The following is a 144,179-nucleotide window of genomic DNA, read 5'->3' as shown; positions in this document are numbered from 1 at the left end:
CTGGCTTGTAGAAAATATATGTGACGAGCCACAGTCTGCTCACTGTGCCCTTTTTCCAGTGCTGCTCATACTGCAGTTCTGTGGTTCGCCATTCTTTCTTTTATGGTGCAGATGGTCTTGCCTATGTAGTTAAGTCCACAAGGATAGGTTAGCAGATATATAACATATATCTCGACGTGCAGGTTAATACTTGCTTAATGGGGAACATTTTGCCCGAATGTGGGTGTCTAAATGAAGCCCCTGGGGTCATGTAGCTACAAGTCACAAAACCTGTGCACTTGTAGCAACCATTTTTACGTGTCAGAAAATGGACTGGTTTATTTGCACATTGGAACAGGGGCGGAACTACTGACGGTGCAGCCAGTGCAGTGCACCCAAGGAGTTAATGGGGCCTGCTGCCGACAGTAGTTCTGTCCCTGCCTCTGTCTGGCCAGTGTCACTGGCTCCTGTCTCCAGTTAGCAGGTGCTGGGGACTGTGCACTACGGCGCAGAAGGAAACCCGGCACTGGGTTGAAATCAGGCTTTAGCAGTCAGAGCCAGCGTCTGCTGCGCCAGGGAGTCACTGCCAGAGGCAGTGCGCGGGACAGCATGAGGCCCGGCAGCAGCAATGTGGGAGAAGCATACCTGTGACGAAGCAGGAGGCCCTGTGGCATCATGATCGGGATAAGCAGGAGGCCCCGCTGTGGCAATTCAGGAGCCCAGCAGAAGTCAGGGGGAGAAGGAGACCTGCGGCACAGCATGAGGCCAGGTGGCGTCGATCAACAGGGAAGGAGACCCGGCAGCGGAGCAGGCGGCCCGGCTGCTGCAGTACAGGAGGCCCAGCGGGGGTGGTGATCAGCGGAGGAGCAGATCTCCATATCAGGAGCAGCTGAAGGTACACAGCTTTTCATGTTGGTGAGGGAACAGAGCAAGGCATCGGGGAACAGGGGTGCGGAAGGGGTATTTAGGCTATCCCCCTATTCCCTGTTTTCCCCTACCCTCCATACACCCCTCTCCTCTATTTCTCTCTCCCCCTGCCTCTTTATTTCTCTTCTCACCCCAGTTTCTCTCCCCTTTTTTCTCCATTCTGTCCTTCCCCCAACTAATCCCTTTCTCACACTCTCTCCTCTGCCTCTCTCCCTGCAGCCTTTTTTCTCAACCCTCACTCACCAATTCATCTATTTCTCTCTCTCTGGCCCATGTCTACTCTGTCTCTGGTCATCACACTTCCCCATCTCACTTTTCCCCCCTCCCCCTCTACAGGGGCTTGGACAGGTGACAGATTACAGGGTGGTTGGGAGGTAGACAATTACAAGAAAAAGAAAAGGGTAAAAAACTTAGAGTGCAGGGGATTGCCTTGGGCCTCCCCAAGCTGCTGGGCCCCATAGCATTTGCACCCCCACGCCGACTATATTTACACCACTGCAGGCTTGACCATGTAATTCCCCCTGGAAAACATGCATGTAATACCCCCAGGAAATGAGCATGTAATACCCCTGGACAATGAGCATGTAACTACCCCTGGCAATGAGCATGTAACCCCCTGTGGCAAGGAGCATGTAACTCCCTGGCATCAAGCATGTAGGTTAGCTCTTTTTTGTGGCATAATATGTAATGGGCATTATGGTGTTTGGCGTAATGAGCAATACAGTGTATGTTATACTATGTAATGGGCATTACGTTATGGGTATAATGTGTAATGGGCATTACTTGTGTGGGCATAATGTGTAATGGACATTATGGTGTGTGAATGTGTAATGGGCATCACAGTGTGCGACATAATGTGTATTGACTTTAAATTTTAAGTAAACAAAAGAAAAAGACACAATGCATTTTTTTGTGTGTTAGAGGGGGGCCCAAACCATATTTTCGCACCTGGGCCCACATGTCGCTCATTATGCCTCTGCATTGGAAATGTCAGATTTCACCAAGTTATCTCCTATACCAGTGGTAGCCAACTACGGTCCTTGAGAGCTACCAACAGTTCACATTTTCCAGACACCCTAGCTGCTGCACAAGTGCACTCATTACTAGCTGAAACATTTTCAAAGATCCACAGGTGGAGCTAATTACTTCACTTGTGATTCTGTGAGGAGATCTGGAAGACATTAACTGTTGGTAGCTCTCGAGGACTGGAGTTGGCTATCCCAGTCCTATCCTTTTGCCTCTGATGAAACCTGTTTGTAATCTGGTCTTGTGTAAACTGGGAATTTGAGGATCTGTGGCCACTATGGACGATAGATTCTTTGCTCTTTTTACGTCTGGACTTTTTTCTGTGTAATGTTTGACCCATGTAAAAGTTTCGTCCTTTTTTTTAGTGGTCACTTAGGGGGGTATTGGTGAGCAGTGTCTGCATTGAGATCGTCCTAGGTTTCTCCATTGTATTGCACAACAAATCATAAGGATATCCTCTCTCCAAAAAATGATCTAACGTCGTTTCCAGTTGTTCATCTCGTATTTCACTATTGCTATTAATTCTGCATACTCGCAAAAACTGTGAGTATGGCAGACTGGCTGTGGTGGCCTTTAGATGAAAACTATTGAAGTGGAGTAACATGTTACGATCGGTAGTTTTAGTATACAACTGGGTAGTTTTTGTCCATTCTTAGTTATCCGGACGTCCAAGAAATCCAGCTGTGTGGTACTGATGGTGTAAGTTAGTTTAACTGGACTTGGAGAATTATTGTGCTGGTCTAACAAATCTACCAATACCTCCTGTGTACCTGTCCATAACAATACCAAATCGTCTATATAACGGTTGCAAAACAAGGCATTTTGTGCAAATACATTATCTTTCAGAAAAGTGTCAGTTTCCACCTTAAACATAAAATCATTAGCATATGCCGGTGCTGCCAGAGAACCCATAGCACACCCGGACTAGTATTTACTATCATAATTGAACACATTGTGTGTCAGAGTGAATTCTAACATTCTGTAACAGCAAATGCAGATTTGGCCCTGTATATAGAGCATTGTGTGCTATGAGCTCCCCGACCTCTTGTATCCCTTGGTGATGAGGGATACACGTGAAAAGACTGGTAACATCGATGTGCCGGTAATGTCACCTAATGTTTGTAATTTTAACAATAGGGAAGTGGTGTCTTTGAGGTATGTGCCCGTCCCCTGAACACATCCTTGCAGGTGGGCATCCACATATTTGGCCACTGTGTATACACACACACATTCACACATAGGGCGAAATGTAATGGGAGGCGATTTTTTTTGTGTTTTTTTCCGCAAAATATGCAGTTTTCGGGCATTTCCCGAAAATCGCATATTTTATAGGGTGTGATTCGCGGCAAAAAATCACACTTTTTGCCACGAAATCACACATATTGAAGTGGTGATTTTTAGTCACACTTCAATTCGCATCCAGATGTTTTCCCATTAGAAAGTATCTAACTCGCACATGTAATAGGGTGCGATTTTTGGTAAAAATTACCAAAAATCGCAAACAAAATTAGACAAGGTTCTGGCTGGCGAGTTTGACAGAACCATGCACAGATCATTGTGATCTGTGCATGGTTCTGTCCAAAAAAAGAGTTAAAAATAAAAAATGGAAAAAAAATGTGTGGGGTCCCCCTCCTGAGCATAACCAGCCCCGGGCTGAAAGAGCCGGTCCTGGTTTCATAAAATCACAGAAACAAGCAAGTTGGGGTTCTGTGTATTTTATAAAACCAGCACCAGGCTCAAGGGCCGGTCCTGGTTCCCAAAATACGGGGGACAAAATGACTAGGGGTCCCCCATATTTCAAGAACCAGCACCGGGCCCAACCAGCCAGCAGGGTAATGCCACAGCCAGGGGGAGACTTTTTATACAAGTTTCCCCGGCCAAAGCATTCACCCCCTGACCGGTCAGCATGGGCAGGGGTCCTGGGGAAGTGGGGAACCACCCAAAGAAGGGGTCCCCCCCTCCAGAACGTACCTTCCCATGCTGAAGCCCGGGGCTGTCCTTGAAGCCCCTGGGCGGTGGGCATCGAGCTGATGATTGTGTACAAAATTGAGAAAAACTATTGTATACTGCTGTGGAACTATGAGTCCCAGCAAGCCTGCACCACATGCAGGGACTTGGAGAACCACAAGTCCCATCATGTGGGGCAATAACGGGCCCGCTGGGACTTGTAGTCCCACAGTAGCACAAATAGTTAAATAAATACACAAACACACGTACAGTACAACGTTATTACATACGGAGCCCATACATCCATACATACCTATGTTGCCACGAAGGATCTCCAGTAGAATCCACTGGGGTACCTGTGGAGAGAAAACATACTCACCGGATGTCTTTAGCACTTCTCCAGGTGCTCTGCAGCACTATAATCACGGTCCGGCGTTGTTTACATCTGGGGCTCCGCCTCCAGACCGGGACTTAGCCCCGCCCACCAGCCAATCATGGTACAGCATGGGGGTTTTCCTGGACCATGATTGGCTGGTGGGCGGGGCTAAGTCCCTGTCTGGAGGCGGAGCCCCAGATGTAAACAACACTGGACCGTGATTACAGTGCTGCAGGGCACCCGGAGAAGCGCTGAAGACTTAGGCCCGGCCACCAGCCAATCATGGTCCGGTATGGGGGTTTTCCAGACCATGAGTGGCTGGTGGGCAAAAAATGGGCATGGTCTCACAAAGGAGCGTGACACATTATACCATACACCATAATGCCTATTATAGCATATGTCGTATTGACCGTTACACATAATATCGCACTCCATAATATCTGTTACACATTATTCTGCAAGCTGTAATGCCTACTACATATTATATCATGCACCATAATGCTATTACACATAAGGCCACACACTGAAATGCCCATTACACATAAGGAGACACTGTGATGCCCATTACACATTGCCCCTCACACCGTGATGCCCATTACATAAGTGCTGCTTACCTACATGATCAATGCCAGGAGTTACATGCTCGATGCCATGGGCTTCATAATCGATTCCAAGGGGGTTTCATGCCCGTTGTCAAGGTGTTTCATGCTCATTGCCAAGGGGAATTTGTTGCCACAGGGGAGTAAAATGCTTGTTGCTCAGTGGGATTAAAATGCTCATTGCCAAGGGGAAGTAAAATTCTCTTTGCAAAAGGGGATTGAAATGCTTGTTGCCAAGGGGGGCTGAAATCCTGTTCGGTGATAGCCAGGCAGAGAGCTGTGTGCTGCCCTGCTGTAAGACTCAGAGCGTGACAGTCCAAGGTCTGCACCGCTGCTATTTTAACATTTTGCGCTGCCTCGCGAGCCAATAGATGCTCAATAGAGGGTCAGTTGTGCTGTGGATGGGGAGAGGAGGTGAGAGGAGCAAGTAAGAAGAAGGGAATCTGTATGGGAGGGGGGTCAGTTGTGCCGCGGATGGGGGAGAGGTAGTGAGGAGTGAGTGAGCAAAAGTGAAACTGTGTGTGGAGCGGTGAATGGGGGAGTGAGTGAGCAGAAGGGAACCTGTGTGCCGTGCTGCACATGACGGGCTGTGCTGTGGCTGCGGCAGGATAGATATAATGCAGTATACCACTAGTAATAATGCTCCTTATACAGAGGGTGCAGGTGGAGCTGCCTATGGTGCTGCACATGATGGCTGTGCTGTGGCTACAGCAGGATAGATATAATAATGCAATATACTGCTATTAACAATGCTCCTTATACAGATGGTGCCGGTGTGACAGCAGCCCCTGTAACTGTGGAGTGAACGATGACGTACCTGGATTAGTTGACGACAGTGGATTCAGGTTTGCTTCATGGCTCTTGTTAGCTGAGGACAGGCAATGAAGGCAGGGGAGGAGACGCCCCAGGTAATACCCACAAAGAATAGAGGGCAAAAACGGCTAGCAGCAATAGATATTTATTAATGAAAGACGGGGTGTAATTGCTGCAATACCTTTCAAGTATTTTGTGAAAACATCCAACAAGAAGAAAAAGACATTTAAATATTCCTGTAGAATTTGGTAGCCAATGATCACATCAGAGAAAAGCCAAATGCCAATCTGCAGTGATCATTTACCATCCCATACTGTGAGACAATCACATACACCTGTTGAATATGAAATGACATAAGATAAGGACTTCAGAAAGATATTACAATACAACGAAGATAACGACGATCTGAAAAAGAATGATATCAATAAAGATAAGACTGGCAATTAAACACTCTATTGTAACTAGATAGGTTTACCCCCAAATGTCTGCCAGGGGGCGTTACACCATATACATATACACACTACACTGTAATCCCAGATATAAGTCTCTGAAGGTGAATAATGGTCCCACGAAGAACAAGTCCTTACTAGCGAATAAGGGCCCTATTTTTAGTGCGCACACTACTATTTAAATAGACCAATAACGTTAACAGTCCTCTAAAGAGGGACAGGCGATATCCCATTACCTAGGGTAACTCCCTGTTGGAAATGCAGCAGACTGTAAGGGAAGTCTAAAAAGAGCAATAACCTCCAGAGAGGGACAGGCGAGCTCCCGTTACCTAGGGCAACTCCCTGTGGGAAATGCAAATAAGCTGTAGGGCTAACTTCAATACAACAATAGCCACTGCAATAGGGTCCGTGGCACTAACGAGTTTCCTTAGGCTGGGGCAATAGGGCTGCTGAGTAGCCAGGGGGTATGAGGGGTTTTTGCACCACAAAACCCTGCGGGGTACTATATAACAGGGCAGCAGCTTGGAGGGCGGGCTAGGGAAGGCAGTGCTCCTGAATGCAGAGCCTTGGCAGTGGGGTTATAGGTGTCCCCTTCCGTTGGGGAGTAATGCTGGGTACACACCAGGACGACTAGGGCCCGATCCCCTCAATCTAGATCCAATTCCGACCAATTGGATGTAGATTGTGTGGTGATTGGGCCCTTTTCTGTCCTGGTGTGGACCGATACCGATCCGATGCGCGGTCCCGCGGGTCGGTCGTTATTCAGATCCTACCTGCTGCAGGTAGGATCTGAATAACAACCATACTGCCGGGTGCGGGTCGCCATTGGATCGGACCCACTCACGGTGCACATCGTGAGCGGGTCGTGCCCCCCGCGTCACCGTGAGCAGGTCGGACGAGACACTGACGACCCACTCACGATGTGCATCGTGAGCGGGTCGTCGTGGTGTGTACCCTGCATAAGTAGGTCTTACTAACTGGAACCCCTCCTGGGAACCCCTCTCACGGCAGTCACTTGCTGGGAAACTCCCTGCGCCGGGGAGAGGGGTTCACAGGAGTGCTCAGGGATGCCGGCTATCAATCATCATCGGATACTGTTTCTGTCTGCGGCCTCTGTGTGCTGGCTCGCAGGCAAACTTGAGCCCCCTAACTGCTGGGCTCCGCCACTTGACTCAGCTACTCTTCACGCCGCACACTGCTCTCTATCTCTGCAGTGGACAGTGGTGCTGTGTAATGACACGGCCCGGCACTCTCTCCCTGCACGCAGCTCCTTCTTCTCTCCCGTCAATCACCGCAGGGGATTTCTCCAGTCCCGCTGTGCGGTGTGCCGGTCTGTGGCTCTCCGTCTCCCCGCTGCTCACTTCTTCACCTGCACGCGATTCCAGCTGCACCCCCGACTGCTTACTCCTCACATGCCGGCGCTGATCACCCCTGACCTTTCTTGGTGCTCTCTCCAGCCAGCCAATTAGGAGCAAAGGCAGGCTCCCTTCACGTGCACAGGGGCTGAGATACTCACTGGGACCTCAGTTAACCCTTCATGCCCCAGTCCATGGGCAAAAGGGTTTGTTTAAATAACGCTGGGGTAAATTTGGAAGGGGTGACACCACTGTCCGCACGCATCAAAACAGAATATGGGGTTCTGGAAGAAGTCCTTTCAACGTCCATTAGGAACAGTTAACAGTAACAAAGAGAACATATAAAGATACATTTGCATTCAATGAACAGAGTCAAAATATTCTCGGCAGCACGAGGGCAGAACTCCTCAGGTTATGCATTCTGACCTCCTGACCTGTCGACATTTGGCACTGGGTGTTGCTCTTCCAGGAGGGGTTCGTCCCTCGGCAACTCTGGAGCGGCGCTCCTGACCCTGAGGTTGGAAACAGCATGCCCCAAGAACATTAGTAACTTAAATGGGTCATCATGTGGTATACCTCCCCAGGGGTCCTCTCCCTCGTCCACAGGGCCATCCACATCCTACCAGACGGGTTCCAGGTCTTCAGTGGTGCACAATTTCAGCAGATCATGTGGTACTGTACTAATTCAGCCATCTTTTGATTGAATTTGATACGTGTAGGACTCGCCGGCTAGAACTGTCACGAGGGTATAGGGTGTCTCTTCCCACATTGTATCAAGCTTGCTGGTTTGGCGACTCTTCTTTCTCCACACTCTGTCGCCCACTTGTAATGGTACCGGCCGTGCATCTGTATTGTATCCTCGCTCTTGACTGGCATGTACGACTTCTAGGTGCTTGTCATCGACTTGTCGGGTGGTCTTGATGCGGTGCTGATGTTCTTGCACCCATTCAGTTTGAGGGGCACTGGATTCACCGAATTCTGGGGACAGCTCTACGTCCTTGGGGAGTTTGCCTTGCCTTCCGAACATTAGATAGAAGGGTGTGAACCCCGTCGAACATTGCTCTATATTGTTGTACAAGTAGGCCATGTCTGGAAGAAGACGGGGCCATTGGGCCTGATTTTCAGTGGAGAGGCTTCGCAGCATCCCAATCACAGTCTGATTGGCCCTCTCGCAGAGGCCATTTCCCTGGGGGTGGTAGGCCGTAGTCCTCAGCTTCCAACATCCGTACATGTGACACAGATCATGGAAGAGCTGGGACTCAAACACCGGGCCCTGGTCTGTTAGGGGTATCCATAGTGATGGACGAAGTGTTTCATGAAGAGCTCTGCTGTGGTCTTCGCAGTCATGTCACGAGCTGGGATTACTACCAGGAAGTGACTGTAGTGATCCATGATTGTAAAGGCATATTGAAAAACACTAGGGCAAGGCTCCAGCTTGACATGATCCAGCACTACAAGCTCACACGGTCGACTGCTGGGTATCGGGTGCAGAGGATCCTTCTGCAAAGACTCAACTGGGCACTTCAGGTTACAACTTGCGCAATCCCGACACCATTTCTCAATGTCCGTGCGCATCCCAATAGAGAAGCATCGCTTCCTCAACGTGGCTTCTGTCTTCTGGGTGCCGAAGTGGCCAGACTGATTGTGGAAGGCTGTGAGCAGAAAGTTTGCGCATTCTCTTGGCACCACAATCTGGTAGATGGGCTGGTGGGTCCCAGGATCAAGGCTGGTGCACACAACAAGTCCCCGTTGAAGTTTCAGGCCGTCACGATGCCTCAGGAGTTTGACCAATTCAGGATCAGCTTGGCCCTCTATGCCTTGGGGAGTCGCTTCTTTTGGCGGAGGAGGTCTCTCAGGTCTTTGAACGCTGGATTCTCTTTCTGGATCCGTTCCCAGTCGACTCCCAACTGGTCACGTGGACTTGACTCAGGGTAAAATGTCCATCGTGGCCACTACAGGATCAGAAGTGATGACAGACCTGCGTGCCTTGGGTGTCTTCAACACCGGGGTTTCAATGTATTCAGACCAATCCCGCACCTCTTTCTCAATGTCCTCAGTGGGCAGACGAGACAGGGCATCCGCATTGCCATTGGACTTGCCGCTTCTATAGACCACAGTGTAACGAAAGTTGGTGAGTCGGGCCATCCATCTCTGCTCCATCGCTCCCAGGCGGGCCGTGGACAGGTGAGCCAGTGGGTTGTTATCAGTGACGATCACAAAGGGAGTGGCAACCAAATAATTTTTTAACTTCTCTGTCACAGCCCAGATAAGAGCGAGTAGTTCGAGCTTGAATGTGGAGTAGAACTTGCTGTTCTGCTCTGTTTTCCTGAGGCCTCTGCTGGCATAGGCGATCACCTTCTCTCGACCTTGCAAGAGAATGGCTCCCAGGCCCCGGTGGCTGGCATTAGTATAGACTTGGAAGGGCTTCTTGTAGTCAGGGTAGGCGAGCTGGGGTGCCTCGATCAGGGCCTGCTTGAGCAGGCCAAATTAAACTTTGTGTTCTTGGGCCCACCGATGTGCTTTGTCTTTCCTGGCCCGAATTGCCACACAGGAGCTCATGGAGGGGCGTGGCCACTTTGGCAAAATTACCCAACGAACCCCAAGAAGCTTCTTACATCCTTGACCGTTCTGGGCGCTTGCCAGTCTCGTACCACACGGATCTTCTAGGGATGGGGCTTCACCCCCTTCGGCACTATGTGCCCGAGAAACTGCACCTGGGGCTTAAGGAGGTGGCACTTGGATGGTTTCAGCTTCAGGCCACACTTCAAGATGCTTCAGATGGTCCTCATATGTCTTGGAAAAGATAATGATGTCATCAAGATACAGTAGGACCATCTCAAAGTTCCTATGTCCCAAACAGTGCTCCATGACCCTGGAAAGTGGCAGGGGTGTTGCAGAGCCCAAACTGCATCCGGTCAAATTCAAAGAGGCCCATGGGGGTGGTGAACGCCTTCTTCTCCCGGTCTTCGGGGCCATCGGGATCTGCCAGTACCCACTGGTAAATTATAAGGTGGAGAAGTAGATGGCAGTCTTCAGGGCCATCATCCACTCTTAAATCCGGAGCATGGGGGACCCCGTGTCTTTGTGCGTCACAGCGTTCAATCTTATGTAGTCGATGGAGAAGCAAAGGCTGCTGTCCTTCTTCTTGACTATGACCAGCGGGCGGTCCATGGACTGTGACTCTCCTTGATCATGCCGGCTATTAGCATCTCACTAATCATTGTCCGCACTGGCTGGTACATGGCCGGTGGGAGTGGTTGGTGCCTCTCTTTAATGGGTGGGCTGGTCCCCATGGGGATGTGGTGTTGCACCCCTCCACTCTTCCAAAGTCGGCCAGATGTTGGCTGAATGCCCCGGCATTCCTGCATACGACCTGAATGACGCCATCACGCTGATCTGCTGGGATATTCGCATCACCAATTTGCAGCTCCTTCCACCAAGCGGTCTCAGTTGTGATCAGGCTCGACTGACCCACCATTGCCCCTGCTTGTTCATTCGGCAAGGATTCTCCCAGGATGTTCAGGAAATCAATCAGGACCACATTTGCCACCAGGCAGTGTCGGAACAACCGTATCAGGTAGCTGTGCGGGTTCAGCACACGGATGGGACCTCAACCACGCTCCACTGTTGCTAGCGTTCTGGCTACTGCAAAGGGAGTCCCTCGAAGTCAAAGGGCTCGATGACAGCATCGTAGTCTTGCCCACCTGGGCTGATCCTGGCCTTGCACCATATCACGTGCTCCGCATTGGGTCGTAGAAGGATGAGTCGGTGGTCAGTAAACCTCGCTTTTCCCACTTCTCCCCTGGAATTGGCGGCAGCCCGCATCTCTTGCAGAAGGGCCTCTACCATCTAATTGGGGCAATTTTTCATTCATACCCAAGATGACTGGAAGTAGATGCTTGTTGCAGGTGGACGTTGTGAGGATACAGGGTTCCTCAATCACTCAGACACCGAGCAGATGAAACCAAAATATGGTTTATTTTTATCACAGCACACACATGTAGATACAGACAGGAATAAGAGGCAAATGTAGCATATAAATGTTATCGGGTAGCAGTCCAATGGCAGTCCTTGTAGCAGCAGTTCCAAAGCACAAAACTATCACTCCTCCACACAGCAGTGATAGCAGATAAGTCCACACGATACCCAGACAGAGCACAACCTCTTAGTCCAGGACAGTCCATAAAAATCTCCCTCCTGGCTTGTGTGCAAGTCATTTTAAAAACTTCTAATTTCCCACGCGTCTCCATACCATCAGTGGGCTTGCACTCGATCTCGATTGGTGGATTCAAGAGTCAGGTTTATCCCCCCTCCCAGGTACTGCTGCTGCCCCCCCCCCTGCTGGGTCAGGCCCCAAAGAGTCTACTAGAGTCCAGAAAGGCACAAAGGAGTGTAAATACAATTAAGGTAATTTGGTTATGTCCTGATTACCCCCTGTGAACATTTCCTGTTGATAGCAGGAACAAAAGTATGGTAATTGGACATACCCAGGAAAGAATTCACCACAAGGTTATTTCCTGTCCGACCAGATTTGCTTAACAGCATCTAATACTATGGTACACACAGATATGGGGAATAGAAACATCTATGGGGAATATGAGGGTACCGACGGACTAAAATAGTACATTAATTACTACACCTAATAAAATATAGTAATTACAGATTTACAGTGAGTCTGATAACCTCACATTCCTTCCCCTACTATTGTAGTCCCGGTACCAAGCTGTTCTGGAACCAATAACAACCTGTAGTGTGATTCAGAGCAGAGAATCTGGGCTAGAGGCACACCACCTGAGTCCCACAGAGTGACATCATACCAAACCCATCTTGGAAGAGGCGGCTGGTTTGCAGAATCAGCAAGGGCAATATCACAATATAAGTTATGCATGTTAACTAACAAGTGAGTTAACAATTCCTCCTCTTCAGATGCTGGGTACCCCCCCTCTGCAAAATTGTAACCTTTTACACTGGGTACACCTATAGGGTGTACTAATACTTTTGCCCATGGCATAATGGGGCAGGGAGCACTTTCCACCTCCCCCTCTTGCACAAGGAACAGCTGCCCAACAGCTGGCCAATATAGGGACTCTGGCCCTGGCACTTCCGCCACTCTGTCACATCCTTCCTCCCTCAAACCCAAACTAGGGGCATGGCAAATTTCACTACAGCATTTGGTCTCAAGGCCCAGGGCTGAGAAGGGACCCTCCATCAGGAACAATTCCGCTGGTGGCTGCAGGGCAGGCTGGTCCAAGGCCAGTCCTACCCCCTCAAAAGCCTGGGTCTCACCTGCCGCTTCCTCTGCGCAGTCCTCAGTCTCCAGGATAACCACCTTCCCCAGCTGAATATGCTGGGCAGCCTGAAGCACGACATCATCTGCAACTGGTATGCTTGTGGCCTGGATGTTGTCGGATACTCCTCTAACCACGGTGATCTCCTCCTGGACGCAGTCCTCATAGATCCCCTGGCAGCAGGTTAATAATTCTGCATCTCCCACCTCAGCAAAAGGGAAGCAGTAGTGCAGCTCCTCCCGGGGTGCCTGGCTCAGGGGCCTCACTTCCTTCACGTTGGGGATAACCTCCCCCTGCAGAGAACACTGAGCAGCTTCCTCCCTAGGATGGGGGAGAAGCAGTTGCAGACGGTGCCTTTCATCACGCCCCCTGCGACACTGATCTTGCCATGCTGGGGTATCCAGGAGCCCGCGATCAATCGCCTCTTCCTCTGCCACAATAAAGCACTCCTCCAGACACTCCAATTGTTCCCACACACTCAGCTGTGCACCGAAATGGAGGATACATGCCCGATAATCGGTAAATGCTTTTGTAGGATCTCCCTGATCGTGAAGGATCTGCTGAAGGATTTCCCCACGAGTGCAGGATTGGATGGGTATACCTCGCAGCCGACATTCTGCTATCAGCTCCTCCATATTCATTTCTTCAAGGGCAGTTAGGGGCACCCCTGACAACGACCCTTCTCTTGCGGTAACAATTAATTCTGTGGCAGACCCCTCGGTTGTCTGCCCAGATTGCAGTAGCCCCCTTCTAGACCTTTCCTCTGGTTCTATCTGGGGCATCAATTTATTCTGGACTTGTCCTTCAGCCTCAGAATATTGTCCTCTTTGTAGCATCTGGGTAACTGTAGCAATCACTTCCTCTGTAAATTCTACAAACTCTGGCTCTCCCAGCAGATTCCACGAGGTGGCCTCACCTTTACAGTGCAGGAATGCATCCCCCAGGTAACACAACTTGTCCTGTATGCTGGATACTCTCCACCCGCTGATCATCTGCTGAGCTTCTTCCCAGTACTTCCAGATATACTGCATTTTTCTGACAATAAATAACAGATCCGGCTTCCCAGCCTGCCGATACACTGAAGAACCTCCATCCCTGAGCTCCTCTGCTACAGGGGTCTTGAGGCATCGATTTTCTTTCCTTGGAAACATTTTCCCTTTCACAGGACTGACACCTGCTCACTTGCTGAACATCCCCTTATTGCATTTTCCGTCTCCTTACATATGGTCTGATCCTCTGTTCTCTGTGCTTTCTGTGCTCGAAGGTTGGTGTCTGAATGATCCCACTGTCGCTGCCGCCAAATGTGAGGATACAGGGTTCCTCAATCACTCAGACACCGAGCAGATGAAACCAAAATATGGTTTATTTTTATCACAGCACACACATGTAGATAAAGACAGGAACAAGAGGCAAATGTAGCATATAAATGTTATCGGGTAGCAGTCCAATGGCAGTCCTTGTAGCAGCAGTTCCAAAGCACAAAACTATCACTCCTCCACACAGCAGTGATAGCAGATAAGTCCACACGATACCCAGACAGAGCACAACCTCTTAGTCCAGGACAGTCCATAAAAATCTCCCTCCTGGCTTGTGTGCAAGTCATTTTAAAAACTTCTAATTTCCCACGCGTCTCCATACCATCAGTGGGCTTGCACTCGATCTCGATTGGTGGATTCAAGAGTCAGGTTTATCCCCCCTCCCAGGTACTGCTGCTGCCCCCCTCCCCCTGCTGGGTCAGGCCCCAAAGAGTCTACTAGAGTCCAGAAAGGCACAAAGGAGTGTAAATACAATTAAGGTAATTTGGTTATGTCCTGATTACCCCCTGTGAACATTTCCTGTTGATAGCAGGAACAAAAGTATGGTAATTGGACATACCCAGGAAAGAATTCACCACAAGGTTATTTCCTGTCCGACCAGATTTGCTTAACAGCATCTAATACTATGGTACACACAGATATGGGGAATAGAAACATCTATGGGGAATATGAGGGTACCGACGGACTAAAATAGTACATTAATTACTACACCTAATAAAATATAGTAATTACAGATTTACAGTGAGTCTGATAACCTCACAGACGTGACCAGACAGCCCTGTCATTCCAGTCGTGCTTCTCCAATAGCCAAGTCTGCTTCCCAGTAGCCGCTGAACTCGATTGGCTGCCCGTTGCTGGCCAGCAAGCTGAGCCACGGGGTCAGGGGTGACAATATGTCTTCTTCACTCCAGTGACGTTGAAATGCCTCCAGCTGTATAGTCGTCACCTGGGACCCGGTGTCCAGAGAGTCGCCATCTCCAATCCATTAATTTGTATCTTCAGGTGGGGGCACTTACCAATGAACTGCGTCACCACTCTTGGGTCGAGGGACCTACTGGTGAGGTTCCTCGCAAGGGTCGGTCCCTCGCCTCGGGATCATGTCGTTTAAAGGCTGGCTGTCACATTCACGCTCGATAAAGGGGGGTTTACCTTATGGTGTCACTTGAGCTGAAACGGACCTATCAATGAATGTTTAAATGCTATGCAAATAAGTGATGAATAAAGAGTGTACACTTCTGATAAAAAAAAAAAATAATTATTCCATTCGTAACATGGTAAAAAGAAACATTGATGTACGTTTTAGAACTTCTGAATCTTTTAAAATTATGAATACCTGAATGTATTGTCTCTATAAACAGTACAAAAAAGTGCTGCTAGGTATGCAGATAAAAAATACATATATAACTCTAGTACCGGTATACACATACAATGGTTGGATGCAGACAGGGGAGACACACAGGGGTTAATTTCCTGGGTATATTCAAGTCCAGTGTTTCCAGTGGAATAAGTGATATCTCAGTCTTTCGAGTATAATCTCATCGGGATCCTCTTAACCAGAGGAGTGTACAGCCGGTCCAGGTAGAAGCGATGTATCAACTAGTTTCAACAGATGACTGGCTTCTTCGGGATGATCGCAGTAACTGGTAGACTTCCCTTCTCCTTTTATTCCCTGGATGTAGGCGGAGTTGATGTGATGCTCTGGGCGTCTGATGTCATGACGCCGCTGTTTTGCTGCTATCTCGGGTCGGTAGTGACATCACTTCCGCCCGCTTTTCTCTGCTGCTCTCGCTCTGTCTTCGGCTGTGTTTCCGCCCTCAGTGGCTGTGTTGGGGCGATGCTGCAGGATGTACTCAAGCGATAACTCTTTTGTCCGGTTTCCTAGGTAACCTAGGTGATCTGTGGACGCGCTGGGACTCCTTTCTTTTATTACAATCAGCGTTGTTGGTATCTTTATACTTTGCCTCTATGTTCTCATCAATTCTTAAAAAGGATTTTTTTGATAAAGTGCTTGGTACTTGTGTATTATCACGGCGCCTGATTTCATCTAAATCGCATCCGATATCGCATCCGATTTATCGGCCGATTTGCAGCCGATTTTCTGCTGATTTTTGGCCGATTTCATCTGCGATGCGATTTTGCGTCCGATTTGCGTCCGATTTTCGGCCGATTTTCGGCCATTTCCTGATGAGTTGCATGTTATTCCATCCTTGCACTCCCCCAGGTACTATGCGGTGGTATGCGATGTGATTTTCGGGAAAATGCCCCTGATTGTACAATTAAATATCGCATAGCAACGCATGCCAGCAAGTGGCATGCGATGTGATTCGCAATGTTAAATGCACCCCCATTGTTAACACCACCCCCACTATCAATGCCAACCCGAAGCGTGGCGAGCGCAGCGGTACACGTCCTCCGACCTTTTCATACCCCCACTATCCACGTCGGCGTGGAGTTGATTTTAGATAGTGTGGCGAGCGCAGCGAGCCACCGAGCCCGAAGCGTGGCGAGCGCAGCGAGCCCCGCAAGGGGATGCGGATTACTTTACATGTATTCCGCGTCCGCTCGCCACGCGTCGGGCTCGGTGGCTCGCTGCGCTCGCCACATTATCTAAAATCAACTCCACGCAGACTTGGATAGTGGGGGTATGAAAAGGTCGGAGGATGCGTACCGCTGCCCCTCGCGGGCTCGCTACACTCGCCACGCTTCGGGTTGGCGTTGATAGTGGGGATGGCATTAACAATGGCGGTGCATTAACATTGTAAGCACCCATCAGGTTGATTATACAATTACAAATCGAATCGCTTCACATGCATCGCATGGCATGTATCACATGCCACTATATTGCATGCGATGCACTACGATGGAAATCGGGGGTGTGCAAGGTGTGCAATGATGGAACAGCATGCAAATCGGCCGGAAAAAGTGAAAAATCGGTCGAAATTCGGCCAAAAATGCGATTTGCGGCCGATTTCCAGCCGATTTCGTGGGCGCCGTGATAATACACAAGTACCAAGTGCTTTTTCTTTGAGTTTCGCATAGGCACAAAAGGAAAAGGGTGGGTAGGGAATCGGACACATTAGGTAAGGCAAAATTCCGCTGATTTGTATAGTGTGTACACATTTAGCCCCTTATTCTAGTTTACTCTTTCTGACAAAATCCTTCTTAGATGGACAAAACCATGGCCCTTATTCTGATCGGTGCGGAAATTCCCGCATGCGGACGGACCGCCGATGTTGATCGTCTGCGCATGTGCAGAGGTCACTCTGCGCATGTGCAGGCGATTTCGCCGCACGGATTCTTTATACGCCGCACAGGGGGCGTAGAGGGGCGTGAGGGGCTACTTAGCCTCATTACCCTATGCATACGCCCCCCGTTTCATGGGCGTTCCCATGCAAACGCGGGGCGTATGCATGGTAATGAGGCCGTGACGCGTGTGTACGGGGCGGGCATCTGACATCGCCGGATGTCAGCTGCCCGCCTCTATACATGATTTCACACGGACAAGTGTCCGTGTGGTCTTGTGTTGCGGGACCTGGTGGAGCGTGCGGCCCTGCATTCGATGTTCGGCGACCATCGAATGCAGGGGCTGCTCCCACCATGGAGGAGGCGTATCCCCGTCCAATTTCATGCGGATCGCCACATATCCGCATACGGACGGCAGGTGGCGATCCGTATGGAAGGCGGGGATTCGCCTGCACGGTTGCGGCCGCATATTCTGATCGGGCCGCACCGATCAGAATAAGGGCCCATGTGCACTGCAGGGGGGCAGATTTAAAATGTACAGAGAGAATTAGATTTGGGTGAGTCATTTTGTTTCTGTGCAGGTTTTTTTTTTGTTTTTTTGTTTTGTTTCTGGCTGCTTTATTTTGACACTGCAATATAGATCTCACTTTGAAGTGAAACCCCACCCAAATCTAATTACCTGTATCTCTGCACAAGTAACATCTGCCCACCTGCAGTGCACATGGTTTTGTCCATCTTAAGGTGGCCATACACACACAGATTTATCTGCAGATCTGTCTGGTTGGAACAAAAACCTGGTTATGGATGAGAGCAAATGACAGTTGACCATTTGCTTGGAAATGCTGGATAACTGACAAACTGTCACTCATCCATAACCATGTTTTTGTTCCAACCAGCCAGATCTGCAGATAAATCTTACTAGTGTATGGGCACCTTAAGAAGGATTTTGTTATAAAGAGTGAACTAGAATAAGGGCCTTAGTGATGCGTGTATTTAAAAAAAAGGATGACAATAATGGTGCCGAGGCATCAATGGCATTCTGGTGTGTGTTTTTCTTCACTACTAAGGTTATTCCTAGGTGGTTAGCGGAGAAAAAATGGGGTTGCAATGTGCAATTTGGTGGTGGTAGTGAACTCTCATGTATGGATATGTGTATTTTTGGTACTTATGTAATATCTGGGCTCCCGTTTTTCTTATGAGACCGCATCCCCTCGCCACGCTTCGGGCACGGTGGCTCGCTGCGCTCGCCACACTATATAAAATCAACTTCATGCGTAGTTGGATAGTAGGGGTATGAAAAAATGGGGTGCATTTAACATGGGAGCCCAGATAATACATAAGTACCGTATTTTCTTGTTTAAGTGTACAGGCTGATGTATAGAATGAAAAGAATATATGAGAAATTTATAACACTAGTTGAAACCACATAGAATGAAGTGGTCGTGTGGATATGTGTATGTGAGCACATACATGGTGCCCCAATTGGGCGATATTGGTTTAGACTGGAGGGGACCCTATTTCCTTTTTGGGGTGCTCTATGTTTGGGGCAAGGATGGATTTTAGGCATGCCCAGACCTTCTTATGCTCTGGGAACCCCTGGGATGGGGTTGTTTTAGATGTTGTCCCAATAGGCATATGTAGTGGCCCCCTTCATGGTGGTTAAAGTTGCCTGTGATTTCTTCGCCATTTCCTCAACATTACAATGGGGTTGTTCTTCTGGGCCAGTGGTGATTGGTTGCTGCTGATTTTTTGTTTTATTGTAGAAATGCTGCAATTTTAAAATCGACGTTTAGGCCCTTGGGGGCAAGGGTCCCCATGTGGTATATTAGTTTTGTTTTTTCCTTCATCAGTGATAATTCCTGGTTTCCTCCTCTCCAGGGTGTAGTCACTTTCTTAAGGCCTATGAACTTTAGGGAGGTAGGGTCGCCTTTATGTTTTGCCTTGTAGTGTGCTGGTACACTGATTTTCTTTTCCGTTTCTTATGTTACATATATGTTCCTGTACTCTTGTGTGGAGTTTTCTTTTGGTTTTTCCTATATATTGAGTCCCACACGTGCATTCTGGCAAGTAGATGATTCCCATGGTATTGCATGTAATGGTGAATATCACAATTTATTTATTCTCCTTCAGAGCCTTCAGCGCTTGGAGTTCTTTTCCTGTCATATTCTGTCTTCTTACTTTTTCTGGGATACGTTCGACCAGTCTCTAGAATGTTTGAATGAAGTGACCCTTCTAGTATCTGGGGAAGAAGGTTGATTTTTCTTTGAGACTTGTATGTTTAAATTCATTCTCTGCATTCTTCAATTCATTCATTCTTCTTTCCCAGGGTTACTGTTTTCTTTTTTCTTGAAGAATTTCTTTAATGTACATTTTGTAACAAACTTTTGTTGATCTATATATGTGTCAAACTTTTTTAGTTTGTTGGTGGGGGCAAACTTTGGTCCTCTCTGGAGTACTTCGGTTTCTGCTGCCGTTAGTTGGTGCTTAGTTAGGCTTATCCTCGAAAGACTGAGATATCACTTATTCCACTTGCCACTGGAAACACTGGACTTGAATATACCCAGGAAATTAACCCCTGTGTGTCTCCCCTGTCTGTATCCAACCATTGTATGTGTATACCAGTACTAGAGTTATATATGTATTTTTTATCTGCATACTTAGCAGCACTTTTTTGTACTTTTTATATAGAATACATTCAGGTATTCATAATTTTAAAGGATTCAGAACTTCTAAAAAGTTCTAAAAAGTACATCAATGTTTGTTTTTACCATGTTACGAATGGAATAAAAATATCCATTTACTTTTAATGAGAAGTGTACACTCTTTATTCGTCACTTATTTGCATACCATTTAAACATTCATTGATAGGTCCGTTTCAGGGCAAAGTAACAACGTAAGGTTTAAACTCCCCTTTAACTTGTATACTTAGAAGGTATTGGTAGTATACCTTTAAAACTTTGCAGTAGAAATACCCTCTACACCGTCCACAGCGCAATCTTCCCGACAACCCATCCCCCCAACAGTCTTGTTTACTACTACGGGAACTGCAGCCAGGGCCGGCGACAGGGCGGGTCAAGGGGGACATGTGTGACGGGCCCCACTCAAAAGTGTCATTATCGATCACATCCCTATCTCTTTGAGAAGGGGTGATCGATCACTCAAACTACTTAGATGTGAGGCTGGTTGGATCCAGAGATTAGGCACCCTATCACCCGGTGGCCTTAACGAATCACATGGTCTGCATTGTTTTTTGTGAAGAATAGCTGTGTGACATCATTATTCTTCATATACAATTTTGCACTATTATTATGTGACCTTTTTTCCCGATGCATTATATACTTACTTGAGCAAAAATGTTTTTGCATTATGAAATTATTCTTCTCCTTTTAACGTATGTATACCCTGACAGGTTTTAAGTGCTACCGGTTATGTGCCTAAAATGCTTTTTCTTGTATTTTGTTCTTTATGCAGAGTACTTCTATATGTATGATACCTTGCGCCACATTATGCTGTTTCTCACATTTTTATTGTACTTGCACGGTGATTGCTTTTTATTTTTGTGACTGACTATCGCGGATTGGTGGGACACTGGTGAGCAAATCGTCGCTGCGCCGTTGTTGTCATGTAGTCATGGCAACCGGGCTCCGACGATGACGCCTCAATCACGTGGAACCACTGACCGGGCGAAGGGCGGGAGACGCATCGTCTGTGCGTCATTGGCGTGGTATTACCATGACAACGGCAGCCGGATGATGACGTCATGACGTCACGCAACCCCGGGACTCGTGCAATCAGCGTTCTTCTCACTGGTCTCTGGTATGTATATAAACTGTCATTGTTTTATATTGTATTGTATCCTGATGACGAGGTTTCCATAATAAACTTCGAAACGTTGATCGTATCTCCGCCTTGAGAGCCTTCTTTTGCCGTGAGTGCCGCCCTACTTGCTGTATTATTTTGGACCCCCCTGCTGGGAGAATCCAGGCGATGGCACCCCATGTGAGTTTGAACTAAGGTGTGCTCACCCAAACTGTGACTGTCTATTCGCATTTGTGGGAGTGGAGTATCCATAATTGCTGGGTTTGAGCACCCATTGAACTGTCTACCTACAAAGGATTTCCAGTGTGTGTTTTTGCGTCTAGACGATGGAGTCTAAAATTACTGTTGGTGTGTCTTCACTCAGTGTCGACGGTGATAATGGCTATTATGGAGCAAATTTGGCGTTGGCGACACAGGGAAGCATGCTTTCATTCTCTGAGTCAGAGGCTGACAAAATCCTCTCTAAAGAAATATTTGATGAGGATGTCGAGCTACGATCAGTACATCATCTGTATAAAGACCTGTTGAAGCTTAAACAACGTGAGGTTGATTATTTGTACCACAGTATAACGTTAAGTGACTACTTTAAAAACAAACGGATTCCACGTGGTTTCCGCGTTAAGAATGCACCTACAATTGGACGCTTTAATACTACCTTCTGTAAACGCTGGATTGCCATAGTGAATAAATGCAGCTTCGATTTGATCCTACTGGTTATTGAGGAGGCTAATAGAGAACTATTGGTTGCCCGTGAAAAAATCACCATCTTTGAAACCATGCATAAAAATACCTTTGAAGCTGATACTACTACTGATTGGACTGATAAATTGACCAAGCAGATTGCAGATTACCGTAGAGAACTGATCCTTTAAAAAAAAAAGCAAAATGGAGCGAGTCAAAATGGACTATGACCAAAATAAAGTGTATCATTGGGTGTCTGGTGGCCCCCCTCAACCTGGTTTCAACCGGAGGGGTCAAAGAAACAGAAGTCGATTTAATAAATCAACCAGAACAATCGATTCATCGGCTGAGGCCACCACCACCAGTGACTCTGATAATGCTACCATGCTTAATTCAAGACCTCCCCCTGGTTCATTCCCTTTAGGGGCACGTACTCGCACTGGCACCGGCGCCATAGGACGAGGCGCGGTGGCCAGTGTAAAAGGAAAGGGAAAAGGCAGAGGTCGCCCCCCATTGAGAGCTTAGTGGTGAATTTATCTGATCATGTGCTTACTAATCATGAGATTAATGTACTTAATAAAGGGTTGTCATTTGTACCTACGACACGTTTTAATCCCACTCAGTGGGAAATAGAAAAATATAAATTGTCTAGATCTTTGAAATTGAAAGAGTATTTTACTAAAAATAAAAGTAATGTGATTGGTACTACTGTTAATGACATCCCTGAACAAGTACATAAACTCCAACCAAGATCAGTATTTGAGCCACTATCCAACAATGCAACCATTAAAACCTTCAATAGGATGTTAGCCCATGAGGTGTCTATAGAACTCTCTGAACCCTCAGGTAACATCAACAATTTTAGTAATCTCTCGCGAGATGAATCCATGGCATTGAAGGATTTGAGCTCTTATACTGATCTTGTAATACGCCCTGCCGACAAAGGCGGGGCAATTGTATTGCAAAATTTGCCAGATTATATGTTGGAAATTGATAAACAACTTGCCGACCAAAATGTGTATAGATTGCTTCGCAAAGATCCTACTGATCAATTTGCCAAAGAATTGGATAGTGTGTTGAGTGAGGTTGTCGCTTCTGGTATTATCAGTTCTGATTTATCTAAAGCATTACAACAACATGAACCAGTGGTACCCTTGCTCTACACACTCCCCAAGATCCATAAGGGCATTTTGCCCCCACCGGGTAGACCCATTATAGCCGCCAGAGGCTCACTTTTTCAGAATATCTCTACATATATAGACGCCATGTTACAACCTTGTGTAACTGCCACTAAAGGGTTCTTACGAGATACTACTTCTTTCCTTGAACGCCTTAATGAGTTGGATAGTATACCTGATGAGTGTTTACTTTGTACCCTTGATGTATCAAGCCTTTATACGGTCATCCCCAATGACCAGGGACTTCTGGCTGTCAGGAGATTGATCAAGGGGAATGCACTGTATAAAGGTCCAGATGTGGAATTTTTTCTTAGTCTGCTTGAAATGGTGCTAACGCATAACTATTTTCTTTTTAATGGTAAATTTTACATCCAGATGTCCGGCTGTGCCATGGGCAGTAATTTTGCGCCAGCCTACGCCAACACGTTTATGCTCCAGGTGGAGCAGGATATCTTCTTTTCCAATCCCTATGTATCTGGCATGGTCACGTTCTATGCCAGATACATAGATGACCTGTTCCTTATTTGGAATGGGCCCTTGCAGGAACGTGCCCGCATAGTTGAGCACCAAAATAGCAGTTCTAGTCCCATCAAACTAACACTTGCCACTGACAAACATCGTGTTAGTTTTCTAGATGTCATGGTAACCATCCAGGGTGACAGAGTTGAGACGGATGTCTTCACTAAAACAACAGATCGCAATTCATTATTGCATGCCACTAGTTTCCATCCCAAAAGTCTCAAATTTGGTCTCCCCTACTCCCAATTCATTAGGGCTAAGAGGATATGTAGTAATAACTCCCTGGCTGAACAAGCCATTGATAAAATGGTAGGTAAATTCGAGATGAGAGGGTATCAAATGTCCCAATTACAACTGGCCAAACTCAAGGCCATGAAACAACCCCGGAAAAACTTTTGCAACAGAACACCCGTGCAGTGCGGGGTAAAACCCTCCCCTGGGTTAATCATTTTAATACTGCCAGTGCGAGTATCAGTACCACCAGTAAAAACTATGGCCCATGATAAGCTCAGATAGTAATCTGGGCCTTTCAGATACCAGCATCATGAGCTGCTACACAAGGGGAAGGAATCTCAGAGACCATTTGGTCAAAGCTGATGTTACAGGCCTGAAACATCAAACTAGTGAACAATTCTTGAGACCCCGTAACGGTTGCTATAGGTGCCTTGATAGCACAGCCTGTCGCTCCATGTCCACTGGTCCCTTTTTCCTTCATCCCCATTCAGGGAAAAAGATTTGTATTAATCATTGAGTAACATGTACTACTAAATTTATAGTCTATATGTTAACCTGTCCCTGTTCTAGAAATTATGTGGGCAAAACTGAGAGAACTCTGAAAGACTGGCGGGTCACCGATCCTCTATAAAGGCTGCCTTTGAAAAAGGTGGCAGCGACCAGCCACTAGCACGACATTTTTTTTGAGGCTAAACACAGCGTTGCCTCACTCAAAAGTGTCATTATCGATCACATCCCTATCTCTTTGAGAAGGGGTGATCGATCACTCAAACTACTTAGATGTGAGGCTGGTTGGATCCAGAGATTAGGCACCCTATCACCCGGTGGCCTTAACGAATCACATGGTCTGCATTGTTTTTTGTGAAGAATAGCTGTGTGACATCATTATTCTTCATATACAATTTTGCACTATTATTATGTGACCTTTTTCCCCGATGCATTATATACTTACTTGAGCAAAAATGTTTTTGCATTATGAAATTATTCTTCTCCTTTTAACGTATGTATACCCTGACAGGTTTTGAGTGCTACCGGTTATGTGCCTAAAATGCTTTTTCTTGTATTTTGTTCTTTATGCAGAGTACTTCTATATGTATGATACCTTGCGCCACATTATGCTGTTTCTCACATTTTTATTGTACTTGCACGGTGATTGCTTTTTATTTTTGTGACTGACTATCGCGGATTGGTGGGACACTGGTGAGCGTATCGTCGCTGCGCCGTTGTTGTCATGTAGTCATGGCGACCGGGCTCCGACGATGACGCCTCAATCACGTGGAACCACTGACCGGGCGAAGGGCGGGAGACGCATTGTCTGTACGTCATTGGCGTGGTATTACCATGACAACGGCAGCCGGATGATGACGTCATGACGTCACGCAACCGGGTCTAGGACGGATATTAGACAGCACTTACATCGACAGCCATTACATAGACACCATTAGTTCGACAGCTCAATAGGTTGACATGGTTTTAGGTCGACATACCATTAGGTCGACAGGTCGTTAGGTCGACAGCTCATTAGGTCGACAGCTCATTAGGTCGACATGTTTTTAGGTCGACACTGCCATTAGGTCGACAGTGTCTATGTCGACAGTCAAAAGGTCGACATGGGTTTTTTCACTGTTTTTTGGCCGAAATGTCGACACAGTCGACATGGACACAGTTTGAAGTGTACCGCAGCCCCTCGCATCACTCGCTTCGCTCGCGATGCTTCGGGCACGGTGCCTCGCTGCGCTCGGCACACTATTTTATTCTCCCACCACGCCCTAGTGGATAGTAGGGCATGAAATACCGCCTGTCGGCACATGTCGGCTCAAAAAACAGTGAAAAAAACCATGTCGACCTTTTGACTGTCGACATAGACACTGTCGACCTAATGGCAGTGTCGACCTAAAAACATGTCGACCTAATGAGCTGTCGACATAATGAGCTGTCAACCTAACGACCTGTTGACCTAATGACATGTCGACCTAATGGTATGTCGACCTAAAACCATGTCGACCTATTGAGCTGTCGAACTAATGGTGTCTATGTAATGGCTGTCGATGTAAGTGCTGTCTAACAATAGTCCGGATACCACGCAACTCCGGGACTCGTGCAATCAGCGTTCTTCTCACTGGTCTCTGGTATGTATATAAACTGTCATTGTTTCATATTGTATTGTATCCTGATGACGAGGTTTCCATAATAAACTTCGAAACGTTGATCGCATCTCCGCTTTGAGAGCTTTCTTTTGCCGTGAGTGCCGCCCTACTTGCTGTATTATTTTGGACCCCCCTGCTGGGAGAATCCAGGCGATGGCACCCCATGTGAGTTTGAACTAAGGTGTGCTCACCCAAACTGTGACTGTATATATATATATATATATATATATATATATATATAGTGGGTAAGGCTGAGGGCAGAGGGGGGTGGTGGGTTAAGCCACAGGGTAACATGCGTTAGGCAATAGCAAGGAGGGTCAGGATTAGGCTGTGGGGGGTTAGGAAGTGAGTCAGTGTTATAGAGCGCAGGCCGCAGGGTTAGGAAGCGAGTCAGTGGGATAGAATGCAGACCACAGGGTAAGGGATTGCAATCGGGTGATAGAACAAAGGCCGCAGGGTGAGGGACCATGTCAATGTGATAGAACACAGGCCACAGGGTGAGGGATCATGTCAATGTGATAGAACACAGGCCACAGGGTGAGGGATCATGTCAATGTGATAGAACACAGGGTGAGGGATTGCGTCAGTGTGTTAGAACGCAGGGGGAGGGATTGCGTCAATGTGACAGAACGAAGGCCGCAGGGTGAGGGATTATGTCAGTGTGATAGATCGCAGGGTGAGGTATTGCGCCAGTGTGACAGAACGCAGGCCACAGTGTGAGGGATTATGTCAGTGTGATAGAACGCAGGGTGAGGTATTGCACCAGTGTGACAGGCCGCAGGGTGAGGGATTATGTCAGTGTGATAGATCGCAGGGTGAGGTATTGCGCCAGTGTGACAGAACGCAGGCCACAGTGTGAGGGATTATGTCAGTGTGATAGAACGCAGGGTGAGGTATTGCACCAGTGTGACAGGCCGCAGGGTGAGGGATTATGTCAGTGTGATAGATCGCAGGGTGAGGTATTGCGCCAGTGTGACAGAATGCAGGCCGCAGGGTGAGGGATTATGTCAGTGTGATAGAACGCAGGGTGAGGTATTGCACCAGTGTGACAGAATGCAGGGTGAGGTATTGCACCAGTGTGACAGGCCGCAGGGTGAGGGATTATGTCAGTGTGATAGATCGCAGGGTGAGGTATTGCACCAGTGTGACAGAACGCAGGCCACAGTGTGAGGGATTATGTCAGTGTGATAGAACGCAGGGTGAGGTATTGCACCAGTGTGACAGGCCGCAGGGTGAGGGATTATGTCAGTTTGATAGAACGCAGGGTGCGGTATTGCGCCAGTGTGACAGAACGCAGGCCACAGGGTGAGGGATTATGTCAATGTGATAGAACACAGGCCGCAGGGTGAGGGACCATGTCAATGTGATAGAACACAGGCCACAGGGTGAGGGATCATGTCAGTGTGATAGAACGCAGGGTGAGGTATTGCGCCAGTGTGACAGAATGCAGGGTGAGGGATTTATTTATTTATTAACAGTTTCTTATATAGCGCATACAAATTCCGCAGCGCTTTACAGAGCATAGTTATGAGCAAACAAATAACAAATTACATTACAAGACAGTTTAGGACAAGCACATGGTTAATACGGATAGTTGCATCAGGGGACAGGACACTGAAGCAATCATCATGGTGGCAGTGGTTTATATATTCTAAGAAAGGAACATGAGGAGAGAGAGCCCTGTTCGTGAGAGCTTACATTGTAAAGGGGAGAGTTAGACGGACAGGGGTGACACAGAAGGGGGAGAAGTGAGCATAAACAGTAGGTTAGGATGAGAGATGGTCGGGTTTTATGCAGGAGGGTGGGAAGAGGTCAGCTTAGTGTTTGATATTTTAAGTCTAAAAAAGCACTGGGTCATCCAAGAGTAGACAGCAGAGAGACAGTTGGAGATATGAGTTAGGATGGAAGGAGAGAGATAATTAAAGGAGCGGTAGATTTTAGTATTATCAGCATAGTGGAAGTCGAGTGAACAAATAAGTTCACCCAGAGAGGACATCTAGAGATAGAGAAGAGCAGGGGCTGGCTGGCAACTTTTAGCCTAGGTGGCAAGTCCGGAGCACAGGCCCATAAGATGCCAGCTGCCAGCCCACCCCCGCCTGCCCCGGAAAAAATAAAATATTGCCGCAAGTGGGCAGAGAATAATTCAGTAAGAGGGCGAGGGCAAAGCTACGATCGCATGCGTGATCGGACACATTAAAAAAAAAAAAACATCTGGGGGGGGGGGGGGGGCTGCTAAGGGCTGGGAAAAACTTGTGCAGGAGGGCACATCTCATCGCATCCTATATGGATTAATTATGTAAGTGCATGTGGGTGTGCTGCGGATGTGTGTGGGGATGGTGTTGGTGGGGGAGGGTGCTTGGGGGTGGTGTAGCTTCCAAAGACCCTGCGGCTAAACTTACCTAAACTGTGGGCTTTGTGGAGCTATTGTGACACCCCCACCAACAGCACCCCCTTTGCAATCACCATTTACAGTGCACAAAAATACGACCCCCCCCCCCCCCCTTCAATTACCGGACCCCTGCCCACAAATACAGACACCCTGTAATGACCCGACCCCTGCGATGACCGGCAACCACCACCAATAACTGGAATCCCCCCATGCGATTACTGATGGCAGTCACGTGGGGGGCTTCCAGAAGTTACTCTGGGGCCACACTGCCTTATTGACCAGAGCGGCTGTCTCTCTGCGGAGCTACACACTGCCAACATCTTCCCATTAGACACAGCTGATCCTTGGCTGCTGCTGGCTCCGGTCCCTCCCTGGAACCCCCAGAAGAATGCAGCTGGCTTTTACCTTCACTCCAGGACCAGGGGATCGGTGTCTTCTTCAGTTCGCAACTTGGGTACCAGAGCCCGTCTCCCGAACATCCTGCGTGCCCTAGCCGGCTTCTCCCTCCCCGCAGCGGGCCAGAGACAGCTAGGCGCCTCCGCCAGGTCACATGGGGGTCGGAGGGGGGGGGGGGGGGGTTGGAGCATCATATTTATATATACCTCAATACACTGAATATACCCCTCTCAAATATGCTGTATACCCCTCACCAATATCCTGTATAAACCCCCTCCCCAATGTTGTATACACAGGATATTGGGGAGGGTATATATATATATATATATATATATATATATATATATATATATATACACATACACACACAGGGTATTGGGGAGAGGGTCTTTACTGGATATTGGGGAGGGGGCATATACAGTATAGAGGTGAAGGGGGTATGCAGGAATTCGGGAGGGGGCATATACAGTATAGAGGTGAAGGGGGTATGCAGGAATTCGAGAGGGGGTATACAGTATATAGGCAGTGCTATTTTTCAGCAGGAACCAGCAGGAACTCAGTTCCTGAACCTCTAATTTAATATGACATCATCAGGAACTGAAAATGTACTTTTTATAAGATAAGTTTTATTTTAAAGTCACCTGTGAGTGCCTTTGTTTCTAAATACAATATATACATATATCTCTCCCTCCCTCTCTCTATTATATATGTTTTTTTTTTTATTAATTGATCCACCCCCAGACCTGCAGTTCCTGAACCTATTTTTCCAGAAAAATAATACTGTATATAGGTAAGGGTGGAGTACGCAGATATTGGGGAGGGGGTAGATACAGGATATTGGTGAGGGGTTTACAGGATATTGGGGAGGGGGGTATACAGTATATAGGTGAGGGGAGGAGTATGCAGGAATTTGGGAGGGGGTATACAGGATATTGGGGAGAGGGTATATAGGTGAGGGGGGAGTATGCAGGAATTTGGGAGGGGGTATACAGGATATTGGGGAGGTGGTATACAGTATATAGGTGAGGTGGGGTATGCTGCAATGTGGGAGGCGGTATACAGCAGGATATTGGGGAGGGGTATAGGTGAGGGCTGCTGATGAGGAAAAATCATTCAGCGTGTCAGAACTTAAGGGGGGAAACGGGGCGTGACCTAATCGCGGCTAATTTGCATAGGCCACGCCCCCTTTCAGGAGTGCGTTTCCCTATTGGCAATATGCAGAAGTTGGGTGATAGTCTGAGTGCAGTCTGTTGTGGGGACAGCACTTGACCACTGGCACTGCCATGTAGCCTGAGCCTCACGGAAGTGAGGACTTCACTGTGCTGCCTGGCAGGTACGATGGCTTTGCACAATGCTTTGTACTGTGTGCGGAAGCAGTGGAGTGCTGGGGAGAAGGAGTGTGCCATGATGTGCAAGGAAGGGTCTCCCCACACGCACACCCCCCCTCCCCAGGGGCATCAGGTCTCCCCGCACCAGCCCCCACAGGAGCAGCGGGTCTGCTGCCTCCTCTCTTCCTCCTTCCATCCTGGGCTGGCTGTTGCACTAGTGAAGAGTGCTGCCTGGAGGCAGTCAGTCACTTGTTCTGCCCTGAGGACATGTCCTCAGTGCAGGGGGCCAGCGGCCATTTTCCTGTAGCCGCGGCCCCTGCAGTCTACAGGAGGAGTGCTGAAGGAGGAAGACAATGCTCTATATCACCAGACAGCGACGGCCCGCTGCACTAACTTGTAAAGCGGCCCGGGGGGCACATGGCACTCTGCCCCCCAGCCCAGCCCGCCCCTGGAGAAGAGGGTCAAGAATAAAATAATCAGGGACACCTACTCTCAATGGAACAGCAAGAGAGGTAAAGTCATTAGAGGTACAGCTGGGCATTTTCAAAACTGACAGTGCAAGTACAAGCATAAATAGTGATATTCAAAAAGTTTTAGCAGATGGAGAAATGGTGATATTACAGCTGAATAGGCAGATTAAGCAGCCAGGAGTAGTATGATGTGAGAATGAAGTGAGCTCACTCAAAGCAGTCTCTTGGTTTTCTGGGTTGCTGGTGTCTTTCTGAGTCACTTTGATATGAAGATGTTAAATTGGTTGGCAGTTTCTGTCCAGTTTAATTCCAGTTTAAGTCCAAGCTTTAATCTATGTAACTGTTTTCGCCCTACTTAAAAATATTCCTACTTTAAAATATGACAACCTAACAGTAGTCAGCTTGCAATAGTCAGCCAGGCTGAGGTCAGCCTTGTGTTCACAATATATACTAAAAGCTGTTTCTAATACCCCTTTTAGACCAAAACGCCGGGTTTTTGGACCCTGGTTGAAGCCGGGTGCGACCCGGCGTTTAGGGGCATTTACACCGGATGGGCTTAAACGCCCGCACCCCCCTCCCGCCCCTTCCTGGCGCTTGAAGATTACAGCGCGATGTCATCTTCAAGCGCCGATCGACGCCGCCGTACCCGGAACGCTGCTGGGGGCAGCCCAGCACTAAGGTAAGCTGCTAGGCTGCCCCCAGTCCCCGCGCGCACCCCCCGCCATTGGACAGGAGGTGAATGGATGCCGCACACAGGTATCCGTTCACCTCCCTCCCCCGCCGCTGCTGTCTGCAGAGTATAGCAGACAGCAGCGCCGGCTGTCAGTGTCAGACTGACAATCCGTCCAACCTGCGGACGCTGCGGTCCGCAGGTTGGACGTTCCCCATTCATGTAAATGGGAGCCGGGTCATCCGACCCGGCGTTCCCATTTACACCGCCCTCTACCCAGGTCCTAGCCGTGTTCTACCCAGGTCAGGACCTGGGTAGAAGTCCCGTGTTAAGGGACACGGCGTTAGGGATTTACACCGCCAAAGATCCGGGTCTGACCCGCCGCTGACCCGGATTTTTCGGCGGTGTAAAAGGGGTATAAGTTAATTGATTGAGACCCCACCCAGCCAGAGCCCCTCTTCCACTAGCAATAAAACTAACATAACAAATGGTAAGAGGTTACATACCAGGGATTATGTCAATGTGATAGAACACAGGCCGCAGGGTGAGGGACCATGTCAATGTGATAGAACACAGGCCACAGGGTGAGGGATCATGTCAGTGTGATAGATCGCAGGGTGAGGTATTGCGCCAGTGTGACAGAACACAGGCCACAGGGTGAGGGATTATGTCAGTGTGATAGAACGCAGGCCGCAGGATAAGGGTTTAAGTCAGTGTGATAGAGTATAGGCCGCAGGGTGAGGTAGAGCGTCAGATTGATAAAGCACAGGCTACAGAAATAGGGCTGCTCCCAGAAATTTCCCAGGCAGTTTTCCATCCCAATCTAATCCTCCCTCCCTGCTCCGCAGCAATCCAGTAATGGGCACAGGGCGCTGCCAGTATGTGTTCCAGCATAGGGGGTGGGGGCCCGCAGAGATATCAGTGTATGGGGCCCCAAGAATTCTGTTGCCGGCCCTGACTGCAGCAGGACAAAGATAGAAACGAACAGCACAATTTTACCTAAAAGATGGCCCTAAGTAGGGAAGAGAGATATAAACATCTAGAGACATTCTCTCAGATACTACCACCAACACAGATAGCCATTGAACCTGCAACAGCAGAATGCTTCTGCAGTCTCTACCTAAGACTGGAAAAGATTGAAACAATAGAAATAAAACAATGGTGGGAAAGCACAACATTGAACAAATACCTAGAGCACAAGATGATACCACGGGGCCGCAGAATTATAAAGAGACCGACGTTTCAATTGAACAAAGAAGATTTTGAGGACAAATGGAACAAAATCCTAGATATATGCTCTAATTACCCCATTCATTTGATTATTGAGGACAGAGAGGAATCCATAAGGAGTCTGGCCAAAGAAAAGCAACAAATACAAAAGAAGATACAACCACTCAAAGACCACAAGGACTTTATAAGATTAGACCAACTGTCAGCACCGGAATTTCTTGTGTTCCCGGCTGTGACCGTGGTGGACCAGTGGAGGGCGCTGGGTAGCAGAATATGGGAGGCTTGATATGTGACATGCACTGGGGACCTGGGCACAGCGAACCAGAGGGTTGGCAGAGACCAGAAGCAGGGGCGTGGAGTCTAACTTGCCAGCGGTATTCACCAGGGAGTCCCGCAAGGAACTATGGACTTGGCTGCGTCTGACAAGCAGGTCGCGGCCCCCTGCCCTGGTCCTCTGGATGCAGGCTGGTAGTGAGGACACAGGAGATATGAGAGAATGTCTTTGGAGATGGCCTGAGAGCCGGGGATCATAGTAGACAGCCTGGGAGCTGTGGGACGGCCTGGGAGCCGGAGGTGATAGTTGGCAACCTGGAAGCTGTGAGACGGCCTGGAAGCCGGTAATGAGAGGTGGCAGCCTGGGAGCTGCAGGATGGCCTGAGAGCCGGGGTTGTAGTTGGCAGCCTGGGAGCTGCGGGATGGCCTGGGAGCCGGTGATGACAGTTGGCAGCCTGGGAGCTGCAGGACGGCCTGGAAGCTGGAGGTGAAGACCTGGGAGTCGTCAGTACACGATGTAGATAACCAGGAAAGTGTAACAGAGTCTCTGGAGGTACTTTAGTATATAGTCGACACGGGATGTCGGCAACAGGTGTATATGCAACAATACTTGAATGCAGCAACTGGTGGACGTCAGGGATGTCGACGGAGATGTAATAGTCTCTATGGAGTACAATAACAGTGAGCCAACCCAGGTGTTGATGGGGACTGTCGACAGGATCAGGACAAGATGGTGAAAGTCACTGATATTGGTAACTGGCTTAAGAGCCAGAGAGGTGCTCAGCGAGACACCTGATACTCGACCGCAGGGATGGTATTAGCAGGAGTCTCTGGAGATGAACGGAACCAGGTAAGTAGCAGCAGGACACTTGGAGATGGTATCGCTGGAGACTGTATAGCCAGGAGCCTTGGAACTCTCTGTCTCTGGGGTAACCACACAGGAAGCAGAATGAACATTTGTTCAAGGCAAGGAGGACTCTGGGAAGCTGGCTTATATTCCTCCAGGTGATTGCTTGATTGTCTGCAGCTTGCAGCAGCAGACAGAACCAGGAAGTATGCCTTGAGTTACCTGGATCAGGTGACTGGTGCTGAACTCAGGGAGCCTCACTGGAGTTTTAATCACTGAGAATGCAGAGCAGCTGCAACAGCAGCAGCTAGGAAACAGACAGGCATGGAAACATCAGAAAATAAATGTGAACCAAGTCAGGTTCATGACACCAACTAACGAAAATCAAACTCAAGAGAATAGAAGAAGTCATAGAACAAAAGAAGAAGGAATTCTCAAGAGATATGGCGGACTACAGGAAAGACTACAGAAATTGGAAAATCTAGAGATATGTAAGACCTCACTCCAATACCCGCAATCATCGACATATCTATAACAGATATGAAGACAGAACACCTAGGTGCCAGTACCTTAGAAACCAAATAACCTATCAGGACAATAGAGAGGAAAATAGGGAAGCACCGTACCGAAAAAGATATGACCATAAAAGGAACTAAGACTTGTATGACAATCAAATTGTCAGATACAATGAAAGGAGAGAACACCGAAGAGATGAAGGCAGAACACAACACTACAGAGAAAATAAAGAGGTACCCAGTTGATAGGACATTAATCAACAGCTTTAACCAGGGACGGAAGGATAGAGAAGACAGAGGCGTAACTAGAACTTTGTGGGCCCCATAGCAAAATTTATAATGGGGCCCCCCTAACTCAGGTCTCTACTAAAGCACACCGTTTGTGACCATCATTAGTGGGAACAGTAACAATGTGCCCCTCCAATAGATACTTTAAAAATAAAGAATGCACACATTATATAAGAAGGTGTGTGGCCTCGCCTCAAAGGGTAATGCCCCTCACACATTATGTGACACACCGCGATGCCATTAAACATTACGCGACCCACCGCAAAGCCCATTACACATTGCACGACTCACCCCAAAGCCCAATACACATTACGCGTCACACCGCAAATCCCATTACACATTACGCGACGCACCGCAAAGCCCAATACACACTACGCGACACACCGCAAAGCCCATTACACATTAAGCGATACAACGCAAAGCCCAATACACATTACGCCACACACCTCAAAGCCCATTACGCGACGCACCGCAAAGCCCAATACACATTACGCGACACACCGCAAAGCCCATTACACTTTAAGCGATACAACGCAAAGCCCAATACACATTACGCCACACACCACAAAGCCCATTACACGACATACCACAAAGCCCAATACACATTACACGACACACCGCAAGGCCCATTACACATTACATGATGCACCGCAAAGCCCAATACACATTACGCGACAATTACAAACTTACCAATATGCTTTCTTATTCTGTTTCACGTGGCTCCTCTCTGCATCACAGGTGCGGGAGTATGTGAGATCTGCGCACCGTCAACTTACTGCTGGGCATGGGGGGTGGGGTGGGGGGGGCAAGTGTGCATGCTGCTGCAGGGCCACCAAAAAGGTGGCCACATGGGACTGGTGTCTCGGGCAGTATTGTGGACCCAGATACAACAGGAGACTGCTGCTACTCCCCCCCTAGTACTGTCTGCTCTAGCCTCAAGCAGCGCTGCAGCATTTTGAATTTGCCGCTCTGCTGAAGTAAATCACAGCTCACGGATCAGCAGTCAATCAGCCTTCTGATCCGTGAGCAGTGATTAGTTCATTGACAGCGGCAGATTTAAAATGCTGCAGCGCTATCACTATAAGTTTGTTTCACTAGTGGGGGGGGCACGGGGAGTTTTGCCGGGGACCGCAGAGGGTGTAAGCGGTGGGGAGATCAGCGGCAGCGTGAGGCTGGGGGAGGTGGTGGCCGTGGTGAGCGGCTGTGCATCTCTAAACACAGCCACTGACCACCATACTGCACTGCCAGGCAGAATTCCTCCCTCTGCCGCCCCGCGCTGTCAGTCCCCAAAAAAAGAAAACAGTAACCCCGGGAAAGAAGAAGAGAATGAATTGAAGAATGCAGAGAATGAATTTAAACACACAACCTCAAAGAAAAATCAACCTTCTTCCCCAGATACTTGAAGGGTCACTTCATTCACACGTTCCAGAGATTGGTCGAACGAGATCTAGAACGTATCCCAGAAAAAGTAAGAAGACAGAATATGAAAGGAAAAGAACTCCAAGTGCTGATGACTCTGAAGGAGAATAAAGAAATTGTGATAAAACCCACGTATAAGGGGGGAGCAATTGTCATTATGGACTGCGCCAAATACGATGAAGAATCCAAAAGACAACTGATGGATACAAACACGTACAAGAGACTACCTAGTAACCCGAACAAGAAATTCTCAGAGGAACTAGGAGCATTATTGAAAACAGCCTTCAACAAAGGAATCCTAAATAAACAAGAATATAACTATTTGCAACCATGGGACCCAGTCACCCCGGTCCTATACCATTTACCAAACATCCACAAAGACACTCAAAACCCACCAGGGCGCCCCATTGTGGCAGGAATTAAGTCAATTACGTCAAATTTGTCCGAATATATTGACAAATTCCTGCAGCCAATAGTCACAAAACAACTGGGTTACATCAGGGACACCAATCACATCCCAGAAATGCTGGACAAAATAAAGTGGGAGAGCACATTAATTTTAGCCACTTGTGATGTCAAAGCCCTTTACACGTGTATAGATCACCAACACGGATGCGAGAATGCAAGGAAAAAACTGGAGGAAGAAGGGAGTTTGAATTTGGTGCAAAAAGATTTAATCGTGGACGCTATTGCGTTTACATTGACCCATAATTACTTCTGCTATGATGAAGAGTTTTACCTACCGTGCAAGGGGACTGCTATGGGCACAAAATTTGCGCCCTCATATGCGAACCTATTCCTGACACAATGGGAAACAGAAACCATATGGAGTCCAGGAGAGCACAGCAAGAGTCTACATTTTTGGAGATGGTACATCGACGATGTCATCATAATATGGGATGGAGATGAAGAAAGCCTGAGGCGTTTCATCGAAAGAATCAACAAGAACACCATCAATTTAGAGTTCACTAGTACCATCAGTAGAGACAGTATAAACTACCTGGACCTGAACATTTTTATAGAAAATGGCAAAATGGAGACCAAAACATACATCAAAAGAACAGATTGCAACAGCTACCTCGAAGCCACAAGAAATCACCACAGACAATGGCTGAAAAACATCCCTGGAGGCCAACTCGGGAAGGTTCATAGGAATTGCTCCAAACCCGAAGACTATGAAGTAAAATCTAAACAAATGATCAAAAACTTCAGAGAAAACAAATTCAACCCCCAGCTCCTACAAAAAAGAAGAAGACAGGGTACTTATGTATTATCTGGACTCCCATGTTAAATGCACCCCATTTTTTCATATCCCTACTATCCAACTACGCATGGAGTTGATTTTATATAGTGTGGCGAGCGCAGTGAGCCACCGTGCTCGAAGCGTGGTGAGCGCTGCGAGCCACGCGAGGGGACGCGGTCTCATAAGAAAAACGGGAGTCCAGATATTACATAAGTACCGAAGACAGAATAAGAGAAATAAAAAGAGAAGAAGATCTACTAAAAGTAAAGGGGCGAAGAAAAGAAAATGAGAAACATGAAGGACTTACCTTCATCTCAGAGTACTCGACACAGAGTAGATTCCTGGAGAACAGCCTGAGGAAGCATTGGCACATACAGTACTACAGGCAGACAAAGTATTAAAGGAATTCCTCCCAGAAAAACCTTGTGTCATCTACAAGAGGGTAGGGACAATCAGAAATTCCCTAGTTCGAAGTTATCTGAAACCACCCATTTCAACATCCAGTATGAGATCGATAAGCCACACTAAGGGGTTCTCCAGATGCAGAGGCTGCATGGCCTCTGCGAACTCCTGTTACCTAGGGCAACTCCCTGTGGGAAATGCAAACAAGCTGTAGGGCTAACTTTAATACAACAATAGCTGCTGCGATGGGGTCCGTGGCATTAATGAGTTTCTTTAGGCTGGGGCAATAGGGCTGCTTAGTAGCCAGGGGGTATGAGGGGTCCTTGCACCACAAAACCATGCAGGGTACTCTATAACAGGGCAGCAGCTTGCAGGACGGCCTATGGAAGGCAGTGCTCCTGAATGCAGAGCCTTGGCAGTGGGGTTATAGGTGTCCCCTTCCGGAGTAAGTAGTTCTTACTACCTGGTGGGGCAGTCACTTGCTGGGAAACTCCCTGTGCCAGGGAGAGGGGTTCACAGGAGTGCTTTCCATCCCTTGGCTGGCATGGGTGCTGGAGGTACAGGTGGGGCTAGGGTTAATTTCTGCTGGGGAATAGCTGGTATGTGAGCCAACTGGTGAGGTGTGGGGGTACCCTGTTACCTGAAGCTCAGGACGGTCATGACTCCTGCTGTCGGCTCCAGCTGGACCCTCTCTGGTGCTGGCAATCTTCTCTGGCAGCATCTTCTCTGGCAGCGTCTTCTCTGGCGCCGTCTCGGGATGCGCCCACTCTCCCCTCCACTGGCTGGGTATGCCAGCTGTCAATCACCACCGGCTACTGTTTCTGTCCGCGGCCTCTATGTGCTGCCTCGTGGGCACACTTGAGCGGTTGCCCTGAGGAAGATCTGTGAAGTGTACGCCGGCAATAACAGCCATGCGGCCACGCTGCATGTACCATACACTCCAGTCTGTGTCTGCAATTCTAGTCCTTTTTAGGTCTCTGTGTTATAAAGATAAAATAAATCCGTGTCTGCAATATTAGTCCTTTTAAGGACTCTATGTACTATAACGTGTGATACTATCCCACCAGGCAGATCAAACAGCCTGACCTACCAGGGGACTCCGTTGAGCACCTCCAAGGCGGCGGGACATAGGTTTTGGGATCCTTCCAACCTACATTCAATCAGTGTTTATACATGTTCCCAACAATCTAGTGGCAAACTAATTATTTATACTCATTGTACTATCCCCTATAGTAGAATCTGTAGTATAACACGGAACTGCTATTACACTTATTATATACGTGCTTGTCACGGAAACACAATACAACTACGGCAATTGTTTATTTTGTGAATCTGGCTGCATTATACAGATCTGCCACTTCACTGTTGAATCTGCCTGGGGACAAGATATCGCTGAATTAGTACCTATTGAAAAAACCTATCATAAATATAACATGTTGCTAGTTTTATTGGAAATTTGCCTCAAATAAAAAGATTGCAACATTGTTGAAATAGTATCACACACACTAGCAGTGACAAAGCTTGGTTTAAGGCGCCCCCCCGCCATTAATGCGGTCATCTGTCAGATCAGACTTAGGTCGACAGTCATTAGGTCGACCCCGGAAGGTCAACAGGGTTAAAGGTCGACATTGGTCAAAGTCGACATGACTTAAGGTCGGCATTGGGCCAAGGTCGACATGGGTTTAGGTCGACAGTCATTAGGTCGACATGAGTTTTTCACTTTTTTATTAGCCGACATGCGGTATTTCAAGCCCTACCATCCACTAGGGCATGGTGGGAGAATAAAATAGTGTGCCGAGAGTAGCGAGGCACCGTACCCGAAGCATCACGAGCGAAGCGAGCGATGCGAGGGGCTGCGGTGCAACTCCAACTGTGTCCATGTCGACTGTGTCGACATCCGGCTCAAAAAAGTGAAAAACTCATGTCGGCCTAATGACCATCGACCTAAACCCATGTCAACATTGGCCCATGTCGACCTTAAGTCATGTCGACCTTGACCCATGTCGACCTTTAACCCTGTCGATCTTGAGGCCAGTCGACCTTCCGGGGTCGACCTAATGACTGTAGACCTAAGTCTGTTCTGACAGATGTAATGCTTCCGACAGATCATAGGCTACATGATAAGTAATTGGATACTTATATAAGAATATTGCTAAAGCACAATTGTGCTTGTATATGTCTCTAATTTAAGATTGTACCAACCGTATACACACTAGGAGATCTGATGGTACCACCTACTCTGTGATATCTCAGCTCTCCAACCAGTAAATTAAACAAGTCAACTATAAATTAAAGCTGATTGACCCTACCATGTCCAATATAAGTCTAAAGTCAGACTAATCTTTGTGGACCCAACCGACACAGACTTGGGCCCTTATTTAGATCTGGCAGTACAAAGCTTGTTTGCAGTACAAATTTGTTCTCAAAATGGGCAAAACCATGTGCACTGGTGGGGCAGATGTAACATGTATAGAGAGAGTTACATTTGGGGGAGTTGTTTTGTTTCTGTGCAGGGTAAATACTGGCTGCATTATTTTGAAACTGCACTTTAGATTTCAGTTTCAACACACCCCACCCAAATTTAACTATCTCTGCACCTGTTACATCTGCACCCCCTGCAGTGCACATGGTTTTGCCCATTTTGAGAACAAATTTGGGTACTTATGTATTATCTGGGCTGCCGATTTTTTGATTGTATGCCTTAACTTAAGGCATACAATCAGATGCGATGCGATGCGATGCGATGACCCCAGATTTTTCCGTAGGATTCAATGTTAAAATGGACTAAGTCCATTTTAACATGGAATTCAATGGGAAAAAGGGGTCCTTTTCATACCCCTACTATCCAAGTGGGCATGGAGTTGGATATAAACATGTGGCGAGCATAGCGAGCCACCCAGCCCGAAGCGTGGCGAGCGAACGGTATTCTGTGTCCGCTCGCCACGCTTCGGGCTCGGTGGCTCGCTACGCTCGCCACAGGTTTATATCCAACTCCATGCCCACTTGGATAGTAGGGGTATGAAAAGGACCCCTTTTCCCTTTGAATTCCATGTTAAAATGGACTCAGTCCATTTTAACATTGAATCCTATGGAAAAATCGGGTCCATCGCATCGCATCGCATCGCATGCGATATGGTCGGATGCGATGCGATGGACCCGATTTCAAAATCGGCAGCCCAGTTAGTACATAAGTACCCAAATTTGTACTGTGATCAGATCTGAATAAGGGCCATGATCCGCTATATGTACCTTTATATACCTTTAAATAATTAACCCTGCTATATTGAGTATATAGGCAAATCCAGTCATCAGCCATCAGCAAAAGGGTGTAGTAATATATTTAAGAGATCTCCGCAATAAAGACTTTAGTACATGCAGGCACCACACGTGCAGTTTTTTTTAAATATGCACTGTACTCACTTTGTTCAATGTTTCATGTAGTTTGTTATATTTCGCAGTTTTAAGTAAAGCCAATAAAAGGTATATTTTAATGTGTAACAGTTTTTTCTCTCTTGGTGCACCACACCTGTGACAATCTCTACTCTGTCTCCAACCAAGCTCTGTTAAAAGTTGTCTGTGGTAGCACACCCCTGTATCTCTATTTACATTTCCAAATTATCTATACTCACAGGGGGCCTGATACTGATATTTATATTCAACTCTTTAAATCTTGTGCGATTGAACCCCTAAAAAACCTTTGTACACTTGAGTGGCAGCTGGCCCCCTCTGCCCCCTTACTGCTGGGCTCCGCTACTTGACTCTGCTCCTCTTCACGCCGCACACTGCTCTCTCTCTCCGCAGTGGACGGCGGCGCTGTGTAATGATGTGGCCCGGCACTCTCTCCCTGCACGCGGCTCCTTCTTCTCTCCAGTCAATCACCGCCGGGGATTTCTCCAGTCCCGCTGTGCGGTGCGCTGGTCTGTGGCTGTCCATCTCTCCCCTGCTCACTTCTTCACCTGCACGCGATTCTAGCTGCTTACTCCTCACATGCCGGTGCTGGTCACCCCTGACTTTTCTTGGCGCTCTCTCCAGCCATCCAATCAGGAGCAAAGGAAGGCTCACTTCACATGCACAGGGGCTGAGGTACTCACTGGGACCTCAGTTAACCCTTCATGCCCCAGTCCATGGGCAAAAGGGTTTGTTTAAATAACGCTGGGTTAAATTAGGAAGGGGGGACACCACTGCAGTGGGGTGCCACACAGGTGGAGTTCAGCAAGCAGGAGGAGGAGTTTGCAGGTGAACACTAAATATAAATGCTAGACCTTTTAATATCATTGCTATGTTGCATTTCTGAGGTTCTTAGCATAATGATGGCCATTATTATGGGCTTGTCCCCCGCGTCCAGGTTACCTCAATAGGACAAGTTCTTAACACTACGCTGAGACAGGTTCAAGGCACGGGACCCCCCAGGCCAGCCCAGCAGAACCACCCCATGGCATCACATTGGTGTGAAATGAAAGTGATTGATAGTAAAGGGATAAGGGAAATTATATGTGATAAGACTTAAGGCCCCCATACACTAGCCGATTTTGGTCAGATTTCAGCCAGATCAGTCGGATCTGGCCGAAATCGGACCAAAATCGGCTAGTTTTGATGTCCCCTCAGATCCGATGCGCGGTCCCGTGTGTATCGGATCTGCGTCGGGTGGTCGGACCTGCTGCACATCCGACCACCCGACTTGGGACCTAGTGGGGCGGCGCGGCGGTAGAGGGAGCAGGGGGGGCTGGGGACGCTGCGGGGGACACAGGCGGCATTGAGCCGGGCAGGGGGAGCCGGCGGGAGCTGTCAGTACGGAATAAAAAAAAAAAGCCCATACAATGAATGGGCGGCCTGTGATTGGCTGTGCGCTCTCTCAGCCAGTCAGCAATTGGCTGAGAGAGCGCTCAGCCAATCACAGGCTGCCAATTCAATGTATAGGCTTTTTTTTCTATCACTGACAGCTCCCGGCTCTATGCCGCCTGTGTCCCCCGCAGCGTCCCCAGCCCCCCCCCCTCCGCTCCCACCAGCAGCCCTGCACTGTAGCCCCCCCCCCCCCCCCCCTGCTCCCCGGGTTTTTTACATGTGATAAATCGAGACGATCAAGTGCCAATCTAATCAAGCTCCCCCGGGGAGCAGCCGGGGAAGCTCAGGGGGAAGTCGGGGGCGACTTGTCCTAAGGACAAGTCGCCCTAGTGTATGGGGGCCTTTACATAAGAGGTAATAATAAATGTGAAGTGTGCAATATAGCAATGGTATTAAATGATATTAAAAGGTCTAGCATTTATATTTAGTGTGCAATTGCAAACTCCTCCTCCCGCTTGCTGCACTACAGGTCTCAGCAGGTAGCACCTCATATGTCCAGGGTGTTCAGTTTAGGGCCCATCCCCCTAGGTGCAGGTGGAGTTGCCTGTGGTGCTGCACATGCCAGGCTGTGCCTGCAGCAGCAAGATAGGTATAATAATGCAGTATATGGCTACTAGTAATAATGCTCCTTATGCAGAGGGTGCAGGTGGAGCTGCACATGACTGGGGGGGGGGGGGGGTCCGTGAATGGGGGGTGCCTCAGTTCGGGGAGTGAGCAGTAGGGAATGTGTGTGTGTGTGGGGGGGGGGGGTAGTAAGTGAGCAGCAGAAGGTCAGGAGAAAGTGAAATCATCATAATCAAAACATCATTCCAGCACTGTATTTCTGTCAACAGAGCCTACCCTGCTATGTGATGTGGTTCTGTTGTGCTGTTGATGATGCTAGAGACTGCAGAAGTGTTAAAATGGTGTGTGGTACGGGACTTCAACAGTCGGGATCCCGACAGTCATTATCCCAATGTCAGGATCCCAACAGTCATTATCCCGACGTCGGGATCCCAAATGGCCGGAGTCAGACAGCATGGCGAGCGCAAAATAGCCCCTTGCGTGCTCGCTTCGCTCACCACGCTGCGGGCACAGTGGCTCGCTACGCGAGCCACCTATTTTATTCTCCCTCTATGGGGGTCGTGGACCCCCCCACGAGGGAAAATAGTGGGTGGCCGTTGGGCACCGGGCTGTTGGTGTTTTGACAGTCGGGATCCCAACACCGGGTAAATGACTGTCGGGATCCCGAATGTCGGGAACCCGTCCGGCACCCGTCATACTGGCAGTGCAGGTTCCTCTGAACAGTCTGAGAACTTGAAGCACTGAAGGAGTGTGTGTGCTGTCTGAAGAGCATGAGTTATGTGTAACGGGGGTGAGGCCACATGCAGAGGACCAGGCCAGGGAGAGGATGTTCACTGTTCAGAAATCTGGCAACTGCACTCCGTTTTCGGTGCAAGCAAGTGGCAGGATTCCTCAGGAGGGTAGTGAAGTCTGCGAATCTAGGCTGTGGATGGGTGCAGGGTAAGCGGCTTACAGCCGGGCAGAGCACAGCTATCTGCCTGGCTGTCACTGCTTTAAACTGCATAATTGTCAGGACAGCGGTGGTCTAATGGGTGGTCCGGTGCACCCCCAGACCACCCTTTGGATTCGTCTATGCACAAAAACCACATACCACCTCCTCCACCCTCCCTCAAACATCAGCAAAGTGTACCTGCTCAGCAGCTGGGTACAGTCCAGGACTCTCTCAAACAGCACACATAGCATGACTGGGGCTTATAGGAGCTGCACACTAGCTTCCTCTATCTGCAGCCAGTGGCAGCCTGTCTCTCTGACAGGAGGCAGCTGAGCTGCCATCAGCCTCACCGCCAGTCGGCTTGAGTGGAGGGCTGGAGGCTGCTTTTCATATAACAGCTGGGCTGCCTTGGCCTATGGATCGGCAGGCAGGGGGGTTTCTATGTACTCAGTAACCTCCCCTGCGTGTGCGGCTGGAAGAGGTTAATTAATGAGTAGATACAGATAGTGGTAGATGCTCAAATTAGTTCAGTAATACTATTCAGGTGCATGCAAGGGAGGGGTTAATACTTAGTAAGTAACAAGACATTGGTTCCCCAGCACACTGAATAGTATTAGTAACCAATCTTGAACACTACATAATAATAGAATTCAGAGATATTGGTTACATATACCTGCGCAGGTGTATGACATGCCCCCAAGCCGCGTCAAGGCTTCTCTGTATATTGGGGGTCCCTAGTGCTATATGTAGGTGCAGGGTGTGGCTCACCAAAAACTATCATAAGCTAGGAGGCATGCGAGGGAGGCCTGCTGGCACTTGTAGTTCACCTTTATAAAGCAATGTTATGTATGAATGTTTAACCCTATTAGGCCGGCGTCTGGATGAACTGGTGAAGCCTGGGGGGACCCCTTTATTGGGGGGGTCCCCACTCCCCCAGGTACCCCATCCAAGGCTGACCAGCCACAGTATGGCCGGGGGACCTTTATGTAAAAAGATTTTTTTGTCCCCCGTATTTTTTGAACCAGGACCGGGCCAAGAATTCGGGGAACCCTACGCTTTTTGTCCTCCGTATATTTGGAACCAGGTCTGGCTCAATGAGCCCGGGGCTGGTTGTGCTCAGAAGTGGGACCTCACGCATGGTCTCATGGAAAGGAGGTGTGGCATCAGAAAAAGACACATTATGGAACACCGTAATGCCCATTACAGAATATGACACAATCTGGACCCCACAAGCTGCTCCCCCTGTATAATAACAGGACACAACAGGTTGCTCCCCCTGTATAATAATAATAACAGGACCCCACAGGCTGCTCCCCTCTGTATTATAATAATAACTGGACCCTACATGCTGATCCCCTGTATAATAACAGCACACAACAGGTTGCTCCCCCTGTACAATAATAATAATAACAGGACCCCACAGACTGCTCCCCCCGACTAGCCAGATTCCATGGAACAAAAATATTTTTAGCAACAGTTATCTGTGCATCATTTCTCATCCTGAGGCTCAGGATGAGAAATGATGCACAGATAACTGTTGCTAAAGATATTTTTGGACCTGGCGCAAACAAGATGAATGAATATAATCCGTGCATGCAGAACTGGTGGGAGCAAATGCGCAGCAAAGAGCGGGTGGCAGAAAGTAATCCAGTGTAACACAGCGGCAGCCATTGTACATGCATGACGGGGACCGGATCACACAGGTACACCTACACCTTATCACTTTCCCCCAATCCACAAAGAGCCTGACTCCCCATCAGGAACATACTGCTTACCTTCTGCAGGGCCCGGCACCCGGTCTCTGTATCACACCCACATCCGCTCTGCTCCGGTCTGACTGACAGCAACCCGCATCAGATGCTGCCTCCTAACCTGGCTACTGGCGCCAGGGATGAGTTCAGGCGCTGTGCACAGAGAGGGGAAAGAGGACAGAGGAAGTGTCCTTACAGTATACAGTAGTAAGTAGTAAGACGGCTTGGTGGACAGTCAACCAGAAAAAGGGCCTTCATGCACGTTGGTAGCCTTGCACTCCTGATAAGGGGGCGTGAATTCTGGCTTTGCGGGAATGTTGCATTGCAAGCCACTCCCTAATTTTCGGCACTGTAGAGGGCATGGCCAGTGCCCTGTTACCTTCTGGCCATGCCACCTGTCTTTCTGTCTCCAGGAATAGATGCTGTGCACATGTGCTCAGCGTCTATTCCCCGCTGCTCTGTTAGGCAGAGCAGCGAGTGCCAGGGGGATTCAAACCTTCCCACCCCCTCCCCCACTGTGGGACAATGTCGGCCGTAGTGGGACGCAGGACAGTCACAAATTGTGACTTTCCCTCAAAAATCGGTACAGTTGGGAGGTAAGACACACCATAGTTATGAGGTATCTGGTCCCTGGATCGACAATGCCTAGGTCGACAGTGACTACGTCACCACCTAAGAGTGGTCAACATACCCTAGGTCGACTAACAGAAGGTCGATATGTACATGATAGAGACTCAAAAGGTTGATGTGAGATTTTTTTTTTAGAATGACTTGGTTTATACTTTACAATCCAATTGGGCATAGAGTTAGCTAATAATAGTGTGCTGAGCATGTGAGTGGACGGAATCGGTACATCTGTCAGACCACACTTAGGTCTACAGTCGACCCCACTAGGTCGACTGGCAGGAAGGTCGACCTGACTTAAGGTCGACATGGGCCAAGGTCGACATGACTTAAGGTCGGATTTGCATAAAGGTCGACATGAGGAAGGTCGACTGGTCATAAGTTCGACATGGGTTTTTCACTGTTTTTTTACCCGAATGTCGACACAGTCGACATGGACACAGTTGGCAATGAGAATCGGACCCTCACATCGCTCGCTTCGCTCGCGATGCTTCGGGCACGGTGGCTCGCTTTGCTTGCTACAGCTTTAATAACCTCCTCCACGCCCTAGTGGATGGTAGGGCATGAAATACCGCCTGTCGGCACATGTCGGCTCAAAAAACAGTGAAAAACACATGTCGACCTTATGACCAGTCGACCTTCCTCATGTCGACCTTTATGCAAATTTGACCTTAATTCATGTCGACCTTGGCCCATGTCGACCTTAAGTCAGGTCGACCTTCCTGCCAGTCGACCTAGTGGGGTCGACCTAATGACTGTAGACCTAAGTTCATTCTAATAGATGACCGCTTCCCGAGTGGACATGGTACCAATGTTGTTCATTTCGACATATGTATACGTAGACACCAAAAAACATGAATAACCTGTGTCCTTTTGCCACTGCTCCAGTATCAGAAAAAGTGATACTTGTTTAGTTTCACGGTGGCAGCATGGCCACGCGCTACTTCCTGGTCTATGTCCCCTTGAGGGGCTCGCTGGCTCGGTGGCTCGCTACGCTCGCCACACTATTTAAAATAAACTCCATGCCAACGTGGATAGTGGGGATATCAACTATCCACGTTAGCATGGAGTTTATTTAGAAAGTGTGGCGAGAGCGAAGAGATGCCAACCCGGAAGTAGTGCGCAGCCATGCTGCTGCCGTGAAACTAAACAAGTACCGAAAAAGTTACAAACATTTAGGGGCGCATTTATCATTATAAAGCGATGCCGGCGTGATGACACCGCCGGCCATCGCATTGCGGTATCATCTGATACTGCCAGGATTTATCAAATTGAGGGCGGAGGGACAGGGCTCCGTCAGGAGCCCGTCCCTGCGAAGCCCTAACCCGGAAGCCGGGAGGTCAGCGCATACGCGGTTATGCGCTGACCCCCGCCGACCCCTGTGACCGCATTGCCCTGCTCGGCAGTGCAATCCCATAGCCATAGGCTATCTCACGATATCAGAATGGCGATAGCCCAGGGGTGTGATGCTGGGCTGCCCGATGTTGATACATCGGGCAGCTTCGCATCCCCCATAGAAACCTATGGGGGATGCGGCCAGTGGCCGTGAAGGGGGGGATCGCAGCAGGGATCGGAGATTCTTGCTGCGGTCCCCCTTTAATACATTTGGGGGGATACTAAATATTTGCGGCTAACCGCAAAATTAACTGCAAATATTGCTTGATAAATGCGGCTTATAATCAGTTATGTTCTGGGCTTTTCATTATACTTTCAATCATCTGGGTCTTTATATGTTGAAACCCTCATGCAGATTACTTTTATTACCATAAAGTAACAAAAACCTCCCTATGTAGTACTAAGTTGCAGGCTTCAGCTGCACTAACTGATGCTAAATTAGTTATTCTATTATATATTTGTGCTGCTGCTGTGTGACATGACAATTGACCAATGAAACTACAATTCTCAGAATTCTTTAACACTGAAAATCATGTGACTTTCTCAGCCAATCGCTAGAAACATCTCTCAACCCTACTTCCTGTTTCCCGTAGATTGAGCATAGATAGAATAGAAAAGCAGCAGGGGTAGAGGAGGAATGCAAACAATACCATACGCACATGGATGGCGAAGATGAATTAAACACATACTGATCGGGGAGGCATCATTTGTGGTAAAGTATAATGTTATCAAGTATAAAGATGGTGCACTGTTAATTGGAAATACATTCCCCCCACCCCCAAATAACTGCTTTGGTTATTAGCATACCTCCCAATTTCCCAACATGACCCTCTCCAGGCGGGGCACATTGCTTTGCTATTGGACCTCCCTTCTAATGCATGATTGGCAGCACCTGTGGTGAAACACCTTTCTGATCACTTAACATGTTTAAAGAGCAATGTGTCCCTCCTGGAGAGGGTCATGTTGTGAGGTATATTATTAGTAATGCATTATTGTGCATCATTTATTATCTTCCCCTAGCACCTCTGCATTTGTTATGACTTCATTAGCTATGGTATATGGTCGTTAGGTCAATTGCTGAAGGTCGATATAAGCATTATGTCTAAAATGCCTTGGTTGACAGTCAAAAGGTCAAAATGCTTTTTTCCCTTTTTTTTTTTTTTTTTTTTAGCCGACCTGTGCAGACAGGCGGTCATTCATACACTACCATCCATTAGGCGTAGAGGGAGGAAGCAGGAAGAATAGTGTGCCGGAAACATGGCGAGCGCAGCTGTACACTTCTACAGTGTCCATGTTGACCATTCTGACACTCGGGACAAAACACTCATGTAGACCTTTTGACTGACGACTTAATGCTTGTCGACCTACTAACCATGTCGACCTATTTCATGTGTCACAGCATAAAGACACGGACCCCGTAATTAGGTCAACATTTCGAAGCTTTAATAGTAAAAATACGCTTCTTCTTCAGGACCAAGTTACAAATGACACCAGTGTAAAAAACACATTAAATACATACATACCGATACGCCCACCGCTGTACGGCTCCCAGCACGCCCGCCGTGAGGTGAAGTCATCAAGGCCAGACAGGTCATATATATATGTGTGTATGTATGTATGTATGTATATATATATATATATATATATATATATATATATATATTCCAAAAAGAGGCCGGCACTCAGGACTTGATGTGGTGCCCTCTCACGAGAGGGGAAGGGTCCTCTGAGTATATGCAGGATGGAAATAAGCAGCACTCGGAGGCTAGAGTAACTGGTGAATCAATATGGAAATTTATTCCATGTGCAATAAGAAAACGTTTCGGAGCTCGGGGGCTCCGTCGTCAGTTCAAGGAAAGCACAAATGGCATACAGACAATGTGAAATATATAGGTGACTTACCCGCCCCCTGCGAGACCCGTACGTGTCCTCCTCCAGCGGCTTCTGGGTTGGCGCCGTCTCTGTGACGCTGCGGGCGCACCTCCGATGGTTGTGTGCGGCTCCGTCACCGATGCGCGCTCCCGACTGCCGACTCTTGGATCACGTGCTGTTCGCATTTTTTAAATGTTTTGTAACTTTTACATGTATTTGTGTTTTACAGTAACACCGTCACTTGCTGCCCAGTAGATGGCAGCATAATACCACTCTTTTGATGTACTTAACATAGTCACAGCCTGTTATTTTTTCACTGTTTGTCATTCGTTTCCCCTAAGATTTCCATGTATTAGGAAACAGATTTTTTTTTCACTGAATATGTTTTGAAGACTGTGACTCAGTTTTTGTTAATTTATCTTTTGTCATAGCGCACAGCCGCCCCACGTGATCCAAGAGCCGGCAGCCGGGAGCGCACATCGGTGACGGAGCCGCACGCAACCATCGCGACCATTGGAGGTGCGCCCGCAGCGTCACAGAGACGGCGCCAACCCGGAAGCCGCTGGAGGAGGACACGGACGGGTCTCGCAGGGGGCGGCTAAGTCACCTATATATTTCACATTGTCTGTATGTTATTTGTGCTTTCCTTGAACTGAAGACGGAGCCCCCGAGCTCCGAAACGTTTTCTTATTGCACGTGGAATAAATTTCCATATTGATTCACCAGTTACTCTAGCCTCCGAGAGCCGCTTATTTCCATCATATATATATATATATATATATATATATATATATATATATATATATATATATATATATATATATATATATATATATATATATATATATATATATATATAGCAGGCTTCAGCGTGGCACTCCAGACAGTGGTAAAGAATTTTCAGACGGACACAAACTGTAGTCAACGTTTCATTTCTTTTATCAGAAATTTCATCACCCCCATCCTGATGAAATTTCTGATAAAAGAAATGAAACGTTGACTACAGTTTGTGTCCGTCTGAAAATTCGGTACTCTTTACTTAGAAGGGCACCCACGATTTTGATCGTGGGCATCGTTAGTAAAAAATCTCGGGCATTGAATGCACTAAAAAATCGGGTGCGATCAACCGACGAGATGCCCGAAATTTCCCATAGGGAACAATGTTAAATGTCTCAATTGACCCAATTTTCCTGTTCAATGCCTCAATTGACCCGATTTTTCCATAGGAAACAATGTTAAATGGGCCACAGAGGCCAAATAGGCACCCTGAAGTGTATAATGGCCACCCGGTGGCTCGCTGCGCTCGCCACACTTTCTATTCTCAACTCCACGCCGACGTGGATAGTGGGGGTATGAAAAGGTCGTAGGACGCGTACCGCCGCCCCTCGCGGGCTCGCTGCGCTCGCCACGCTTCGGGTTGACGTTGATCGTGGGGTGGCGTTAACAATTCGGGTGGCCATTATTCACTTCAGGGTGCCTATTTGGCCTCTGTGGCCCATTTAACATTGTTTCCTATGGAAAAATTGGGTGAATTGAGGCATTGAACAGGAAAATCGGGTCAATTGAGACATTTAACATTGTTCCCTATGGGAAATCTCGGGCATCTCGTCTGTCGCATCGCACCTGATTTTTTAGTGCATTCAATGCCCGAGATGGCCGAGATGGGCGCCCTTCTAAGTAAAGAGTACCGAAAATTCTTTACCACTGTCTGGAGTGCCACGCTGAAGCCTGCTATATTTTTCCTGTATTGGATGTGGGGGCACCGGACGCAGCAGATTTATTTACACAGTGCCGGGTCAAGACGCATATATATATATATATATATATATATATATATATATATATATATATATTCATCGCGCTCTACACACCGTCGTAAGCGACTCCCCAGTGGTGGAAGCTACGGTTCAGGAGAGCAGGAAGCTGGGTAGTGATATTGGTGTGGGGGACACTGTGCAGCTTCTGCCAGTGGGTAAGGGTCCAGCGTGGCAGCACAGGAGTACAGGACGGTGGCCCTGAGTCAGTGTCTCCTACTGGGTGGGCATCTTTTGCCATTGATGTAGGGAAACCATCTGGTCCTCCCACATCGATGGCAAAAGTATTCAACATGATTTCAAATCATAGATGGTCGATGGGCATCCCTAGAACTGGAAGAGGGTGGGGGACAGTATGCAGCTCCCGGCAGTGGCTGAGCGTCTCCTCCCACTGGGAGGGAGTGAGGGTGCATGAGAGCAGGAGGCTGTATAATAGTGGTATGTGGGCAAGACATTGATAAAAGTTGTGGTGCTGGTGCAGAGGACCGTAGGGACACTTCGGCAGTGGGGGAACCTGCAGCGCTGCAGCTAGGGACGGATTTCCCACCTAGGGGCGGCACTTGTTTGTGGTGGTACAGGATCCCCCATTCTCGCGGGGGTATGTGAAATGCGGGGGCGCGCCGGGTGCCATGAATCAAGGGAGGGGGCTCTGGGGGGGGGGGGGGTCGCGGGGCGGGAGAGGGGGGGGGGTGCTTGCAGAGAGGGGGGTGCGGGAGTAATGGTGGCTGTGGAGAAATGGTGGCTGTGGCTGGGCAGGGGGAGGTGATGGTAAGGGGGTGGGGTGAGTAGAACACTGGTCTTTTCCTTAGGGGGAGGCGGGTTTATGTATAACGCTGGGCGGGAACGCTATGCACATAGAACACTGGTCTTTTCCCTAGGAGGGCGGGTTTGTGTATCCCGCTGGGCGGGAACGTTATATACACGGGGATGAGTGACAGATCTGGCTAAATATATAAGAGATACTGTAGTGTAGAAATGGCAACGGCACTCAGAGGATTTAGGAAAAATTATATATTCAAACATGTGATCAACGTTTCGGGGCTCTGTCGCCCCTTTGTCAAGGTGCAATAGTGAATCACTATTGCACCTTGACAAAGAGGCATCAGAGTGCCGTTGTCCACTATACATTATCTACAAACTGGCACCAGGATCCATCTAACTTCAAGGAGAGTCCCAGCTCGCCACCTCAAGATAGATAGATATATATTCTGTTCATTTGTATGAATCAAAATGTCTGTTGTAGGATAATTAGATATTCTGTTTATTGCAAGGGAAAAAATATGATGTTAAAACCAACTGTACAGATGTCATTATTGCGGATCATGGTGATTCTATCGCCAGGACCCGCCCTCAGACAGAAGGGGGTGCTCATGCATGAGACGCTTGCGCACCCCGTTCCGTCAGGCAGTGCCAGATTAAGCCCCCTTGCACTTGTCATTACTGGCCGCAAACTGCATGGGAGAATATTACTCTGTCAAAACAGTGTAAAGGCAGTATAAACTTGGTCAATGGGTAACTGCAAGGGATGGATAGATAGATAGATAGATAGATGTAGTGGTGACCTGTCACTCCGGTAATGGTAGTTGATTGCCTGGGTGCCTCTGCAAGAATATACAGCCCGTTGACAGGCAAACAGGATGACGTAGATGTAAACAGATAGTTGCTGGGCTGCCGGACGCAATCATTGGGGGCGCTTGTGGAGAGTGCTGCAAGTGAATCAAACGGTGCTGTGATAAGAAAAAGAATAGACACAAACATACATAGATATAAAAACACTTTGCAAAGTTAAAAATGAAGTACAATATGGTAAGTGCAATAGTGCTACACTAAGGGATATTAAACTGGTGTTTTACAAAGAAGAAAGTAATGGCTCAGCTGCAAACCTCTGTCTGCACCAGATATAGGGCCTTATTCTAGTTCACTCTTTCTGATAAAATACTTCTTAGATGGACAAAACCATGTGCATTGAAGGTGGGGTAGATGTTACTTGTGCAGAGAGAATTAGATTTGGGTGGGGTTTTACTTCAAAGTGAGATCTATATTGCGGTGTAAAAATAAAGCAGGGCTACAGGGTAATAAAGCAGCCAGTATTTAACCTGCCCAGAAACTAAATAACTCACTCAAATCTAATTCTCTCTGCACATTTTACAGCTGCCCCCCTGCAGTGCACATGGTTTTGTCCATCTAAGAAGGATTGTCAGAAAGAGTGAACTAGAATAAGGCCCATAGTTAGGTAACCAGTCATATTATATCAACAAGGTATATTGTAACTTCCATACACAGACTGCGTGCAAGGAGCTGTAGTGGTCAGATGAGGATCTTAGTAAAGCTTTGTGTCCAGCTCATTTCACAGAAGTATATACAGGGGTGAGGGCCCATGTCCAGGTTAATATAGCGTATTCCACATTGCACGGATAATGTGGAATACGCTATATTAACCTGGACATGGGCCCTCACCCCTGTATATACTCCACTATACTTCTGTCAAATGAGCTGGACACAAAGCTTTTACTAAGATCCTCATCTGACCGCTACAGCCCACTACAGCTCCTTGCACGCAGTCTGTGTATGGAAGTTACAATATACCTTGTTGATATGACTTGTCCCCTAACTATATCTGGTGCAGACAGAGGTTTGCAGCTGAGCCATTACTTTCTTCTTTGTAAAACACCGGATTTAATATCCCTTAGTGTAGCACTATTGCACATTGCACTTACCATATTGTACTTCGTTTTTATACATGCACATATATAAGGTAGGACCCTATGATTGACTATGTGTTATGCTGTCTGCCTGAGGGATTTGCCTGGGATTTGGTACTTGTTTCCTAGCACAGCACCCATCGCATTGCAGACCATAAGGCATACGATGGTTTGCGATGCGATGTTAAGCGATGGCAGCCGATGTTATACAATTTTAAATTGTATGCCATATACAATGGTATACGATTTAAAATTGTATAAGCACCCTAATGGGTGTTTTCAATGTTAAATGTGCCCCCTATAAGATAATTAATTGTATAAGCACCGTAATGGGTGCTTAGTATGTTAAAAGCATCTCCAACGCCACCCCCACTATCAACGGCAACCCGAAGTGTGGTGAGCGTAGAGAGCCCACGAGGGGCGGCGGTACGCATCCTCTGACATTTTCATACCCCCACTATCCACATCGGCATGGAGTTGATTTTATATAGTGTGGCGAGCGGACGCGGAATACATGTAAAGTAATACGTGTCCCCTCGCGGGGCTCGCTACACTATATAGAATCAACTCAACGCCGATGTGAATAGTGGGGGTATGAAAAGATCGGAGGACGCCTACCACCGCCCCTCGTGGGCTCGCTGCGCTCGCCACACTTCGGGTTTTTGTTGATAGTGTGGGTGGAATTAACATTGTAAGCACTAATTAGGGTGCTTATACATTTTTAAATCGTATAGGGGCTTATACATTCGATTCAATGTCGTACGACTTAATATCGTGGGCGCCGTGCTAGGAAACAAGTACCGGGGATTTACGCCCCAAAACCGTTGCACCATTAAATAGTTTTGCTTTTTATAGTCCAATGAGACCGGCACTCAGGTCTTATGAGTGGATGCCAGGGGATGCTTGCTCCGGTGCCCTCTCACGAGAGGGGATGAGTCCTCAGGATGTATATAGGGCGATAATAAGCGGCACTCGGAGGCTGTCGTAAGTGGTGAAGAAAACGGAAATTTATTCCTTGTGCAGCTGTGAAAACGTTTCGGAGCTCGGGGGCCCCGTCGTCCGTTCAGGGAAAGCACAAATAACATACAGACAATGTGAAATATATAGGTGACTTACCCGCCCCCTGCGAGACCCGTCCGTGTCCTTCTCCACCGTGCTTTCCCTGAACTGACGACAGGGCCCCCGAGCTCCGACCCTGTGTTTGTCCCTCGTCACCTTATACCCCTTTTACACCGCCGCAAAACACCAGGCCCGGCTCATCGGCGGTGTAAATGGAACACGCCGTGTCCCTTTACACGTGACTTCTACCCAGGTCAGGACGGTGTAAATGGTTACGCCGGGTCATCCAACTCGGCTACCATTTACAACAATGGGGACGTGCAACCTGCGGACCGCAGTGTCCACAGGTTAGACGGAGGGGGCACAGACAGCCTGCACTTCTATACTCTGCAGACAGATCTTCCAAAAAGTCAGATAGCATACATTCCAGTTTATTCACAACCCATCAAATGCATAGGAAATCGATTATAAAATCTTGCAAAGTTTTAATTCCTTATCTCCAATTTAGCCAACTAATACCACTTTCACACAGCAGCGGCTGAATAAGCCAGCAATTACCCAGCTTTTGAAGCACCGGGTTATTTGCCCGCTCGCTATCAGACCCCTTCACACAGGGGAGCAAATCTCTGGGTCAAAATTTCAGACCCAGTAATTTGCTCTATTACACAGGTTTTTTGCCTGTATAAAAAAGGTCAACCCGGATCTTATGCTGGGTACACACCAGGACGACTAGGGCCCGATCCGCACAATCTAGATCCAATTCCGATCAATTGGATGTAGATTGTGTGCTGATTGGGCCCTTTTCTGACCTGGTGTGGACCGATACCGATCCGATGCGCGGTCCCGCGGGTCGGTCGTTATTGAGATCCTACCTGCTGCAGGTAGGATCTCAATGACGACCATACAGCCGGGTGCGGGTCGCCATCGGATCGGACCCGCTCACGGTGCACATCGTGAGCGGGTCGTGCCCCCCCGCGTCATCGTGAGCGGGTCGGACGAGACACTGACGACCCGCTCACGATGTGCATCGTGAGCGGGTCGTCCTGGTGTGTACCCCGCATTAGACTTCGGGTCACAAACTCCGGGTCTCCGATCCTGCAAATGACCAGAGTCGAAGATCTGGATTGACCCTTTCACACAAATAAAAATGATCTGTGTATTTTCATGCTTCACCCCTGGATTTCATTTTCTGTGTGAAAGGGGTATAATATAGTAGTTCAGCCCCATCAATAGAGATAATCTGCAGGGGTGTTCTAAACAAACAATGCATGCACAAATGAGGAGTAAAGGTACCCACACTAGAAATATCTGTGATCTTAAGATTTCCCTTGAACAAGTCCTGGACAAAAGATTTTGTAGAAAGAGCACATTTTAACGATTTATTTTAAGATTACCTGAACACTCAAATGTGCCCGAATAGCCAAGCATGCCTAAACACCATAACGCGCTGGAACACCTTAGCACACAAACATTCCCAAATGCATCTCAATGCCCGAGAGCAGGAACACGCCCGAGCGCAGGAATACACCAAACACCAGAGCAAAAGTACATGCCAAGTGCCAGAACATGCCCGACCGCAGGGAGGTGCCCAAGCGCAGGAAGGCTCCTATCCACAGGAATGCACCAAACGCCCTAGCACAGGAACGCACCTGAACGTGCCTGGGTCACCTCGAATTTCCAAGGGCACCTGAACACCTGAGTCTCACATATCTTCAGCTTCATCTTCAGATCTTTCTTGCAGCAGGGAAGATCAGAAGATACAGCTAAAGATCTGCGGAAGTGCTCATCAGATCACGTGAATGAGTTGTGGTAAAAATTGTCCGTTAGTCATCCGATCGGCCCGAAAATTGCAGTACACTATTATGTAAAAATACCTAGCAGTGATTTGTAAAGCAGGTCAGAGTTGCAGGAGTGAGAGATAAAGTTCAAATACTTAGCAGTGATATGTATGTTTAAAGTAGAGATGTGCAGGCTCTGATTTCTGAACAGGTTCTTTTTTAAATCAAAGTAAATCAGAACCTGCACGTCTCTAGTTTAAAGCCTGTCAAAATGACAGCTTCTGCAATGTACGGATGGAGCAAATGTTTGCAGGGTCTAGCAATTCTGTCACCAGGGGGTGCACAAGATGCCAGTGTCTCCCTTTGCGGCGGAGCTCCCCGTCGCCATCCGCGGTCCCCACTGCAGCCTTGAAACCCACCCCCAACCCTGCCAGTCTCCCTGAAGCAGAGATCGGCAGGGTCCTGGCGTCTGATGGAGTCCCTCTCTGCCGGCGCTCGTCAGCAGGGATGTTCTGGTGGGCAAAGACAAGAGGGGCTCCATCTGTACTGCCACATTGAACTGTGACGGATTTTACTCCCACTTTGACCTGTAACAGTTTTTAGCCCGCAAACGCTCTACCAAACAGATCAGTGTTCAAGCAAAAATTGCTTTCACTTTCTGTTATGACACCTTTTAGCACACAAAGGAGTAATTTGGTCCGTCAGTTTGCCTCTAGTGGTCAGTGTCGGTACTTCACCTCATAGAGAATTTTTGCACATTTTTTTTTTTTTTACAGCCTTATTCCAAAATAGAATACATTAATGTTTTCCCCTCAAAATGCTACACACAATACCCCATAATAATATGGCAAAAGTTTTTGGGCTAATTTTTTCATAATAAAAAAGAGAAATCACATGTACATAAGTATTCACAGCCTTTGCCATGATACTCAAGATTGAGCTCCGCTACATGCTTTTTCCCGCTATCATACTTGAGATGTTCCTACAGGTAAGGAATGAGGCCACCTATGATAAATTCAGTTGATTAGTTATGATTTGGAAAGGCATACACCTGTCTGTGTTAGGTCCCACACTTGACCGTGCATGTCAAAGCACAAACCAAGAATGGAGTCAAAGGAATTGTCTGTAGACCTCCGATACAGGATTATCTTGCGGTACAGAAAAAAATTTGCTGCTTTAAAAAGGTCCCAATGAGCACACAGTGGCCTCCAACATCCGTAAGTGGAAGAAGTTCGGAGCCTAGAGCTGGCTGGCTGGCTAAACTGAGCGATAGGGGGATAAGAGCACAAGTCACTGTCGGAGCCACAGCATTCCTCTGTGGAGAGAGGATAACCTTCCAGGAGGACAACCATCTCTGCAGAAATCCACCAATAAGGCCTGTATGGTAGAGTGACCAGGTGGAGGCCACTCCTTAGTAAAAAATGAACCTGAAGGGCTTTTAAGTTGGCCATATATCAGAAAGACCTTGCACCCAATCATACAATCTCAATGGATTGTATGACAGATTGTGAGAACATTGTGTGTCAAAAACCCACCAAGGACTGCTCGATAGTTGAAGGGAGATTGGACACAATCATGATTGTAAGATCAGTCTTTCTGATGTATGGCGACCTTGAGATCGGTCTTCCTGTTATATGGCCACCTTTAGACTGTGAGAAATTAAAATTCACTGGTCTGATGTGACAAAAATGTAACTTGGTCATGAATGCCCGGCACCGATCATCACCAGGCCAATACCATCCCTACAGTGAAGCATGGTGGTGGCAGCATCATGCTGTGGGATGTTTTTCAGCGGCAGGAACTGGGAGACTAGTCAGAATAGGGGGAAAGATGAATGCAGCAATGTACAGAGACATTCTGGATGAAAACCTCTCCAGAGCGCTCATGACCTCAGACTGGGGTGTTCATCTTTCAGAAGGACTATGATCCTAAGCACACAGCCAAGATATTAAAGGAGTTGCTTCAGGGCAACTCTGAATGTCTTTGAGTGGCCCAGCCAGCACCCAAACTTTAATCCGATTGAACATCTCTGGAGAGATCTGAAAATGGCTGAACACTGACGTTTCCCATCCAACCTGATGGAGCTTGACAGGTGTTGCAAAGAGGAATGGACGAAACTGGGTAAAGATAGGTGTGCCAAGCTTCATATCTGCATATATGTATCCTATTCAAAAAGATTGAAGCTATAATTTTTGCTTCAGGTGCATCAACAACGTATTTAACAAAGGCATGATTTCTTCATGTTTTTTATTTTGAATAAATTAGCAAAATTCTCCCCAAAACCTTTTTTTTTCATGTTGTCATTATAGGTTATTGTGTGTAGAATTTTGAGGAATTATTTTTTTTTGGGGTACTCTTTACTTAGAAGGGCGCCCACGATTTTGATCGTGGGCATCGTTAGTAAAAAATCTCGGGCATTGAATGCACTAAAAAATCGGGTGCGATCAACCGACGAGATGCCCGAGATTTCCCATAGGGAACAATGTTAAATGTCTCAATTGACCCAATTTTCCTGTTCAATGCCTCAATTGACCCAATTTTTCCATAGGAAACAATGTTAAATGGGCCACAGAGGCCAAATAGGCACCCTGAAGTGTATAATGGCCACCCGAATTGTTAACGCCACCCCACGATCAACGTCAACCCGATGCGTGGCGAGCGCAGCGGTACGCGTCCTACGACCTTTTCATACCCCCACTATCCACGTCGGCGTGGAGTTGAGAATAGAAAGTGTGGCGAGCGCAGCGAGCCACCGAGCCCGAAGCGTGGCGAGCGCACGCGGACAGCTGTGAAGCCCGCGAGGGGACGCGGATACCTGTGAAGGTATCCGCGTCCCCTCGCCACGCTTCGGGCTCGCTGCGCTCGCCACACTTTCTATTCTCAACTCCACGCCAACGTGGATAGTGGGGGTATGAAAAGGTCATAGGACGCATACCGCCGCCCCTCGCGGGCTCGCTGCGCTCGCCACGCTTCGGGTTGACGTTGATCGTGGGGTGGCGTTAACAATTCGGGTGGCCATTATACACTTCAGGGTGCCTATTTGGCCTCTGTGGCCCATTTAACATTGTTTCCTATGGAAAAATTGGGTCAATTGAGGCATTGAACAGGAAAATTGGGTCAATTGAGACATTTAACATTGTTCCCTATGGGAAATCTCGGGCATCTCGTCTGTCGCATCGCACCTGATTTTTTAGTGCATTCAATGCCCGAGATGGCCGAGATGGGCGCCCTTCTAAGTAAAGAGTACCTTTTTTGGTTTGAATAAGACTAACCTAAAAAAATTAAAGCGATGTGAATACTTTCTGGATACACTGTGTATATATAATAAAACATTACAAAAAAAGTATGTATGTATATATATATATATATATATATATATATATATATATATATATATATATATATATATATATATTCCAAAATCCCATAGGGAAATAAACAGCACTCAGGAGACGGTATTAATGCATCAAAAAGAAACTCAGTGTATTGGGGACGTTTCGGGGGACAAACCCCGTCCTCAGCCCAATCCTACATCACAGCCATAGTACACATAAATCAATTTTATACTCACCAGTTCCCGGGACTTCAGACGCCGCCGCATCCACGGAGCCGCTGTCCGGAAGTGGTCACCATCACTTCCGCCCCCAGACGCTGATCAGGGGTTGCTTGGCAACCTCAAGCTTGCGTCTCATCTGGCAGGAAGTGAGCTGCGTTTCCTCTGTCCGTCTGACATGCATGGATACTTGCGTTGTCTGATGCCCGGAAACTGCAAAAAAAGTAATAACATACATAAAACGAATAAATACAATAAATATAAGTAACAGAGAGTGCTGCGCTTGGCTGTATTCAAGTGATGGTAAAGTTTGGGTCGCTCAAGATATGCAGTAGGGACCACCAGAGTACTGGCATTGCCCCAATGCAGGTATCCTTGCTGACCCTCATCTACCTTACACCATATGCCTCTTGTTGCAGACACCTCTATTACAATAACAAAAAACACATAAACAAGATAGAATAATTTATGCAAATACATATGACAAAAACAATAATAGTAATAATACTATTCATAAACCCATACAACACTAGAAGACTAATCTATCATATGCATGGACAGTCATCTCTCGTGGGTTACTACATAAGACTGTTCCAGTTAATTCTCTCATTTAACCCTTTGGGTGAAATTGTATCTAGGCGGAAAATTCACTCAGATTCCTTGAGCAACAATTTTTTGGCTCTATTGCGCCCCCCCCCCCCCCCCCCTGATAGATTCAGGGACACAGTCAATCATAAAATGTTTGAATTGTGCAATCGAATGGCCCATGATTTTAAAGTGGCGGGCCACCGGTTGGTCCACATCTCTGCCTTTCAGGGACAGGTTGATGGCCGACCGGTGTAGGGCCATTCTCTCCCGGAATGAACGAATGGTTTGGCCTATATAATAAAGCCTACATATAACATAAACTACATGTGATGTCCTACAGGTCATCACATATCTGATTGTATATATTTTTTGGGAATGCGGGTGTTTGAATTCTTTATGTGGCAGCATGTGTTTGCATGTTTCACATGCTGCACAGCTGTAGCAGCCCAGTGGCTTTAATATAAGTGTTAGGGGGCCTGGGAACGCCTAGGCCCGTCACGTCGGTTTTGACCAAATGGTCCCTCAGATTGGGGCCTCTCCTAAATGCAGCTAATGGATGTACTTTATTTAAGCCTGGAAGGTCTGGGTCTGTTTTTACAATTGGCCATAGAGCATTTGTCGCATGTCTGATGACCGGACTTGCCACTGAAAATGTACTGGCCCATGGAAGCACCGACGACGGGTTCCTAATTTTGAGAATGAACAGCTGAGCTCTAGGCATATTCATAAATTCAGATTTTTGTTCACTCAAAATTTTTGGGTCATAACCCCTCATTATAAATTTGTCAATCAGGGCATTTAGTTTGGGCTCAACCTCATCAGCATTACTCGTGATCCGTTTTACCCGGATCATCTGAGATCTGGGGAGGCCCTTTTTAACAAAATTAGTTCCACAAAAAGTTCATGAAAACAGACCAGGGTCCAGATGTTGACCTATAAAGAGCTTCATAGCCTCCACCCCCTCCTCATGGGCTATGGAGGTATACAGGCTACAGACATACCATAATAGTCCCCTCTGGTACCTCACCAATCTGATCCAACAGTTTCAGGAAACTTGTTGAGTAAGGGCTGTAGTAAAAATTCCAACAATTTCTCTATCGGTTGATATAACGATTCACGCACTGAAATTATAGGCCTTCTTGGGGGAGAGACTGAGTCCTTGTGGACCTTCGGAAGTGAATACAACACAGTTACCACAGGCCATTCAGTGTATAATGATTTAAATAGTTTGGGGGAAATAATACCATCCTTGACCGCTTTTGAATACCATGGAGTTCCAGCTGATATTTTTTGGTAGGGTTTGCAGCTAACTTTTTATATACCGCCACGTCAGACAGTTGAGTATACAGCTCTTGCCGATAATCTGTAAGGTTCAGGACCACAATGGCCCCACCCTTATCGGCAGGCCTGATTTACAATATCCTCATACTTTCCTAGATCACTCAAAGCTTTGGCCTCTACCGGAGATAAGTTTTTCTTAAACTTTGCCGGGGCTCCATTATACTTTGTTACGGAGTCATCTAGTAGTCTGCCGAAAGTACGGATAGCTGCATTACTGGACATGGGGTCAAAGGATGAATGTGAAGTACTCATTAGAAATTTATTCAAAGGGTCATTGGAGAGAACTTCTGGTCGTGTTTGGAAATGCTCCTTTAGGTGAAGCTTGCGCATCAATTGGTGGTGGTCACCTTTCCACCTAAAGGGATCATGTAGATTAGTTGGTACATAGGATAAACCAGGGGTTCCCAATCTTTTTCGAATCGCGGCTCCCCAGAGTATCAGAATCTTTCCGCGGCACCCCTAGGCCCCCCAAAAAATATATAAAATGAAGTAGATTTTGTTTATATGTATTTCTTAGGTGCAGTTATGTGTTAAAGGGCAGGATTTGCTTCTGATTGTACACATATTGTATGATTGGCAGCCACTAGCACTGGTTTTGTCCATATACAATTGATCATAAATAATTTGAATTGGTCCTGGAGCACCAACCCGTGGCACCCCTGCAAGTGTCCCGAGGCACCCCAGGGAGCCACGGCACACAGTTTGGGAACCACTGGGATAAACCCTTATTTAGTACCTGCAACTCCGTGTCACTCAATTGGCGATTTGATAAGTTCATTACAACGCTCTCTTGTCCACCCTGCGAGGTGGATTTCACCTGGTTGCGTTTGTTTTGCCCCCCCGCCCCCACCCCGACGGGTGGGCGGTTTCTGCCTGCACCGGCTGAAGAGGTCCCGGCCTGTCCTAAAGGGACATCCTGAGAGCTTAGCATATCATCTGAGTCGGAGATCAAGAAGTCGCTGTCCTGGTTTGCAGATAAGGCATCCCGTTGTCTCCAGCTCCTATTACCCCTGCCCTGCCAGGGTCGACGTCTATTGTCGTAACGAAATTGCCTTTGTGTTGCTCCCGACAGCCAGTTGTAAACTCTGTTGTCCTCATAGTCGGCGTCAACTGTACGTTGTTTGTTTCTTTTGAACTTTAATAAATCATTTTTGTAAGAGTTGCATTGCTGCTCTAGTTTTTCCAGCCAAGTTGCGTTTGCTGGATCATTGAGAACTGTGTTATGTTCTTTCAGTAAATCAGCGATTTTAGATCTGGTCACTTGAAGCTCACGGCCTGCTTCCTCTATGACCAGAACCATCAGATCGAGTGCACAGTAGTTCAAGATCCCTACCCATTTCCTCACAAATTCTGGGTTGTGGCGCCCAATCGTTGGAGTATTCCGTACACGAAAGCCTCTGGGTATACGTTTAGAATGAAAATATTCAGAAAGAGAGGATCCGAGCAGTAGAAAATCAGTCTCTTTGCGTTTTAAGCTAAATAATTGATAATAGATTTCTTCCACTGTCAACACAGGTTTGGTAGAGGTCTCATCTTGAACAAACAAAATCTTTTCAATTTCAGATGCAGAGAATAAAAACGTCTCACATGGTGGCACCACGAACATACGGCATCCTGCCGTGTGCTCCATCCCACTTGTGGCCGTATTATCCATAATGAAGCAGAAGAAGTCTTACTTAACTTCACAAAAACGCTTTGATACAGAGTATAGAATTTCAGTAGGTGTTTTTAGGCTTGCATCAGATATCATATGAATAGTCCAATCAATATGATCATATGGAGGGTGCCTTGCAACCGATAATGGTAGCCCACAGCGGGGTCACCAGCACATACAATACAGTTCCAAAGTCTGCCGGCACTCCAAAGATAAATACCATCAGCTGCCCCCGGTGCCAGAATGTAGTAGAATACAACAGTCCAAAACCCCATAGGGAAATAAACAGGAGACGGTGTTAATGCATCAAAAAGAAACTCAGTGTATTGGGGACGTTTCGGGGGACAAACCCCGTCCTCAGCCCAATCCTACATCACAGCCATAGTACACCTAAATCAATTTTATACTCACCAGTTCCCGGGACTTCAGGCGCTGCCGCATCCACGGAGCCGCTGTCCGTAAGTGGTCACCGTCACTTCCACCCCCAGACGCTGATCAGGGGTTGCTTGGCAACCTCAAGCTTGCGTCTCATCTGGCAGGAAGTGAGCCGTGTTTCCTCTGTCCGTCTGACACGCATGGATACTTGCGTTGTCTGATGCCCGGAAACTGCAAAAAAAAGTAATAACATACATAAAATGAATAAATACAATAAATATAAGTAACAGAGAGTGCTGCGCTTGGCTGTATTCAGGTGATGGTAAAGTTTGGGTCGCTCAACATATGCAGTAGGGACCACCAGAGTACTGGCATTGCCCCAATGCAGGTGTCTTTGCTGACCCTCATCTACCTTACACCATATGCCTCTTGTCGCAGACACCTCTATTACAATAACAAAAAACACATACACAAGATAGAATAATTAACCCCTTACCGCCGCAGCCTGTTTTTGCCTTCCTGACAGAGCCCTTTTTTTCAAATCTGACATGTATCACTTAAGTGGGGATAACTTTTTTTTTGCTTTAACTTATCCCAGTGATTTTGAGATTGTTTTCTCGTGACACATTGTACTTCAAATTAGTGGTAAATTTTGGTCGATACAGTCTGTGTTTTTTTGTGAAAAATACCAAAATGTCGTAAAAAAATTGAAAATTTAGCAATTTTCTAAATGTTAAATTTTCTGCTTGTGAGACAAATAATCATACCACTTAAAATAGTTAATAACTAACATAGACCATATGTCTACTTTATGTTTCCATCATTATTTCAACCTCCTTTTAATTTTTTTGGACACTAGGAGGCTTAAAATATGAATAGCAAATTTTCAAGAAAATTTCAAACACTGATTATTTTAGGGACCAGTTCAGTTCTGATGTGACTTTGAGGGACTTGTATGTGAGACACCCCCATAAATGATGCCATTTCAAAAACTGCACCCCTCACAGTATTCAAAAAAGCATTTTGGAAGTTTGTTAACCCTTTAGGTGTTTCACAGGAATTAAAACAAAGTGTAGGTAAAATTTCAAAATTTCATTTTTTTTGCAGATTTTCAATTTTAATACATTTTTCTAAGGAACACAGTAGATTTTACTAGAGAAATGTGACTAAAAATTGTTTCCCCCAATTCTTTTGTTTTCATAAATATCCTATATGTGGCCCTAGTGTGCACGTTGACCAAACCACAGGCTTCATAATAGAAGGAGCACCTACTTGATTTTGGAGCCTCCTTTTTATGAGATTATTTTTTAGGCACCATGTAGGTTTCTAGGCACCATAAGATGCTAAAAGTTAGGACCCCCCCACAAGTGACCCCATTTTGCAAACTACACCCCTCAGGGAATTCATCTAGGGGTATAGTGTACATTTCAAACCCCCAGGGGTTTCACCAATTGTGGTACAACTGGGCTGTGAAAATGAAAAATTACATTTTTTTTTACACAAAAATGCAGTTCTGGCTCAAAATTTTTCATTTTCACAAGGAATGAAGGAGACAAAGCACCCCAAAATCTGTGCCCCAATTTCTCCCGAGTACGGCAATGCCTCATATGTGACCAAAAAATACCATTTGGGTGCATGGCAGGACTCAGAAGGGAAGGAGTGATTTTTGGATTTTGCAGCACAGATTCTGGTGGAATGAATGGTGGGTGCTATGTCGCATTAGCAAGACCCCCGAAGCACCAATACAGTGGAACCCCCCCACAAGTGACCCCATTTTGCAAACTACACCCCTCAGGGAATTCATCTAGGGGTATAGTGTACATTTCAAACCCCCAGGGGTTTCACCAATTGTGGTACAACTGGGCTGTGAAAATGAAAAATTACATTTTTTTTACACAAAAATGCAGTTCTGGCTCAAAATTTTTCATTTTCACAAGGAATGAAGGAGACAAAGCACCCCAAAATCTGTGCCCCAATTTCTCCCGAGTACGGCAATGCCTCATATGTGACCAAAAATGGCAGGACTCAGAAGGGAAGGAGTGATATTTGGATTTTGCAGCACACATTCTGGTGGAATGAATGGTGGGTGCTATGTTGCATTAGCAAGACCCCCGAAGCACCAATACAGTGGAACCCCCCCACAAGTGACCCCATTTTGCAAACTACACCCCTCAGGGAATTCATCTAGGGGTATAGTGTACATTTCAAACCCCCAGGGGTTTCACCAATTGTGGTACAACTGGGCTGTGAAAATGAAAAATTACATTTTTTTTACACAAAAATGCAGTTCTGGCTCAAAATTTTTCATTTTCACAAGGAATGAAGGAGACAAAGCACCCCAAAATCTGTGCCCCAATTTCTCCCGAGTACGGCAATGCCTCATATGTGACCAAAAATGGCAGGACTCAGAAGGGAAGGAGTGATATTTGGATTTTGCAGCACACATTCTGGTGGAATGAATGGTGGGTGCTATGTTGCATTAGCAAGACCCCCGAAGCACCAATACAGTGGAACCCCCCCACAAGTGACCCCATTTTGCAAACTACACCCCTCAGGGAATTCATCTAGGGGTATAGTGTACATTTCAAACCCCCAGGGGTTTCACCAATTGTGGTACAACTGGGCTGTGAAAATGAAAAATTACATTTTTTTTACACAAAAATGCAGTTCTGGCTCAAAATTTTTCATTTTCACAAGGAATGAAGGAGACAAAGCACCCCAAAATCTGTGCCCCAATTTCTCCCGAGTACGGCAATGCCTCATATGTGACCAAAAATGGCAGGACTCAGAAGGGAAGGAGTGATATTTGGATTTTGCAGCACACATTCTGGTGGAATGAATGGTGGGTGCTATGTTGCATTAGCAAGACCCCCGAAGCACCAATACAGTGGAATCCCCCCACAAGTGACCCCATTTTGCAAACTACACCCCTCAGGGAATTCATCTAGGGGTATAGTGTACATTTCGAAACCCCCAGGGGTTTCACCAATTGTGGTACAACTGGGCTGTGAAAATGAAAAATTAAATTTTTTTTTACACAAAAATGCAGTTCTGGCTCAAAATTTTTCATTTTCACAAGGAATGAAGGAGACAAAGCACCCCAAAATCTGTGCCCCAATTTCTCCCGAGTACGGCAATGCCTCATATGTGACCAAAAAATACCATTTGGGTGCATGGCAGGACTCAGAAGGGAAGGAGTGATTTTTAGATTTTGCAGCACAGATTCTGGTGGAATGAATGGTGGGTGCTATGTCGCATTAGCAAGACCCCCGAAGCACCAATACAGTGGAACCCCCCCACAAGTGACCCCATTTTGCAAACTACACCCCTCAGGGAATTCATCTAGGGGTATAGTGTACATTTCAAACCCCCAGGGGTTTCGCCAATTGTGGTACAACTGGGCTGTGAAAATGAAAAATTACATTTTTTACACAAAAATGCAGTTCTGGCTCAAAATTTTTCATTTTCACAAGGAATGAAGGAGACAAAGCACCCCAAAATCTTTGCCCCAATTTCTCCCGAGTACGGCAATGCCTCATATGTGACCAAAAATGGCAGGACTCAGAAGGGAAGGAGTGATATTTGGATTTTGCAGCACACATTCTGGTGGAATGAATGGTGGGTGCTATGTTGCATTAGCAAGACCCCCGAAGCACCAATACAGTGGAATCCCCCCACAAGTGACCCCATTTTGCAAACTACACCCCTCAGGGAATTCATCTAGGGGTATAGTGTACATTTCGAAACCCCCAGGGGTTTCACCAATTGTGGTACAACTGGGCTGTGAAAATGAAAAATTAAATTTTTTTTTACACAAAAATGCAGTTCTGGCTCAAAATTTTTCATTTTCACAAGGAATGAAGGAGACAAAGCACCCCAAAATCTGTGCCCCAATTTCTCCCGAGTACGGCAATGCCTCATATGTGACCAAAAAATACCATTTGGGTGCATGGCAGGACTCAGAAGGGAAGGAGTGATTTTTAGATTTTGCAGCACAGATTCTGGTGGAATGAATGGTGGGTGCTATGTCGCATTAGCAAGACCCCCGAAGCACCAATACAGTGGAACCCCCCCACAAGTGACCCCATTTTGCAAACTACACCCCTCAGGGAATTCATCTAGGGGTATAGTGTACATTTCAAACCCCCAGGGGTTTCACCAATTGTGGTACAACTGGGCTGTGAAAATGAAAAATTACATTTTTTATTACACAAAAATGCAGTTCTGGCTCAATTTTTCATTTTCACAAGGAATGAAGGAGACAAAGCACCCCAAAATCTGTGCCCCAATTTCTCCCGAGTACGGCTATGCCTCATATGTGACCAAAAAATACCATTTGGGTGCATGGCAGGACTCAGAAGGGAAGGAGTGATTTTTGGATTTTGCAGCACATATTCTGGTGGAATGAATGGTGGGTGCTATGTCGCATTAGCAAGACCCCCGAAGCACGGTGAAATGATGAACCTAATAATCCATAGATGTGTGGTATATTTTAAAGCACTCCTTCATACATAGGCCGGGTTTGTCGGGGCAAGTTTCACAGTGGAAAATAGTTTGCTTTCGTATTCCCTTTTTATAGCAAACTTTGCACCTTTTTTGTGTCCTGCCCTTTTTTTCAGTGGAGGGGATTTCGTTTGGAAAATGCTGCCCTGATACAATACGGGGGCCAATACTAGAAGTACTGGGGCCAGTACTAGAAGTACTGGGGCCCTCTGCCTGCTGGTTCCCAAATATTAGGCCCATTATGACTTCCTCTTGAAAGTGCATAAATGTCCCCGTCTGGCTGGTAGAACGGAATAGTACGTAAGCGTTATACAGTGCCATCTGGATGATATACACGGCCAGCTTCTTGTACCATATTTTTGTTTTCCGCAGGGCACTGTACGGCTTCAGTACCTGATCTGAAAGATCCACTCCGCCCATGTACTTATTGTAATCTAGGATACAAATAGGTTTTGAGGTGTGGGTACTGGTACCTCGTACAGGGACGGAGGTGGTACTGTCTCCATGAATTGTTGTCAGTATAAGGACATCCCTCTTGTCCTTATATTTGACCAACAACATATTTTCGGTGCATATTCCCCTGCTTTCACCCTTTCTCAGTAATTGGGCAACGTGTGTTTTTGGGAGGCCTCTTTGGTTCTTGCGCACAGTACTGCAAGCTGCTGTACCTCTTGAACCAAGGGCCTTAAACAGGGGGATGCTGGTGTAAAAGTTATCCACATAGAGGTGATAACCTTTATCCAGGAAGGGGTGCACTAAATCCCAGACAATCTTTCCACTAACACCTACGAGGGAGGGGGGGGGGGGCATTTTGGCGGTTCAATTCTTGTGTCCTTCCCTTCATATACCCTAAACCTGTGGGTGTACCCTGAGGTACTTTCGCACAGCTTATACATTTTTATGCCATACCTTGCCCTCTTATTGGGAAGGTACTGGCGGAATTTAACCCTTCCTTTAAAATGTATAAGTGACTCGTCCACACAAATGAATTTTTGGGGGATGTACATCTCAGCAAATTTGGCGCTGAAATGATCAATGACCGGCCTGACTTTGAATAGCCGGTCAAAGGTGGGATCATCTCTGGGTGGGCACTGTGCATTATCATTGTAATGCAAAAATTTAAGGATCGTCTCAAAACTAGTCCGGGTCATGGCCATACGATGAAGTGGGGTGCTGTACAGAACATCTGTACTCCAATATTGCCTAATTTCTGGCTTTTTAACTATGCCCATATGAAACACCAGACCCCAAAACGTCATCATCTCTACTGCATCTACAGGGGTCCACCTAGCAAATGATGACGTGGGGTTTTGGGCAATAAACTGCTGGGCATATAAATTACTTTGGTCCACCATTAAATTTATAAAATCATCAGAGAAAAAGACTTTGAAAAAGTCAATTTCTTTGAGGCCTGTACTATCAAATTGGATTCCTGGGTTGGCCAAAAACTCAGGAACCTGGGGCTCAAAATTGTCTGGTGGTGGGGTCCATACGAGATCAATCATTGGGGGGGGTCTCCGCTGCTCTACGGGGGCGTCTTTGAGGGGGTCCCTCATCACTAGAGGAGGAAGAGGAGCTTAAGACAAATGCCAATTCATCGCTTGCTTCACTGGCTGTGTCAGTGTCAGAGGCAAGAAGGGCATATGCCTCCTCCGCTGAAAACAGTCTTTGCGATGATTGGGACATTTTTATTATTTTTTCAACACGTGTATAGTGTAGGGGGGGGGGTACAAACTTTATTTCAACACGGGGGGTATGTAGTGTGTATGTAGTGCTTTAACACGTGTAAGTTTAAAAAGAAAAAAAAAGTAAAAAAAAAAAAAAAAAAAAAAAAGCTCCTGCGCCAAAAATTGAGCACAGATGTTGGTCAGTAACGTCCGTCACTGATCAGAGCTCACCGGGCACAGGACACCCACAAAAGCACCGTGGGTGTAAAAACAATTTAAAAAAAAAAAAACCACAGCACTCTCCAAAAAAAAAAAACAATTAAAAAAAACTGCAGAAAAAAAATTATATCAACCCTGTGCCAAAAATGCTGTTCAGTGATGTAAAAAAAAAAAAAAACCACTGCACTCTCCAAAAAAAAAAATTAAAAAAAACTGCTGATGAGTCAAAGGCAACAGGAATTTGATCCCAAAAAAAAAAATTAGATCAACCCTGTGCCAAAAATGCTGATCAGTGATGTATGTCACTGATCAGCGCTCAGCAGCCACAGGACACCCACAAAAGCAGCGTGGGTGTAAAAACAAAACCCCACTGCACTCTCCAAAAAAAACCAACTGCTGATCAGTGATGCAACACTGATTAGCAGTGAGGGGCAGCAGGCACACAACTGTGGGTGCAACCTGACAGGGTATATATAAAAAAAAAATTCCCTGCACCCCAAAAAAGGTGCTGATCACTTAGTTTATAGTGATCAGCACAAAAGAAGGGCAGCAGGGGGGAGCAGATACAAAATTATAGTACACAATTGAAATTTCTGCCACAATGACGCTGCTGCAGCAGCAGCAGCAGCAGCAGCAAAACAAGGAAGTCACAAGGAAGTCACAGCAGGAGCTGGCAGCACGGATGCCACCAACGATCAGGTCAGTATAGGGCACAGATGGGCACGGATACCGCTCTGCACGCTGTTCCTGACCGGAATGGCGGCTGCAGGGCTGTCTCCGTTACTTCATCTGAGGTGAAGTGGCTGTGATTGGTCCGTCGGTCCGACGGACCAATCACAGCCTTTTGGGGGCAGGTGGGGGGAGGTGGGGTGACACCAGTGTCACCCTTACACCCGGTGGTGATTGGTGCTGTACTTTACAGCACCAATCACCACCGATCCCTGTGTCACCGGCGAACGTTATTCGCCGGTCACACAGAAAACGCTGTAATTGGCTGTTCACATTGAACAGCCAATCACAGCGATCGCCGAACGGGGGGGGGGGGGTATCGCTGCCCCCCCGGGCAATGAGGGAAGATGTCTGCTGTCAGGGACAGCAGACATCGTCCCTCTGTCACCGCGTCTTTAGACGCGGTGGCACTTTAAAGTCATGACGTACATTTACGCCATGTGTCGGGAAGTACATCCCGGCCATGACGTAAATGTACGTCAAATGTCGGGAAGGGGTTAATGCAAATACATATGACAAAAACAATAATAGTAACACAAAGGCAATCTCGTGACGACAATAGACGTCGACCCTGGCAGGGCAGGGGTAATAGGAGCTGGAGACAGTGACTTCTTGATCTCCGACTCAGATGATATGCTAAGCTCTCAGGATGTCCCTTTAGGACAGGCCGGGACCTCTTCAGCCGGTGCAGGCAGAAACCGCCCACCCGTTGGGGGGGGCAAAACAAACGCAACCAGGCGAAATCCACCTCGCAGGGTGGACAAGAGACCGTTGTAATGAACTTATCAAATCGCCAATTGAGTGACACAGAGATGCAGGTACTAAATAAGGGTTTATCCTATGTACCAACTAATCTACATGATCCCTTTAGGTGGAAATGTGACCACCACCAATTGATGCGCAAGCTCCGCCTAAAGGAGCATTTCCAAACACGACCAGAAGTTCTCTCCAATGACCCTTTGAATAAATTTCTAATGAGTACTTCACATTCATCCTTTGACCCCATGTCCAGTAATGCAGCTATCCGTACTTTCGGCAGACTACTAGATGACTCCGTAACAAAGTATAATGGAGCCCCGGCAAAGTTTAAGAAAAACTTATCTCCGGTAGAGGCCAAAGCTTTGAGTGATCTAGGAAAGTATGAGGATATTGTAATCAGGCCTGCCGATAAGGGCGGGGCCATTGTGGTCCTGAACCTTACAGATTATCTGCAAGAGCTGTATACTCAACTGTCTGACGTGGCGGTATATAAAAAGTTAGCTGCAAACCCTACCAAAAAATATCAGCTGGAACTCCATGGTATTCTATCAAAAGCGGTCAAGGATGGTATTATTTCCCCCAAACTATTTAAATCATTATACACTGAATGGCCTGTGGTACCTGTGTTGTATTCACTTCCGAAGGTCCACAAGGACCCAGTCTCTCCCCCAGGAAGGCCTATAATTTCAGCGCGTGAATTGTTATATCAACCGATAGAGAAATTTTGGACTTTTTACAACAGCCCTTACTCCTGCTAAAACCTACATTCCTAAAGGATACAACAAGTTTCCTGAAACTGTTGGATCAGATTGGTGAGGTACCAGAGGGGACTATTATGGTATGTCTGGACTTCTGTAGCCTGTATACCTCCATACCCCATGAGGAGGGGTGGAGGCTATGAAGCTCTTTATAGGTCAACATCTGGACCCTGGTCTGTTTAACCATGAACTTTTTGTGGAACTAATTTGTTAATTCTCAAAAGGAATTATTTCATTTTTGATGGGTCATATTTCTTACAGCTCAGAGGGTGTGCCATGGGCTCATCCGTGGCCCCCTCTTTTGCTAACATATTTATGTTTGGGCAGGAGGAAACCACCTTTTTTAGCAATGTTGAAATTAGATGCCATTTATTGCTGTTTACACGGTATATAGATGACGTCTTTATCTTGTGGACAGGGGGTCAGGATCTTTTGTCCAAACTCTTGGTGGACATCAATGCTGGAGAATCTACCATCAAATATACAGCGTCATATGATTCACATAATATCCTCTTCCTGGATGTGTCCATGACCATCCGTGAGAATAGAATCAACACAGATGTATATTTTAAGGACATTGATCGAAACACTTTTCTTATGGCAAGTAGCCATCACCTCCATGCCCTTAAAAAGGGCATCCTCAGATCTCAGATGATCTGGGTAAAACGGATGCTGATGAGGTTGAACCCAAACTAAATGCCCTGATTGACAAATTTATAATGAGGGGTTATGACCCAAAAATTTTGAGTGAACAAAAATCTGCCTAGAGCTCAGCTGTTCATTCCCAAAATTAGGAACCCGTCGTCAGTGCTTCCATGGGCCAGTATATTTTCAGTGGCAAGTCCGGTCATCAGACATGCGACAAATGCTCTATGGCCAATTGTAAAAACAGACCCAGACCTACCAGGCTTAAATAAAGTACGTCCATTAGCTGCATTTAGGAGAGGCCCCAATCTGAGGGACTGTTTGGTCAAAACCGACGTGACGGCCTAGGCGTTCCCAGGCCCCCTAACACTTATATTAAGCCACTGGGCTGCTACAGCTGTGCAGCATGTGAAACATGCAAACACATGCTGCCATGTAAAGAATTCAAACACCTGCATTCTCAAAAAATATATACAACCAGACATGTGATGACCTGTAGGACATCACATGTAGTTTATGTTATATTATGTCCATGCAGGCTTTATTATATAGGCCAAACCATTCGTTCATTCCGGGAGAGAATGGCGCTACACCGGTCGGCCATCAACCTGTCCCTGAAAGGCAGAGATGTGGACCAACCGGTGGCCCGCCACTTTAAAATCATGGGCCATTCGATTGCACAATTCAAACATTTTATGATTGACTGTGTCCCTGAATCTATCAGGGGGGGGGGGGGGCGCAATAGAGCCAAAAAATAGTTGCTCAAGGAATCTGAGTGGATTTTCCGCCTAGATACAATTTCACCCAACGGGTTAAATGAGAGAATTAACTGGAACAGTCTTATGTAGTAACCCACGAGAGATGACTGTCCATGCATATGATAGATTAGTCTTCTAGTGTTGTATGGGTTTATGAATAGTATTATTACTATTATTGTTTTTGTCATATGTATTTGCATTAATTATTCTATCTTGTGTATGTGTTTTTTGTTATTGTAATAGAGGTGTCTGCGACAAGAGGCATATGGTGTAAGGTAGATGAGGGTCAGCAAGGATACCTGGATTGGGGCAATGCCAGTACTCTGGTGGTCCCTACTGCATATGTTGAGTGACCCAAACTTTACCATCACCTGAATACAGCCAAGCGCAGCACTCTCTGTTACTTATATTTATTGTATTTATTCGTTTTATGTATGTTATTACTTTTTTTGCAGTTTCCGGGCATCAGACAACGCAAGTATCCATGCATGTCAGACGGACAGAGGAAACGCGGCTCACTTCCTGCCAGATGAGACGCAAGCTTGAGGTTGCCAAGCAACCCCTGATCAGCGTCTGGGGGCGGAAGTGATGGTGACCACTTCCGGACAGCGGCTCCGTGGATGCGGCGGCGTCTGAAGTCCCGGGAACTGGTGAGTATAAAATTGATTTATTTGTACTATGGCTGTGCTGTAGGATTGGGCTGAGGACAGGGTTTGTCCCCCGAAACGTCCCCAATACACTGAGTTTCTTTTTGATGCATTAACACCGTCTCCTGTTTATTTCCCTATGGGATTTTGGACTGTTGTATTCTACTACATTCTGGCAGCGGGGGCAGCTGATGGTATTTATCTTTGGAGTGCCGGCAGACTTTGGAACTATATATGTGTGTGTGTGTGTGTGTGTGTGTGTGTGTGTGTGTGTGTGTGTGTTTACATCCACTGTATAAGAAAATCCTCTGACAAGGAACTACTTTGAAAATTTTGTTTTAAAGTGTTTATATATATTTTTTTATTTAATATATTTTATTCAACTTTTGACATATAGTTTACAATACAAGAGTTTCAAGTAATACATACAATAAAGGGACAATGTCCTTCCAAATATTACAAAGTACATTGTGACTATTCAAAATCGAGGACAAGAGGATCGCGCTTCAAGTTCCTAAATCCAATTTTTTTTTTTTTAAAGCTAAAATTGCGGAAAGACACCAGTCTTAACCCTATACTATATGTTTTTAGACATGTTCCCCAAAATTGTCCAAATCTTTACAAACATATTTACTCTTACTTAATTGTTTGGTACTTGTTTCCTATCTGGGCGCCCAGGTTTTCTACGTACGGCACCGTACTGAAATCGGATCGCATCGCATCGTACACATACACGATATTGAACGATGCGATGCGATGCGATGCGATGCGATCCGATTTCCCATAGGAAACAATGTGAAATGGCTCAATTTAGCCAAATTATCATAGGAACAATAGTAAATGGGCCAAAAACACCCCTGAACATTGAAATGTCCCCCCAAAAGTAGTTGACGCCACCCCACCATCAACGTGAACCCGAAGCGTGGCGAGCGCAGCGAGCCCGTGAGGGGCGGCGGTACGCGTCCTCCGACCTTTTCATGCCCTACTATCCACTAGGGCGTGGAGTGAGAATAGAATAGTGTGGCGAGCGCAGCGAGCCACCGAGCCCGAAGCGTGGCGAGCGCAGCGAGCCCCGCGAGGGGACGCGGATACCTTCACAGTTATACGCGTCCCCTCGCGGGCTTCCCAGGTGTCCATGGCGACGCGGACACCTGGGAAGCCCGCAAAGGGACGCGTTTACCTGTGAAGGTATCCGCGTCCCCTCGCGGGGCTCGCTGCGCTCGCCACGCTTCGGGCTCGGTGGCTCGCTGCGCTCGCCACACTATTCTATTCTCACTCCACGCCCTAGTGGATAGTAGGGCATGAAAAGGTCGGAGGACGCGTACCGCCGCCCCTCGCGGGCTCGCTGCGCTCGCCACGCTTCGGGTTCACGTTGATGGCGGGGTGGCGTCAACTACTTTTGGGGGGACATTTCAATGTTCAGGGGTGTTTTTGGCCCATTTACTATTGTTCCTATGATAATTTGGCTAAATTGAGCCATTTAACATTGTTTCCTATGGGAAATCGAATCGGATCGCATCGCATCGCATCGCATCGTTCAATATCGTGTATGTGTACGATGCGATGCGATCAGATTTCACTACGGAGAATAGCATGGTGCTCAATTAACTTAGTGGGCGCCCAGATAGGAAACAAGTACCAATTGTTTTGTTTAATTAAAAAGTGGTTACAGAGTAAGATGTACATTGATAGTGTGGATGGTAAAAGCGGCGTAACCATAGCACCGCAGCCCCCGCCACCGCGGGTGGGGCGCTGTGCAAGTGGGGGCGCCGGGGGCTGCGGTGCTATAGTTAAACCAAAATGGCCGCCCCCATATAGCACACAGTTCTCTAAAACTGTCTGCTGTATGGGGGCGGCCATTTTCTGTTGGTCCTCAGCAGAAGAACGGAGCCGCTGGGACCAGCGCGATAGGTAAGGCTGTGGGCGATTGAGGGGGCGTTTGCATGGGCGGCGGGGCGGGGGGGGGGGGTAGGGGTGCTTGCCGGGGCGGGAGGGCGCCCCCCCTAACTGCGGGGGGGGGGGCGCCCTAAACGTAGCTACGCCACTGGATGGTACAGTGACATTTGTGGGTGTGGGGGGGGGCTGTGTGTGCATGTTGTTTAGGTGTGTGTGTGTGCAATAGTATAGTAGGGTGTTTTTTAGTCAGCAGCTCCCCACTGGCGGAGGTCACAACACAGGAAAACAGGAGGCTGGGTAGTGATAGCGGTGTGTGGGCATAAGGGGGACTAAAGAGGAGGGTGGGAGATACTGTGCAGCTTCTGCCAGTGGGTGAGGGTCCAGCGTGGCAGTACAGGAGTACAGGATGGTGGTCCTCAGTCAGTGTCTCCTCCTACTGGGTGGGAGTTCGGATGCATGAGAGCAGGACTCTGGGCTATGAGGCATGATAGGGGCATGTGGGCAAAACAGCGTCAGCGACTCCCCAGTGGTGGAAGTTACGGTTCAGGAGAGCAGGAAGCTGGGTAGTGATAGGGGTGTGTGAGTATACGGGGGACTAAAGAGGGGCTTAGGGGTGCCATGAATTGCGGGAGGGGCGCGGGGGGTGCCGTGAATCAAGGGAGGGAGGGGGCGCAGGTGTCCGCGAATCGCGGGAGAGGGCTGGGGTCCGCAAACCGTGGGAGGGGGCATGAATTGCGCAAGGGGGGTTGCGAATTGCGGGGGGGGGGTGCGCGGGGGTGACGTGAATCGCGGGAGGGGGGGTGCGCGGGGGGTCCGTGAATTGCGGGAGGGGGGGGGGGGCACGGGGTGCGGTGAATCACCTAGTTGGTTATATATTCTTGTAGAAGGATGGTAGGATGTTGCTGTCATTCAGAATGCCTTTACATAAACAGTAATAGTAGCAGTAAAAGGTCTGACTTAAAACACATACAGTAAAACAGAACAGGTGTTATATATTATACAAAGAATTGGTTGATGATGTGTAGGTTGACGTGCACATAGCTGTCACTGAAAAAAAATTGCTACAAGAAAAAATCAACACAGAAAGTTCAACACATGTAAATGTTGTCATAAGTGTGGCACTTCATTGGTGTCCATGTCGACACATGAGAATGAATATGAAAACATTCAAAAAAAGAACAATAAATCTTCAAAAACTCATGTCAACCTTTTTCATTGTCGACCATAGCCGTGCCAGTGTTTTGCATGTGCCATTTAATCCTGGGGTTGCCGTGAATCGCGTGGGGGGGGGGGGGGGAGGGAGGAGGTGAGGGGTGTCCGCGAATCACGGGAGGAGGGGTCGTAGGTGGATGCCGTGAATTGCGGGAGGGGGGGTCAGGGGTGGGGAATCGCGGTAGGGGGGGTCGTGGGGGGCACTGTGAACCGCGGGAGGGGGGTTGGCACGAATCGTGGGAGGGGGGGTCACGGGGTGCCGCGAATCGCAGGAGGCGGGGTGTCACGGGGGTGTGCCGCGAATCCCCAAAAGAAAAAATCAACACAGAAAGGTCAACACATGTAAATGTTGACATAAGTGTGGCAATTCATTGGTGTCCATGTCGACACATGCGAATGAATATGAAAACTTTGAAAAAGTGAAAAATAAATCTTTTCAACCTTTTTCATTGTCGACCATAGCCATGTCAGTGTTTTGCATGTGCCATTTAATCGTGGGGTTGCCGTGAATGGGGGGGGGGGGGGGAGGGAGGGAGACACATTGCTCTGTTTCTGGACTTTCTTCTTAATTTATGGATTACCATCACCTGTGCTTAAACACCTTTCTTATCAATTACCCTGTTTGAAACAGGTGATGACAATCATAAATTATCAATCATGTGTCAGAGGCTCCACCCAGCGTTACAGCTTCAGACACACTTTGAGTGACAGATGTAGCCAATTATATAAGAGATATATATATATATATATATGTATGTATATATATACATTTATATTTGCCCGGGGGGAATTAGAAATGTCTTTTTAAAGAAATACCGTAGAAATGTTCTCAAATTAAAATGTTAGAATACACAATTCTGTGGATGCTCAGAGTTTTTTCTATCACAAAGAGTTTGGGTAAAGTCAAACCATGGGTTCCATATTTGAATAAATTTTATGGTTTTGTTCTGTAGAAATGCTGTTATTTTTTCCATTGAAGCTATAAACCATATCTTATTAATCAGTGATTGTGGTTTTTCCAGTGCGAGGCAACCAGACACCTAGCAGCGCTGAATATCTGGGATGCCAATTTTTCTAAAAGTGGGTCTAGGGAAGTTATGGGATGTCCTAGAAGAAAGGACCACGGGTCCCTATTTACTTTAGTAAGTAACACTTTACCCAGTAAATTTGCCACTTCTTCCCAATAAACTGCAATTTTGGGACAAGACCACCATACATGTAAAAAAGTGCCCAACTCTCCACAGCCTCTCCAGCACATAGGTGAAGCAGAGCTATACATTCTATGTAATGTAGCTGGAACTAAATACCATCGATAATAAATTTTGTATGCATTCTCCTTAATCAGAGTAGAGATTGAATTTTTAGATAATCTCTCACGAATAAGGGACCAAGAATTTTCATCTGGGGGATTCCCTAGAGCTATTTCCTATTGATGTTCAAAATTGGGAGCAGGGACTTCTGACGAGTGTATTATTAAATTATATAAAGCAGAAATTATTCCCTTCATAGGGGGCTCATCCAAACATAGTTGTTCTAACGGTGATTTTACAGAAGTTTGGGTAGGGAAATGTAAAGTATCTACAAAGTGTTTAATTTGTAGGTATGTCAAAGCATTCAATTTAAGAAAATAATATTTTTCTTGCAAGTCACCTAGACTCATACATATTCCCCCTTGTAGAACATCAGCGGCAAATATTATTCCTTTGTCAATCCACTTTGCTGCTATAGTGGTAGACCTCCCCTGTACAAATGATGGATTTTTCCAAAGTGGGGTAAGGGGTGAAGGTTCAGATAATAACTTGTATTTTCTGATCACTTGATTACAAATGGAACATGTGAAATTAATTACAGGATTGGAAGAGACCTCATGGTGTCTATTTTTTAAGTGAAGTATTAATACTAGAGGGAGCGACACAATTCCACCGGAAGTAACCTCAAGGTCCACCCAACTTGGACCCAAAGTAGATGCAAACCAGACCACCGCCTGACTGAGTCATAAAAGTGTATATTTTTAATAAATGTTTTATATTTGACATTTCGCCTTCATCCACTAGGTGTCACTGGAGTAACAGTGGGGATAGAAGGGCGACCACAGGGAGCATGGGCACTTTAAATATAATTAGGTGTGGCCAACTTCTCCCCTTCTACTCCCCCACCTAGGCAGTCATAGAATGTGCCCTCATGGGAGCTGGTCACACTTTTGGCTTGCTCCAGGGCACAAGTTTTAAAAAAGCTTGACATTTTTTTTATTTTTACTGTCTGCATCGCGGGAGCTGTCAGAGGGGATCCGGCCGCAGCTGCGTGCGGCTCGCGCCCAGTCCCCGGCTGCAGAGACCACCGTCTCCGGAGAGACAGCCACCACTGCGTGCGGTGCGTGTCCCGTCCTCCCTCAGCCTCTACCGCCGCCGACCAGCAAGGCAGCGGTAATGTATGCCTGACCTCCCGCTTAGTTCTGGAGTCAGTATTTATCAAAAATATGGCGGTAGTGCAGGTTCTGAGTTTTATGTTAAAACTGGTGCAATTTTGAGAGCACTGTGCAGCCGGAGGGGCGGAGCTACCGCGTTGTACGCTCCCAGCAGCCCTGGCTTCTCCCCAGCATGACTACAGCACAGCGGCAGCCATCTTCTAAGTGTGCACCGCTGCTGACACTCTGAGGGCTCCGTTTTTTTGCTGAGACAGTCGGAAGACCCAAGTATAGCCTTCCTCCTGGTGTCCAGACCTGCAAAACAGCTTCTTCAAGCCCTGCACGCAGACAGTGGGGTTAGAGCTGGGTGAGACAGTTCTGGGCTGTATGTAAATTGGGCTATAGCGTTCCCTGGTACATACCAGAGTGTAGTTCATGGCCTCTGGCAGCTTCTTCCTCTGATACTGTCTCTCATGCCCAGTCTCTCTACCTGGCTTCTGACTGTACTATCCCCTGGTGTGTGTGTACAGCTTATTAACCTGTTGATTGTTGCATATATTTTGTATACATAAATCACTGTTAAAATGGCAGGAGGCAGCTCTAAGAGGTCTTGCAAAAAGTGTAATTCTAAACTTACACAATCTGCTGAGGGTACTCTGGTGTGCGACACATGCACCACTGATCCCCCTCCTTCTACCTCCCAGCAGCCCTCCCCTCATGGGCTTTACAGCTCACGGAGGTGATGTCACACCTGTCCTCTGACATCTCTGAATCACAGAGGGACAGAGAATCCTCTAGATCACAGCAGCGTGAATTAACATTAGCTGTGGAGGGCTTAACTAAGGCCTTGGCCCCAGAGCCCATACGGCTCTCTACTCATGACTCACAACCCCCAGTGCTAAAAAGACTGCTCACGCAGGTCTTAGACACTGACACAGATGAGGATATGCCTGACCTTGAGGAGGGGGAATATGCTGCCCCAGAGGTGGATGTGCAACAAGATTTGCCACCACAGCAACAGCAACATGTTGCGCAAGTTTTTGATGACCTTATTTATATGCTCAAGCTGGCACTGGATGTTGAAGATGGGGCATCAGCCCCCAGTCGCCCCTCCCTTTTTGGTAAAAAACCTAAGCAAGCAGCTTCTTTTCCTCCTGCAGAGGAATTAGATGACCACGTGCTACAGGCCTGGAAAAAACCCTGATAAGAAATCTGCTGCAGGCAGAAAGCTGGTAGAGACACCCCCGTAGTTGACCCTTCGGTCACGCGTCTTTCCAAAAAGACGGTTCTAGGGGCCGCTACTCTTAGAGACTCCTCAGATCGTAAGCTTGAGCTTACTCTTAAGTCTATTTACACTGTGGCAGGGGTTGTTCAGCGTCCGTCTCAGGTCAGATGCTGGGTCAATTAAGCTATTGGGGTTTGGGCCTCCCAGATGGTTCAGCAACTAAAACAGGGAGGTGAGGTTGATGTTCTGGTGCAATTGGCAGAACATATTTCAGAGGCATCATCTTATATGGTGGAGGCCTCTAATGATGTTTGCGTCATAGGTGCTCGCATCTCTGCTGACTCCATATCGGCACGCCGATCACTCTGGCTCCACCAGTGGCAAGCTGATGCAGAGTCCAAGCGGGCGGTGGAAGCCTTCCATTTGGCCTCTCCTCCGCCCCCGGGTCTTCACCAAGGTCATTGCGGTGATGATGGAGATTCTGCGGAACCAAGGTGTGACAGTAATACCGTAACTGGACGACCTTCTGCTGAAGGCCCCATCCAGGGAGGCCCTGTTGGGCAACATAGCCCTGACTCAGTGTATGCTCCAGCTGTCTCAACGCATACAGTTTCTGGGAATGGTCCTGGATACCACTCTTTTGCGAGTGTTTCTTCCAGAGGACAAGATACACTCTCTCCAGGCCTTAATCCGCATTGTCCTTCTGACCAGACTGTTAACGGTCCTCACATGCAGCAGGCTACTGGGGAAGATGGTTGCCTCCTTCGAGGCTCTCCAATATGGTCGATTCCGATCGAGACCCTTCCAGCGTCGCCTTCTACGTCAATGTTCAGGCTCTCACCTGCACCTTCACCACAGGATACAGTTGTCAGTGCGGGCACGGCACTCTCTCCTGTGGTGGCTGAACCCTGCCAACCTCAGAGAGGGAAAGAGGTTCGCCATCTGGAATTGGGTACTACTCACCACGGACGCGAGTCTTCGCGGTTGGGGAGCAGTCATCCTGGATCACCAGTTCCAGGGCCGTTGGAGTCAGCAGGAGGCTCTTCTCTCCATCAATATATTGGAGTTAAGAGCAGTATACAATGCTCTCCTGCAGGCCTGCCATCTCCTTCTGGGTCAGGCCATCAGGGTACAGTCCGACAACTCCACTGTAGTAGCCTACATCAACAAGCAGGGAGGCTCGCGCAGTTACGCAGCCATGAAGGAAGTGAGTCGAATCCTGCTGTGGGCTCAAGATCACGCACTTGCGCACTACTGGCCGTCTCCGCCATATTCATTCCTGGCGTAGAAAATTGGGAGGCCGACTTCTTAAGTCGGCAGGACGTACACCAAGGAGAGTGGTGCCTCAATCCACAGGTCTTTCAACGCCTGGTCCACAGCTGGGGGTGTCCTCAAGCAGACCTCACGCCACAATTATCAGCTACCCCGGTTCTTCAATCGGACGAGGGATCCCCAAGCGGTGGGAGTGGATGCACTGGTGGCCCCTTGGCCATTCCACTTTGTGTACATCTTCCCTCCGTTTCCGCTAATACCTCGGGTGCTGCAGAGAATTCGGAGAGAGGAAGTCACTGTCCTCCTGATAGCTCCGGATTGGCCGTGCAGGTCGTGGTACACCAACCTCACATTTCTGCTGATAGATGAACCCTGGCCCCGGCCTCTTCAGGAAGATCTGCTCAGCCAAGGGCCCTTCATCTTTCCAGACTTAAGTCGTGCCTGCTGAAAGGTCCATCCTGAGACAGGTGGGTATCCCGCGGGCGGTGATACCTACCACGATGAAGGCCAGGAAAGACGTCACCTCCAAGCATTACCACCGCATCTGGTGGGCTTACGTGGTCCGGTGCGAGAGTCATGGTGTGTCCACTACTCTTTTCAAGAAGGCCAGACTTCTTCTCTTTCTGCAGGCTGGCTTAGCTGCAGGGTTACGTCTGTCTACCCTGAAGGTACAGGTGTCGGCGTTATCCTTTTTGTCCACCCACTGCTCCCTGGGACTTGGATCTTGTTCTAGGGTTCTTGCAGTTTGCAGTGTTTGAACTGCTAGGAGAGGTGGACCTTAAGTACCTTACATGGAAGACCGTGCTTCTCCTGGCCCTGGCATCGGCCCGGCGAGTATTGGATCTGGGGGCTTTGTCATGCAGAGCCCCGTTTTTGGTCTTCCATGCTGACAGGGCAGAACTTTGCACCAGCTGCTCTTTTTTGCCAAAGGTGGTATCGGCTTTCCACATAAATCAGCCGATTGTGGTGCCGGCCTTTGAAGACGTCTCTCCGTAGGACACTACTCTCGATGCGGTCTGGGCTCTGAGGATCTATGTATCCTGAAACGGCATCTCTGAGGAAGTCGGATGCTCTATTTGTCAAGTATGATCCGGTCAGGCAGGGCTGGACAGTCTCTAAACAGACGTGCTCTGGCGTAGGTATATAGACGACATCATAATCATTTGGAGAGGTACAGAGAGCAGTCTCAACACATTCATGGACCATATCAACCACAACCAAAACAACCTCATTTTTTCAACAGAATATAGCAAGACTAAAGTAAACTTCCTGGACATCACTGTATTCATTGAGGACAATCATATCAAAACCAAAATATACCAAAAACCAGTCGACACTAACAGTTACATTCTTTCCACCAGTGGACATCATCCCAACTGGTTGTCAAGCATCCCCATAAGCCAATTCCAGAGAGTACGACGCAACTGCACTGACATAAAAGACTACCAGACACAAGCAGACAAACTGAGCACACAATTTCGAGAGAAAGGATAGGCATACACCCGAGCAGAAACAGTAGACAGAGAAAGCCTCCTTAGGTATAAAGACCAACCATCCAATGACCCAGACAAATTCAAATTAACTTTCATAACCAAATACAATACAAACAGACTTTTTTACAATATCATGAAAAAACATTGGCACATCCTATTAGAAGATGAAACCTTAGGCGACATTTTGCCAGACAAACCCAGAGTGATCTACAGAAAGTCATCTGACTTAAAACAACAACTCACCAACAACCACATAAAACCAAGAGACAAAAACACCAAGAATAAAGGCTTCTACTATTGTGGTAGATGCAAACTGTGCAAATAATCACACATAAAATCAGCTACCCCGGTTCTTCAATCGGACGAGGGATCCCCAAGCGGTGGGAGTGGATGCACTGGTGGCCCCTTGGCCATTCCACTTTGTGTACATCTTCCCTCCGTTTCCGCTAATACCTCGGGTGCTGCAGAGAATTCGGAGAGAGGAAGTCACTGTCCTCCTGATAGCTCCGGATTGGCCGTGCAGGTCGTGGTACACCAACCTCACATTTCTGCTGATAGATGAACCCTGGCCCCGGCCTCTTCAGGAAGATCTGCTCAGCCAAGGGCCCTTCATCTTTCCAGACTTAAGTCGTGCCTGCTGAAAGGTCCATCCTGAGACAGGTGGGTATCCCGCGGGCGGTGATACCTACCACGATGAAGGCCAGGAAAGACGTCACCTCCAAGCATTACCACCGCATCTGGTGGGCTTACGTGGTCCGGTGCGAGAGTCATGGTGTGTCCACTACTCTTTTCAAGAAGGCCAGACTTCTTCTCTTTCTGCAGGCTGGCTTAGCTGCAGGGTTACGTCTGTCTACCCTGAAGGTACAGGTGTCGGCGTTATCCTTTTTGTCCACCCACTGCTCCCTGGGACTTGGATCTTGTTCTAGGGTTCTTGCAGTTTGCAGTGTTTGAACTGCTAGGAGAGGTGGACCTTAAGTACCTTACATGGAAGACCGTGCTTCTCCTGGCCCTGGCATCGGCCCGGCGAGTATTGGATCTGGGGGCTTTGTCATGCAGAGCCCCGTTTTTGGTCTTCCATGCTGACAGGGCAGAACTTTGCACCAGCTGCTCTTTTTTGCCAAAGGTGGTATCGGCTTTCCACATAAATCAGCCGATTGTGGTGCCGGCCTTTGAAGACGTCTCTCCGTAGGACACTACTCTCGATGCGGTCTGGGCTCTGAGGATCTATGTATCCTGAAACGGCATCTCTGAGGAAGTCGGATGCTCTATTTGTCAAGTATGATCCGGTCAGGCAGGGCTGGACAGTCTCTAAACAGACGTGCTCTGGCGTAGGTATATAGACGACATCATAATCATTTGGAGAGGTACAGAGAGCAGTCTCAACACATTCATGGACCATATCAACCACAACCAAAACAACCTCATTTTTTCAACAGAATATAGCAAGACTAAAGTAAACTTCCTGGACATCACTGTATTCATTGAGGACAATCATATCAAAACCAAAATATACCAAAAACCAGTCGACACTAACAGTTACATTCTTTCCACCAGTGGACATCATCCCAACTGGTTGTCAAGCATCCCCATAAGCCAATTCCAGAGAGTACGACGCAACTGCACTGACATAAAAGACTACCAGACACAAGCAGACAAACTGAGCACACAATTTCGAGAGAAAGGATAGGCATACACCCGAGCAGAAACAGTAGACAGAGAAAGCCTCCTTAGGTATAAAGACCAACCATCCAATGACCCAGACAAATTCAAATTAACTTTTATAACCAAATACAATACAAACAGACTTTTTTACAATATCATGAAAAAACATTGGCACATCCTATTAGAAGATGAAACCTTAGGCGACATTTTGCCAGACAAACCCAGAGTGATCTACAGAAAGTCATCTGACTTAAAACAACAACTCACCAACAACCACATAAAACCAAGAGACAAAAACACCAAGAATAAAGGCTTCTACTATTGTGGTAGATGCAAACTGTGCAAATAATCACACATAAACACAACAAAGAAGACAGACTCATTCAGATCACATATAACAAAAGAAGAGTTCAAAATCTCAGAACACATCACCTGCGACCACACGGGAGTCATATACTTAGCCACCTGCCCGTGTGGCTTGCAATACGTAGGTAGAACGACCAGAAAATTAAAGATAAGAGCAGCAGAACACATAAGAAATATCAACAAAGGATCAGAAACACACAACCTCTCAAAACATTTTAAAGATGTGCATAACAGCAACTCCACAGGCCTATCCATCATAGGGATTAAACTAGTACACAAAAACTGGCGAGGGGGCGACTTTATCCAAACTATCAATAAGGAAGAACTAAAGTGGATCTTCACACTTAGATCCATGGTACCAAGGGGCCTAAATGCAGACAATGAGGTCAGGTCTATAAGTAATTATTAACACCACTAGGGACATCTACCATCCCTTTATTAAATACCGGACGCATTGATTTATGTACCTTGACTACACTCCATCGAAAAAGCAAATATGATTCCAACCCCGTCCACCATCAGCCTGTTACAGTCCATGTGCTTTTCTATAAGCTTGCCTTCCATAAACTTTCATTTTTGATACTTAAAAACATACAGTTCCCTTATCTGAACTACGCAAAAGCAAGAAGGGCTATTTGCCCTCAACAAAGATGGCCACCGGACAATCAGCACCTCCCACCATCAACTAGTTAAATACCACGTCCAGATTATTCTACAGCATTACTCCCTGAAGAAGACCCTTCAAGGGTCGCAACGCGTTGGAGAGACACCACACCTTTCCAAGTCCAAGTCTCCTCCCGGCTGGGAGTAGAGCGCACGGAGCGTGTAGGGACTGAGACGCCGGTGCCGGGATCTCGCGATAACGGTACCCGGAAGTCTCACCCCAAACACAATCTGTGGAGCCCGGCGGGCTGCACGACTGAGGTGCGCTACGAGAGGTGATCGCGGCGTGGGACCAGAGGAGGACACAGTCCGGCGAACACAGGTCAGAGGTGTACTGCGGTCGGGACGGGACGCCAGCCCCCCGCACCACCAGTCCTGTGCCACTCAGACTTTCTTTCCCCCCCCCCATTCCAGACTGCCTTTCCCCACCACTTGTGCTACATATCCCGTCACCTTGATAACTTGAGCCACAGGCTCATCACTTTTGCACCGCAGCACTTGCTTATTGTTTCTGCAACACTGGACATTGTCAAAAACATGCGTTAACGATACACATGTTATCATTTGTTCCTCACCGCAGCAATAAACGTGTGCTTGTTTTCACCTGCAATCACGTTCAGCTTCATTTGTATATTGGTATATTTAGACTTACTGAGCGCTAGACCTCATAAATACCCTTTGTTCATATTATCTAATAGAGGGCAGCCCCCCCTCTTTGAGGACTTGCAGCTTGTAAGCCATCACTCCCCCAATCGGGTTAGCGCCAACCAACCTCTTTCTGTTTATCTAAACAGACGTTGTCTCAATGGATTCACCTGACTTATTGTCAGGCCTATGTGGCAAGTGCTCTACGCCCTCCTGCCTCCATTACAGCGCATTCTACGCGCTCGGTGGGCCCCTCTTGGACAGCTGCCAGAGGGGTATCTATTCAGCAGCTCTGTAGAGCTGCCACCTGATCTGGTCGTCAGACTTTTGTTCGGTTCTACCGATTTTACACTTTTGCGGCGTCAGCTGCACAGTTTGGACGCTCGGTGTTACGGGGTCTCAGCGCCATCCCACCCGTGTTGGTCGCACGAATCGCGGGAGGGGGGGTGTGCGGGAGTAATGGTGGCTGTGGAGTAATGGTGGATGGTGGGCGTGTACTGTAGCCCTGGCTGGGGGGAGGTGATGTCAAGGGGGTGGAACGTTTACATATGAAAACGTTATACACATAAAACCCTGGTCTTTTCCCTATGGGGGGCGGGTTTGTGTATGCCCCTGGGCGGGAACATTATATACACAGGGGATGAGTGACAGATCTGGCTAACCTGTGATTTCGGCCATTCTTTGCTGGGATTTCAGGATTGAAATGCGTATTTCATCCCTTACTGCAATGCAGCACTGAGATTCAGCAGGTCTTGGCTCAGGCGCTGGCTGGACAACATGCTGTGCGGCTGATATTAGAGGTCACACTGCGCAACCACACACCTGCCCACCCTCTCCCCTGCAAAACCCTGTTTGCCGGTCCCTGCACACTCGTCCATCCCATCCACAGCATTCTCTGTTTCGTGTCCCCCCACATCTTCCTGCCATCAGGAGGCCAATCCCGGGATTGACGGGTTTTTTATTACTTAGTTGCGGTTTTGAAAAATGGGCAGCGATTGGCCACCCTAGTGGGGAGTTACAGGAATTAAACACAATGGCACATCAGGCAATATTTAAGTATTGATGAGGACAGCATAAGAAGAAGAAAAAAATAAAGTAGTCCGGCATTATAAAAGTCATAAAGACCAAATTATAACAGGAGGAATAGAGGTGGGGAGGTAGGGGTTAAAATCCACTACGATTAGGATTAGTAAACGGGGCATGTGAGGCAGCGCAGGGCAGCTGATTTTATTATTATTATTATTTTTTTATAAAGGGTTTACATATAGTGGTAGATGCTCAATTAGTTCAGTAATGCCACCCAGGTGCATGAGGGAGGGGTTAATACTGAGTAAGTAAAAAAAGACATTGGGCGAAATGTAATAGGTGGCGATTTTTGGTCATGTTTAAAAATCGCACCTTTGAAAATTGAATTTTTTGCAGTGAATTTGCATTTGTAATGAGATGTAAATTTGAGACAATGTGCCATGTGTCATGAAGATGTGCGCATTTTCAGACATGCGATTTTGTGTAAAAAAAAAAAAAAAAAAATGCGTGGGGTCCCCCCCTCCTGAACATATCCAGAGCCGGTCCTGGTTTCATAAAATTACAGGGACAGGCAAGTTGGGGTTCCCTTGATTTTACAAAACCAGCACCAGGCTCAAGTGGCGGTCCTGGTTCCCAAAATACTGGGGACAAAATGACTAGGGGTCCCCCGTATTTCAAGAACCAGCACCGTAACCAACCAGCCAGCAGGGTAATGCCACAACCGGGGGGAAACTTTTTATACAAGTCCCCCCGGCCAAACATTCATCCCTCTGACCGGTCAGCATGAGCAGGGGTCCTGGGGAAGTGGAGACCCCCCCAAAGAAGGGTTCCCGCCTCCAGAATTGGCCTGCCCATATTGAAGCCCAGGGCTGTCCTTGATGGTCCTGGGCGGTGGGCGTTGAGCTGATTAAAAGTGTAAAATGAGAGAAAGTTATTTTCTTGCTGTGGATCTGAGTCCCAGCAAGCCTGCACTGCATGCAGGGACTTGGAGAACCACAAGTCCCAGCATAAGGGGCAATAAAGGGCCCGCTGGGACTTGTGGTCCCACAGTAGTACAAATAGTTAAATACAGACAGTAAAACTTTATTGTACACAGAGCCCATTCATCCAATACTTACCTATGTTGCCACGGAGTATCAGTCCCCTTGTCCAGTAGTATGCATGTGGGTACCTGTGGATAGAAAACATACTCACCTGCCCTACCAAGATTTAGGGCTTTCTGGCTGCACCTGGCATGAGGTGCTTTGAATCTAATTTGAAATTAAATTATTAGGTTATGGGTTATTATGTTATCTTTTTGCCATATCATTTTTATTTGTTAGCTTCTGTTATATTATATACAAAGATTCAATTCTATTAAATACGGAGGAAAAAAAATCATGGTTGTCTATTACTTTTATAACTCCTTTATTGTAGATGAAAAAAGGTAACCCCCTTCAGAAAACGAGAAAAGAGGGTTGCACAGATGTGGAGATGATTGAAGATTACACTACTACTAAGACAAAAGTGCTTCCAAGACAAGAGCAGTGAGTGCCCTAAGGAGAACAATTCGGAAGGAGATCCAGAGATTACAGAGCAGGAGTAGTTTTACCCTGTGGCTCTCAGTACAATAGGAGATGTCCTTTTCTGGGAACAGGGCAGAGGTAACTTAGCTTCTCCTTTTCTAGCTCTCCCTCTCTGTCTCTTCTTTCTCTCCTGGGACTGATGCAGAGTTGCAAATCTTGCACTGTTTCCCACCATTAATGCCCTATTGTCAAATGCACACATCTGCATATGGGGTATTCTTATGGTGAAATTCAATTACCACAGGGAAAAGGACAGAATCCTTTTGTTTTAATAGTGTCGGTCATAGGGTCAACAGTATTTAGGTTTACAGTCAATAGGTCGACCACTATTGTTTGGCAGTCAAAAGGTTGATACATGAAAAAAGTTGATACGGTCAAAAGGTCGATACAAGCAATAGACCGACATGAGTTTTTATGGGTTTTTTTGGGGTCTCTGTTGACATACGTCGACATGGACACAGTATAAGCGCACCACGTAAACTGCTTTGGGCACACTATTATAATCTCACTCCATGCCCTCTTGGATAGTAAAGTATGAAAAAACACCAATTTGTGAAAAAAAAAAAGAAAAATGTATGTCTACCTATTGCTTGTGTTGACATTTTGACCATGTCCACATAATGTGTCGACCTAATTACTGTTGACCTATAAACATCCTCCCATTTTCATTCCCCAGGCTTTTCAGTTAGAGACCACTTTTCCCACCTGGTGAATAACCACAGTAACCTATATATTTTGGGACAAGTTCCTGATTCTATGGGTTAACTGTACCTAAAAACAGGCTCTTTCTCAGTACTTATTTATTTATTTTTTTTGGACCATGCACTGAAAACAAATAGCTTTTTTTAACTGCTGCATGTGGGCTGACATTGTTGCTAATTGAATAGCCACACTGCTTCAAATATTCAGTTTTAAATTACTACAGCTAACTAAATCCCCTCCATAGTTGTACACATGAGTTAAGGTGCCCATGCACTAGGCCGATATTACATACAGTACAATCATTCTGTTTAGACCACATCTCTGATAAATTGATCCTATGTCACGTTGAAAAATATGTGCCACACATAATATTTATCGAATTGTATGAGCAATCGCTTGTGGTCGGCCAGTGTTTTAAATATTTTTTTTTAAATTTGCCACCAGCGCTCCTTCACAGCGCTGCGCTCCACTGCAGCCAGTCCTCTTCCAGCACCTGATGTGGCATAGCAGATGGCATGCAACATCTGACTCTGGAAAAAACCCACATTGACACCACAAGATGCGATCATCCAATAGCATACGTGTACAGGCACCATTACATCCACTTGTGGTTGAAGGGAAGAAACTTGGTGGTAAAGGGGGGTTCATATTTAGGCCAAGTTGAGTGATTGTATATCAGGCACTGCATGCTGACGACTACAATTGGATGGATCAGTCTGTGCAGTTGCATAAGCTCTGCATTCTATTGGATATCCACATGTAGTTCCAAACACATAGCTCAAAGCATATTTTCTCTAGTATGCAAAGATGTACACATCTGTGCAGATGGACTGCCCCTATCTATATGGTTAAATAGCATTAGTAACCATGAACACGAGCAATAACGTAGAACTGCATTACAGCCCATTTGCACCTACCTGTGCACTCTATATATGCTCAGCAAATGGAATTTTATTCGACTCAGGTCTACCAGATCATTTACTAATTTATTTCTATTATTAATTATCTTTTAATTAAGAAAATATTTGTAAAGTTATGTAATCTTTTTACAAGCATGCACTTGGAACCAAATATATGTTGCAGATGCAGATCCACTTTGAAGATATTGCTGTATATTTCACTAAAGAAGAGTGGGAAAGTCTGGAAGAGCCATGGCAGATTCTTTACAAAGAAGTGATGATGGAGAGCTATCAGAACTTTCTGTCGCTGGGTAAGTCTCTGTATACTTCCAGTCTGTTCAAGGGCTTGACAACTTCACCAGTCGGGGACTCGGCAATGCCTGAAATGTTTCTCTGAAGCCAGAAATGCAGTGCCTTAGATTCCCTTGCCGGCATCTATAACTGGTATTCCTCTTCGGCCAATGTTATACCCAGCTTTTGACATGAAATGGAATGCTGATGTAAGTTGATGCATCTGTCTTTTTGCTTCTAGCCTCATTGCACGTTAATAGCCCTTTTAGTCATGCTGTAGCTTGACTCCGTAGCACTGACTGTTTTTTTTTGTGACTTTTCCCATTAAAATGCATCTTAATCACAAAACAGTGTGATTTCAATGCACAAGAAGCTTGTGTAATAAGACTATCTGAAATGCCTATATTTTGTATTCTACCACAGCTGTTTTCCTAGTAAATGGTCTGCTTGTTTTACGCATTGTGATTTGAATAAAGGTACCCATACACGGTCTGTTAAACGGATCCGTTTGGGTCTTAATTAGCATGCATCGTATCGGATCGCATGCCTAGTGCATGCCTAGTGCATGCAATGCGATCCGATACGATGTTTAGCTAGTACAAAAAGTATGTGCAGCACATACTTTTTGTACCGTACTATCCGATGCGCGGGAGCGCGCATCGCATAGTACAAAACGGACGGTCCGGGAACTATGGGCTTACTAAGACTAAATTACAGAAACAAAACGAAACAAAACAAAAAAATATATACCTGAGGCTAAAGGAGTTAAATAATGTTTTCTCACCTTGACACACACCATGTCCCAATGCAGTTCAGAGTGGAAAGGAGCAGGAGGAAGGCTTTTTTTTCCCCCATTGTGTGCTCAAGTACGGGGAGAATATACAAACTCTGCACAGTTAAGGTGCACATACACGGTGCAATCGCATCACACAGTACAAAATTATGTGCTGCACATTTTTTGTACTGCCCGTGGATCGCATGCGTTGCTATGCGATGCGATCCAGCCCTTAATGGGTGCGATCATCATGTATGGGCACCTTTTTAGAGCCTGTTGGTCCACCATGAGAAATGTCCCGTTATGGTGCACTAAGGCGTACTATGGCAAAAGCATGTAATTGCACTGCTTTACTGCTGAGTGGCAATTGCTCCACTACAGTGCCGCTGATAGATATGTGAAGTGGCCACCATTCACTGGCCATCTTTTTGCTTTCACTTTACCTGTGTACAGCATGCCAAGTTTAGCTCCATAGGGGTGGGCTCCCTCGTTGCCGATAGTCCCGGCCTGCCTCCATGTTGTACAGTAATTGAGTGACCACAGAGCATAATCAGCCCCAGGGACTCACTGGGGAAATGTATGCCAACCTTAGCTCTGTAAGGGCTGGCTAAACATGGCAAACATTTCCCCACCAAGTCCTCAGGCTAAAATAGAGTCTGTGTAGCAGACAAAAATAAACAAATGGGGGGGCGTGGCCTGGACGGAAGACAGGCAGGACGCAAAAATTCCAAGCTCCTGAGTTCCCCGATTATAACACTCTCCCAGTGCCCTTCTAAGAGCCTCCTTTGCCCCTGTCCGCCCTCTGAGATCCCACCCAGACAGAACCCTTGACGCTGTGGAGCCGGGGAGGTCTGCTCTGCATCCCTGCGGGTTGCGGCCTTCACGCCGAGTCAAGCCGCGGCTTCAATTTCTGAAGCTACCCGGTGGCTGAGCTTCGGCTGCCGATCGCGGCCGAAAAAAAAAAAGAATCTGACACCGCCGGAGGAAGGGAGCCTTCCCCTGGAGGTGAGAGGTGTCCCCCCTACCTTTTGGCTGCCCTCCATCTCCCTGCACGGCGGGCGGTGGGGCCCCGGGACTTTGTCCCCCTCAGTAAGTCTCCCTGCTTCTGCTGCTGCAGTGGCCATCTTGGTTGGGGCAGGCTTACCAACGCCAGCCCAAGACAGCCCGCAGGGGTGAAGGGGAGCTCCCATCACTCCCCTAACCAGTCTGCTGGAGCACCACCCTGCCATAAAGCATAGCTGCTGGTCCCCAAGAACCAAGGCACACATCCCTGTACCTGTTGGGTATTGAGCGTCGGTGGAGGGGAGACACCTGCCTGGCAAACAAGCCCAACAACATCACGCCCGCCCCTCCTGGGCTCACCAGGGGTGCGGACCTACTAAGGTGACACCTGGCCGTGACCTCTAGGCATACCTTCTACTCCTGTCATCTGTGCCCCCTGGCCACTGTGGTTCTACAGAGACGGGCTCGGGACTCTCCCGTACCCTGTGCCCTACAGGAAATCTTGCCACCCTCTCCCGCATAATAACAGTGGTCACCCCTGTTCCCCTGGGGTTCAACTCCCATGCCCAGCATTGTCTCTCCTGATCTCCTACATACTGGAGGAGTTACACAGAATCTTGGAACCCCCACCGTATAGCCTGCCTGTCCTAGGCGGGAAAAGAGATATACCCGTCCCCGACAAGAGCTCTGCTGTTTAGGCTCCTCTCCCGAACATTAGGCTATACCTGGGGTAGCCAACCCTAGTCCTCACAGAATCACAATTGAGCTAATTAGCTCCATCTGTGTATCTTTTAAAATGTGTCAGTGATTAATGAGTGCAGCTGTGCAGCAGCTAGGATGTCTGGAAAATGTGAACTGTTTGTAGCTCTCGAGGGCTAGGGTTGGCTACCACTGGGCTATACCTTTAGGGGCATTTAGATTCACACCAACCCCCGTCTCACTCCTCTGACCCTCCGCGGGCTGCAACTTCTTCTCACCTTCAAGTTCTCACTCGATCCGCTAAGAGACTACACAAACAACGTATTACCCAGCTTGATGTGGTTACCCCCCCCTACGTTTCTCTGCCCTCGCGGATTCACCCCTTCACCCGCCCGACTAACAACACATGATGTCAACCTGAAAACCACCCTTCACACCCCCTGGGTGCAACGAAGTAGCCTCTTCCCACCACTGGAAACACCAGCCCTCATCTCTCTCTACCATACACAAGCCAAACCTTGTCCTCCATAAGGGCCTCCTGCAGAAGGTCAGTTTAAAATCCACACATTGACTCAGGTCCCCTTCACATGTGGAAATCGGCCGCCAAAACACCTAAAAAAGGAGGCTCTGATATCTCTCAGCACTTCACCAGAGCCAATAAAAATAATTATATGGGGGACTCCTCCTCCCCTCTTACTGAAACCATGGATAAGAGATGCCCATCATCCCCTGTTCCCTCTACCAAAGAAGACATCCTGGCTCTTCGATCCCTCATCACTGACTTCAAGACTCACTTGAAACCAAACTGGATAAAGCAGTTTCCTCCATTAAATCCAATATATCGTCTCTAGCAGCGAGAACCACCAAGCTAGAATCCCGTCAAGATGGTCTCCAGAAGTCTTTGAATGACACGGGCAGGGACATGGACCACTTCATCTCCAAACTAAATGACCTCCGTACCAAAAATGAGGATCTCGAGAACAGGGATCGTAGAAACAACATCTGCATAAGAAATATCCCCGAATCTGTCACTCAAGAAGCCTTAGAACCCTATCTCCACCGCCTCTTTTCCTTCCTGACCCCCAACATCGGATCCCGAAAGCTACCTTTGGAAAGAGCACACCGTGCGCTTCGACCAAAACCACTGGCCAGCGAACCGCCCCGTGATGTAGTCATCCGCTTCTTGAGCTTCAAAGATAAGGAACTTGTCCTATCGGCAACCAGAGGGAAAACATCCATTATCTACGAATCTTCTAAACTCCAATTCTATCAAGATCTTGCTCCACTCACACTAGCCAAAAGGAGAGATTTCTGAGACCTCACTGTGGCTCTCCGCAAAAAAAGGCATCCAATACCACTGGGGATTTCCATTTAAACTCATTGTGGACCTCAACGGTAAGACTGTTCTCATTAGAGATATGCGAGAATGCAAAGACTTGGAGGAATCCACTCCCTCCACTGAGGGCTCCTCTGCACCATGTTAAGAATAGATCTCCCACATAATCTAGTTTTGTTCCGCCTTTTAGGGCTCTAACCTTGCTTAGAAGTAATCCTACGTATTCGCTTCACATTTGGTTTACTATAGCATGTTTATTTAGTATGTTCAGATATATGTTTATTATACCCAACATAGTATATATTATCTAGGATGTTTATGCTATATCTAGACAATGAGGTGATCCACATGGCGGCTGGTGCGGGCCGGGGATGGGCGTCGGGGCGCTCGGTAGCTGAAGTGCTTTGACTATACCCTGCTTTACTCAGCGGATAGCCCCGATGGCAGTGTGAGCCGCGTCTTGCCGCTGCCTCTCACCAGTCGCCTTAAACTCCTTGCAGCCTCTTTTGTCTTCAATGCTAGTTGTTCCACTGTTCAATGTTTTTGCATTTCATACCCCCCTTCTGCACCCAGGGGTTGTGGCCACCCACCCACACTCCTTTGTACCCCCCCCCCACTTCTCTTATCCCTCCCAGAGGTGACCCCAGTTCACAAAGTCCTCATCTCTTTGGACATCCCTTTCCTAACTGCTGAGTACCCCCTCCCTGTGTAGAGGATACGTACCCAGTCCTAACCCCCTACCATCTCTACATACACTTACCTCTTAAACACCGCTATCCCACTCCAAGCAACCTAATTTCACCTACTCCTCCTGGCCCATCAAGACCCACTACCCCTCATCTTCTCCCTCCACAAAAATTTTTTTTCTTTAACTCTACTTTTCCATAGGTCCCTCTCTCCCCCTTCCCCACTCTAAGCACAGATGCCACTAACCATTGCCTCCATGAATGTGAGGGGCCTAAACACTCCTCAAAAACGGTCTCTCTTATTTCGTACTATTCAAACAATGAAGGCGGATGTAGTTTTAGTTCAAGAATCTCATTTTCGGGAACCTGGGCATCCCTCCCTGCACTCTAGACACTTCTCCACTGTGTTATATTCCTCCTGCACAACCAAACATAATGGAGTTGCTATTTTAATCCATAACAGACTGCCTTTTTAGCTGAACTCCGTGTTCAAGGACACGGACGGTAGATACATCATCGCAACTGGTCGACTGGGTCCCACGGAGGTTACTTTTGCTAATGTATATGCCCCCAACACAGGACAACAACGCTTTTTTAAAATCTTTCTTTAATATCTCACACAAGAAAAAGAAGGGCTATTTCTTCCTAGATGGCGATTTCGACTGTGTCCCGGACCCAACTCTAGATAGAGCCACTTTGCAATCCCATACTCGCCTGGACCCTCTCTCTCACTCCCTAACAAAACACGTTAGGGAGACAAATCTCATGGATACCTGGCGTGCTCTAAATCCCTCTTCTAGAGATTACACCTCCCCCCCCCCCCCCCCCGCACCCGTCTCACTCAAGAATTGACCTCATTTTCTGTGGCCCTTTAGCTTCTAACCATCTAGTGGACTCTACCATTATCCCCAACTCTTGGTCGGACCACTCCTTTCTTGCTTCTTCCTTCAACCTTCTAGATACTCCTACATCTAGGCCATCTTGGCGTACAAACGAAACTTTGCTGAAGATCCCAAATTTCCAAACCAAGATAAGAGGCCCTGCAAGACTACTTCTCCCTCAACACTAATGAACACGGATGTACTCCCCTAGTCTGGGAAGCACATAAATCAGTTATCCGAGGTCACATCATTAACTATGCCTCCCATAGAAACAAAGAACAGAAGCAAAAATTCCAATCCCTCCTAGATCAGGTCTCCCATCTGGAAGCGCGTCATAAACGTTCCCAGACTGATGAAAACTACAAGCAGTTAACCGCGGCAAAAATGGCCCTTAACGCAATTCTCTCAGAGAAAATCGACAAATCACTCCACTGGTTAAATCAGCGCTTTTATGAAAAAAGTAACAAAGCCGACACCCTACTAGCCAACCAACTAAAAGCCCGCAAAGCCCGCTCGGCTATCCCCTCTCTTAAAAACCCAGCTGGTACCACATGTTACCACCCTACTGACATCAACAAGATATTTAAGGAATTTTACAAACAACTATATAATTCTCCCTGCTCATCCCCCTCTACTTCCCCTACGTCGACGTCACTACCTGATAGATAATCAGGTAGTGACGTCGACGTAGGGAGGGAGCTAGCAGACAGATGCTAGCTCCCTCCATGAAATTGACCAATCCACCTCTTCTACTCTGTCTCCCCATCTCCCCCGAGGAGATCACAGCCGCTATTAAGTCCCAGAAACCCTACAAAGCACCTGGCCCTGACGGATTTACCTTTTCCAACTACAAAACTTTTTAACACACCCTCATTCCTCATCTCTCCTCTACCTTTAACCGAATTCTAGAAGGTGAAAACTTTCACCCAGACACCACTAGAGCTGTAATTACCGTCATACCTAAACCTGGCAAAGACCCACAGCTGGTCTCAAACTATCGCCCGATCTCACTTTTAAACACAGACCTGAAACTTTTGCCAAAATACTTGCCAACAGACTCAACCCTATTCTCCCTTCCCTCATCCACCTTGACCAAGTAGGTTTTGTCCCAACGCGGCAAGCCCTAGACAACACCAGACGAACAGTGAATTTAATCCACCACGCTAATGTTCTTAAACTCCCCTCTCTACTGGCTTTAGATGCAGAAAAAGCCTTTGACCGGGTTTCCTGGCCTTTTCTTATTCACACTTTACGCAAGTTTTGTTTCCAGGGACAATTCTTGCAGGGCATTCAAGCTCTGTACTATAACCCCTCCACGATAGTCTCAGTGGGAGGTATATCCTCAGAACCATTCAGTATAACAAACGGGACTAGACAGGGCTGCCCACTATCACCACTTATATTTGCTTTGGTCATTGAGCCTCTAGCCAGTCGGATCAGATCCAACCCAGACATTTCGGGCATCTCTGTTGGTAATTCCCAATACAAACTTCCCTCTTCGCTGACGGTGTCCTCCTAACCCTAACCAACCCCCTCATATCCCTCCCTAACCTTTTTCAAGAACTTTCCCTTTATGGCCACTTCTCAGGTAAAATTAACCATGATAAATCTGAAGCGCTCCCCATCCACATCCCTAAACCTACTTAACTTCCCCTTTACATGGCGAAGAGACTCCATAAAATATCTGGGTATCCACCTGACAAAAACTTACGCTGGACTATACAAATCCAATTACCCTCCTCTGTTTCGGGCCATTGAACAGGACCTCACACGCTGGCGTAAACTTTTTATCTCCTGGATAGGCCGCATAAATGTCATAAAAATGTCCGTACTCCCAAAAATACTTTATCTTTTCCAGACCCTTCCCATCGCCGTTCCGAGGGGAGTCCTCACCTCCTTACAAGCACCCTATTGCAAATTTGTCTGGAATTCTAGAAAACCCCGTATTAGCCGAGAGATCCTATCCAAGAACCCATCCATGGGCGGCCTGGGCCTCCCTATGCTCTCTAAATACTACCACGCATCCAGGCTCAGTCAAATGGTCGCTTGGCACTCCCCTCGGGATGTAAAAAGATGGGTTGATTTGGAAACTGATCTTGCTGATGTGCTCTCTGTCTCCCACCTCCCCTGGGTCCCACGCCAGCACAGACCAGCATCAGCTCAATCTGTGCCCACAATATCCCTTAATCTCAACACCTGGGACTTGCTTGTCACCAAGCTCTCTCTCTCTATATTTATCCCTCTCCACAGACCCCTCTTTGGCAGCACCCCGCATTCCCCCCCGGACAATCCTTGCATATGGCCTCTACTTGGTCCGCAGCAGGTATAACACGCTTTAGACATGTTCATGACAAGAATGTATTGCTCTCCTTTGCTGAGCTCCAGGAGAAACATCACCTTCCTCACTATATTTTCTACCAGTACCTCCAAATCCGGAGCTTTGTCACCTCCGCTCTCTCGGAGTCTAGCCCTCTCAGAAACCCCACACCTATGGAAAGTCTATGTTCCCACAGACCTCTGGATAAAGGTATCATATCACATCTATATCACTCTATTCTCACTTTGGACAGCCCCTCCCTAGAACCCCATGAAATTGCCTGGGAAACAGATCTGGGAACCTCTCTGGGAGAGGATACATGGGATATGATTCGTCTGACGATTTCTAAGTGTTCCATTAGCGTAGCTATTAAGGAAACCTCTTACAAAATCTACACTAGGTGGTACCTCGTCCCTACTTGCCTACACACTATGTACCCCTCGGTCCCCAACTCATGCTGGCGACTATGCGGATCTTTCTTCCACATCTGGTGGACCTGTCCACGTATTAGGCCAATTTGGGTCATGGTTCAGTCTGTCATAAACTCAGCTCTACCAGATTGCCCTCCCCTAAACTCTCAGTATTCTGACACCTTGCGGCTAGTGTTTAAAAGGTGTGGAAACACTGTGTTGTATTTAATCACCACCATTTACAGGCAGTGGAAATAACCATTGCTTGAAAACAAGTCCAATTTAGGAACCAATTTCGGGATTGCTCCATGTGTACGTAAGATGTGATGAGATTAATAACATCTATAAAGTGAATCATACTGATCAATGTGCAGATGTAAGGGGAATCAATCACTAAGTAAATACCAGTACTAATAAAATCTGCACAGCTATATGACACACAACCGCGATCCAATCTAGTGATCTCCTTGTGTGTATGCAAAAATTCACACTTTTTTGCTATAAACAATAAAAATATCTAACATTGATATGTGATACACCTTTGAGAATATAACTCATTTATAGATTGCAATAAAAGCATCTAAGTATAGTGTCTATACACATGTACATCCCTGAATAAAATCACAGTCGTGCACCATTTCGTACTACCATTTATGCACACAAGCAGCTGTGACCCTCATACACTGCGTGCACCCCCATGGGAATCTTCCCCGATCCAAACATTAAATAGAAGAGAGTGCCGGGCTGAACGGCAAACACCCCTCTCACATGATGTTTGGGATGCATTACTGTATCTTAGGATACTAGGCATTTAGAGACTTGATGTGTAAGTGAAAATACAAACGTACACTCAGAATAAATACACCAAAGCTTGAATAGAAATAAGACGATTTATACACAATTAAATACTCCAATGAATACTACATTTGTGTGACATAAAGAATCAAAGGAGGAATGTAAAAATCGAATCTAGACAAGAAACACAGCAGACTTGGAAATTCACTTTATTATAAAGTAAATACAGATTTGGATACATTTGCAACAAATTAAGCAAACTAAATACAGCAACAAACAGATCACAGAGATACTTTTAAATCTTTATTAAACCCTTTCTTCTTCTATATCTTCACTTTGTTTTTAATAATTTCGCTACTTATTATCCCTTGCAAAGGGAACATATATATATATATATATATATATATATATATATATATATATATATATATATATATATATATATATATATATATATATATATATATATATATATATATATATATATATATATATATATATATATATATATATATATATAAAAAAAAGGTTGCATACAATTAATAAAATTGAGAACCTCCAAAATAAATAATGACTGGTTAGGTCAATGTGTAAATATACACCAATAAAGTATACACCTAATTGTAGGTATATTTTTATAAAGAGTCTAAAATAGACATTGTGGGTGAGGAGTGCGTCCCGTCCAAACTGATTTCTTTTCTTTCTCTTTGTTTCAAATGTGTCAATATTAAATCGGGGCTGCACCCTAGCAGGTCAGGAATTGTATTTGGATAAAACTCCTGGCAGGCTGACAGTTCTTCCACCCACAAAACAATACAAACTATTACCACTAAACTTATGGTGCGGGTCTCCCAATCCCTTTCCCTCCCCTAAAAATATCCACAATGCTCCTGTGCGCCCCAGTCGATCAAGTACCCGCTCCTTCTAACAAACTGATTCTCCACATCACCTGTGCTGCTAAACTCCAGGTCGCTAAGGCTTGGAAAAATCCCGCTCCCCCATCCCACCAAGAATTACTTAATCGAATCTGGTATGTCTCCAAAATGGAATATATAACTAGCCTCCAAAATAACACAGTGGAGAGGTACCACAAAGTATGGAAACCATGGTATGCTTCAAGAAGCCTTCCTCTCCCTGGACTTGCTTGAGGCTGACTGTATGTCAGCCTTCCATATCTTGACCTTCCTCCCTTCCCGTAGGATCATTTTAAATCTATACAACCCAACCCTTACATCATATCCTCACCCCTTGTATTTCCCATCTCTCCCCCTCCCTTCCTCCCCGCATAACCCACCTGTCTCTCTATATCTGTTCTCCTCCCTCTTTCTTTATTATTTTACTCCAAGTACAAATATTACTGGGACTATACTTTCTGGATATCTTGTAACAATATCCCCAAAGACCCGCCTGTTTGTCTGTTGCTCTTGTGATCTTTGTATTTGATATTGTATTGTTTCTCAACACTTCCAATAAAAAATGTATGACCCAAAAAAAAAAAAAAAAAAAATGGTGACGGGTGAGAATACTAGACTAAACAGTATATACATTGAATACAGTTTTTAATACAAGAATGTTGCTTGCATTGTGACAAACCCCGAGCGTAGTGTGCATTAATACCAGCCGCATAATTAAAGGCTTTTGGGTGCCTGCATTAAGTGTGAATGAGATGACATGCCCTCATTGCCTAATTACAGCCACAGTATTTCTGTGCCTAGTGTTCGGATCCCACCATGAGCAATATATTTTTTGTTTGGGGGGGGGGGGGTTTCATTAATTCATATTTATTTTGCTTTTATGTTCATTCTATACTCTTGCACATACTGTAATGTGCTTTGGTTGAGTTAACATGAGCCTGGGCACATCTGTTCATGTATTTAGGTCAGACTAGATGGCGCAAGTGGTTGTTTCTGCGTCAAAATGCTGTGTTTCTAGAAAGTGTGGGTTTAACAGATGTAACAGAAGATTTGAGTAAAGGCAAAAGCGACACACTTATGATATGAGTTGTGAATCCTTTGCAAATTGATAAAATGTCTTTCTTATTTCCAGGTACGCTGTGTTCCAAGCCTGAATTAATATCATTAATTGAAAATGGTCTGGATCCGTGTTTTGCTGTGTTAAAAACTGAAATACACACTGATTTCTCAAGAGGTAATTCAACATCCTAAACTGCTTTTTATTACTGAACATGAATCTTTCATCCCCCGAACATCCCCTCTTCTCCCACTATCTCCATCAGCATTGGTGAAACCCAGATCACCTCCACCAACCAAAGGCGCTGCCTCTGTGTCATCATTGGCTCCTCCCCCTTTCACCTCCCACATTCCTGCTCTCTCACAGTCTTGCCGCTTTCACCTCCGCAACATCTTGCGCATCAGACCATTCCTGTCCACTGATGCAACCAAAATTCTAATTCACTCTCTTGTCATCTCCCGCCTTGACTACCGCAACATCCTTCTCTCCGGGCTACCTCTCGCCCGCTTCGCCCCTCTCCAATCCATTCTTAACGCCGCTGCTAGGCTCATCTTCCTCTCCCGCCGCTCTAAACTCCGCCTCCCTCTTCTGTCTATCTCTTCACTGGCTCCCCATTCCTTTCCGAGTTCTCTTCAAACTCCTCACCACCACCTACAAGGCTCTCTCCTCCTCCACCGCTCCTTACCTCTCTTCACTGATCTCTATCCACACTCCCTCCCGTCCTTTTCGCTCCGCCGCCTGACCGCTCACCTAATCACCACCTCCTCCCACTCCCGTGCCCAAGACTTCTCTCGCGCTGCCCCCCTGCACTGGAACAACCTCCCGACACCTATCAGGCTTTCTGATTCCCTTACCTCCTTCAAGCGCTCTCTCAAAACCCACTTCTTCTGACTAGCCTATCCCTCCTCCTCCTCCTCCTAACCTCTTTCGCTCCTAACCTGCCTACCCTACCCCTCTATCTGTTCCCATCCATTCCTACTTATCCTATTGTTTTTCGTTCGTCCACCCACCCCTTTTTAGTCTCTTAACTCACACACTCTGCCCTGTTCTTCCCTTCCTCCACTTCATCTTCAGTCTCCTCGACAATTTTTACATATAGGCAATACGGCAATTCGTAGTCGTATTGATGTGTTATCAATACGAATACGAATTGCCGTATTTTCGGAATAGTAAATGTCAAAAATAAGTGTATTTCTGGATACAAATACACCTATTTTTTTACAAATTTCCTTTAGTAAATTTTCCCCATACTGTACTTCAGAACTGATGCTGATTTTATTTCTACCAGCTATACCCCTATTTATGCTGTATTTTATCAACACTTGATTACGTTAACTTGTGATTTGTTTTTTTGTTAGCTATGTATGGCGCTGTGGACACTTTGTGGTGCCTTATAAATAAACTACTGCTACTTTTCTAGGAACTCAAATCCCTCCCTACTGCACCAGTCTTTGAGCCACACATTAACCTCCCTAATCTCCCTCTGTCTCCCTGGGCTAGCTCGTGGCACAGGCAATATTTCTGAGATTATTACCTTAGATATCCTTGCCTTAAGTTTATTGCCTAGATCCCTAAAGTCTTTTTTGAGGACATCCCATCTACCACTGACTTTGTCATTGGTGCCAACATGCACAGACCGCTGGGTCTTCTCCAGCCTCTCCCAATAATCTGTCCATCCGGTCCGCGATATGACGTCCCCGAGCACTTGAGACAACAGACTGTACGCCTATCACGGTCCCGATAACAGATTGCACTATCAACTTTCCTAATAATTGAATCCCCTACCACCACTATCTGCATTTGGACTTTCCTCTCTGAATTACCCTCCCTGCTAGAGGAGGTATTCCTCTGGTTGCTAGAGGAACCCTTCTCTACCAGCTCCCCATCTCCTCACTCTCAACCATAGTTTCTGCATCCATTTGGGAGTATCTACTAGGGTTTGGTAGTTCAGAGCTTGCCTGTCACTTCCTCCGTCTTATATTCCTCCTAGACCCCCTAACTGTTACCCATCTACCAATCCTCTCTTCCTCAGTTGACTCAACCGTTGACCCCCCTGGGCCCCCTTTTCCTCTAATGCAGCGATGGTAAGCTGCAAACTCTGCTCAAGGTTAGATATGTCCCTCAGTGTTGCAATGTGATGCTCTAGATTCATGACCTTGGCTTCCAGAGAAATCACCTGCTTGCATCTGGTACAGATGTAAGGGTAGAACAATTCATTTTCTAAAGCAAGGTTAGTGTATACTGATTTTTGCAAAAACCAATCCACTACATATCTGAAATGGGCTGCCTGTAAGAAGGCGGTGATATTTGGTAGGCCAAAGCCTCCTTGTGATTCGGGTAGTCGTAGCCTAGATATAGGAATCCGGGGTTTCTTCTCATTCTAAATAAACTTCAGAAACAGAGTTGTGTATTCTGCCACATCTCGTTTAGTAAGGGACAATGGGAGCATTTGGAGTAAGTATGACAACCTTGGGAACAAAATTGATTTAATAACCGCTATCCGCCCTGACAGTGACAAAGGAAGAGACTGCCAGTGATCCAGGGAACGTTTAATAGAGATTTTGATTGGGCTGAAATTAACTTCATATAACTGGACTAGCCTAAGAGGGACTTTTATTCCCAGGTATTTCATGGGATTGCGGCATATTGTGAAGGCCGTTGAGGTGAAGATATTAAGTGTAGATTGGGACAATACACCCATAGGAAATAAACGCGATTTATTGAAATGAACTCTAAACCCTGAAAAGGATCCAAATTGGGTAATAAGATTAATCATTTCAGGCAATGATGTTTGGGGTCTAGAGATAAATAGTAAAATATCATCTGCAAACCTACTCGACTTAATTTCCGAGATGCGAATAGTTATTCCTGTGTAAATGGGGGAAGATCTAAAGGTGCCCATACATGTACCAATTACCCGGTACTTTTTGTGCTAAAATTGCATCGTTGTGCATATATTGTGCATGGGATGCGATGCTATTTTAGCACAAAAAGTACCGGGTAATTGGTACGTGTATGGGCACCTTAAGAGCTACCGCCAAGGGCTCCAAGGCAAGTGCGAATAATAAAGGGCACAAAGGATATGTTATTCGCACAGGACTCACATTAGTTTTGGAGGATGACAGGTGGACCCCCTAATGAACAGTATGGACAAGTTGCTCCTTATTCGGTTTCTACAGAGGGTGTGCTACCATAGGACATATTATATTGTACATAGAACAAAAAGAGAAGGAAAAGTATGTCACAACATGGTGCACCTAATTGACTCATACGAATAAAAACTAACTTTTATAGATATCATTTAAGATAGCGAAATATAAAAAAACACAGACAGGACAACATAAATGGTGTGTTTTAAAAAACGGTGGCTCACTAAATTCGCACAATTAAAGACGGTTTCGATATAACTGTATACAGGAATTGATTGCCGACAATTATAGTACTATATATATTTGTTTATGCCTACTGGCTCAATTCCCCAGCATAAAGGTACATAGAGATGTGTGTTAAACAACGCAGGAGTGTCTGTACAGTATAATACAGTGGAGCAGTGCCCACCTTTTCTTTATAAAGTTAGTGTAGCACATTCACACTTCCTATAGTTATATTGTTGCACCAATAACAACTTATATTTACTACTGGAAAGCGTCAACACCAATGTCAACCAGTGTCAGTCTGTCACATGTAGTATAGATCTGTGTTGCCCCTTTAAGTCACTTGGAGGTCTCGGAAAGTTGGTGGGCTGCTCCAATGATTACCATAATAAAATATAGCGTATTTAACATATACTTTATGGGGATATCACGTTGTGTGGCGTTTCATGCATGAACTACGGTCTTTTGCAGGACAGTCAACATAAATGTAGACCAGTATCAGATTTATCACATATGATGTGAGACTGAACTGCCCCTTTAATTCTATCCACGATCCCCATGAGATTGTTGGGCTGCCCCAAGAGTTTGTGACTCGATAAGGTTTTTATATACCTGTGCGGCTGTTCTGAAGTATCGTCTGCTGTGCGGAAGAACCTGATACAGCGCTGCTGGTGTGCTTTCTGTATCATGTCAACCGGTCAACACGCAAGTCAGTCCATGTTGACTGCTCAACGTAGTTGCATAAGGAAACCCCCTTTGGTTACTTTATCAAAAGGGTCCCAGCAGGTCGCTAGGTTGCTTGTGCAATTGCCGTAATGGAAATGTAATCAATTTGGCAACAATATACGCGGCTTCTCTATGAAAAAATGTCAGAAAGTATATTGCATCAAGTAGTGCTAAATAAATGGTTTGACAAAGAATGCCTATGTTCAATATAGTGCTGCACGTACGTGTGGGTGCTAGCTATACTTTATAGTACAAGAGGGCGGTATTAAATAGTCAGTGTCTGTCTTTTCCAGCACTTATAAAGATAGAATGTCGACTGTCATGTTGATAATATATTCACAGAGTCAAGGTCAGTGTTATTTGAACCCCTCGTACAGAGGATCAGCACTATCCACGTAGATCAGTGGTGATCTCTCCGCCGGGTGCCAGAGATTAGTGTTAAGGCATTCGGGTACATTAGTTATAAAGTTGCAGAGTTGCAATGTACTTAATATAGCCAAACATTAATAGTTCCCTGAGTTCATATTAACATCCTATATGATGCCCCTATTTCTGTGTTCAGCGGCAAATGCAAGGTAGTAGGCGTTTAAGTGTATCCGCCCCCAGCAAACTGACCGCACGTAACAGGGTGCAATCACTGGCTCAATGGTATTAAAGACATAAGACACTGGTAGTAGTAGTCAATCTATTGCGTTGTACCACACAAACTCCATGTCCCATACTACTGGGGTTCCTGTAAGTGGAAATACAGATCAAAATACATTTCTAGTCACATGCGAATAAGTGAGCGTCACCGCAAGCCGGCGCGCGCTTCGCTCTCAGCTTTTTCAAGGCCAACCTGACTGGCCAGACCGAGGCTTCTTATATACCTCCCTCTAGGTGGGCGCGTCTGAAAGGTAACTTTGATTGACAGCTATCATGTCCAATGTGTTGGTTTATATCTCGAATGGTTATGCTGGTAGCTTACAGTATATTAGCATTGTATGTGCAGTTACTATATGATTTTCTATTGTGATTCTGCTTATCCAATCGACATTGTCATTCTAGTGAGTCAACCTCGTTTTAATGCATATTTAGACGGGGCACATTTATCACGCATTAAAGTATTCTTTGCCGGAACCTTTTATTTTTATGTGTTCACTCCAAGATGTAGGTTCAGTATATGTGCTGGATTTTTGTCCTTCAGATTGCTATTGGATCTGCATAAATATACGGCCTTTTGCATGTAGGTGTGATTTCTTTCTGGTCATTTGTTTAACCCAGATCCAAGAAAAGAATATAGCCTGTTTGGATATAAAGAGGGAGGAGAAGAGACGCCAACGAGTAAGAAGCAAAATTTTTTTGGTCTGTCAGTAGGGATACTGTGTGAGCATCTCCCTTAATTTTACAGTATAGAAGGGAACATCTTCCTTAACTGTACAGTATACAAGAGAACATCTGCCTTTGTTGTGGCTCCATATCAGTTGCGGCAGGACCAAGATATTTCACATAGTGAGGTGTCACAAAGGAACAAATGGGGATTTCTTCATTGGTATAACAGCGGTCTTGTATATTAGTTTCCTATTATTTAAATAATTTATTTATTAGTTTCCCATTATTTTATGTATTAGGTAGTTTATTTGGAAGTAGCAATAATATGGTTCTGGTATCCATATTTTTGTTGTTTTTCTTGAACGTTGTAACACGATGGATTCGATGGTCTCTATTATAGATCCGGAACGTCAAGATCCTGAGTTCAATATTATCTATTATTAAATTCTGGTTTTAAAAAAGATAAATATAAAAAAAAAGAGGAGAGAAGGAGTATCGTGAATCCTTTGTGTATCTAACAGTGATCTAGGATGTGGTAAGTTAGAAAAAATTAAACAATTGATAAAAATTAATGGAGATGATCTGAAATATAGCAGAAAAGGGATGTTAATGTTGGTGCTAATTATAGGTAGTTTTCAATTAAATTAATTACGTTCAATTGGTGTGGGGATGGGGTGAGTGATAGATGAGAAAAACACACAAACAAATATAGTGAAAAAAAAACAGCAAAAGTGAGAACCGTGATAGAGTGGATATGACCTCATAAGTGATGGTTACAATATTAGAGCATTAGTGTAAATGTTTGAATGTTGATATCTTGATTTATTCAAGCGTACTGTATTGATTCAAAAATTATAATAAGTAGTAAGACTGATAGGAACCCGTATCTAGACGCTATCTGATGGTGAAATGAAGATAAAGTAATTTAGCGTGCTTAAAGAAAAGCTGTATATTTGTTCTCTTCGTTAAGTCCTCTTGGAACATGGTATCTAACAGAAATATTAATCTTGTTTCCTGTCTTAACAATTCGCTGTCAAGATCACCTCTTCTAATTCCAAGATTCACTTTGAGCATGCTGTATGCTTTTAGTCCAGATGGATCATTCTGGTGGTACCGGTACCGAAGTCAGGGTTTTCATCGCTTTCTTGTCTCTAGGTGCATTTTTAATGCTGTTCGGCATCTGTCTTCAAAATGTCCAGATGTTGGTTGAGATTTATTTTGGATATCCTGCCACTCCTGGCAGTAGGTACCTATAAACCTTACTTTTTTTATCTTGTTTAGGATTTTTATTTGTAGGTATAAGTAGGTACTCTCTTTTGACTTTCTTTGTGTCTTTGTAAGCAGTTCTAATAGCTCGGTTACTATAACCTCTCTCTCTAAGACGAACGCTCAGTTTACTCGCTCTTTTGTCAAAAGTGTCCTCATGTGAACAGTTGCGTTTCGTACGCAGAAATTCCCCTTTGGGTAGCCCCTTGATGACAGATGGGAAGTGAGCACTTCCAAAGTGTAGTAATGAGTTTGTGGCAGTTTTCTTTCTGTACATATCTGAGGAGATGGTCCCATCTTCCTCTATGTTCAGGCGCAGATCTAAGTAGTTCACTTCTTCTTGACTCACTTCAAATGTGAGATGGAGATTAAATTTATTGGTGTTGAGGATATTGATGAAGCTGATAAAGAGGTCCTTATCCCCCTCCCAGATGATTAGTAAATCATCAATATACCTCAACCACAACAAGATGTGGTTTGTGTATGGTTCGTTATTATCATGAAACACCACCTCCCGTTCCCACCACCCCAGGTACAGGTTTGCGTACGTGGGGGCACATGTGCTCCCCATAGCGGTCCCCCGTACCTGGAGGTAGAAGGCCTCATTGCATATGAAATAATTCCGTTCAAGGACAAATCTTAGCAGTTGTATGATCATGTCATGGAGGTTGTTTTCCCGGTCCATACTAAGAAAATAACATGCCACATTGATGCCATGTTGGTAGGGTATACTTGTGTACAAACTCTCGACATCACAAGTGATGAGCCAAGAGTTTTTGTTCAGGACCACATCTTGCATCTTTTTGAGGACATCCATTGTGTCCCTGACGTAGGAGGGTAAAGTGACAACATATTGTCGCAGATGGAAATCGACAAATTCACTTGCCTTCTCTGTCAGCCCTCCTATGCCAGAGATAATGGGCCTCCCAGGTGGAGCCTTATCATGTTTATGGACCTTAGGTAACAGGTACATTGTTGAGATGCATACATTTTTAACATGTAAAAAGTCATATTGATTTTTGGTGGTGATCCCATTTTTTAGGGCTGTGTCCAACATTCTGATGTAAGACTTAAGGAAATCGTCTGTCGGATTAAAGGTTAACCTCTTATAACATGTGTTGTCTCCAAGTTGCCTCTCTAGCTCTTTAATGTATAGGTCTTTGGACCATAGGACCACATTACCCCCTTTGTCCGAAGGTTTCACTATGGTGTCACTCCAACTTATGATTTCATGTATGGCCTTTTGTTCTTCTCGACTTAGATTGTTGTTAAACTGATAGACACGTTTGTTTCTGTGTAGCTGGTCTAAGTCTTTACTCACCATGTCGACATATGTTTTTACAGCCTATGTGAAATATCTTGGTCCTGCCGCAACTGATATGGAGCCACAACAAAGGCAGATGTTCTCTTCTATACTGTACAGTTAAGGAAGATGTTCCCTTCTATACTGTACAATTAAGGGATATGCTTTCGCTCACACAGTATCCCTACTGACAGACCATAAAAATTTTGCTTCTTACTCGGCAAAGAATACTTTAATGCGTGATAAATGTGCCCCGTCTAAATATGCATTAAAACGAGGTTGACTCACTGGAATGACAATGTCGATTGGATAAGCAGAATCACAATAGAAAATCATATAGTAACCAAACATACAATGCTAATATACTGTAACCTACCAGCATAACCATTCGAGATATAAACCAACACATTGGACATGATAGCTGTCAATCACAGTTACCTTTCAGACGCGCCCACCTAGAGGGAGGTATATAAGAAGCCTCGGTCTGGCCAGTCGGGTTGGCCTTGAAAAAGCTGAGAGCGAAGCGCGCGCCGGCTAGCGGTGACGCTCACTTATTCGCATGTGACTAGAAATGTATTTTGATCTGTATTTCCACTTACAGGAACCCCAGTAGTATGGGACATGGAGTTTGTGTGGTACAACGCAATAGATTGACTACTACTACCAGTGTCTTATGTCTTTAATACCATTGAGCCAGTGATAGCACCCTGCTACGTGCAGTCAGTTTGCTGGGGGCGGATACACTTAAACGCTTACTACCTGGCATTTGCCGCTGAACACAGAAATAGGGGCATCATATAGGATGTTAATATGAACTTAGGGAACTATTAATGTTTGGCTATATTAAGTACATTGCAACTTTATAACTAATGTATCCGAATGCCTTAACACTAATCCCTGGCACCCGGCGGAGAGATCACCACTGATCTACGCGTATAGTGCTGATCCTCTGTATGAGGGGTTCATATAACACTGACCCTGACTCTGTGAATATATTATCGACATGACAGTCGACATTCTATCTTTATAAGTGCTGGAAAAGACAGACACTGACTATTTAATACCGCCCTCTTGTACTATAAAGTATAGCTAGTACCCACACATACGTGCAGCACTATACTGAACATAGGCTTTCTTTGTCAAATCATTTATTTAGCACCACGTGATGCAATATACTTTCTGACATTTTTTCAAAGAGAAGCCGCGTATATTGTTGCCAAATTGATTACATTTCCATTGCGGCAATTGCACAAGCAACCTAGCGAACTGCTGGGACCCTTTTGATAAAGTAACCAAAGGGGGTTTCCTTATGCAACTACGTCGAGCAGTCAACATGGACTGACTTGCGTGTTGACCGGTTGATATGATACAGAAAGCACACCAGCAGCGCTGTATCAGGTTCTTCCGCACAGCAGATGATACTTCAGAACAGCCGCACAGGTATATAAAAACCTTATCGAGTCACAAACTCTTGGGGCAGCCCAACAATCTCGTGGGGATCGTGGATAGAATTAAAGGGGCAGTTCAGTCTCACATCATATGTAATAAATCTGATACTGGTTGACATTTATGTTGACTGTCCTGCAAAAGACCATAATTCATGCATGAAACGCCACACAACGTGATATCCCCATAAAGTATATGTTAAATACGCTATATTTTATTATGGTAATCATTGGAGCAGCCCACCAACTTTCCGAGACCTCCAAGTGACTTAAAGGGGCAACACAGATCTATACTACATGTGACAGACTGACACTGGTTGACACCGGTGTTGACTCTCTCCAGTAGTAAATATAAGTTGTTATTGGTGCAACAATATAACTATAGGAAGTGTGACTGTGCTACACTAACTTTATAAAGAACAGGTGGGCACTGCTCCACTGCATTATACTGTACAGACACTCCTGCGTTGTTTAACACACATCTCTATGTACCTTTATGCTGGGGAATTGAGCCAGTAGGCATAAACAAATATATATAGTACTATAATTGTCGGCAATCAATTCATGTATACAGTTATATCGAAACAGTCTTTCATTGTGCGAATTTAGTGAGCCACCGTTTTTTAAAACACACCATTTATGTTGTCCTGTTTGTGTTTTTTTATATTTCGCTATCTTAAATGATGTCAATAAAAGTTAGTTTTTATTCGTATGAGTCAATTAGGTGCACCATGTTGTGACCTACTTTTCCGAATAATAAAGGGGACAACGGGCATCCCTGCCTAGTTCCCCTTTCTATGTTTACCGGGTTTGACAAATAGTTATTAGATAAAATTTGTGATGATGAAGCCAAGTAAAGTTGGCGCACCGCATGGATGAAGGCCTCTGGGAATCCAAACCTTCCCATAGTGTAGAATAAATGATCTCATGTCAGCATATCAAAGGCTTTCTCAGCATCAAGCGATAAAATCACGTGGGGTTCCTGAGAGCCAGAGGCCTCCATCCACTGCATGACCTCCAACACCTTCCTCACATTTGTTGTCGAGTGTCATCCTGTGATAAACCCCGTCTGATCCTTATTAATTAATGACGGTAATAAGAACTTCATAAGGTCAGCTAGGATCTTGGTGTACAATTTATAATCGGTATTTAAAAGAGATATGGGGCGGTTTGATTCCAACATTGTCGGGTCCCTACCTGGTTTTGCTAGGAGTTTTAAAGTTGCAGAGTTGAAATATTGTAGGGGGGAAGTACCGATGAGAAGTGAATTAAATATTGAAGTTAAATGGGGGACTAATTTTGGTGCTAGAAATGTATAATATTCATTAGAAAGACCATCGGGTCCCGGGGATTTTCCTGTTTTGAGATGCTAATAACGTTCAGAATTTCTTTATCAGTGATAGGAGAAAGTAGGGATTGGGCTGATTCAGGAGTGAGAGCAGGCAGGGATAATTGTCTCCAGAAAGAGGCTGCAGTCTGATTGTCTATTGATGGAGATCTATAAAGTTTCGTATAAAATGAATGCAAAACCTCAGAAATTTAAGTACCTGAGGTTGCGTATGTGCCATCAGGTCTTTGCAATCTTTTTATCACTGTTGGTGAATACTGGCCTCACAATAGGTTCGAAAGCAGTTTGCTAGAACGGTTACCAAAGCGGTGAAACTTGTCTCTCTGAGCAAACGTCATACAGGATTCTAGTTTCGCGAGATGGTTATCCAATAACATTTTTTGTTGTTTGTATTTAAGGAGGTTTTCTGTTGTCTGACATCTCTGCAAGTTTTTGTAGGCCTCTGTCAGTTGAGTCTGGCCTTGGAGGTATTGCATCTTTGACTCCCTGCGGTGCTTGGACATAAAGGATATAATGTTACCTGTCATGACAGGTTTAGAAGCCTGCCAGTATAGTAATGGTGACTGCTTCGATGTGATTGTATTATTATGTGTGTACTCCACCCATGCCGTCTCCAACATATTTCTGAAGGTGACTGAGGAAATCATATAGGAAGGGAATTTCCACTGTCTGATTGGCCCTTTGTCTCATTGTACTGCTATCTCTACCAAACAAGCAGCGTGGTCAGAAATTTAAATAGTTTCAATCTCTGACTGCGTCACAGCGTCAAACATGTGGGCCGACATTAATATATAGTTTAAGCGCAAAATCGTGTTATGCGCAGCTGACAAACAGGTGAAGTCCCGCTCCACTGGATGGCATGATCTCCACACATCAAGCAATTGGAGTTTTGACATAATATATGGGATGCCATAGCGGAGTGGGCGCCTCCGAGTGCCAGGGACAGAAGCTCGGTCGAGAGTGCTCGACGCCAGGGTATTAAAATCTCCAGCAAGGATAAGGCATTTATGCATGTAGGGGTATAATTTAGTGACCAGGGAGTGGAAGAAGGGCTGGGGGTCCGTATTAGGGGCATAGATGTTACATAAAACTAGAGGGGAGTCATTGACTATCACCTCCGCTAGCACTATTCTACCCTCTGTGTCCGACCATGTGTGTTGTAGTGTGGTTTCAATATTTTTTCTCACCAGTATAGCTACGCTACTGGCTTTAGAGTTAAACGTGGAGGATGCCAAAACTGACCAGCCTAATGAGTTTAATTTCAATATCTCTGCAGGAACGAAATGTGTCTCCTGCAATAGGACAATATCCATGTCAAGCCTAGACAAATAAATTAAGACCTTCTTACTCTTTGCCGGGGATTAGAAGCCGCCAACATTCAGGGTGCCAATCTGCAAACTACACATAGGATTACTGGAGATATGGCAGTTGTTCAAATCGAGGGCTAATGGTCATGCCTTCTGTCTCAGAAAGAGTAGATGGGTAAAGTAATATATAGTAATAGCAATATTAATCATAACGTATATATGGGGGGGACACGACAAGAAGCATTAAGGGAGAAACATGAGGGAAGAGGGGGGAAAATGCACCAGGTCACCAACCAGTGATTTGAACAGAGAGAAAGAAAAGAAATCAGTTTAAATGGGACGCATTCCTCACCCACAGTGTCTGTTTTAGACTTTTTATAAAAACATACCAAAAAATAGGTGTATATTTTATTAGTGTGTATTTACACGTTGACCTGACCGGTCATCATTCATATTCTAGGTTCTCAATTGTATTAATTGTATGCAACCTTTATATAGATATTCCCTTTACAAGGGATAATAAGTAGCGAAATCACCAACCAGTGATGACAGAGCACAATTAACATTCCAAAAAATGGCTTCCAGTTAGTAGCTGGTAAATGAGGTATGCCCATATTGGAGATCCAGGTAAAAGCTCCAGGCCCGCCCCAGCCGTATAACTTTGTAAATATTAAAATCAAGTTCCCACTATTAACTACTGAGAACATATTTCCAACTCCAAACATTTAGTTAGCATCTGAAAGAACTGTATATCATAAATGTTAAATTGAGATCTAATAGCGTACATGACCTCTATTCAGAACTAGGTTTTATAACAGCTTTAGTCATCCTAGACCAATCATATAATATTGTTAATATGAATCAGTGACTATAATAATACCATAATGTGTATGAATGATTTATGCTAAATAGTCAGGGAATAGTTAAGATAATCATTCGACATATAGCTGTTATATAATAAGCGTCACTGTGACAACAGTCTCCCAAGGACTATTAGAACTTATAAACATTGACAGGTGAATCAGACTTGTTCAGCATCTTGGGTGAACAATGATGGGGAGGGGGCGGTTGCTTCCTCCTCCACGAGGAAGTGTTCCGCATCTGCTACGGTGCTGAAATCTTTAAAAGTATTTCCCGAAAAGATACGGAGTCTTGCTGGGAATAGTAGGGCAAATTTTTTGTTGCGTTTGGCCAGGTTGTAACAAAGCGGAGTAAATTCCTTTCTTGCTCCGACCACTTCCGCGGAGTTATCCTGGAAAATCAATCGTTTGGTTTCATTCCAAATTATGTCTCGTTGGCGTCTAAACGCTGACCATAGTGTTTCTTTATGGACAAAGTTTAAACAGCGGAATGTAACTGCTCGGGGTCTCGCTGATGGGGATTCGCGTTTGGTGCCAATCCCGGACTCCTAAGATGTCTGATAAAAGTAAAGAGCAGGGCCCTTCAATGTTTCAGGTAGGCCCACTATCCTCAAGTTATTACGACGGGAGCGGTTCTCCAGGTCGTCCAGCTTGTTGTTAATAGTGTAATGATCTTTATGTAGCTGAGCTGTCTGCACTTTGAGGTCAGAGACATCATGAAATAATTCCCCTACCCGGGTCTCATTATTCTGTACCCTTTTGGAAATCTGCTTGAGCTGTGATTTGACATCTTTAAGAGCTTGTGTAAGTTTATGAGTGTCCATTATTGGGCCCACAGTGTCCTGAATGGCTTTTACCATTGTGGCATATGTGATAGAGACTTCAGGTGTGGGGCACCACTATATCTGCCATGCTGTGATGTAAATGAGCAGACATATCCCCCTCTGGACCTACCTGGAGATCCCCCTGGGATTGCTGTTGCTGCTGGGCACGGGAGAGGTAATGTTGTGAAGCAGATGTAGATGCGCTGGTGTTTAGCTGCTTCCTGGCCGGCCAGAAATTTATCCATGGCCGAATCAGTGGTAAAGCAGGCAGGGGAGGCGAGGGGGCCCGGACCAGGAGTGTCACCACGATCAGCTCCACCTGTGTCCGTGGACGGTGTGCGGTCCGGGTGTATATGGAGCCGCCGCCGCCGCCGCATTCTCAACCCCCGGCATCAGCACACCGCACAGTATGTGTCGCAGCTTGGGGGAGTTGTGCAGGAGCTGGGGGTCACGTCTTGGCATGGGATAAGTGAGCACCGGCCGGGGCTGTCACGGAGCTCACCGAGACGCGTCCTCCTGCATCCGTGGCGGAACCGGAAGTCCTAGCAGCTTCTTTCTTAATGCTGGTTTAACAAAGCTTAAATAAACATTGGAGGAGGCTTGAGATTTGTTACTCCTATGGCGGAGAAGGCCACTGGGTCAATAATGAAGTGTTGATTTGTCGAACTGGGCTCACTTTCTTGCTCCCATGAAGGGGAAAGGGCATCGGCTTTACGATTTTGTGTCCCAGGACAGAACGGCAGCTTGACTCGGAATCTAGAAAAGAGAAGTGCCCACCTGGCTTGACGAGGCTTTAAATACTGAGCAGACTTGAGGTACAGAAGATTCTTGTGATCTGTGAATATTGTGATCTCGTGAGAAGTGCCCTCCAGAAGATATCTCCACTCTCCCAATGCCAACTTGATGGCGAGTAGCTCTTGATCATCTATGGTATAGTTACGCTCTGCGGGCAGGAATTTATGTGAGAAGAATCCACAGGGGTGAAGCTGTCCATCGGGCGCTTTCTGTGAAAGCACTGCGCCAACTCCCATAGAGGAGGCATTGACCTCTAGAACAAAGGGTAGTGTGGTGTCGGGCTGTCTCAGCACGGGAGCAGGAGTGAACCTCTGTTTTAACAGATGGAAGGTCTGGATCGCATCTGCGGATTAATTTTCTGTAGTAGTTGGCAAATCCCAGAAAACATTGGATACCCTTTCAGATTTGAAGGAATTTGTGAGAATGTGAGGCCCCCAGCAGAGAGAGCAGCAGGAGAAGTAGTGTCATAGTAGGTAATCCATGTTTCAGTAATGGCTAGGAAATGCAGGGAGTTGGAAATAAAAAGGTCATGAGTGGGAACCAGTTTGTTGCAAACAGATCTGGCATTCCAGAGGGCACAGGATAGAGGGTATGCGTTAGTGTTTGGGATGTGAATGAGATTATAAGGATTGACATAGCGTTGAGGTGGTATCGAAGGCTGGCGGAACGATGGCCGGGACATCGAAGGCTGGCGGAACGATGGCTGGGACATCGAAGGCTGGCGGAACGATGGCCGGGACATCGAAGGCTGGCGGAACGATGGCCGGGACATCGAAGGCTGGCGGAACGATGAGGTGAGTATCCTATACTTTACACCAGATCACAGGAGCTGGAATACCTGGAGAGAAGCACACTGCAGCAGAGAAAGAGAGACAACTGCTCCAACAGGAGACAATTAAAGCACTAGCATCAGTCTGTGGGCTCCCAGCATACTTATACCAACTGGAAGGCCATGATTGGCCAGGGAGGTATGACAGGGAGCTTAGACTGCAGGACAGCACACAGGACGCCGGCTGCGTCTGGACTTGAACGCAAGCACAGCCTGCGCAGACACTTAGCCGGTAAGAGAGCTTGCTGTAATACTTGGATCGTGACAGAGCCTAATGGGTGATTTTGGTGAGTCAGAAACTGTTGACCATCAGCCATTGGCAGTCATAAGTTCCAACGGGTTGGGATCGTTTGGTCGAATGCATTATGGTCGAATGTCATTACATCGAATCCATTAGGTCGAATTGCTAAAAGGTCGACATGACTCTAGGTCGACATGGGAAAAGGTCGAAATAATTCTAGGTCGAAAGGTCATTAGTTCGAAAGGTCATTAGGTCGACAAGGTCATTAGTTCGACATTGTCTAGGTCGACATGGGGTTTTTCACTGTTTTTTTACCTGAATGTCAACACAGTCGACATGGACACAGTTTAAAGTGCACTGCATCCCCTCGCATCGCTCGCTGCGCTCGCGATGCGTCGGGCACGGTGCCTCGCTACGCTCGGCACACTATTTTATTCTCCCACCACGCCCTAGTGGATGGTAGGGCATGAAATACCGCCTGTCAGCACATGTCGGCTCAAAAAACAGTGAAAAACCCCATGTCGACTTTGTGAATGTCGACCTAGACAATGTCGAACTAATGACCTTGTCGACCTAATGACCTGTCGAACTAATGACCTTTCGACCTAGAATCATTTCGACCTTTTCCCATGTCGACCTAGAGTCATGTCGACCTTTTAGCAATTCGACCTAATGGATTCGATGTAATGACATTCGACCATAATGCATTCGACCAAATGACCGCATCCCGTTCCAACCACTTCCTGACTTTTAGAGGAACCTCATACAAAGCTAGATGAACTAAGGGGGGTATTCAATCCCAGTCGAGCATGTAATTCTGTCAAGTTTTTTAATTTGTTCGACTCTAAATTCTGTTTTTCAAAGGTAGTCTATTCATTCTGACTTTTTCTCAATTTTAGAGGAGAGCTCGTCTGATTTGTGGTTTTGTTTTGCTCGCCTGTCGAGATGACCAATTGTTGAGCATATTTGGGTGAGATTTCTCAGGATATTTTCATCTGCCTATTCAATGTGGATTATTATTCAGATGCTCGACTGCTTCAAGGCAGTTTCTCTCCTTTTTTTTTACTTTTTTCAGGAGTCGTGATAGGGTACTTTTGATTTACAAATCTGCCCCACAAGCACGCCCATTCCCAAACCACAAGATTTTTTGTTTATGCAACTCTTCTCAGCTCAAATTGAAAATTTATTGAATACTTTCATTCCACGATTTACCTTAAAAAAGTGATTCAAATGTTGTTTAATTGCAAAGCATACTGTACTTCAGATTTCCAAAGTATGTTGCTGGAGCATCTATTTCAGTAGCCTTCTATAAGTTTGCTTGAGGATTACCTGATATTATAAAACAGAGTTTATGAACAGTGTAGTTGTTTAAGGAATGGCACAGTACATACTGTATGTATCTCGAGAGTAGCTTCAATTCCTTTTACCCCTTATACATTTAGACGCTATTGTAATACTAACTTTACTGTACAGTTCATACGGCCTTATTGCTTTAAATGGTGCTTTTTCTAACTTTAGTCTTTCCTTTGAAAATGTTGTCTGTCTAGATATTTAGGTACTTGTGGAGTATCACGTCTCCCATCGCATGCCATATGTAGAGGCATGAGATGGCATGCGATGAGATGCGATTTTTACAGGTTTTTTTAGCTTTTTTTTTTCAAAAATCGCATCGCATGTGATGCGAGCGCATGCATTTTGCACTGAAATGCATTGAAATGTGTAGCAAACATGTTAAATGCCCCCAAATGTCATTTTTCAGAGTGTACCAACCCCACTATCAGGTACGTGTCCTCGCGGGCTCGCTGCGCTCGCCACGCTTCGGGTTGGCGTTGATAGTGGGGGTGGTACACTCTGAAAATGACATTTGGGGGCATTTAACATGTTTGCTACACATTTCAATGCATTTGGATGCATTTCAGTGCAAAATCGCATGCCATAGCATCGCATGCAATTTGCTCGCATCGCATGCGATTTGATCGCATCGCATGCGATTTGATCGCATGCAATGCGATTTGATCGCATGCAATGCGATTTTTTTAGCATGCGATGGACATCGTGGGAGCCGTGATACTCCACAAGTACCGATTTTTACTGCCTGTGTATTTTGAATCCATTTTTTTAAGCTATGTATTTATGAGGCAATGTGAATGGACCAATCACCTCACTTAGGTCCCTTTTATCCATGCAGGGTCAGATTATCCCATGATGCTTTGTTGTTGCCATATTTTGTTTACTTCACCCACAATGCAATGGGTTTATAAAGTATCTGTCGAGACGGAAAGGTGAGATCGGCATGCCTACAGCTCGCCTCATTGGTCAAATGTTGACCAGAGGAGTCACTGATGATTTACGCTTTGAATAGGTGGAAACTCAAATTGTAGAGGTGCATTTTGGCTGTAGAGAAAAACTCGACTATTCGGACTATTTCTGGTGGGATTAAATACCCCCCTTACCCTTGTGATAAAATGGAGAATGATTATCTACCAACCAACAGGCTCCGGTCATTTTTCAAGCACATTCTTTTACAAGGCAGGATCTGATTCACTCTTCACTTTTAATCACTTTTCAACTTAACTGTTCAAGGCTTTGTACATCTGCCCCTGGAAAACCATTAGATTTTATTTGTTATTGCATTATATTATAGTAAGCATTCCAATAATGTAACTTTGGCAGTAAAATCAGTTGCACATCCAATTAATTGTTACATAATCCTACTAATTATGTATTGTTCAAGCACAGTGAGGTCTGGGTGAGGCCCACCCCAATCTTCAAAGCTCCCATTGATTGCCTGATTTTTAAGAAATCTCTTTTCTCCTCCTCCAGTTCTGTGTGGATGCACAGAACACCTTCCTACTGTCAGCACCTGGAGCCGGGTGATAGGGGTACAGTCTGTTTCAATTTATTTCCATCTCATATCTCACTCCTGGGGATTAAAGAGATGGAGAGAGAGTGACAGATGGGGTAGGAGTTTGAAGGACAGAGATGAGAAAGGGGAGGGAATCTCTAACTCAAGCCACAATAACTGGGTCATCCAGGGAATGAAAGTACAAATTGCTAATCTTGTATATGGTCAGCTAACTAATTATTGGGCAGTATTCAATGCTCTTTATTCTCTGTTGTTTTTGGCGAACAGGGCTGATTTTTGGCGTATTTAACGCTCCCTGTTCGCCAAAAGTGAACAGCAAGTGTTAGCCTGTTCCCAGTTTTATAGTCGCCGCTATTCACTTTTGTTTTTCTATGGGAAATTTAGCATAGTTCACCAAAAGTGTGATCAATGCTAAAATGGAGAAATGGTTGCTTTTATTTTTTTGGTGAAGTCCGCCATTTTGCTATTGACATCTTTTTTTAGGTGAACTGAAATTTGTACTTCTAAAATAAGTTTGTTTTTTTTATAAAAAAATTTTTGGTGTGTACAATTTATTGATTCTTTTATTTCTTTACAAGCGCAATATTAATATATATATATATATATATTTTTTTTTTTTTTTTGCTGTAATTTTATTTCACTGCCAGTTTTCATGAATAACGCACTGCTGATAACTGTTTTGACAATGCAGTTTCAACAACAGATCCCAATATTGGCAGTTGGTTTTCTTAATGCACTACCTTCAAAACAACTGGACAGACAGCTGCTAGCATAGGAAAAGCAGCTTAGTAAATACTTTGGTACTCTTTACCTAGAACGGCGCCCATCGCGGTGGTTGCTGGTACATCGCATGCCGTTATGTCACATACGATGCGACCGATGCAATCAACGTTTTCATGTAGTATTTCTATATTTCATTGAAATACCGTCGGTCGCATCGTGCACAACCAAAACAGCCGCGATGCGAAGGGTGCGATTTCAACTATTTTGCATAGGGAACAATGTTAAATTCCCTTCAGATCACAGTGGGAACGATTTCGGTTCTCTTAAATAGCCCACAGACCAGGAGCAATGTAAAATAGGCCACATTCCACAAATTTTATTGAATAACCACAAAGAAGTGTGAAATGGGGCCCTCCAACATTGCCAACGCCACCACACTATCAACTTCAACCCGAAGCGCGGCGAGCGTAGCGGTACGCGTCCTCTGGCCTTTTCATACCCCCACTATCCACGTCGGTGTGGAGTTGAGAATAGAAAGTGTGGCGAGCGCAGCGAGCCCCACGACGGGACGCGAATACCTTCACAGGTATCCGTGTCCCCTGGCGGCTTAACAGGTATCCGCGTCCCCTCGCGGGGCTCGCTGCGCTCGCCACGCTTCGGGCTATTCTCAACTCCACGCCGACGTGGATAGTGGGGGTATGAAAAGGTCGGAGGACGCGTACCGCCGCCCCTTGCGGCCACGATGAAAAAAATACTGTAATCGCAGGCATTGCACGCATCGCATGCATCTCGGACCGCACAAACACATTCGATGCCTGCCATGCTTGCCATTTGCGGACCGATAGCCGCGATGTACATCGTGGGCGCCGTTCTAGGTAAAGAGTACCAATACTTTTGATCTGACCTGATAGGGAAAGAAAGCTCAGTAGAACTGATGGCATGGACAGACCAATGGTATGTAGGCTGGCTGGGAGCAGAATATTTGTTTTGTTGCTGAATAATCAGTTTGCTAGTCATCTGACCTCCGGCTCCTGGTCTCTGCAGCCCCAGCTCTGACATCTACTAATAATCCCCGCACTGAAGCAACAGTACAGGAGCAAGTAGTGTTCCCGTGCTATTGCTTTTTCAGTGCAGTGATTATTAGTAGATGTAAGCGCTGGGGCTGCCGAGACCAGGAGCCGGGGTTTTCTGCTGCTGCTGGTCCCAGTCCGGAAGCGCCTGGCCAGGGGTATCTGGACCAGTAGCAGCAAACCTCTGGCTCCTACATTGTGTGCTTTTGGGAGGCAATGCCGCCGGTAGCAGGGCAGGCTGTTGGAGGGAGGGTAGCGGACACATGCCGGATTCGGGTATGTTCGCCGTCAGGGGCTCGCATTGAATAGGGTGAGAGGGAGGGCTGGCGGCGGACAGAGCAGACTGGAGAAGTACAGCATATCCAAAACAGCGGATGCTGCCCTGCTCTAGCCATGTAGTTGAATTCTGCTCATTAACTTGGGATGTCCTACACAAGCCAGGTTTATATAAACCAACGTGCTTTATGCTGTATAACTTTTAATTATATTGCAAATAATAATCAAAGATGCTGCACTGTAGCCCATGGTGATTTTTTTTCTCTTATATTCATATGGGATACAGGCAGTCGTCAAAGACGATGGGGAAAAGAGGGTATCCGCAGGAGAAGGCACATATAAAACGTTACACTGGGTGTACTGGCTCTTCCCCTCTGCTCCCCTCCCATCTAGCCAGTTTAAGAAAATATGCCTCAGGAGAAGCACACAGCAGGAAGAGCTCCAGAAAGTTTTTCTACAGATTATTTTCTTTATTATTTTGGGACTGCTGTTTTGGATTTAACAGCAATCCTGCGTTGTGGGAGACTAGGGGAAGGGTTCAGCTGCAGGCCATTCATGGAACCGAGCTGTCCCTGCCACAGGACCACTGTCCTGCGTGGGTGATAGTACCGTGGGCATTGCACTGCAGCACGCACACCCCTGGCATGCTGCACACCCTGAGTCCAGTCTGAAGACGTCGTGTGGTGAGTACAACCCCGGGGTCCCCCGCCGTGGGGTCCCCGGGTTACTGTGTGGCAAGATGGTGGCAGCGGCAACGGCGGTGTGCCTGCACAGGGACCGCGCAGCCCCCTGCCCACACTGGTACAGGGTACTGCCTCTGTACATGCCAGGGCAGTTTACCAACGTTTTGGACATTTTTCAATGTCAGTCCCAGTATAAATATACAGGTAAGCTCCGGCACCATTACGCTGGGCGGAACTTACCCAGAGCGGGACCAGAGCTCTGCAAGGGCACCAAAACCTGCTTCCTGCTTTTCCCCTGGCTGCTGGAAACGCCATTGTACTGCTCCAGACACTCCTCAGCGGTGTGGGACAGAGGGAATCTGCAGCAGCGACAGCATCAGGTTTCAGCGCTTGTGTACCTTGTGCACTTGCCTGTATACATCTTAAAGTACTGTTTAACTATACTGTGTTGCCAGCTCTTAAGGCCCCCAAACATTTGTCCGACTTGTCCTAAGGACAAGTCGGGCCTGATTTCCCCCTGCAGCTCCCCGGGAGGGGGACACACAATTTTGCACTTGATGTGCCAAGTTTTGCAAATGATACATCGCATGCGATGTATCATTTGCAACTCCCGGGGAGCTGCAATGTGGAGCGAGCAGGGGGGCCGGGGACATCGAGGTGGCGGGCGGGGGATGCTGCAAGGCGGCTGGGGGGACGGACGCACGCTGCTAGTAGTGCGGACGCTACGGGGGACAAAGGCTGCAGTAACATAGAGCCGGGCGGGGGGAGCCGGGAGCTGTCAGTACTGAAAAAAAAAAAAAAAAGCCCATACAATGAATGGGCAGCCTGTGATTGGCTGAGCGCTCTCTCAGCCAATTGCTGGGCTTTTGTATGGGCTTTTTTTTTTTCAGTGCTGACAGCTCCCGGCTCCCCCTGCCTGGCTCTATGTCACTGCCGCCTGTGTCCCCCGCAGCGTCCGCACTACTAATTGCGGCGTGTCCCCCCCCTACCCGGACGGAGCATGACAGCTCCCTGCTCCGGCTCCCCCTGCCGCCCCCCTCCCTCGCCGGCGTCTCCCGCCCCCCTCCCTCGCCGGCGTCCTCAGAGTCCCGACTCTGACCCCATGCGCACGGGACCGCGCATCGGGTCGGACCAGGTGTCAAAACCTGCGATTTGGTCCGATTTCACTGCCCGATCCATCTGGATCGGGTGAAATCGGGGCCAAATCGCAAAGTGTATGGCGGCCTTTACAATTAGAGAGCTAAGGTTGTGGTGTATTGGTCCCCTCCATTACTCTCTGTACACTACCCCACTGGCTTGTTAAGCTATAAACTTATACAGATAGTACTGCACATAGTGATTTTTTTCTTATTCACACTGTCTATATCCACTGTGATTGATTTTGTGTGTGTGTGTGTGTGTGTGTGTGGTTGATTTGTCACAACGGTGAGAAAGCTTACTTGTATGGTGTTCAGTGATAAGTTTGTGCTTGCTTCTTCCTCACAAGTTACTTTTGGTCCATGCATGTCCCCTCAGAGTAGTGAGGTACCCCCACAGCTTGCAGGGGAAGTGGGACCATTTGTCTACAGCAAAAAGATAGACAACCAAAAGGTTGACCTGCCATTAGGTTGACACTGCCATTAGGTTGACACTGCCATTAGGTTGACACTGCCATTAGGTCGACATGGGTTTTTTCACTGTTTTTTTTTTGCCCAAATGTCGACACATTGGACATGGACACAGTTTGAAGTGAACCCAGCCCCTCGCTTCGCTTGCAATGCATCGGGCATGGTGCCTCGCTGCGCTCGGCACTTTATTTTATTCTCACACCACGCCCTAGTGGATGGTAGGGCATGAAATACCGCCTGTCGGCACGTCAGCTCAAAAAACAGTGAAAAATCCCATGTCGACCTTTTGGCAGTGTCGACCTTTTGGCATGTTTAACTAATGGTGTCTACCTAATGGTTTTGTATCTTTTTGCTGTAGACAAATAGTCTGGATACCCTTGCAGGGCAGCAAACAAGCACACAGGACAGCTCACAGGAGTCAGCTTGGGCAGCAGGGATTAAATCCATGCTGGAGACTGTGTCTACACAGTTAGCTACCACTACCGCACAAACCCAGAGGGTGCAGAGAGAGCTTGCTATCTTGTCTGCTAGAGTTGATATAATAACTCCTATTCCTGGGTTGTCTCGTAAGAGAGGTGCACCCTCCCAAACCCCTGAGTCTGATGCGGAGGGGGGGGGGGAGGATGAAGAAGCGGAGGAGGATGGTGAGGAGAATGACAGTACTTCCCAGTCATTACTCCAGGCTACTGAGCCATTAATCATGGCAATCAGGGAGGTGCTTGACCTTCATTTAGCTAGCTGAATCCTCTGAGGGGGATTCTTTCTTTGCCACTCAGAAAAAGCAGCAGGTTTATTTTCCTGAGCAGACTGACTTGGAGAATACACTTAAGTCAGCGTGGAAGAGACTGAGGTTTAAGGTCTCTAAAAGATTTAAATCCACTTTTCCGTTTGATCCTACGGGGAGGAAAGTGTGGGAAGAACCACCTGCGGTGGATTCCTCAGTGTCTCAGTTAGCAAAAAAAATGGTGCTCCCGGTGCCTGGGTCTTCCTCTCTGAAAGACGCTACAGACAGGAAGGTTGAAAACACCCTTAAGTCCATTTTCACTGCTAGTGGGGCGTGCCAACGTCCAGTGTTAGCAAGTTGTTACATGGCAAAGTCTATATTCACGTGGGCCTCCCAGATTCAGGAGGACCTATTGGGTGATATGACAGTGGCGCAGGTGTCTGAAAAATTACACAACATTCAGGACACAGCTAAAATTTTGTGTGAGATGATGGAGTTAGGGGCCATTAACGGCCCCTCTGGCTCCGGCAATGGGTGGCCAACGCTGACTCCAAACGCAGTTTAGAAAACCTTCCCTTCATGGATGAACAGTTGTTTGGCATCGATTTGGATGATTTAATTTCTAAAGCCACTGCAGGGAAGTCCACCTTCCTTCCCTCAACCCCACAGGCACCCAAGCATCCTTTTCCTAGTCACACCCAGCACTCCTTTCGGACCGGTAAATTCCGCCCAAAAGCCAGGGGTGGTTCAAATGCAAATAGAGGCTCCCGGGGTAAGTTCAGGTAGCCATCTTCTTCAGCCACTACAGAGCGGCCATCTGGGGCAGCTGCAAGTAAACCTGCAGCATGACGGTGGGGCTCCACCACTAGCTCCGGTCGAGGTGGGTGCCTGACTGGCATTCTTCGGCCCTTTTTTTTTGTAAGCCTCGTGCCTAAATTCTTGGGTACGGCGTCTTATTTTGCACGGCTACAAGCTGGAGTTTGCAAAACAACCACCTCACAGATTTTTCAAATCAGGCCTTCCAGCGTCACCAGTGGATTGACTGGTATTGCAGCAAGCAATTCAAAGACTGGTGCTGTCCAAGGTAATAACCCCACTCCCTCCCCTGGAAAGGGGGCGGGGTTATTACTCAAATCTATTTGTAGTCCCAAAACTAGGCGGTTCAGTTTGCCCTATTCTGAACCTAAAATCCCTGAACCCATTCTTGACTGTACCAAATTAAAAATGGAGTCCTTGCGGGCCGTCATAGCAGCGCTGGAGGAAGGGGAGTTCTTGGCATCCTTGGATGTGAAGGATGCCTACCTTCACATCCCAATTTGGCCGCCTCATCAGAGGTTCCTGAGGTTTGCGTTGCAGAACGATCACTAGCAGTTCCGAGTGCTACCGTTCGGACTGTCCTCAGCCCTCAGTATATTCACCAAGGTGATGGCGGAGATGATGATTGTTCTCAGAAAACAAGGGATCTGTGTCATACCGTACTTGAATGACCTGCTTGTGAAAGCTCGGTCGTCAGAGGACTTACAGGTGGCTTTGCAGATTACCATGCGGACCCTCTAAGGTCACGGATGGCTCCTGAATTTGTCAAAGTTCTCTGATCCCTTCACAGAGACTCCTGTTCCTTAAGGAAGGTGTTGGACACGGTTCTCATGAAAGTGTTCCTTCCAGAAGAAAAGATTGCGGCCATTCAGCAACTTGTCACAGACCTGCTGGGGAGTCCCCAGGTCTCGGTGCATCAGTGCATTTTCCAGTCAAATTTAAAACTTTGCGCTAAGGAGTATTTTAAGCATCAAGGTGAAGATCTAAGACCTATGTTTTGGAAGCATTGTTACTTGTTTCCTAGCACGGCCACCCCGATTTGCATCGGGGTGGTCGTGTCGGAAAAATCGCGTTGGTCGCATCGCATGCGACGCGACCGACCAGATTTTTACAGTGAATCAAATGTTGGATTCAATATAAAATATTCCCCAGACCCCCAATTTTACCCCCTCAACGCCGCCACCCCACGATTTACGCCAACCCGAAGCGTAGCGAGCGCAGCGAGCGGCGGCGGTGCGCGTCCTCCGACCTTTCCATTCCCCTACTATCCATGTCGGCGTGGAGTTGAGATATAAAGTGTGGCGAGCCACTGAGCCCGAAGCGTGGCTAGCCCCGTGAGGGGACGCGTATAACTTCACAGGTATTCGCGTCCCCTCGCGGGGCTCGCCACGCTTCGGGCTCGGTGGCTCGCTGCGCTCGCCACACTTTATATTCTCAACTCCTCGCCGACGTGGATAGTAGGGGTATGAAAAGGTCGGAGGACGCGCACCGCCGCCCCTCGTGGGGCTCGCTGCGCTCCCCACGCTTCACGCTCGCCACACTTTATATTCCTAGGGAGAGGAATTAAAGGATTTGAGATAGTGAGTAAAATGTCAACCGGCATATAGAGAGATTTTAAACACCACAGTGCCTATTGTAATGCCTGAGATATCAAGGCTAGCCCGAATCCTGGAGGCAAGGGGTTCGATCAATAGAGCGAATATCAAGGGTGATTGGGGACACCTTTGTCTCGTGCCATTCTTTATTGGGAAGGGCTATTACTCCATTCACCAAGACATATGCAATAGGATTAAGTGACTTGATGCCTGAAAGACCGAAGTGTTGAAGAATTTGATCCATTTATTGCCACGATATGTGATTGAACGCCTTTTCGGTGTCTTAGCCCATTATTAGAGAAGGGATTTTTTGTGAATCTGAAAAGTGAATGGTATCAATCGGCCTTCTGATATTATCAAATGCTTTTCTACCAGGTATAAATCTGACCTGGTCTGGATGGACCAAAGAGGAAATCACCCTGGTATAGTAAGTCTATTTGTCAGGATTTTTGCTAATAATTTTAAAACCGGAAGCAATAGCGAAATTGGGCATTAGCTACCACACACTGTGGGATCACATCCAGGCTTCGGAATAATGACAATTTCGCCTTTCATAGTAGAGCTATCAAAGGGGCTACCTGTTAAGATTGCATTGAAGAATCCTTCAGCATTGGGACCAGTATTCTACTAAATTTCTTATAATGAATGGCAGGCAAGCCATCTGTCCCAGGCGCTGAAGTACCTTTTTAAGCGACCTAATCGTGAGCTCTATTTCTTCAGTAGTTATATCTGTATTCAGGGACTGAAGCTGTACTTTGGAGAGGGCAGGAAGGGAATAACTTGAAAGAAATCCATCAATACAATCGTTAAGTGCCATATTATCCTCTGAGGAAGGTAAGTTATATAAAGAATGATAAAATTCTTTGGAACTCTAAACAATCTCTTCAGACGGTCATAGGTTAGTTTGTATTGAGAATTTCTTCCTCAATAATGTTTTTTATTATTTATATATAATATTTTTTTTTTTGTGCAGTTTATTGGATGAAGAATGACACAGAAGATTTTCAGACTGAGTGGCTTAGTATTACAGCCCAAAGAGAGAACACTGATTTGCTTAAAAGACCATTCCAAGCAGAAAGTCTTGTAGTGTCAAAAAGGCAGAAAAAGGCCTCTGCTCTATACATAGGTATAGTAAAAGATGAACCAGAGGAGAATCCAATATCTGGCCACATCAGCAACATAGATGTCAAAAACAGTGATCCATATCAGACCTCATTTGCAGGATCTATTGCTTTGCTTAATAGACGCATAAAGAATGAATCTTGTCTCAACATGGAGCAAAAAGAACCAAACAATGTGTATAATACCCAAACATGGGCACAGCAAATTAAATGTACTATGCAAAGCAGTAGCATGCCAGGTCACATACCTAGAAGCCAGCAAACTAACCTGTTCACTAGGCACACTGCTAAAAATTTTGAGTCTGCTACAAACCCCTCCCTAATGGCTGGTTATTCGGGAGACTCATTGTTTAAGAATCTGTCCAAATTATCTAAACGAAAGAGAAGTAATTTCCAGAATATAAAGGATATAAAGTATGAGTGCGCTCAACAACCTACTGTGAAACATCCACACAGAAAACGCTTTTATAATTTCTTAAAACATATGCGATTTCTGATTAACACCCACAAGAAATGGGAATGTAACAAATGTGGGAAGTGTTACATGTCCAAATACCATTTTCTGTTGCACAGAAAACTGTACAAAATGAATAAGCCACAATGTAGATCTGTTCTAGGAAAAGCGTTTTCCTGTGACAAATGCAAGAAAGTATATAAAAGTAGGTACAATTTAATGTTACACACTACAGTACACACAGCTGGTATGACCAGGACCAGAGGCGACTATGGGGAAAAAATGTGTAACAACAGTTCAGCAATTTTAAAACACAGAGCAATGTGCATAAAAAAGATGACATATGGTTGTGATAAATGTATGTCCACTTTCCCCAGTAAGGCTTTGTTAGATTGTCATCTCCGTATCCATTCAGTGCACAATTATCCCTGTGAAATATGTGAGCAGTTCTTTGACCAACAAAGTGAATTAAAGTCACACATGAGAACAAACCATGGAGAAAAGCACCACCTGTGCCCGGAGTGTGGGAAGTTTTTTAGCAGGAAATCACAAGTCCGTTTACATCAGCAAATCCACTCAGGACTTAAGCCTTTCACTTGTGGTGAATGTGGAAGAAGCTTTGCTCTAAAACACAATCTTAAAGCGCATGAGAAAATACACACAGGGGAGAAACCATTTTCCTGTTCTGAATGTGGTAAAGATTTTGGCAGGAAATCTCAACTTGTCAGACATTTTCGAACCCACACCGGAGAAAAACCCTATTTCTGCTCCACTTGTGGGAAGAGTTTTTCAGTGAAATGCACTCTTGCTACACATTTAAAGAGCCACACAAGAGAGAATCTATACAGGTGTAACATTTGTATGAAAGGTTATTCAACGCGCTCGCAATTAAGTAGACATGCTGCTGTCCATGAGAAACCAGTAGTTCATCGATGCAGTACCTGTGGGAAGAAAGAAGGCGTAGATTGCACTCTAATCTTACGGAAAGTGTTTCCAAATGAGGCGGAACGACACGTTTGCACTCTGTGTGAGCAGCTATATTTTATTCCTTTTGAAAATATAATGGCAATTAATGATCTAAACTCTTTCTGAATATTGTTGGGTGTGTTTTTGACAATTATGAGACTCTAATCTACCTGAAGTATAATGAGGGAACCTTTTACATCAAAAACTTGCAATAAAGTCTGCATAACATTATGGGAATAACATGTTTTGTATTTTCACCATTAATGTGAAATTGTTTCAATTAAGTGCAAATTTCTTGATGAGTTGGATTTTTAGACCTTGCTATGACAGTTTCATATTTCACACCCATAACATTTATTTAGGTATTTGTATATTCTCTTTGCAAGGAATTTTTCTTTTGTCCTTCAGGCTAGTGCTTTAGGGCCTGATTTCAGACCTGATTGCTGCTGTGCAAAATTGCAGGGGCCTGCATTCAAATAGATGCCACTCTTTGCAAGTCTGCAAAAGACTTGCGAATGGACCTCTGATTGTCTGCCAGCTGCAAATCCATACATAACTTATTTACCATCAAATGGTTTTCAGTCTGCAAGTGTGCGAAAGAATCAGGCTGATCTAGGCTGGTGCTGACATCACGGGCCCTCCCTGAAAATGCCTTGGCATGCCTGTGTTTTTCTGGACACTCTGATGACAAAGAGAGGAAGAGTATGAAAGAAAACTCTCTTTTTGGGGGCACTCTTAGATCACAGAAAAATTATGTCTTAACTGTATAAGAGCAAATTTTATTAGGTATACATTAAAAAAATGGAGTCTTTGTTACCCATTAGATAAAAAAATTCACTGCAAAAATATAAGATTATTTGTATTATATTATTTGATAAATAATATAACAGGCAGGTCTATCTAGTGCTTGGAGATGGTCCCTGTCAGTTTGCAAATAGTGTGATCCTCATTTATCCTGTTATATATCCCATAGTCTTATTATATGGAATTTTAAATCATAGGTCACTTTGAAAGAACCATCTTAGTCTCCAAGCAAGCTAGAACATAAGAATAGAAATAAACAGCCATTTTAAGCAGTATATACAATGAAGGGTTAATATACCATATGCTGAAATTCTATTTATGAGAGGATTATTGCAGGGTCAAGGCTAACCTTTTAATATACACAGTGGGAGTAATCCGAGTCTCCTATAGTAGCACTGTGTTAGCCTAGGTTAAAAGTGGGGTTGGGGGAGGGTAGTTGCAAGCCCCAATGGAATAGCTGCATCCTGCAGTGAATCGGCTATAGGAAGCAAATGATAAACTACAAGTGCCAAGCAGGGAGATATATACTAGAATCCATTGGACTGGTATTTCTATTCTTATGTTCTAGCTTGCTTGGAGACTAAGATGGTTCTTTCAAAGTAACCTATGATTTCAAATTCCATATAATAAGACTATGGGATATATAACAGGATAAACGAGGATCACACTATTTTCAAACTGACGGGAACCATCTCCAAGCACTAGATAGACCTGCCTATTATATTATATATCAAATAATATAATACCAAAAATCTTATATTTTTGCAGTGACTTTTGTTATCTAATTGGTAACAAGGACTCCATTTAATGTATACCTAATAAAATTTGCTTATACAGTTAAGATATAATTTTTCTGTGATATAAGAGTGCCCCCAAAAAGAGTTTTATTTCATTCTCTTCCTTTCTTGGTCATCACAAATACTACTGACTAATTCAGAGGTGCACCACTGACAGTCAATTGTATAGGCACAATAATTAATTATAATCATAAATGTGCACTATGACAAATATACCTGACAATAAGCTTTATGTCAGTTATCACAGTTCAAAATAATCACTTTACCAATAACTTTTAGTGGTACCTTACCACTGACCAGTGCGGTAATACTCTCAACAAATCCCATTTCCCCCTTTCCCCTATTTTTTTTATATTTTTCTGAATACTAACAGAAAACTTCTGGTTAACACCCACAAACAGCAACTTTCTGGTGGTCAAGTTGTGAGGGTAATCCCTGTTTTTTTTTATGCTGTTTGTCCTCACAACGCTATGATCTGTAAGCATGCTCAGTCGTTCCATAATCCATTAGTTTGCGCATTTAGACAGCAGCAATCAACTCTGACTAACCCCCTTATTACAGACCGCAGATCCATTTTCCAGTTTTACAAGATTCATTGTTTAGCCAAAGTGCTTTAACTTCCAGATTAACTTTTGCATTCCATCTTTCTTATTTTATTTTTCATGTTTTCTCTTTATATTTAGAACATTTCTCTCTATATAAGGACACTTTTCCTCCAGTGATGGCTAACCTTGACACTCCAGCTGTTGTTGAAGTACACATCCCAGCATGCCCTGCATCAGTTTTAGTATGGCCAAATAGTAAAACTGATGCAGGGCATGCTGGGATATGTAGTTCAGCAACAACTGGAGTGTCAAGGTTAGCCGTCACTGCCCTAAACCATTAACAACATATATGTAGAATCATTCTATTCAACTAGTTCTATTTGTGTGTGTGTGTGTCTTTTTAAATTTGAATAAAACATTAAAAGAAAACTGTCTCTTGTTTTTCTGTGTTTTCTTTCTTCCTTTTTTTTTTTTTTTTTTACCGGAGTTAAGCTTTGCTGGACAGCTCCAAATGATCCCACAAAGAAGGGGAGGCACTGGAGGTAGGAGAAACACTAGGGGGCACGGCATATGGAAGAAAAGGGCACCCATTTTAGCTTCCTCCCCTGCTGCAACAAGGGACTTGGTCTCTTCTTTCTCCTGGTGCTGGTGCCATTTCTCTCCAAGACTGCGGAGCTGATACAGGGCTGAATGCAAGTTTTGCTATACAGCACAGAGCGAGACGATTCTCCTTTGGGCATCGCTGTCCCCACCGATCGCTGAGGTCATCACCGCAAGCAGATAAGTACACAGTATATATTGCTCTGTGCGACTGCCTGACATTGTGCACTGTGTTTTTAACATGGCTGAAGGGTGTAGTCCTGCTGCTGTGGGGGAGGGAGCGCCGTCCTTATTAGTTTACTGCAGAATTTGTGGTGAAAATTGTCAGGTGAACAGATGGATCAGGGGGATTTGTGCCCTTCATGTGAGTCTGTCCCCAGTGGTGCACAAGCACGGAGGCCTGATCAGCCTGAACCTGCGTGGGCAGCTGCGTTGGGGAAGTCTATGGATGCCTTAGTGAAGGCTTTAAACAGGCAGAGATATGATTTAGTTAAATCTCCTGGCCCTTTTGCATCCTCCCAGACTTTTGGGGGTTCAGTGGGCCCATCCTAAGCGGACCCTTACATGTTGCAGGTCTTGCAGGACACTGCTCAGAATGTCCATAAGTTAAAGGTATTGATGGAACAGTTTGCCAAATCGTCTGAGTGTCATTCTCCTAGACATCCTTTATCCACCCCTCTATTAAATTTGGATTCAGAGGAGGAGGGAGGTTGTGTAGAAGATACCGTTTGGGATCAGTCAGAGGAGGTTGATGCCTCTGTTCCCGGTATTGAGGATTTAATTATGGCAGACAAGCAGACTTTAAGCGGGATACGGTGACATTTACCTCGGATGAGGGCATGGTTTGCTTGTTAGTGTGAAGCATGGAAATGTTCTGATAAAAAGCTAATTATGTCAAGGAGGTTTTCTAACATGTACCCAATGCCTGAGGAACATGTAAAATTATGGGAAAAAGTCCATTTTGGTGGATGCACCTGTGACTAGGTTGTCCAAGGCTACGGCACTTGTGCGTACTTTAAAGATCCAGTGGACAAAAATTTGGAAGGTTGCCTTAAGGCAGTGTTTGAAGGGGTGGGGTTTACTCTTCTCCCCATTATTGCTTCTGCTTGGGTAGCCAAAGCCATGATTAAATGGGCTGAGGCCTTAGGAAATCAAGTTCAGCCTGATTCAGATATTTCACACTGGCTGAGAAGCTTAGGTGTGCTGCAGAATATATTTGTGAGGCTGGGAAAGAAGGGGATAGGATGGCCTCAAAGGTATCAGCCACTTCTATTTCTGCTAGAAGAGCTCTGTGGCTAAAAGCTGTGGAGGCAGACAGCGAATCCAAGAAGTCTCTGGAGACGCTGGCCTTTAAGAGAGAGCTTCTTTTTGGATCTGAGCTAGACTCCATTATAAAGCAGGCCACAGGTGGGAAGAGTACCTTTCTTCCCACTACTTCAAAACATTCTGGATCCAAGTTTGGGGCCTTTAAACTGTCCTTTCGTTCCTCCTTTAAGGGGAGACAGACAGGAAGAAGAAAGTTTCCAGCCAATAAGGGCAGGTCCTCCAGGTCTCGTTTTGGAGCTTTCACTAAGAAACGTGTCCAAGGGAGAGGATAAGTCCTCCGCATGATCACCAGTCCGTATACAGTCGGACAATGCCACGGCTGTGGCTTACTTAAATCATCAAGGTGGGACTCACAGCAGGATGGCCATGCTGGAGGTCTCAAAGATTTTCAGCTGGGAAGAGGTGAACATTCCCGCTCTGTTGGCTGTGTTCATTCCTGGGATCCGGAATTTAGAAGCAGATTTCCTCTACCTCCCCCATGGCAGCCAACACCTGTGGGTTATCTCCCTTCTGGGTAGTACTTGGAAAGGAAAAAAAGACATCCGGCCCCTATATAAGGCTCCTCCTCCTGGGCCTCCTTGTCTTTTTTTCCTTTCCAGCAGGGTAGTGCATGGAGCAGCAGGTGGAAAAATCCTGCAGGAAAGGTTTATGGCTTACCCCAGCGACAAAACTGCTATCCCCGACGCCTAGAGTGCACCGGGGAGAGATGGAAGGTGATGCCGGCCTTCGGAGGTGAGACAGACCTCGGGTGCTGCATGCCGCTTCCTAGTGGAGTTGGCTCAGGCGGCGGCGTCCTCAGGCAGCACGAGGGCTTACAGTAGTGCGCGCCTGGTCCGGGTTAATCAATGCGTGAGACCGGACGGACGTCATAGGGGGCGCGGCACATAAGTATGACGCGGCGGCACACGGAAGCGCTGGAGTCTCTGTGTGCTGCTGCAAGCGCGCTGTTGCCGGAGGAGAAAACCTATACCCAGTACAGCCGACCTAAAAAGTGAGTACGGCGGGCGTCCCTGTGCGGTGCTACACACAGTGGGCAGTATGGATGCAGTGGCTAACTTCTATATGTTGTTAGCAGGCAAAATAAAGTTTACTATGGAGGAAGAAAAACGGCCAGTCGTTAAAAAATCGGGGTAAGCCAACTGTAAGCCAGGTGCAAGCCTGTAATCATTAGGTGTGAGTGTTGCTTTGAGCTAAAACACTCAGTGTGTGTTTTTTTGCTGCAGGTCAGATTCCAGTAAGGATAAAGGGGACCTTAAAGCAAAACACAAAAAAATGCACGTGGCTAAATGTCTAATGTGCACAAAGGATTTACCTGACAATAATATTGGCAGTGTGTGTGAGCAGTGCAAATCACCTCAGATACCCCTAACCCAGATGACGGGTTTAGTGGACATGCTCAGAGTGGCCCTTACCGACACATTTGTAACCAAGGAAGACCTGGTTAAAGCTACAAGCAAAAGAAGCAGGGCAGTGTCAAGTGAGGGTTCTGCAGGTTCGGCAGATGAATTTGAGGCAGGGGCTCTGGCAGATGAAGAGGAGGTGATAGCTGATAAATCTGACTCAGATTTCAACCCAGACATGGTGGAAAATCTGATACTACTGATACATAAGTCTTTGGAGATATAGGATAAACAGGAGAGCATTCTGCCTCAAGATCTTTTATTCAAAGACAAAAAGAAAAAAGGGAAATGTTTTCCATTATCGCAAACTCTTAAAGACGCGGTCGCAGAAGAATGGAAATTCCCAGACAAAAAGGTCTCAGTACCTTTAAAGATTAATAAAATGTACCCATTCCAGAGTGACCAAGTCGCAACATGGGAAGAACTACCCAAGGTAGATGCGACAATAGCAAGAATTTCAAAGAAAACAACACTTCCCTTGGAAGATGCGAATATTTTTAAGCATCCGATGGAGCGGAGGATAGAGTTAGGTTTAAGGAAGCAGCACTTAACCACAGGAGCAGCCTTAAAACCGGCAGCATCTATGGCTATAACATCAAGAGTCCTTAGAGGATGGTGTCAGCAGTTGGAAGTCGACTTACTGGATGGGATCAAGAGATCAGAAATATTAAAGGGTGTGCAAAACATACAACTAGCAATAGAATTTCTTTGTGAAGCTTCTATGGACTCTCTGAGGTTGGCGGCAAGGGCAAATGCCACAGCAGCAGTGGTGAGACGGGCACTTTGGCTCAAACCCTGGGCTGCGGATGTACAGTCCAAAAACAAGCTACTAACACTACCTTTTCAAGGTGATTACTTATTCGGAGCTGTTGGACGAGATAAAAACGAAAATCTCTGGAGGAAAATCGGTATGGTTACCGCAGGACAGAGTGACAAAGAAAGGTACTAGTAATAAACCGTTTAAATATCAGCCTCAAGACTATAAGGAGGCTAGAGCCTATCGCCCGGGAAGAGGCTACAGAAGAGGAAATTGGTCATCAAGATCAAATTTTCGTGGCCAAAGAGGAAGAGAAAACAGATTTTTCTCCAAGCAGAATACCCAATGATGCCAGTCCACAGACTGTGGGGGCCAGGCTACTTCATTTTGCAAAAATTTGGGAGAACTCTACATCGGACAAATGGGTTCGAGAAGTGGTAACAGAAGGTTACAAAATAGAGTTCAAAACCAAACCAGGGAGATTCTTTACAGAATCACCGGTACCCAAAGAAAAAGCAGAAAAAGCTTTACTATCCAGCCTCCAGGTCATGATACAACAGCAAGTGGTGGTGAAAGTACAAAAATCACAGATAGGAGAAGGCTGGTACTCCCGTTTCTTTGTAGTACGAAAAGCGTCGGGAGGATTCAGAACGATACTAGATCTAAGAAGATTAAACCGGTTCATTCATGTAAGGGCATTCAAAATGGAATCGGTGAAAACAATCCTACCAGATCTGAGTCAAGACATGTTCATGACAGCCATCGACTTAAAAGATGCCTACCTCCATGTACCAATTTACATAGGGCATCAAAAGTTTCTACGCTTCTCAGTCGACGGAATAAGCTACCAGTTTACGGCACTTCCGTTTGGACTGGCAACCTCCCCAAGAACGTTCACAAAAGTCTTGGTAATTGTGATAGCAGTGCTCAGAAGGCAAGGCATAATGTTGTGGCCCTATCTGGACGACATATTGATCGTAGCAAGGTCAAGGGAACAGGCAGTCGACCATACACAGAGGGTCTTGGAGTGCCTAACAGACCACGGCTGGCTGATAAACTTGCAAAAAAGCAAACTGGTGCCGTCAAACCAAAGGGATTATTTGGGAGTGACAATAGACACAAGGTTAATGAATGTGAAATTAACCAAGGAGAGGCAACAGAAGTTGCTGTGCTTCTTAAAATCGATGGTGGAAAAGTCGATAGTCTCATCAGAGATGTGTATGAAAGCACTAGGTCTGATGTCGGCAGCACTAGAGACTGTTCCATGGTCAAGGTTCCATATGAGGAAAATGCAGAGATGTTTTCTATCTCAATGGGATGAAAACGGCAAGAACCTAACACAAAGAATTGTGCTGGGAAACAGAGCAAAAGAAGACTTGAGATGGTGGTCGGATGTAAACCGATTGGAGAGCGGAAAATCTTTTGCGGTGGCACAACAAGTGGTGGTAACTACAGATGCCAGCCAGATAGGTTGGGGAGCGACATGCGACCAACATCTGACGCAAGGACTATGGCCAGTCAAATTTCAAACAGCACACTCGAACTTGAGGGAGATGCGAGCAGTATATCTGGCTTGCAAAAACTTCGACCACATTCTAAAACACAAGGAAGTGGTGATACGTTCAGACAACAGCACAGTGGTTTCCTACATAAACAAGCAAGGAGGCACAAGGAGCCAACATATGATGAAGGAAACGGAGAAGTTGTTAATCTGGGCCGAAAACAATGTGCAGAGTATGTCAGCAGTATTTCTGGCAGGGAAGGACAACACCCTGGCAGATGGGCTCAGCAGGACTACATGTGTCCCAGGAGAATGGGGTCTGAACAAAGAGGTCTTCGAAACCCTAGTAGGGAAATGGGGACTCCCAGAGATAGATCTCATGGCCACAAAAGAAAACAGGAAAGTCCTGAAGTACTTCTCAAGGTTCAAAGAACATCAAGCATCACAAGTAGATGCTCTGACTTGCAAGTGGCCGATGGGATTGGCGTACGTCTTTCCACCCCTTCCTATGATACCAAGATTACTAAGGAAGATACAAAAAGAAGAAACAACGGTGATAGCAATATTACCGTATTGGCCAAGGAGACCTTGGTTTCCGAAATTGCTTCAGATGGCGATAGACAAGCCCTGAAAACTACCACAAATACCAGACTTATTAATACAAGGGAAAGTACAGTGCCCACAACCAGAGTCGTGGAACTTGACGGCGTGGCTGTTGAGGTCAGAAACTTAAAAAGAAGAGGTTTCTCAGGGACCGTGATTAACACACTGCTGAAAGCGAGGAAAGAGTCCACCTCAAAATCGTATTATAAGGTCTGGAAGAAGTACAGTTCTTGGTGTGTGGAAAATCAGCAGTCTCCAGGGGAAATACCAGGGATTCTGGGATTCTTACAAGGAGGGCTGGAAAAGAGACTGTCTCTTAGCACAATAAAGGTACAGATCTCAGCATTGGCCGCTATGCTCGATAAAAATATAGCAGAAAACAAGTATGTTAAAAGGTTTATACAAGCAACCAGAAAGTTAAGACCAACTTTCAAAAACCCTCTGGCACCATGGGACCTGAATATGGTCCTTAAAACATTAATGGACAAACCTTTTGAACCTCTAACGGAGGTTCCTCCTAAAGTATTTGAACTGGAAGGTGGCATTCCTGGTGGCCATAACATCGGCCAGGAGGGTGTCCGAATTACAGGCACTATGGGCGGAAGAGCCTTTTCTAAACTTTTTTGAAAGTAAGGTGGTGTTGCGGACAAACCCACAATTTCTACCAAAAGTAGTCTCAAATTTTCATGTAAACCAGGAAATAGTACTTCCATCCCTCTGTGAAAATCCGGTTAATGAGAAAGAGAAGAGATTAAACACATTAGACCTAGTGAGAGCCCTTAGAGTGTATATAGAAAGAACAAAGGACTTCAGGAAAACAAAGAATTTATTTGTTTTATCGGAAGGATGTAGAAAAGGATCAGGAGTCTCAAAATTGACACTTGCCAGATGGATCAGGTGCTGTATTCAAGAGGCATACAAAATGAATAACCAAGTTTTACCAACGGGGTTAAAAGCGCACTCTACGAGAGCACTAGCCACATCTTGGGCAGAAAAAGGAGAAGCGTCCATTACAGATTTGTGCAAAGCAGCGGGTTGGGCTTCGGCTCATACCTTTACGAGACATTACAGGATAGATGTTATGTCCTCGGCAGACGCAAAATTCGGACGAAAAGTGCTAAGTGCAGCAATTTAGACCAACAAGGGTTTGTAAACAAAAAAAAAATATATATAAAAAAAAAAAAAAAAATTATTATATATAATATATTATTTATGGGTATATTTTATTATCACATGTTTGTTGGAGGAAAACCCACCCTGATAGTACTGCTCGGGTACCTCCCACAGGTGTTGGCTGCCATGGGGGAGGTAGAGGAAATATCAGATTGTTACCTGATAATATGTTTTCCTCTACTCCACCATGGCAGCATATATTCCCGACCCTGTGTTGTTAATTTGTTGTTATGCAATAACTATGAGTTTATATTTAAGCTGGAGAAATGAAGACAAGGAGGCCCAGGAGGAGGAGCCTTATATAGGGGCTGGATGTCTTTTTTTCCTTTCCAAGTACTACCCAGAAGGGAGATAACCCACAGGTGTTGGCTGCCATGGTGGAGTAGAGGAAAACATATTATCAGGTAACAATCTGATATTTTCTCAGCAGGGAGGAGCTGCTGGAGGGAGAGTGGACGCTCATCAGGAGGTTTTTCAGAAGATAGTGTCTCGCTGGGGGCTCCCAGAGATAGACCTGATGGCATCCAGAAAAATGTGTCAAGTTCCCAGGTTCTGTTCTCGGACAGGGGATCCGACCGCTTGGGCAGTGGATGCCATGACAGTCCTATGACATTTCAATCTTGACTACGTGTTCCCTCCATTTCCCATGATTCCCCGGGTGTTGAAGAGAATCAGATCCCAGAATGTGCAAACCATTCTGATTGCTCCGAACTGGCCCAGGAGGTCATGGTATTCAGATGTACTGCGGTTGTCGACGGACTTCTGGTGCCTTCCTCTTCGACAGGACTTAAACAAGGTCCTTTTCTACACCTGGACCTAGCTCGTCTAAATTTGACGGCCTGGCTTATAAAACCTCCATATTGAGGAAGAAGGTGTTTTCGGAAGCGGTCATCCAGACTGTGCTCAGGGCTCGCAAGCCTGTGTCCGCAGCGAATTACCATTGAGTCTGGAAGATCTATATCAGGTGGTGTGAGCGTCGGAGAGTGCACACCTCTAGGTTCAATATAGAAGTTCTTTAATTGAGAAATATCCAAATTGAGAAATTACAAAGTGGGATTTACTTATAAAGAACAGTTATAAAACAGTTATCCTGCATGAATTTCCCTGAATATGGACTGATCTTCTGTTTATTTCTCTTCTCACAGGTATGTGATTTAAATTGGTGAGCTTCACTACAAGTCCCAGCTGTTTGCTCTGCATAAACCCCTATGAGCCCATTGCAGTAGTATACAATGTATGTGATTTAAATTGGTGAGCTTCACTACAAGTCCCAACTGTCTGCTCTGCATAAACCCCTATGAACCCATTGCAGTAGTATACAATGTATGTGATTTTAAATTGGTGAGCTTCACTACAAGTCCCAGCTGTCTGCTCTGCATAAACCCCTATGAGCCCATTGCAGTAGTATACAATGTATGTGATTTAAATTGGTATCTAAAAACACTATAACTGATCATCTGTATTTTGCCCATTGCATAACAAATGTTGTATTATTAATGTGTTTCTAGTCTTTATAGTACCTGTTTGAAGCTGTGTTCAGTGAGGCATAATTTATTGGCGTATATGTTTTGGCTAGTGTTTGTTACACAGGCCTTGATTAGCTGGTCATGTGACCTCAGCTGTAGTCTCTTCTAATTAGACCTGCTATATCTGTTCATATAGAAGGCAGTTCTCTGCCTGGGCAGTTCTTTAATTGAGAAATATCGGAAGTGAGAAATTACAAAGTGGGATTTACTTATAAAGAACAGTTCTAAAACAGTTGAAAAACATTGAACAGCATCAAACAAGGTAAATACAATACTTATTCCACATTATTTCAAAACAATATCCACTCGACTTAACCTGGACATCAACAGGCAAACTATCACATCATGCTCACCACAATGCTACTTCTCATTTCATTACATGGCATACTCACCAAACTTCAACCATCCTATAATCTCCCTGACACTCACCACTCAGTACACATTGCCTCTTTCATTATTCACTCCCTTCTTCTAAACATTCATGAGCTCTTTACTTCTCTACTTTCCCATCACCAATACAAAAAACTGCAAACATCCACCTATATCTATCTCTCCTTTCTAATTTTATTAGCTGGTGACAGATCACCAAACCCAGGCCCCAACCACCTGACCCACTCAGATTTCATTGCTTCTAAGCCTAGAAATTCAGCTAACCTCATAAATATCAGATGCCTCCCACCACACACCAAACAACTTAAATGTGCCCTATTGAATGCACGCTCTGTTTGCAATTAATTAACATCCATCCATGACCTCTTTATCTCTCACATCTTCAATCTGATGGCCATTACAGAAACCTGGCTCACACAATCAGACACGGTGTCTCCTGCAGCACTGTCACATGGTGGTTTCCACTTCACTCACACCTCCAGGCCTGGTAACTGTAAAGGAGGTGGAATTTGTATATTACTGTAACAAGCCTTCACATACTCAGTTCCACCACCAGTTCCTTCACTCACATTTACATAATTTGAAGTACACTCCATTAGTGTTTTTCCCCTTTCTATCTGCGTGTTGCTGCTATCTATGCCCACCTGGGCTTCCCAAATATAAATTTCTGGAAGATTTCTCTGACTGGCTCCCCCATTTCTTATCCTCTGACATCTCCACTATCATCCTGGGTGACTTCGACATTGCTTTTGACAGTCCACCATCTCTGCATGCCTCCAAACTCCTCTCTCTAACCTCCTCTCTTGGCCTCTACCAGTGGTCCGACGCCTCTACTCATAAGGAAGGCCACTGCCTTGACCTTGTTTTCACCACGCTGTGCTCAGTCTCTGATTTTACTAACGCTCCCTTCCCTCTCTCTGATCACAATCTCATTACCCTCTCACTCTCCTCCATTACCTCAAGCTCACTGACAGAGAAATCATGCATGCCTACTTTAACCCGCAGAAATACTAATGCTATTAATTTTCCACAACTTTCCACCTCCCTCCAACAACAGCTCTCACTAATTTCTACATTTACCACTCCTGACTCTGCTGTTTCCCACCTCTACCAGGCTCTTGAAACAGCCCTTGATGAAGT

General features: G+C 46.1%; 1 protein-coding gene across 11 annotated transcripts; it reads left to right on the top strand.

Moving 5' to 3' along the window:
* Positions 1-48,042: 48,042 nt before the first annotated feature.
* On the top strand, positions 48,043-132,358 carry LOC146050151 (KRAB domain-containing protein 5-like). Of its 11 annotated transcripts, XM_083167021.1 has the most exons (8): positions 48,043-48,185; positions 49,777-49,864; positions 74,703-74,897; positions 90,175-90,401; positions 92,109-92,235; positions 103,163-103,264; positions 105,120-105,171; positions 130,050-130,177. In XM_083167021.1, the coding sequence occupies exons 4-8, from the start codon at positions 90,375-90,377 to the stop codon at positions 130,066-130,068; spliced, it is 327 nt and encodes a 108-aa protein (XP_083023147.1). In that variant the 5' UTR covers positions 48,043-48,185; positions 49,777-49,864; positions 74,703-74,897; positions 90,175-90,374; the 3' UTR covers positions 130,069-130,177. The 11 variants fall into 11 exon arrangements, with proteins under 11 accessions (XP_083023147.1, XP_083023137.1, XP_083023138.1 ...); XM_083167011.1 differs by lacking the exon at positions 105,120-105,171 and having other exon boundaries at positions 130,050-132,358; XM_083167012.1 differs by lacking the exons at positions 49,777-49,864; positions 105,120-105,171 and having other exon boundaries at positions 130,050-132,358.
* Positions 132,359-144,179: the final 11,821 nt, after the last annotated feature.

Source organism: Crinia signifera, chromosome 12, assembly GCF_055691185.1.
Source record: "Crinia signifera chromosome 12, ASM5569118v1, whole genome shotgun sequence".
In the NCBI taxonomy this organism is placed as follows: Eukaryota; Metazoa; Chordata; class Amphibia; order Anura; family Myobatrachidae; genus Crinia; species Crinia signifera.
This window is presented reverse-complemented; position numbering and strand designations above follow the sequence as displayed.

Excerpts from the sequence above, each read along its gene's own strand:
- LOC146050151 (XM_083167014.1), top strand. The coding sequence starts at position 90,375 with ATGTCCTTTTCTGGGAACAGGGCAGAG. Across the intron at positions 90,402-92,108 it reads TTTCTGGGAACAGGGCAGAG|ATGCAGATCCACTTTGAAGA; the intron begins GTAACTTAGCTT and ends TATATGTTGCAG. Across the intron at positions 92,236-103,162 it reads TCAGAACTTTCTGTCGCTGG|GTACGCTGTGTTCCAAGCCT; the intron begins GTAAGTCTCTGT and ends TCTTATTTCCAG.